At 38.9% G+C, this 144179-nt stretch overlaps 5 protein-coding genes across 9 annotated transcripts; 2 read left to right on the top strand and 3 right to left on the bottom strand.

The window, feature by feature from the left end:
- Positions 1 to 14662: 14662 nt before the first annotated feature.
- LOC109032908 (uncharacterized) lies at positions 14663 to 21792 on the bottom strand. 2 transcript variants are annotated; one of them, XM_019045253.2, is made up of 3 exons: positions 21001 to 21792; positions 20021 to 20101; positions 14663 to 16982 (listed from the first exon to the last, which is right to left on the bottom strand). In XM_019045253.2, the coding sequence occupies exons 1-3, from the start codon at positions 21031 to 21033 to the stop codon at positions 16668 to 16670; spliced, it is 429 nt and encodes a 142-aa protein (XP_018900798.2). In that variant the 5' UTR covers positions 21034 to 21792; the 3' UTR covers positions 14663 to 16667. The 2 variants fall into 2 exon arrangements, with proteins under 2 accessions (XP_018900798.2, XP_072154397.1); XM_072298296.1 differs by lacking the exon at positions 21001 to 21792 and adding an exon at positions 20365 to 20751.
- A 2508-nt stretch (positions 21793 to 24300) lies between these two features.
- On the bottom strand, positions 24301 to 28079 carry LOC109032909 (uncharacterized). The gene is made up of 3 exons (XM_019045254.2): positions 27780 to 28079; positions 26271 to 26366; positions 24301 to 24687 (listed from the first exon to the last, which is right to left on the bottom strand). The coding sequence occupies exons 1-3, from the start codon at positions 27807 to 27809 to the stop codon at positions 24301 to 24303; spliced, it is 513 nt and encodes a 170-aa protein (XP_018900799.2). The 5' UTR covers positions 27810 to 28079.
- Positions 28080 to 44123: 16044 nt separating this feature from the next.
- tap (Basic helix-loop-helix neural transcription factor tap) lies at positions 44124 to 53578 on the bottom strand. Its single transcript, XM_019045314.2, has 4 exons — positions 53442 to 53578; positions 51575 to 51913; positions 48960 to 49220; positions 44124 to 46121 (listed from the first exon to the last, which is right to left on the bottom strand). Exons 1-4 carry the CDS (start codon positions 53442 to 53444, stop codon positions 45714 to 45716), a joined length of 1011 nt encoding a protein of 336 aa, XP_018900859.2. The 5' UTR covers positions 53445 to 53578; the 3' UTR covers positions 44124 to 45713.
- Positions 53579 to 54620: 1042 nt separating this feature from the next.
- Positions 54621 to 63143, top strand: LOC109042547 (uncharacterized). 4 transcript variants are annotated; one of them, XR_011899547.1, is made up of 5 exons: positions 54621 to 54756; positions 55664 to 56834; positions 58773 to 59420; positions 61269 to 61539; positions 62796 to 63143. XR_011899547.1 is itself a non-coding variant. In XM_019059353.2 (3 exons), exons 1-2 carry the CDS (start codon positions 57420 to 57422, stop codon positions 59370 to 59372), a joined length of 654 nt encoding a protein of 217 aa, XP_018914898.2. In that variant the 5' UTR covers positions 57196 to 57419; the 3' UTR covers positions 59373 to 59420; positions 61269 to 63143. The 4 variants fall into 4 exon arrangements, 2 of the variants coding, with proteins under 2 accessions (XP_018914898.2, XP_018914901.2); XR_002010083.2 differs by lacking the exons at positions 54621 to 54756; positions 55664 to 56834 and adding an exon at positions 57196 to 57473; XM_019059353.2 differs by lacking the exons at positions 54621 to 54756; positions 55664 to 56834 and adding an exon at positions 57196 to 57473 and having other exon boundaries at positions 61269 to 63143.
- Positions 63144 to 92638: 29495 nt separating this feature from the next.
- Positions 92639 to 102145, top strand: LOC109032896 (uncharacterized). Its single transcript, XM_019045229.2, has 3 exons — positions 92639 to 92882; positions 95274 to 95382; positions 98416 to 102145. The coding sequence occupies exons 1-3, from the start codon at positions 92816 to 92818 to the stop codon at positions 102143 to 102145; spliced, it is 3906 nt and encodes a 1301-aa protein (XP_018900774.2). The 5' UTR covers positions 92639 to 92815.
- The last annotated feature ends 42034 nt before the right edge of the window (positions 102146 to 144179 follow it).

Consider the following 144179-nt stretch of genomic DNA (forward strand, 5'->3'; position numbering starts at 1 on the left):
TCACAAAAATCTCGCGTACTGCGCACAAAACTTGAATGATAAAAATGATACGTTATGTGAAACAACACGAAATAAAAGTAAATTTTCACTTTTTTTTCGCTTTCTCTCATCGCATATCTTAATATTTAATTTGAAAAATAGAATGAAATTGTGAATCAACCACTGTACTAATTGCGAGGGGCGTTGGTTCATTTGAAAGGTGTTGTTCTCAATGCTTCGGGAAAACTATAAATTATTTTCTGGGGTTCGTCCCCGATTTTTAAATCCCTAAAAACTCATAAATTGGATGAGGGGAAGTGGGGGTTTTTTGTTTTTTGTTTTTCGGAAAAGTTTTGTTGCTACGCATCTTACTTTACTGTTTGCTGTCTTTTTATCAGCTGTTTTCGTTCAACAATCATCATTAAGTGAGGTTACTTCCAACACTCAACTGCCATCAACTTACATTTTTCTTTTCCCGCGTTTTTTTTTTTACGGTTTTTCATGATTGGTTCCATCTTTTATCTTTTTCCTATTGCCAATTTTTCCTCATTAAGGCAATAACCTCCAAGTTTTTTTTCTCATTTCCGATCAGAATTTTTCACGCTGTTTCTTTTCAATGTGTATAAATATGTTTATTATTAATTTCCATTTTCATTTCATCCTTTTTCTTCTGATTTATTTTTTTTAATTTAAAAATTGAACTTTTCAGTTATGATTTTGTTAAAATAATAATAATTTTTACTAATTTTAATTTTAAATTTAACAGTTGTTATGAGTGAAATTTTCAATGACCGCGGCGGTCGTCCTCCAAAACGTGGTCGCGTTTTCCAGAATTCTTCGCATGTTCGTTTAGTGAAGCAAGAACTTAACTCTGTTATTAGTATAGAAAATCAAAGTTTCATTTCTTCATTTCGGAAGTATAAAATTGATGATCAGAACTTTGATGAAAATTTTGTTACCAAATATTCAGTCGGTTCAATGAATATAATTTGTCATCATTGTGATGCTCGCCATTTTCAGGGTGAAATGTCCAATGGTCATTTTAATAACTGCTGCCAAAATGGCTTAATTTCTTTACCGAGTATTTGGACAAATACCGATTTGAAATCATTATTTTTATATTCTCCAAATTTCATAAAGCATATCAGAAATTATAATAGTGCTGTTGCTTTTGCCTCTTTCTCTGCAAATCGAATTGATATTCCGGGTGATGGACCTTATTGCTTTAAAGTTCAAGGATCCATATATAGGTAAGTTTATTTAATATTTACCGTTACGTAACGTACTTTTTTCAGTTTCTCAGTCCGTCCCTCCCTCCTTCCCACCCCTTAACGCATCCGGAATGCAGCTGCATTCCGGATACTGCATTTAAATATTTCCTCCTCTGTTAGTTACTATTTGGACTTTGTCTATTCCGTTTTGTTTTTAAACATTTTAAAAATAAACAGTTCAGAGAAAATAATAAGACTTAAAATTCTGTTTAATAGTGTTGTTATTATTTTATTACTCATCTCTAAATTTTATTTTTTAATTTTAGATACATTTCTGACCTTTTGCCCCCCAATGAAGAATCTCCAGTTTACGGACAGCTGTATATAGTTGATACGTCTACATCTTTGAATGTTCGTATTAAAAGAAAAAATTAAATGAAATTAAATAAGTTTAAACGATTGGATATGAAAGCTTGGAATACTGATAAAAATGTTACATGACAAAAAAAAAAAAAAAAAAAAAAAAAACATTAGTAAATCATATTTTAACATTTGCCAGATTGACATAATCCTGTGAAACGAAGCTACCAATGAAATTGAACACGAAGACTTGGGAAAAACCATTTTTATCAAACAAGTTAAGCTAGGAACATACATGGGTAATAAACAACTGACTTATATGTGGAATAGTAAGATAACGAAACAAGAAAAAGATAACATACAAGCAAATACGGAAACCAGAAAGCAGACTGAACATGGAAAAAACGAAGAAGAAAAAGCGGAAAAATTAGATGAAGTTAAAACAGGAGCAGAAAAAGAAGAAGAACCAGAAGGAACAGCTACTGAAGAAGAAAAAGAAGAAGCAAAAAAAGAAAAGACAAAAGGAGGAAAGAAGAAGAGCAAAGTTGTAGGAAATATAGGAAGAAAAGCAGGACAGAAATGGCAAAAGAAGAATCAACAATTTAATCGAAAAAAAAGCAAAGTATTTAAAAAATAAAAAAAGATCTTCTTTAAAATTAGTTAGAAAACAAATGTAAAACCTAAAAAATAATTTTGTATGAAGATTAAAACAAAATTTTAGTTTAAAGTTTACTAAATAAAATTACAATTTTTGAAAACATTTGTTATATTTATTCTCTCAAAGAAATAATTAGACCCAATTCAAAGACAAAACAGAAAATTAAATGAAAATAAATAAATAAAAAAAAAAAAACATGTGAAAGTGAAAAGTGTACAGGAAAAATAAGGGGCTGCGAAGCAGCCCCATAAGCCCCTAGTAAACTTTATCCGCTGAGTGTGATCAATCCTTCTCAGTCCACGTCATCTCTACTAAATGGCGGTGACTATGTGACCTTTTCCTCATTTTTCTCATCTGAAAATCTATTGGTCCTTTGTGAGACTTACAGACTGTGTTCGTCCAAATCAGATTGCCTGGTCGGCTTTTTGGCTTGACAAGATAGTATGAGATTTTGTATTCAATAATCGCATCTACTTGAGCCACTTAGGCCTTTTTGGGCTCACCACTTCGAATGACGTTGAGATTTGCGGTGACCTTTGGCATTTGCTCGTAGGTATCTGACGAAAAAAGGAAAGGACATGTAAACTCGATTGCGTTCTCCGAGCATGTGCTCTGATCAGTCAAATTCTGATGAATGGTTTCAAGTAAATTTTTGCCCGCCATTGGAGCGCATTGATTGGATGCCATAAATAAATCGGATTGTAAACGAGAGCGCTTTTACAATGCGTCTGTGATTTATCTCTGTCTTCTGTGCTGCCGTGCTAAGGAAGAACGCCGTATGAACATTCGAGAGTTGCAACATTTCCCCGGATAAAACATGTATTTTTGACGAAGTTTATGCATATTTTTCCTCGAAATTTACAGATATTTTAGATTAAATTGCGAACAAAATAGTCTGAAAAATTGAAAGAAAAATATTTACAATTTCTCCAATAAATTCGTATTTTATCAGAGGAAATTTGGCAAATTTGGCAACGCCTGAAGGTTCATACAGCGTTTTTCCTCAGCACGGCAGTGTGAGGCTCGTATCTTTTCTCGCGTAAATCCTAAATTGCGGTCATTTTACCTGTCTTGAAATCAGATATTGAGACTTTTTTTTTTTTTTTTTTTTTTTTTTTTTTTTTTTTTTTTTTGGAGCCGTCAAACACATCTTGGAACTTTGGAGGTTGGCCACAGACGAAATACAAATATTTTGAACGAAATATATCAAAGAATATTCACCTGACTCCATATCGATGGCCAAAGTGTGGAACCACTATTGCGGTTTTCAAAAATTTCCGTTCGTAGTTTATTTTTTCGGGAGGCAGCAAACCAACTTCATAGCCGAAGATATATTCGGAAAATTCCGCTGACAGGGAAAAGATCAAGGAAATTTTCAACAAATTACGTTGGCTGGTTTTTCAAAAAAAATTTAACTATGAAAGGTAGTCTGCAACGTAGTGAACATAGATGCGTAGTTTCGTCCCGTGGCCATTGATGCATTTGACAGATTGATGTGACAGCTTATCCTCCGGCATCCCCCTCCCCCCCCCCCCCCCGAAAAAAACCGTCAAAGTTTTCAAAATGTAGATAATGTAAAAGCATTGACGTCATTTCAGAAAATTGATGAAACGCACGCGGGCACAGAATCATCAGAATGTGAGATACTGTGGTTATTTTTTGAGCACACACTTTTTAAAGTACTTTTAATTTAGGATATCGCAATTTTTTTCAATGAGCGAGAGTGGGTATAAAGTACCTTTCAGGATGGAGACAGATCCTTCCACATTGTGCCACGCACTCACATTACGTCAAAGCTATATCGACGGTGTAAGTCCGCAATCACATAACTCGTTTGCGGTGTCTGAAAATCTCCGCCTCTATATTATTTTGTTAAAGGAGAACAAATTGACATAATTCCTTGAAGTTTTTGCAGAATTTTCTTCGCACGGAGAAAAGAAATCACGGCAGTTTTAAAGAATTGCCGTTGATTAGTTTTCCGTTTTAAAAATGCTATCGGGACTTTAGTATGTCGTCATTTTCCTCGACCGAGGGTGGCTACCGCCACTCTTGATAAAGAATGACAGGAAGTCTGCGACGTCGCAAACCGAGTTATGTGATTGCCGACTTACATCGTCGATATGTGCCCGTCCCTGTAACACAAAAAAACTCATCAAAGAGAAAAAATTAATCGAATCGAAAGCAAATTTCATTTTTATGGCTATGCTTGAGCCACGCTTGACGTCGTTTTAAGGTTGCGCTTGAAAGGATACGATTAGGAGGCTGCGTTGCTTTGATGGTGGGTCCAGTGTTAAACTCAAGACTCATCAGAGTTACCCTCTCGATTGATCGTAATTAGTATAGCTCCAAACAACGTAACTCTAAAGGGAATTTGCCCTAAATGAGTAATTTTACCCTCGTCTTACAAAAACAAACACTAATGGATATGGCGTACGATGCAACATCTGTCTGTAATATTTTACCGAGAAACTAAAGATGAACAAGATGTGCTTAGTTGGTACACGTGTTGACATCACATAAATGGTTCGTTTTGCACGCATGCCTTACTGAGGATTTATACGGAATAACTAAGCAAAATCATTGCCAGAGGCACTGAAACCTTTCATTAGGCGCCCTGTGGAAATGGTGGGGAAAGGGGGGGGGGGTCTCTTCTTGGGTGAACCAGTCATGTGGAGATGGGTTAGCTCCGCTAGTCACAAAATCGTGTTTTTGTGATTTAACCTCATAGATCTACCAAAATTAGTAAGGTCTGTCCATACGCTAAACTAACTAACCAACTAACTTACAAAATATGGAACTACTATTTTTGGCTCAGTCGTCAAATCACCTACTGAAAATGGGAGAGGAAAATTAAGGATTGGAGGGAGCAGAATAAAAAGAAGCAGAGAGAGAAGGAAATAACTATAGCCGAAGGGAAAGAATAAAAAGGAGTGTAAGATAAGGAAGATGAAAATAAGGAATAAAAGAGGAAGATGAGGAGGAAGAAGGAGGGCTCAAAATGAATGTAAAGTTCCTATAGTCCATTTTCTTCTGTTAACTTATTGTTGTTAGAAGGGTAAAAGCAGTAGTAACACGTTTAAACAAGACCAAGGATCCCGATACCACTATTCAAACTCTTGAGAGCGGGTGTTGCCTACCCTCTCAATTGAAGGAAAATAAAGTGCGAGAAGCTGCACCTCAAACAAGATATGGGGGTATAGAAAGGCACTTTATTAAGGGGTTTTGGGGAGTCGATTTTTAATCATGCAAACGATTTGTAAGAGTCTTTCAGACGATTAGTGATAATTTAAGAAAGAACGGAGGCTTCTTTCAATAAAATTTTCAGGTCATATGCTTTTGAGCCCGTTTTCTCAAAACTTCATTTTTGCACTTACTGCTCTCTTCGCTACCACGGCAGCAATCACCATTCACCGTGCAAAGTTTGATTCCTCGAATTTAGTCCGAATTCTATCTTCTTGCCCTGCAATTAACGCACCTAAAATACAGCAACCCTTTTCTCACCTGGCAAGTCATAAAGTCGGATATGAGGGGGAGGGGGTGGACGCTACTCAAGTGCCGTTTAACAGCCGTGATTGTTTTAGCAACACGCGTGACTCGCGGCTCGTCCCGTTTGGCGCGAGGTGACACCTGGGCTCGCTCTGCGGCAGGTGCACGCGGACCCGCAGCGGAACGGAGGGTGCGCGGAAGGGAGGAAGTCAACCCCGTGCTAGTCACGCGCTCACGCAGCGAGTCGCGTGCCGGGCCGTGATTGAATTTGGGCCGAAACGCTCGAAAACGCGCCCCCTCCCCTCGAAAAGCACTCGAGGGCCGCGAGCCGAGGCTTGGAGGCTTTGAAGTTGGCCCGGAGACTTGAACGCGCGTCTGAAACGTAGAGTTCACCTGTCAGTGAAATGCGCGGTTGAGGGAAAGAGCCGGAGGCCCAAAAAGAAGTGTCAGTTATGTATGATACGTATACACTGGAAAAAAACCACATTGGATCTAGAGTCCAGACTCTTGAAATCATTGACAAGAAAATGGACTCTTGATTCAATCAGATTTAAGCTTAAATCAAAAGGAAATCCGCTCAAATTATGAGGCTTGGTTCTTGATTTAAGCTTAAATCTGATTGAATCAAGAGTTTTCTTTCTTGTCGATGTTTTTAAGAGTCTGGACTCTAGATCCAATGTGTTTTTTCCCCAGTGTATAGCTATTCCGTCAAGCTAAGGAAAAACGCCGTATGAGCCCTCAGGTGTTGCCAAATCTCCTTTGACAAATCATGAATTTCTGGGAGAATTTATAAATATTTCTCTTCCAAATTTTTCAGATAGTATAATTCGCAATTTCACCCAAAATTCCTGAAAATTTCAGAGAAAAATATCAATATATTTCCTTAAAAATAAGCATTTAAATGAAGGAAATTTGTCAACTCTCGGATGTTCATACGGCGTTTTTCCTAAGCATGGCAGTATACCTACATAGCAATTGGAGTAAGTATGACTGAGGTTTTTTCGCTCATTATTACATGGTTCTTGCATGTATCGGCATTGCGCACATTTAGCTAAGAAGTAGAGATTTTAGTGCAAATCGATAAGTTGAGGCAACTCAATATCACATTTTTGCCAGGAAAAGAATATGGAACAGAATGTTAAAGGCTTTTAAAAACGAAAGATATTGGTGTTAAAGCGTAGACTACAATCATAAATGGAGCAATTGACGTTAAAAGAAAATGTGCACAGATTAATGAAATCAAAAGTTACTATGAAGCATTACAAACGCCCTATTAATTGCTTTCATTCGCAGATTTTGATCAAGCGTGCACCTAAGACGTCTCAGTTTATGGGTCGATGTATCAGCTAAAGTGTTTTTCACATCAGGCAAAAAAGTAGAAGCTTGCTGCAATCTATATTATTGCGTTTATTTTGAAAATATAAGTGAAAATACGTTGAAATAAGTATCACGATATCCGCCCTAATTTAAGCACTAATTTCGGACTCGTTTTTTTCTCTGATAAAGTTCCTTCTGTCACATGATTTGCGTGTGAGTGTATCTATCACTGAAAACATTTTTAGAGGCATATTGCAACATTTGTAAAATAAGGATATAAATCTCAGTCGATTTTGGATGTAAAGTTGGCTATGATAGAATGCTTATCTAGACTTCTTTAAGAGGAAGAGAAAATATCAACAGATGAATATCGCGGAGGATTGATTTGATCAAACAGTTTGAAGATCATCAAAACACACACAGCAGATCAAACATGTGTTCCAGTTGCGATAAAAAATTAATCGGTTTTGAAAGAAAAAAGACCCGATCAAATGGATACGACCGAAAATAGGAAAAGGGTGAATCAGAAATTCGTTACACGGGCAGAGTGAAAAAAGGGTTGTTCAGGGAAAGATTTAAGACTAGGAGGGTGCAAGAAACTATTATCCTTTTTCATCCCCGGGAGAAGGGTGCGTTTGCGACGTTTATTATTTTTTATCAGACAGCATGAAATGTCAGCAATTCGCTCATTTTCGGCCGAATTTGTTCAATTTTGGCACGGATTGTAAATCACTACAATTTGATGGGGTTGCGCGAACGGCTATTCATGAGGAGCCATAAAGTCAGGGTTTTCGATCAATTACAGGCGATTTTAATGTATCAAATATCAGCGGTGCAAAAATAAACATATGCCTGGTTTTAAGGTGCTTCCATATCAGGAGTTGAGTTTTTAGTGGCTGTATGTACAATTGTACAAGATCAGCAAGCTTTATTCCTTCCGCATCAGTTGTGGATCTAGCAAACCTCTTACAAGTCCCGTTTTGTATGTGTGATCTGCAATAGATAAGATAATTTAAATAAACGTGGCACTTTTTTTGGCACTTTTACTTTGGTGCATAACTTCTGTACTCTTAATGTTTTACACGACATTGAAACTGGGAAAAATGATTAACTTTTTCTTTTTTCCAGGTTTTTATACTATAGTCATCACCAAGGTTTTACCGAGTTTGCGCAGAATTTCAAGAAAACGGTATCTTTTAAACGTAATGCAAGAGAAATATCGAGCTTGCTGAGATTTGATACATGTCATATGTTTTCAATTTCATCTTGACTTTCAGGGTCAAATAAGTATGAAATAATCAAAATCAAAATTTTTAGAGGTAAATTTTGCTAAAAGTGTGCATATACAAATACTTCAATGATTTTCGACGTTCTCGAATCTGCAAGGATGCTTCCAGACCTCATGAGAACAATGTCACATTGAGTGCAGTCCAGTGCATATTTTACGGGAGAAATAGTTTTTAATTCCTCATTATCAGGCATTAAAAACCTAAAAGCAGCCTCTCTTTTCCTGCCGTTACCTTGCATAATAGGTGTTTACTTTTCCTACTCTTTAACTCGCTCGTACCAGAAACTTTAATGGACTTGCTCTCTCTGGATAATTTCTGCATGGGGATGTACCTAACTTCTCCTCTCGATGCAAAATGAACGACTGCAGTTTAAGCCAAATGCAGAGAGACGCAGAGGGCGATAAATCCCCAAAAAATGAACTTCTATGGAAATATGGAATGGCAGAGGCCACATGGAGGGACTTCAGTTTATCCAAATGTGGTGAAAAGGATCCGAGTTACACAGCACGGCTTTTAATGTTTATCTATTTTTTTCATCGAACGGGAAAGCCTAAAAATTGATAATCTCTCGCCGCCATTTCACGCCGAAATAGAAATGTGTAATCAAAGGGTATCGCAATCATGCCTAGAGGAATTATTCGGAATCGCCAGTTTCTGTATGTAATTTCAAGTACAACTCGTTAAATTTGAAGAACTGCATTACATTTTTCTCGAAATTCCAATTTGTTGTGCAGCAACTTCAATTATTTTTTTTTCACGGTAAGTACAGAAGGATCGTTTTCAGCAGTATTACAATATTTTCATAATTCCATCCTCCTAAACGATCAGGATACCATGATGCAATTATTTCGCTCTCAAGTGAGTGTTTGAAAAAATCTCATTTATTTGTGAGAGATAGAGTGCTGATTCGTAGTTTCAACTGTAGAGTATGCGTATAAATATGCCAGCAGTTTATTCTCAGAGAGCAGGTTTATATTCATTACTTTTTTTAGTCTATTGAGCATAAAAAAACAAGTACCTCATATATTTAATCTCAAATAATAATGGAATATTATTCTTTGAAATGCTGCAGCCACGTGGTAGCACATTGTGAGCCACGACGAAGATCAATGCGGCAATCAAGTCATAAAACATGCGATAGGTTTGAGCGTCACTAACTTTTTTTCCGATATACTTTAAAAAACAAATGCGTTGCAGAGCCTCGTCACATTAAACGCACATTTGCGTTGATTGAAATTGTTGGCTCCTTAGAGCCTAAGATTGTACTACATGACAAAAAATATTTCATGAGTCTAGAGTCATTTCCATAATCATTAATCATAGTTTAAATTGTTTCGCACTTTTTTTCTGCTTGCTTTAATCATAGCAAATATACGATCTGAAAATTGCAGGAGACTGTAATAAAATTATTGTCATCTTCATACATCAAGGGAATCGTTATTTTATCCGCCATTTTTGCGCTATTAAGTATTTGCAATTTTTGAGAGGCATCAATCATCGGTAAATTGGAAGTCGATGTAAGGCTCACGCATTTGTTACATTATCGTCACTGAGATATGTCACTAATGTTACGTATAGTCACAAACGTAAGCGGCTTAATATTGTCGACCCTTTAGTTTTCCGTTTAGTTTTCAAATAAAGATTTAGTCCTACCGGTTCTTAATTTGCGTATATTGATACCCGCCTTTTTCTCTAAATAATGTGCTCCATCACACAATCAAAGAAACCTCTCCTTTTAAATTTGCGAACTCCAACAGGCATAACCGAAGAATATCGTTGGAGAAAACCATATGCAGTAAAAAATAAAGTATAAAATTTAAAAAATATTATTGTTTACCTACCCCTAGTTTGAAATACGAGGATGCAAGCACTTGAGACTCCCCTACCCCCGTACCGCTCCACCCTTTCCTGTTCGCCGATCCACCACCACCAATCCATCATCCATCAACTACGAGCCACCGTCCAGCGCCCCAGCTCGCAACGCGAAAAATTAGCCATCTGGATTAAAAAGCCAGGATTCATTGTGGGCTGTCAAAGGCTTTGTTGCGACTGTTGCGATCAAGCCTCCCCTCTCCTCCCCCTCTACCACCCCATCTTACCCCGGTGGTGAACACTCGAGGTCTCGAAAACCTAGTTATCGCGAGATGGATGGTTCAAGAGGTTTCGGGTGCTCACGTGATGTTTATCATGAGGGCCCGCGGAGTATTGCCGAGTGAGACAGAATTTGTACCATAATTTTGATGACGCCAATGTAATTTGGCCATAGAAGTACATGAATATCAGAGCAAGTAAGAAAGAATACTGCCGTGCCAAGAAAGAACACAATATAAACATTCGAAAGTTGCCAAATCCTGTCCAAAAAAGTAATACTTTTTTTTTAGAAAAGTCAAGAAAATTTTTCTCTGAAAGCCTTGGAAACGCTGGATTTGATCGTGAGTAGAACTTTCTGAAAAGTTTTAACACGAATTTACATGTCTCCAGAAAATTCCCATTTTTTTGGAAGGAAATTGGCAAACGATTAAAGAGCCACACGGTGTTTTCCCGTTAGCATAGGAAATTAAAGGGGTTGTATTTAAGTCATATATTCCCTGTTTTTGTATGTCTCGAATACATCCACGGTGGTACCACTATCTGACCACGTGGGAGCTCGTGTGAATTCACTAAAAGTTGAAGGTTAACCGACATGGCGTTAAAATCACCTCTTCTCGTCCAGTGAAAAACTACTTTTTTTGTGTGTGATCGAAGTGAGCATGACATTTCACGATGATACCACTATTCGACCACGTAGGAGCCCATGTTGCCTACTTCGGAAATTGCAGGCGAACTGCTAATGCGTTAGAATCACCTCTCCACGTACGGAGAGGATATTTTTTGTATGTTCCAAATAGGCGTGACATTAGCGGTGGTACCACAATTCGACCAAGTGGGTCCGCCTACCATGTGCATTACCATTTACTGCCCTCAGTATTTATGTTTTCACTTGCGTTTTTCACAACTTTTTTTTCACTTACTCTTTCCTTAAATACACACATATTTCTTAATTCAGCGCTCACATATTAATTTTCCAATTAAATTTTAATTTAATCTAAGAGCCCTGCCACTTTATGCAGGTCATACAAACGGGAGTTTCTTTCGAGTATTTTTGAAAAAAGGAGAGATGTTGAGGCTTTTACGTAATTATTTCGAGGTTATTTAAAATAGCTTTACAGCGATCGCGTTACAGGAGGTGGGCAGGAGTGTAACATTGGAAAAATCGCGTTACGTAATTCACAGAAAGCCCCTAATTCCTGTGAATTTTTAATCTGCATTCATGCTTTAGAAAATCCATTTTACTGTGGATCATACTTCAAAAGCTCGTCAAAATCTATGATCGCCAACACACTTCTGGAAGAGGGATCCATGACCGGAGAATAACTTAGTGCTTAAAGATCAGATTGATGAGTAAAAAATATGTCTACAGCATACCGATGGTAGAACTGCAATATTTTTCACCTTGTTTGCAGTGTTCTAAAATTTCCGCCCTTCCTTTAATTTTTTTATTGATTTTTCCCCCTTTTTTTGATAGATATAAGGAGGACAGATCAAAATTATTACTTGAAATGTTCACAGATTGAACTCCACGCGAGGAGGCAATAGCAGAGAAGTTTCCAAGGAATTAACAATTTTCACTTTAAAAAATAAATTACGATAGGAAAGCTGCAGTGTTGCAAGCCAGGCCACGCGTTTTTACAGTTATATATCGTCTATGCGTTTCTCAATTAGCCCTAGTTGATTTGTATTTAATTACGAGCACATCAGAGCACGTTTAGTTGCAGTGCCCCTTGCGCTTGGCTACATACCGAGCTTATAATGATCGAATTTCCGCACTACCATCTACATATCAGTAGATTTCCTTTTATATATATTTTTCTTCTTCCTTTACCTCTTCTTTTTCTTCCTCTACTCGTTTCTTTTTCTCGTTTTTTCATACCCCTAATAATCCTCTTCACCCTTGATTTTCTCTTCTTATTTATTATTTTCCTTATTCTTCCTCTTCTCCTTCGCTTATCAATGTCTAATCTGTCCCCGTTTGGCTTATGTTAGAAGTCCTAAGCCCTATTACTTAGTTTCTTCTAGTTACAGTAAGCCTCGGTTTGGGTCTTCTAAAGGGTTAGGATGGCCCAGATTAAGGCTAAATCTTAAATGAATATCAAGGTGTAACACGTTGGAAACTTCTCAAATAATATTGAAAAATAATCAAATAATATTGCAGCAAGACTTATTAGGGTGAAACTGACCGATTGTTTGAAATATACTTAATAAATATTGTCTTAATCCTACCACGGTAGATTAATGCTATACTTTTAGCACTGGCTTAATTTTGATGCAATATTCAGAAGATGCCCATGATGATTGCGAGGTTTAATATTGCACTTTGGCAAGGCTGTCGGCCGCACTCCACCGCGCGATTCTGCTATTATTATTATTTTTTTTGCATGGTTCCAATAGAGTAACAAATGTGTTGCCTCCCCTTTAAGGCTTCCCCTCCTTGTTGTAACTTGTTCGCTGTTTGCTTCTTCTTTCTCTGCCCCCGTCCCTCATAACGCTTTTATTTATTTTCTGCTTATTCTTGTTTTCTTGGGACATGAAAGATCGAAATTCCCTTTCGTGACGTATGAAAATGTTTTTCAACCGCAGATCATACATTTACGACGTTTTTCGTTATAGGAACGTCAAGTTTCTGGATATATAGCTAAAAGCTAGAAAAAGTAACTTGTCTTAATATCCTTGCCGAGGTGAAGTTTTTCATGAACTGGAAATCATGCAGAAATGTACTTGATTCAATCAATTTTACTCGAGATTCAAGATGGAATCTTTTAGATTGTAAATTTAAGTCATTTTTCTCCGGTGCCAGTCATAAGAAGTTAAAAGCATCAGAGTTCACCGGCTCGTTATATTTCATTGCATCTCTGGTAATCTTATATAATTTGTTAACATCAGATCTCATGAAAAGGAACTTTTGGTATAAAATAAATGCGTACCTATCTGAAAAAACTCATGTGTGTAAGATTCACATGTTACGGTCGTTTTTGCCAATAGCCATCATAGGCGATTCACGGAGATAGTATGATAATTTATCAACACTTGCGGCGATTTTTGACACACGTCGAATGGATGCCTATTCTTGAAAAAATCGAAGTATAATTCTGGACTACATTGTATTATCATTTGAAAAAATATATGTTGAGTGTAAAATGTGGAGCTTTGAGGGTTATGAATTGTGAGTTCTTAATTTTCAGATGAATCCCGACTATACCCTAAAAGCTACGGTTTGCAATACTCATAACATTACTTGTAATTCTCTACTAATCTTAATATCTAATTTGAAAAATAGAATGAAATTGTGAATCAACCACTGTACTAATTGCGAGGGGCGTTGGTTCATTTGAAAGGTGTTGTTCTCAATGCTTCGGGAAAACTATAAATTATTTTCTGGGGTTCGTCCCCGATTTTTAAATCCCTAAAAACTCATAAATTGGATGAGGGGAAGTGGGGTTTTTTTGTTTTTTGTTTTTCGGAAAAGTTTTGTTGCTACGCATCTTACTTTACTGTTTGCCGTCTTTTTATCAGCTGTTTTCATTCAACAATCATCATTAAGTGAGGTTACTTCCAACACTCAACTGCCATCAACTTACATTTTTCTTTTCCCGCGTTTTTTTTTTTTTTTTTTACGGTTTTTCATGATTGGTTCCATCTTTTTCCTATTGCCAATTTTTCCTCATTAAGGCAATAACCTCCAAGTTTTTTTTCTCATTTCAATTTGATGATTCAAATTGATGATCAGAACTTTGATGAAAAGTTTGTTACCAAATTTTCAGTCGGTTCAATGAATATAATTTGTCATCATTGTGATGCTCGCCATTTTCAGGGTGAAATGTCCAATGGTCATTTTAATAACTGCTGCCAAAATGGCTTAATTTCTTTACCGAGTATTCGGACAAATACCGATTTGAAATCATTATTTTTATATTCTCCAAATTTCATAAAGCATATCAGAAATTATAATAGTGCTGTTGCTTTTGCCTCTTTCTCTGCAAATCGAATTGATATTCCGGGTGATGGACCTTATTGCTTTAAAGTTCAAGGATCCATATATAGGTAAGTTTATTTAATATTTACCGTTACGTAACGTACTTTTTTCAGTTTCTCAGTCCGTCCCTCCCTCCTTCCCACCCCTTAACGCATCCGGAATGCAGCTGCATTCCGGATACTGCATTTAAATCTTTCCTCCTCTGTTAGTTACTATTTGGACTTTGTCTATTCCGTTTTGTTTTTAAACATTTTAAAAATAAACAGTTCAGAGAAAATAATAAGACTTAAAATTCTGTTTAATAGTGTTGTTATTATTTTATTACTCATCTCTAAATTTTATTTTTTAATTTTAGATACATTTCTGACCTTTTGCCCCCCAATGAAGAATCTCCAGTTTACGGACAGCTGTATATAGTTGACACGTCTACATCTTTGAATGTTCGTACTGCACGCGACGAAAATAATGAATTAAAAGAAGAAATTCTTCTTTCGTTGGGTAATATTCTGTCTCATAATCCTTATTCAAACGTTTACAAAAAAGCATCGACAATGATCGACAATACTCAAAGTTGTCAAGATTTTAGCATACGATTCATTGATAACATTGCCATGGATAAAAGAACATCAAGTACTCCTTCTGCGGACGAAATTGCCGGTATTTTTGATTCATCCGAAGGAGAGCCTCCAGGGTACCGTCACGTAGTGGTCAACTTCAAGCACGGTGGTCCTAAACTTTTATCAGTCCTCAATCCACACTGTGATCCGATGATATATCCCCTTCTATTTCCGTATGGAGAATCGGATGGGATCCATCTTTGATTCATAATGGTCATAATGGAAGATTAAAACAAAATTTTAGTTTAAAGTTTACTAAATAAAATTACAATTTTTGAAAACATTTGTTATATTTATTCTCTCAAAGAAATAATTAGACCCGATTCAAAGACAAAACAGAAAATTAAATGAAAATAAATAAAAAAAAAAAAAAAAAAAAAAACATGTGAAAGTGAAAAGTGTACAGGAAAAAAAAGGGGCTGCGATGCAGCCCCATAAGCCCCTAGTTTTGTTGAAACTTGTATTTTTCAAAGTCGGTCTCAGGCGCTGATCCATGCTTGGATCCCATTCCCTATTAATCTCCTTAGCTTATTCAAAAATTCTTATGAAACCAATGAAAAATCATTGAGCGCTCAATAACATAGTGATGAATTCACCATCAGTGAGGTAGAAACCCAGCACCTATCGACAACTTTTTTACGTTGTAGAATCACATCACCCCTCTTAAGAATTAGAGCTGAGTCCGAACTATGTCCCTCGGTGTACTTTCCTCTTGCGGTTAAAATTAGTATGATTGAGTACATAACAAGACAAGTTGTCTTCAAGTAACACATATATTCAAATCTACGACAATTCAATGTTATCCTTTCTGAGAAGGACATCTTAATCGTTTTAAAAGTATACCCTTATATCCTCACATCCCGGCAATGTTTCGACAAATGAATTTCGCACAGATGAAAATTATATAATAAGGTTCTGTGGCATGTCAACATACAATTGGTACTGTTGATTATATAAATTAAATAAGTTAGTCGGCACAATTTTTATGAGGATAACGGGCAAATTATTATTTCAATATATTTTTTAATTATAACATTGACGTATGAGTAAGAACAAAACTCAGATTAAAAATATAAAATTAACATGCAAATAAGAAATCCGAATGACATAAAAAAAAAACAATTGATTTTACTTTATACTACGTATTAAATCAGAACGTTTGTCATTCAAGCTCATTAGTAGCATGAATATACAATGTAGGTATATAGTGTGAAAGAAAAAGGACGTATCCTTCTTGAGTACGTACGGTACGCCTTGTTATAGATAAGCTTAACTTCATATGAGACGATTTCTTAATGTTTCGTTTAACATAAAATACAGTATAGTAATATTTATGACTAGTGATATTTAATTTGTCTGTGACATCTCTACTTCTAAGATGCTTCTCTTTGGTAAATTTCAAAAATCCATTAAGAAAAAAGTATCAATTGTTGTAGTATACGTATAAGGGAATTTTGACCGTAGGATTTGGAACATAAATCAGAACTGCATGTTTTACAAATCTCACAGGATATCTACATATGTATGTATAGTAAGTGCAGAGCTGTTTGTAGCGATGTTTATTAGGTACTTATATAAGCATCTTAAGAGCTTTACGTAGAACTAATATGGAGAGTGAGACTATACTATAACCTAGATATCTTATTGCTCCTTTTTTCTTTCGTACAGTTTTCTTCTGAATCATTTTTGCACGTACCCCTTCCCTGGCTTCACCTTGTGTGGAAGTAAGTTTAACCAATGGGCACAGCAGCAGCAGCCACAGAACTGCAGCATTGCCTTTTCGTCATCGAAAAGATATCCATCCGGAGCTCTTGTCACTTTCCGTTTCGGTGTTTTCCCTGATTTTTCATCATTCCCCTTGCTTTTTTTAGATCCAAAACACGACCGGCCTCTGGTCTCCAGTCTGTTGACCAAATTGGGGCTCTCGCGGTCAGCCGTGAGCTCCGTTGAGGTTCCATTCAGCAAGATGACCTCTGTCGGAGCGGCTTCTCTTGGCTGTACACAAAATCGAGGTAACAAAGGAAAATTAGAGGGAGAGTAGAATTGGGTTATATTTTGCGAGGAAGGACTGCGCTGAAAAAATGGTATGCTGTTTTAGCAACTAGGATGTCAAAAATGTCTCTGGTGATCCTAGAATGTTGCCTTGACTGTCCACGCAGTTGAGTTCGCATTCACAGGATGTAAAGTTAACTGCGGGGGCTGTAAAGGCAGCATCTCGGGATCACCAGACACATTTTTGACATCCTTGGTGCTAATAAAATAACAACTTAATTTTAGGAAAACTCTGCAAAAAACAACAACAAAGGATAAACAAAATCCGCGGAACGTTTCAAAATATTAACAAAAATTGTAACAGCTTAAATTTTTAACCGGAAAAAAATAGAAATGAGCCGTCGATTCGCTGTTATTGCGAGACCGAGACTGATTACAAAGTAAACAGACTCGACAAAGTGCACCAAAATCAAAGCACGCGAGACAAAGATTACGAAGGATGGAAATTTAATCACCAGCTCCCTCTGGGAGGAAACACAGGTGATAAGAAGCACAGAGACCATCAACATCAGCGGGGTAATTTCAAAGTTTGTTCCTGCGCTTCAAGATGTTCATCATTTCGAGGAGAAGACGAAGAAAATAACCCTTTTCGGAGGCTAAAATTTAAGCGCTCCCCCCCCCTCCCCGAAGTCAAAACGATGCTTCTGTACATCCTGGTGGTGCTGTATGGCAGTCTTCCTCCCCCTCCTCCCCAGGTGCTAAAACAGGGTATTTTTTTTCACTGTACTATTCGGAACGCATTAAGCAGAAAGGAACCAAGCAACATCAGTTATTGCCAAATTTAACTGGACAGTTTAATTTTTTACATGACAACATACGCACGGATTCCTTTGAAATGTACGAGGAATTTGCTTCGCACTATGAAGAAAATTCACTGAAACTAGCATAAAAATCCGCACAATCCTTTTCATATAAAAAGTTAAATTGCCCGATTAAATTTGGGAATAGCTGATGTGGCTGGGTTCCTCTCTGCTTAACGCGGTCGATGATGTGGCTATTTTTGCAAACAGCGCAAATGCCATTAGTTTCCCCATACAGTCATAGATAGCCTTAGTAGTACCTTATTGCGAAATATAGTCCGATTGGACCTTAAAATACGCCATGATTTGGATGGATATGACCAGAGTCAGCTGCAAAACTACATCAGACATTGCTTATTGGACGTATTTGTGCTAAAAGCAAAAGCTTTTTGCATAAAATTTTGCGTGCTGCAGAGTTCTTTTTAGCATAAATACGTCCAATTTCCTCTCTTTTTCAGTATTTTCATAACAGAAAGCTATGAGACATTATTGACCATGAAAATGCAAAAATACATATCTCGCCTGCGAAGTTTCAAAATCTGCGCTCTTTATTTATTTATTATTTTTTTTTTTTTAAAGTATAGACCAAAGCGACATCATTACTTGAAATTATCATTCTCATGATCCCAATTAAAACTTTCCTGGAGAGTTAATAATCTGAGTAATTACGCTTCTAAGAGAATATCCTCTCAAATGGGTGATTTCACGATAATAGGAATAGTCGTGTCGCCGTGGGTTATGAACGACATAGGGCAAAACGATTGAAAACCAAATTAATTAATCAATAGGAATGATGTCCCTGAACCTATCCATGCTAAAAAAATATGATGAATTATTATTATATTTAATAATATGAGACTTTAAAGGCCGAAAATGTCCGATCGGTTACGCGTCGCCAACCCCGATTTTGAAGCAAAAGAGCAATTTGCGGTAACAAATCAGTACTGATCATGAACTCTTTGGCAATATTTGCTGAAAAGAGACTCTAGTGTTCAAGAAAATTGCCAGTTTGAACTGAAATGTTTATTATTGAGCGAGAAAAGTCATAAGAAAGAGGTGTCGCCACATTTGGCAACAAATTTTTGCAGTTGTATTAAGTGCAGTGTTTATCTCGCCAGATGGAGTCAGGAGTTTCAAAACTGCCATCAAATTGTTCGCTGAAGTCTTCTTGACAAAACCATTACTGATAAGTCAGTTTTTTTTACAATGAAAACTTAAATTATTATGAAAACCAGTGATTTTTACGTGTGTAGCACTAATTCCTCACTACGCAAAAACCTCAATTAAATAGTATTAAACTAAAAGGAGGTCTCCAAAGTTTAGAAAACTTTTAAGGCAGCATTAATTCCACCTCCTAACTCAAGAATTGACAAGTTTCATCTTTTGTATCATCTTTAATCTCACATTTTAGAGTGTCGGTTACGCTGTGTCTGTTACGTAACCGACACATTTTGGCAGGGCCGCCATGTTTACGTGGACCTCCAGCAGTCCCGCGGGAAGCGCTGATAGGTACCTGATTCAATGGCTTGTTTATCAATCACTTTAACTTTGCACTGAATCAAAATAGAGCGTGCCAAAGCTGGAAAAAGGAAGTTTAATACCTTTAAAATGAGGTAATGAAATCCTGTTGAAATTGGTGCACTTTTATTTCTAAGGTATTTCACATTTTAACTATTCCTGTTATCGTGAAATCACCCAAATATTCCACACGGTTTCGTTTGTTGTATGGAAAATTATGTTTTCGAAAATTGTGCAGGGATCCCTTCATCCCATTTACTCCTTATTGAACAACCTCAAGCTCTGCATATGATTATAGGCTGCTGTCAAATCTGTTGCGTCAAACTTAGTAACTAACGTTATGATTATCAATGTGCGTGTAGAACACTTTAAAGTTCACCCTCTTTTTTTCAAGTGTTTAGCTGGAGTTCATCTTAAGACTTATTCGTTACAAGTCTCCCAACATACTTTGAAGGAAAAAACTATTGTTGCTGACTTAGCTAAGCTTGGCTGGAAATAGATATGCGTGCACATTGACAAAATTATTTTTTACACCGACTACCTCCCTACTCCTTATTACCTACTACAGTTAGAGTGAGACACAAATTTAGTTGTTGTACGGCACCAGTTTGGTTAGTGTGCAGCGTTAAGCAAGAATGAAACAAATGTGGTATCTAAAATTACCTGTGAGTCGAGTTCTCCATCCTGTGTTATTCCACTAGGAATCAATTTTGAAATGCCTTCATTGCACATGAACAGCAGCACCTGGAAGATTATTTTGTGATATTATTTATCCTTTCAGTTATTTTATTCGTGGCTCTAATATAATTAAAAACATCTTGCCATGTGCGATAATTTTGAAAATAATCCGGGTGTGAACTTAATTGAATAGTAAGAAAAGCTTAATATTCTTTTTATGACGCTGAGATTTTGCTCTATTTTTTTTATTAGAGTGGTAAAATTTAAATTTTTTTTTAAATTTACGAACATTTTAAAAAACTTTTAAAAACAAACTTAAAGACACTCACTTGCATAAAATTTAAATTTTGAAGTGGACTCGTTTCGGAGGTGTCCCAACCTCCGTCCTCAGCGCGACTCTGATTAGAGTGTCGATGGATCGTCACTCATTAACAGTGTTAACTTGTGATGGAACCAAGCAATAAGGCCACTCTAGAGAAAACTCAATTTTAATCGTGCAGAGAACGACTGTGCCTAACAATATCAATCATCAACAATCATTAATTCTAAACCCCCTTTAATAGTTTCAATAACTATTGGACAGAAGCCATTTTTGAATAATTAAAAATAAAGCAAGGCTTAGAATTGCATCGTTTCAGGCAAACTCAGTCTGTGTCTATCTAAACTCGCGATTTTACGTTTTCCAACTTGAAAAGGGTCAATTTTGGAATGTTTTGGTGAGTGTTGCAGAAGTGACCTCCAATCAATTGTATCATTTTCCCTCCACATTAAGAGCTCATTTGTCAGGCTCCATCTTTTTTTGATGCTTAAAAGTACACCGCCTATTCTACATGTGCATATTACATCCTCTAAAAGTATCCCTCTCGATGTCTTCATCGTGATTTTCTTTTGACAGTTTATGAAAAAATTATCACCTTAAATTGACTTTATTTATTCTAAGTTTTGAGAACATTATCTATACTTACCAAAATGATGTAACAAACTTGTCGAATTGACATTGCGATGCTTACACGCTTCACCGAAACCGAATACTTATGGACTAAAAGAGGGATTTATTCTATTTTTTCAAATGTTTGAGCGTTGGAGATCAATGGTTTAACTTTGAACTCTATGTGCCCATCTCCGCTGATCCTTTCAAACTGGCTAAGCGAATGGCATAGACGGGGTTTTGACACTGTCGGGTCGTGTTCAGGATTAAAAGTGTAAAAAAAGGAAATTTACAAAGAGGTCATGCAAACGACACAGTAAAAAATTACATTTATTTTTCATGCCCACTGAGGGGAAGCAAGCGTGAGCTCTTGCGCGGGCATCATGCTACCGTGTTAAGGAAGAACGCCGTATGAACATTCGAGAGTTGCCAAATTTCCCTCGATGAAACACGTATTTTTAACGCAATTCGAGAATATTTTCCCTCGATATTTTTCAGATATTTTAGATTAAATTGCGTACAAAATTGTCTGAAAAATTGGAAGAAAAATATTTACAAATTTTCCCAAAAATTCGTGATTTACCTGAGGAAATGTGGCAACGCCTGATGGCTCATACAGCTTTCTTCCTTGGCACGGCAGTGTACACCACCACCTATAAATAGACATTGCGCATCCACGGCCTAACACGCATTGAATGAATGCCGTGGCAGATGACGGATCATAGAAAAAAAAATCAATCACGCATTTGCAAAACTATCGTACGATAATTATTTTTCATTGAGGAGAAATGAGCATTTATGATTTGCTGAGTCAGCAACGAAGCCAAGATTTGCATTAAAAATTAGAGATATGCATAATATATGTCACGGATGTAATTATCAATGACGTATTTAAGGCAAAATAACCCCCCCCCCCCTTAACTTGCCTTTACCTTGCATTTACCTACTTGCCGCCCATGGGCCGCCTGTATTTTGCCGCCCCCTTCTCATTCGTTTTGAAATATCAATAAAAACCATCAAGTAAACGTACCAGCGGGAGAGGGGTGCATAAGACGCGTTTACTCGTGTTGGACACACTTTTTGCGAAAGCCCTGTTAACACTACTAGCAAAAGTTCACGGAACTTTGCGCGAAAGTTAAGTTCCGTAAACCTATCTCCGTCTGGACAAGGCCTTCCATTCATAAGAAATGAACGAACAAATTATGAAACAACAAACATAAATGTGATTTTGAGTTTGATAAAAGTTTAATGATTTTAACTTCCGCCGCCGCGCCGCGCAGACTGCAATGTGTTTGGCGCTATGCGTGAAGTATTCCGACAGTCTTGTAGGCGCTATGCGTTTCACTCCGACCGCTGCTGAACGCACTGTATTTGATGCAATGCGTGAAGTATTCGTGCAGTCTTGTAGGCGCTAATATGTATTACATGCCGACCGCCGCCGGGCTTCCGTTCTCGTCGTTTCTCTCTAAGTCGCGCCGTTCCAGGCCAAATCGCGTGTTTGGTTTCTCTCTTAACTCGACTAATTAAAGGTGCTGTCTCTTGTATCACTGAAAGACGACAAAATTAGAAATTACTATACTCTCAGGAAATAAGAGATTTCGTCGCCTTTTCTCGTTTGTAATTTTTTTCAAAATCCGATTTCTTTTTTTAAAAAAAAGTGCAAAATTTGCCGCCCCGGGCCGCGGCCCATGTGGCCACCCCCTTAATCCGGCCCTGTGGCCCGTGTCCCACGATCAAATGAACTCGTCAAATGCAAAATGGCGGAGATGCGTGCTGTTTGCGCGCAAGTCCGCCATCAAAAGTTGGCGGGCCGTCAAATGTTGATGAGGCCGCCATCTTGCATTTGATGAGTATTCGATGAGCTCATTTGATCGTGGGACACGGGCTTACAAGACAGTATCTCGCTGCATGAATATGCAATTTGAAAAACCACACATAATTATCCGATTTAACTTTCAGGAAAGTTCAAAAACCTGTATAAATATAAAACGTTGATGGGAGAAAACATTTTTCTTACGTTTTTGATTACATCGCCCATTAAGCCTTAAATGAAATTTGAAGACAGTAAATTTTTAGGCCTAGACAAATAAATTCGGAGGCGGACACATGTGGTTTTTTTTTCAATTTACGACTAGATTTTGAGATTTTGGTTATTTTAAGACGATTTGACCTGTCGTTTCTTGGCAACCCCTCTCATTGAGGCAATTTAAAGCGGAAATTATAAAATTTTCTTCAGATGGCCAATGTTCTTCAATGAGAATTCTCCTGAATGATCGCAGTGAGAAAAACGTTTAACCGAATTGAGATACCGATGGTTTTGAGGAGAAAAATGAATTATAACACATAGATTGTCAGTAGTTGTACAAATGTGTCAGAATTAATGCCCAAAAGCCTTAATAACATTCTGACGATTTTGATGCTGCCTTTGTTTCCCCATTAATTCTGTATCGATCTCTAGATACACAATTTTTACACAGCAGCCCGCGAGAACGGTAACATCAAAAAACAAGGGGGAAAACAGGAAACAAGGCTAAAAATACTTAAAAAACCGTACCGTTTCGGCTCAGACTGGAGCCATTTTCAGCCTTTCTTTTTTTTCTTTTTTTCTTTCTTTCCTTCTTCATTTTTTCCCTCCTCCTTTCTTTCTTCTGGCTCCCCTCGCCAAAAATCATTGAGAATCAATTTATTGATAAAAATGTTGATTTTCACGCCGACTAATAATACACTTCATAATACACTTATATATTTATTACTCAAATAAAAAAAACAAGTCAACACATGATTATTTTAAAGTCACAGTGGATTACACATACAATTAATGCTTAATTATCAATTAAACAACTTAAAGAACTTTCAGCTAATCCCATTAACTCATACGTCAAATTCAGTTTTTTATTAAATGAAATAAGAAGGATACTTATGAGGTATTTTACGATCGCTTAAGTAATGTACGAATACTCCTAAAATGTCGATCAGAGTTATTAATAGATTCACCGTTCTGAGACTAGGTACCAGGGCCAGATTTACATTTTCAGCGCCCCAGGCTAAACTTAGGGTGGCGCCCTTAAAAGTTGGCGCTCTCGTGAGGGGGGGGGGGGGTTCACCAGACGTCCCTCCCCTCCAGATCAGAAGGAGGATGTTAGGTGTCAGGAAAATGTTCAAATTCTCCCTAAAAAAACACGATTTTAAACAGTTTTGAGGTACGTTTACGTTTGCAAGTTGATTTTGGAAAATAAAAAGTAAGAAAAGACTTGTTAAATTACAAAAAAAAAAAAATTCTGAAAGATTTTGCGCCCTAGGCTATAGCCTATGTAGCCTATTGGTAAATCCGGCCCTGCTAGGTACGGGTGCTGGATCTCTCCAATTGTCCTTTATTCTTATTCCTCCTGCGGGAGGGTAATAAGTAATCCTTCCAGCTCGGGTAGGAGGGTAACTTGTTTAACCAATGAGCGCAACAGCAACAGCAGCACGCCTGCATCACTGCTTTTTCATCGTCGTGAAGAAAGCCACCCCTTCCCCTTGTTTCCTGAACACCCGCGCTTTCCGTTGCAGGTCGTGCCCACGGATTTGGTCCTCCGATTTCCTGTGGTGGCTGTATTTGCGACCGAGAGCTGTCACTATGAAGTCTAGTTTCCAACTTGCGATCCAGCTCGGTGTCATCGACATCAGCAGTGTTCTCCGTTGAAGACTCATCCACAATGAAGATTTCTCTGGTCCAAGAAGGCTGTAAGAAAAAAGTGTGTCAAGATAAGTGACAAAGGGTGCAGAGGAGGAAAAAGTGAGCTGACGTGTGACTTTGATAAAAATCAAGTTTTGCCCCTAACCCTCCCCCCCCCCCCCAAATTTTGGCGCACCCGAGAATCACTTGACGTGCATAAGGAGACCATAGATAAGGTCCTTCATGCAAATTTTGAATGAAACTGAACAAATAGATTTTAAGATTTTGAGCTAATATTCGTGTATCAAATGAAAGTTACTTATATGGATTGAAACGTCATTTTCAGGCAGGGCCGGATTTACTAACTTGCCGCCCAGGGGCCGCCTGCATTTTGTCGCCCCCTTATCATTCGTTTTGAAACATCAATAAAAACCATTAAGTGAACGTGCCAAAGGAAGAGGGGTACATTAGACGCGTTCATTCTTGTTGGACACATTATTTACGAAAACCCTGTCAACACTACTAGCAAAAGTTCACAAAACTTTGCGCACAAGTTAAGTTCCGTATACCTATCTCTGTGTGGACGAGGCCGTCCATTTGAAGAAATGAACGAAAAAATTATGAAAGAAAAAACATAAATGTGTTTCAATAATTTTAACTTCCACCGCTGCGCCGCGCTGACCGCAATGGGTTTGGCGCAATTCGTAAAGTATTCATACAGTCTTGTAGGCGCTTTGCGTTTCACACCGACCGCTGTTGATCGCACTGTGTTTGACGCAATGCGTGAAGTATTCATGCAGTCTTGTAGGCGCTGATATGTTTTACATGCCGACCGCCGCGCCGCGCCGAGGGTTTCTCCTGTTCATCTCAAGTTCTCGTCATCATTGCTCTCTGCACCACGCCGTTCCAGGCCAAATTGCGTGTTTAGTTTCTCTCTTGACTCGACTAATTAAAGGTGCTGTCTCTTGTATCACCGAGAGATGACAAAATTAGAAATTACTATACTCTCAGGAAATGAGAGATTTTGTCACCTTTTCTCGTTTGTAATTTTTTCTGAATCCGATTTTTTTAATACCTATATTTAACAAAATTGCAAAATTTGCCGCCATGGGCCGCGGCCCATGTGGCCATCCCCTAGATCCGGCCCTGTTTTCAGGTGTAATTTTTAATCGTTTAATATTTCACCTTGAATCGTTATTTTTTCTACTTCTTACTTCAAAAATTGTAAACGTTACAACTACAAATTAACAATTTTTTTGTACCTGTTTATTTACATATAATAAAATAGATACTTTTAGAAGGAAAAAGAAAATAACAACAGATACTCACACACGTAAATGGTTCCTATCTATACTATTATGGAATGTACCTACATATTTTAACATTTGAATATTTCAAGCATTTTAATATTCAATTTGCGTGGATTGTGAAACGGAAGTCCTCTTTTTCCGTATGGTTTTTCGCAAGAATTACCTGTTTTTTTGTTTGAGCATTTCGTTTCCGTTTCTGTTTTTGTTAAACTTTCAAACAGAGCAACCTAAATTTTTACTTGCAATTTTGACGAAATTATTACATATCCAAATCAAGCGTGTTTCAGCACAATTGAGAGACTGAGGTGATATGAACTAAAATGCAAAAAGATATATTACCTTTACTGAAATAGTATTTACGTTTGATCCTCCATTCTGTATTTTTTCGGCAAGAATCGTTCCCAGAATGACAGTTCTGCGTGTAAAGAGGAGCACCTGGAAAAAAAATCTGTATTATTCTCCGAAAATGTGTGTGTTTTTTTTTTTTTCAGAGAGTAAGAGAGTTGAAAAGTTTTCCATCATTTTTGACACTTTTGAATGTAAAGTACACTTTCAAAAGTACGCAAATTGTAAAAGGTATAAAAATGGTTGGAAAATCCGAACATTCTCATGAATAGACTTTTTTTTGACAAAAAATTCAATAGTTCCCAGAGGGGAAAGAATCATCGGTGATCAGTTTTCTCTCGTTTTCTGATGTTCGTTGCATACCGTATACCTTGTTTGTTGTTTATTCTGTTATCACTACAGTCTCATTTACCAATTTTACTATGTAACGCCGTTTGCTGGTTTTTATTTTACTTTCTATTTTATTTTTAACTCTTTTTTAGCAGTTGATAATGGTGCCGAGACGTCCTGCCTTTATATTTTGTATTTTAGCCTTGTTTCCGCTTTTTCCTGTGTTTTCGATTGTCGTTTCCGTTTCGGGCTGCTTTTACATTCTCTTTGTTTTCCACAGTTCCCAGAAGTATATATGCATTGTCATTTGTTCAAGCTGAATGAAATCACACTGCATGGATGACTGACATACATGCGTAGTAAAACGTGATCAATTAAATCGTGAGTTATAAAAGATATAAATAAGAATTCACATCATTAGGAGGAAAGTAATTGATGGGAAATCAAAAAAAAATGAAATGCACTTAGAGATAGGGTTCAACATAACAAATTACCATTCTGGCAAGATGAACAAACAATAAAAAATAATCTGAAATAAATTGTACGATTTTAAGACAAGCTCTTTACGCCAAGAAATCCTCATTCAAAATCTTTTCATAAAACGTTTAACCTAATAGTTGTTTAACATAGAAACAGAATTAGCTAATGCTCGAAGAAATATTGCTCTTTTTCAAGATTTCAGAGCATTATTGCTGTACGAAACGCGATTTTACACTTTGCAAGTAAACATCCATTTTGATGGAAGAAGTAATCGAAATGTACTAGAAATTTCAGGCAATATCGGCACGAATTCTTGTAGTTAAGTATCTTAGATTTGAAAAAAAAATAAAGAAAAATAATAAGTGCTCTTAATGACTATTAACTACGATATCAACATTAAGAATGAAGCAAATTTGTTCATTTAAAACATAACGCATTTTAGAGCTCATAGAATTCAAAACATAAATTATGCATAATCAAAGTATGTATTGCTAATTTACGAGCTTCTCTCGTAAATTGGAACGTAAATTAGAAAAGGAAATTCTCTCAGAACGATGTGCATTTCACATAATTATTGACACTACAGCTAATTGTTTTTTTTACTTTTTAAAATCAAAGAACTTCAACACCTCAACAATACACAAATAACCCCAGCATTTAGCTCGATGAAAGTTGAGTAAAATTTTCACTCACCAGAAAAAGGTAATAAATTAGTTGGAACATGATTGTAGGCCCTTAAAATTGCAACTGTGAAAATTGAAAATTTGAGAAACACCTTGAAAATTCTAAGGGCTACCTTTTAAAATCGGGCATCTCGCCGGACATGGCTTTGAATCCCCTGGAACTAACATTCTGAAGTATACGTATGAAACATGAGCTTGCCGTCCTAACTTTTTTCCGTTAGGAAGCAGGACAAACATTTTTGTGGTCGTCATCGACCTTTGAGTTTTTTTCACTACGACTCCGTCAAACCGTCATCAACCATTTCTGTCGAAACGAGAGCTCCATTAACACCACTTAACACGTATCGTGCGAGTACTCAGCCCGGTTAACAGGGATTTTGAGACATTTGCATTAACTATAAAAAAGGCCAGACAGCATTCACATTTTGGCAGAGACGAGATGTCAACCAGATGACTGTACCGTCGCACTAAGGAAAAACGCCGTATGAACATTCGGGAGTCGCCAAATCTCCTCCGATAAAATTTTGATTTTTGAGGAAAATTATCAATATTTTTCCTTGAATTTTTCAGACTTTTTGCATCAAATTACGAACAAAATTACCTGAGAAATTGGGAGAAAAATATTCACAAATTTTCTTGATGATTAGCGATTTGTCTAGGAAAATTTCGCAACGCCTGAAGGCTCATACGGTGTTTTTCCTTTGCACGGAAATATAGGAGTTGATCTCAGATTTTCTAAAAAAAATTAAGAAAAGAGTTCTTGCATGCCACAGCAATATGCGATTTAGGTACCTAGTACCTTTTTCAATGTACAATTTCACGAGAAACACGATGGTTACGGTTTTCTCTGGAACCAACTTCCGAGCTCGAAATAAGCTCTCAAAATTGGGGCCGTTATGCAGGTTTCGCCTACATTACGGAGCTAATCTATTTCTGTATTCGGTCAATACAACCGTCCTATTTCTTAGTGTGATGGGTACGTTTACAACTTAATCATCCATGGATCATTGCCACCTTTTAATATGAATCAAAAATTGCAATAGCTTTTTTTTTGAAAATGCAGACGATCACATACTCATAAATGAAATAATAAAGTAAGGGAGCGTCCTTATATTACTTGACGCGCTTTCCTGCACTTTTGACCCCCCCCCCCTCCTATCCCCTCCCTATCCTCTAAAACGTAAAAACAAAATGGCTCAAAGTGTTCCTCGATTCCTCACTTCTAAAACGATACGTAATTTATGAACGACCATCGGCAGATCCAGCGATTTGGCAACATTGAATTCCCTCCATTTAAACCTATGAAAATGTATCGAATCTTGGGGGGGGGGGGGTTAGGTGTTCCGACATGAATCGATTATTCAGCATAGGTTTAAATGGAGGAAATCCGGGGTTGCCAAATTTCTGGATCCGCGTCTGTGAACGACCCCTAAAATAGAATACAGATGCTTTTTGTAGGAAGTCTTTTGATAATCCAGCGGCATCCTTTAGCGGGAAATACTTGTGTTAGCGAGTTCTGCCTGTGCGTTTTGCGTAGAATTCGTTGAATTCCACAAGGTAAAAGAACTGGTGGCCGCTTCAACCGAATGGCGGCCATTAATATGGCAAAGCAAGGTATAGCCAATGAATTGACGCATTTACATTGATGAAACTGCGACAGCGTCATCTACGCAAGTCCTTAATACGTTGTCGAAGGCTAGGACCTCCCTCCTAGTCACGTGACGTGGGTTGTCCGGCCAATGACAGAACGCGAGAGATTCTCTCTGTAGAAGAAAAATAAACTATGTCTCCGTATAAAATTCAAATCTCCTGTATAAAAATTCCTCCCTCTGTTGGCTGATTATAATACAGCAAAAATAAAAACTCTGATCCGATTTTCAGGGTAAAAACACTATTCTGGCTCTCACGCAAAAAATAAGCAAAAAGTAAATATAAAGTGGCAATTTAACATCAATAAATCAAGGATCTGTTGTGAATAAGTAGCAACCCGGAGACTTGGGTGAAAAACTTGGTTTCGAACCTCGAAAATAAAGTTACTTTTTGGATCAGTACTTAAATAAACTCAGTGTCTTTCAAAAAAGGAGAACACAAAGAGAGGAAAAAAGGAATAACGAGAATAAAATAGAGAAAAAGATGAAAGCAAAAGAATAAATACAGATAAAATCAAAGAAGAAAGAAAATACATTATACATTTTTCTAACACTAGAAAAGACTACTTCTCAACTTCGGCTCTCTTTTTTCGTGTTTTATGCTAATGACAGTGAATTATGGTTGTATCATTTTCGAACTGAACTTTAATAACGGCAAACTCCTCACTTTATGCTCAATTTATACCCACTTACACCAATACAGAGGTTGTAGTCCCTTGGCACTAGGTCATCTCAACATGAGCAACATGAGCAGACACGTGACCAACTGTTAAAGGATTTATGGGGCGGATGAGGCGGGCCCTCCGCCACGCGTCGTCCTGTCAAAACACCACCTCGCGGACTGTGACAGTGCGAACAGCCACGCGCCTTCACTTACTCAAGTAGGCAACACACGTGGCCACACCAAATTCTCGCGTAATTGATACTTAACGCTCTTTTCAATGCGTTTTTTGGGACCGGTGTAGGGTGGCTTAAAAAATTGGGTCGTGCAGGGTGTGAAGTGCGTCCGAGTTGTCAATTTTACCTACAAAACAAGATTTTGAAACAAAGTCGTGCAAAATTCAAAAAAATCTTTCTTTAAAATTCACTAATTATCCTGGAGCCTCAACAAGAGGTGAGGAAACGTTTCATATGAATGGAGTCATTTGTTTTTTCCTGGCTAAATGAAGCCCGTTTGTTTCGGCTCATATTTCATGAGACATGGCAACGACGAACAAAAATAGAGGAGCTGGCGATTTAAAAAATAATAAGGAAGAGCTCAAGCGAGATCTGTAAGCCACTTGGTGCGCTTGAAGTGGAATGAGGCCACATTGATCAGTGCCATTTGGCCATTGATACAGCATTGTCTAAAATGTCCCTAAGTGAGGGCTTGTCGTTGGTTGGATCCTACTTAAAGACGAAGTGTCATGAGAACGTGCGCCTCTTTTTTTGTGGAACGTTCAAGATGAGCGATCGGTGTGAACTGCATGCAGGCTCTGCAAAACCAGATATTCTACAGATTGAATTGTTGGGGCGTTTTATACTACTAAACGGCAGGACAAATTAAAAATCGAATCGAGACCTTTTCACGCTAATTTGCCGTACAGAAAACTTACGTTATTAGAACTACAAGTCAGGATATCTGGTCTTCCAAGAAATCCTATTCAATTCACCTTTTATTTGTACGTTTTACACGTCACCCGCAAATATGTAGAGCAATTATTCAATACAACAACTGATAAGCGAGCATAGGTGCTTGTATTCAGAGAAGTGTAGGTAATTTCCAAAAAATATCGACCAAGTATCATAAATCCAAATAATTAGACAATGGCTATTTTTTGCGTGCGTAGCATATCAAATTTCCCCTTTAAGATCACGCTCTTGACATTGTCCCAATGTCGATTGTCTCCTCGCCTTTTTTACACTTATCAATGATGAATGTGCTTACCGCTTAAGTTCAAAAGAGAAGTTTTGTTTTCTTTTGGTTCAGTTGGAGAAGATCATACAGGGTGTCCCAAAAGTCCCTTCCACCCCCTTTAAAATTTTACCTAATCAATATTTTGAAACGAAACTTTGGGGATGTTCATCGATCAATGTTAGCTACTTCTGGAGCCCCCCAAAATTTTCGGGCCCCCCCGTGGGGAGGGGCTGCGGACCCCAACTTTTTTTTTCAAATAGCAACCCCTATCTTGTGATACTTCATTCGAAAGAGCATAAAAAACCAAGAATTTTGGCGCAAACCGCAAATCAATATCTTAATTTTTGACCGAGTTATGATAGGTCAAAGGTCAAATTTGACCTATTTTCAAAAAATCATAACTCCGGTTCAAATTATCGTATTGAAAAAAATAAAACGGGAAAATTTACCAAATTGTAAGCACTTTTAAGTAAAAATCACAGAAATTACTTCAAACTAATTTTAAGGGGGGTTTCGGACCCCCAAATACGTCAATTCAAAGGTCATTCAATTTTCCGGAAAAATAAGCCAATTTCCCCCGGATTTGCCTCCGTATTATCTTAGTTAGGTCAAAATCAGTTCAACATTACGTTGGCAAGTCCCCAAATTTCGGGAAAAGTTAAAAAAAAAAAAATTTAAACGGTCAAATTTGATCACCTTAAATTTTTTTTTTTTTAACTTTTCCCGAAATTTGGGGACTTGCCAACGTAATGTTGAACTGATTTTGACCTAACTAAGATAATACGGAGGCAAATCCGGGGGAAATTGGCTTATTTTTCCGGAAAATTGAATGACCTTTGAATTGACGTATTTGGGGGTCCGAAACCCCCCTTAAAATTAGTTTGAAGTAATTTCTGTGATTTTTACTTAAAAGTGCTTACAATTTGGTAAATTTTCCCGTTTTATTTTTTTCAATACGATAATTTGAACCGGAGTTATGATTTTTTGAAAATTGGTCAAATTTGACCTTTGACCTATCATAACTCGGTCAAAAATTAAGATATTGATTTGCGGTTTGCGCCAAAATTCTTGGTTTTTTATGCTCTTTCGAATGAGGTATCACAAGATAGGGGTTGCTATTTGAAAAAAAAAAGTTGGGGTCCGCAGCCCCTCCCCACGGGGGGGCCCGAAAATTTTGGGGGGCTCCAGAAGTAGCTAACATTGATCGATGAACATCCCCAAAGTTTCGTTTCAAAATATTGATTAGGTAAAATTTTAGAGGGGGTGGAAGGGACTTTTGGGACACCCTGTATGTACAGAGTTAGAACTTAAATTCAAAATTGATCAATTATGTTCCGTTTCGTCATTCCTTGTGCTTTGTTCCTGTCGAATAATTAAGTACTTGGAGTTTCATTATTTTTATCACACATAAATTGCTTGCCTTATTAATCGATATTTCATCCAATTTTTCTTCTTCTTCTTTTACTTCCTTCGTGAATTCTGAGCGTGATAGTAGGATCCTTTTTATTTCATAATGAATATTCATAACCTTACCGTTACTATCAACAATTATTATTGCAGCCAAGACGCACTTATCAATTTTCAGTCTCTCACGTATTACAAAAGTTATGTCTACTTTTTCATGAATTTCACCCTCCCCCCTCTTTACAAATCACGCCACAGTGACACGTCTATGTCGCGCTTGTTTTACCAATTTGTCTTCCCTTTTCGAATATCAACCCCCAGCAGATATGACACACGTTAAGTGCGCACGATCGAGGGCAGTATAAATCCCCTCCCCCCACCCGAGATTTCGGCCCGGTCACGTAAGCACCATTTCCAACCTAAACGCCTGAGGCTTTATTTAAAAGTGAAATTTTGTTTACAGGCTCTATCAGAGATGAAACAGTTCAGGCCAGTTTGTATCGAAACAGAGAAAAAAAGGAGGTGTTTGCATTTCGGGCATCTTGGAATTTTTTTGATGACGTATGTCGGTACGGCGACTTTTATCTTCGATCTTCTTAGAAATGGTGTAGTTTATGGGAAAAATGCATACCACATAAAGTATTTGAAATCAAATCATGAGTTGATTTAAGCAAAAAAAAATCGGACATTGTGATCCGTTTTTCATACTTCGAATTTCGGATTTCGTTGGCCAGGTTGTACCGACCTACGTCATAGGGTAAACAAACCTCAAGATGCAAACACCTCCTTTTTTTTTCTCTATGGTATCGAAAGGCTGAAATTGTCTAGGAGAGGTTGCCTCTAGACCTCCACGGCTGCGTGTCGACAGCACAATAATGTTGGTCCAGGCGCAGTCGCTTAGTCCCTGGCTGAGTCCCAGCGGCGTGGCTGAAATTGACCGGTAAAATTCGATTGCATCGGCTAGTATCATACTTTTTGCAGCTAAACTATCGATTTCCGATGTATCGATTGGTCTCGCACACGAGGCCCGGCGCCGGCGACAGTGTGGCGTTGCGCTGAGGCTGGCTAGGTCATTATAGAAGTGTGACCATATACGGCACTTGCCCCGTTAGTGTGCGCCGACTCTGGCGCAAAGCTGCCGAACTCCCTTTTTTTCACATCGACTTCAACGGAAAGGGTACGGCAATTTTTGCACTATCTCGTAATGTTGCTCTTCTGATCAAATCGCCACCCGCCAGCCGCTGCCAAGTCGGCACGGGAATAAAAATTAAACATTCATGAATTATCCTTCACTGAAAAAAATTTTTCTGCGTTTTTACCAAGGTCCGTTGGTACCTTTAACATCTCACTTTTTTTTTACCAATTTTTGGTAATTTTACCAAGACAGACTGGTAAGCTTACCTACAAACCGGTATTTTTACTGTTTTTTCAGGTAAGAATACCACTTTTATTGGTAATCAATTCCCGGTAACTTTGCCATTTTATATCGGTAATTCTACCACAGTCGATAAAAAATATTGGCGTTTTTACCGGGGTCCAGTAAAATTACCGAGAAAGTCAATAATTTTACCGAGATTTCTCGGTAAAATTACCAATTCAATAAATGGTAGTTTTACCAAGAAAAAATTGGGATCAAATAGAACCCTGAATTCGTGGTAATTTTACCCTTTTCTTAGTAAATACACCGAGATTTTTTTTCGGTGTAAAGCTGAATTAGGAGATGAGCAATGAAAATTGTCATCATCTACCCTCAAGAGAAAATTGCGTCAAGTTAATTTGACATTCGAAAAAATTTAGTGCAAAAATTGTCATACATTCACATTCTAAAGAATTCTTTGATTCGTCTGCACCAAAACTTGTGTACAACTTTCTTATTATGCATATGCATGTAGTGTCATGCATAAATCTATTATGCATTGGCGATGATAAAGTTTCTCCTTCTGGGTGGAGTCGAAAATGTACTTTTAAGCTATACACGTTAATAATTAAAATAACCTTCGTACGAAACTTTAAAACTTTAAAACTTTTTCGTGCGAAGAAATAATTAAGACTATATTCAATCAGTAGCCACTAGCTAGTGAATTGGTCAAGCGAGTGACATTCAGATAAATGTTGAATTTGAATAAACGATAGTTTCTCTTTTGCTTCAGTCAAAAGTCAGGCGTTTTACCTATTTCAAGATTCAGAAGTATTTTAGTCAGAAATCTCAGTTAGACCAGTTCTGAAGCAAATTTGTGACTTACACTATGATTTGACTTAATGATCAGTGGAGGTAGAAGAAGCGAAATATTTTTTTTTATCCTCAGATATCTTGATATAGTATATTCTGAAAAAACGCATAATGTCATTATGAAATTGAAACATTCTTAATCCTCAGCTTTGCAATCTGGCAACGTTTGGTGGCGCCAAACGGCAATGGCTCAATGGCTGCGACTCGAGCTTTTCGGGTCATGGTTTTCAAATCCAAAATCATAACCGTGTGATTTTCGCAGGTGTGCGCAATGACTCATTGGCCAAAAGACCGCGCATTCAATTTGGACCTTTTCTTAAATTAAGTGAAAAGACTTTTAATCACCGACGCGACACAGGAAAAACCTGTCAGGTTTGAAGAATATAACAGCGGTACCTAGCATCTGAACGTAGATTGGTGGGAGTATATATGGAGTAACCCAACCAGAACTTCCTCGAAAGTTTGTCGATGGACGTGCCCAATCCTTTAACTATCACATCCAAGAAATATCTAATAGTACAGACTGGGGTTTTCCACGATCAATCGAAATTTGGTCTGACACTCATCACCCCTACTACCATTTAAAAAAAATACATTAATATTAACCGGGGCTGGATTAAGGGTGTGGCCACATGGGCCGCGACCCATGGCGGCAAATCTAGAGGGTGGCAAATTTTGCAATTTTTTTAAATGTAGGTATAAAAAAATATCGGATTTAGAAAAAAATTACAAACGAGAACAGGCAACAAAATCTCTCATTTCCAGAGAGTGTAGTAATTTTTAATTTCGTCGTCTTTCAGGGATACAAGAGACAGCACCTTTAATTAGTCGAGTTAAGAGAGTAACCAAACACGCAATTTGGCCTGGAACGGCGCGGCGCAGAGAGCAATGATGACGAGGACTTGAGATGAAAAGGAGAAACCATCGGCGCGGCGATCGGCCTATAACACATATCAGCCTACAAGACTGTACGAATACTTCACGCATTGCATCAAACACAGTGCGGTCATTGCGGTCAGCGTGAAACGGATAGCGCCTACAAGAATGCATGAATACTTCACGCATTGCGCCGAACACAGTGCGGTCAGCGTGAAACGCATGGCGCCTACAAGACTGCGTGAATACTTCACGCATTGCGCCAAACACGGTGCGGTCTGCGCGGCGCGGCGGCGGAAGTTAAAATTATTAAACCGCATTCATGTTTGTTCTTTCATAATTTTTTCGTTCATTTCTTATGATTGGAAGGCCTTGTCCACACAGAGATGGGTTCACAAAACTTTTGAAAGGGATAAAGGAGTAGTCAATATAAAGATGACTTTCATGAAGAGATATTTGGAAACAGAGAATTTTCTATTCAGAAAATATTTTGCGAAAATAAATACCTATATACATTATCGAACTTAAAGAACTGAGTTCCAGGCTAAAAATCCAATGTATCACCATCATACAAACTATGGCAAAATTTTCCTTTGCAAGGTTGCTTTTCTTTCCTTTTCTTTTTCCTTTCTTTATAATAAAAAATATCCGTCATTATGCTACTACTTGATGCATACTTAGTGTTGCCCAATCGGAAATTTGACCTTGGTACAAGCTTAGTATGACATTTTTTCACATTTGAATAAAGTTGCCAAGCTTATCTTGCTAATGTTCCCACAATGTTAGCAGGACATTTATTTTACCTCTGGGACAAGCTTGAGCCCAAAGATTGTGCCAAGGTTAGGTTTGTAAGACTGCTCCAAGCCTATCCTGACAATATTGCCACAATATTGGTGGGACATTATTTTACTTTCGAGTCAAACTTGGATATTCAATATTGTGACAACGTTATGATAATAATATTGCTCCAAGCTTGTTCAGCGGATATTGTGATCATGATGTTGCCATATACTTGATGTTAAAATATTGCCATAGTATTGGCAGGATCTTGTCCGGGGGCATACGTGATCCCGTGTGCAGATTTGTGAATGCATATTGTGTGATACGTCAATCTCTTCGTTTTGATGTCTAGAAAAAGAAAATCGATGATGGCCATCTCAAATTTCATACAAACCTCCCCAAATTCAAGATGGCGGCCAAAATGGCGGTTTTGGGGTAAAAAAATTTAAAGTTTGCTAATACGTCGTGTTGGGTGTCGATTCTTATGTATTTTTGATCGTAGAATCCGAATTTTCAGTCAAAAGTTAGCTCAAAGGTCATTTTTAGGCCAAAATCCAAGATGGCGTCCAAAAATAACTCTTACGGGTGATAATTTGCCTTTTCGGGTCTACATGCTTTGTGAGGTATCAATTATTAGGTTTTCAGGGTCGTAGAGTCCGAAAATGAGGTCCATTTTCCGCTGCGGCTCTCAAGAAGCCCTATAATCAAAGATGGCGCCCAAAATGGCCACCGGTCTTGCGGATGAAACTGCTATTTAGGGCAGCTACAACAAAAAATGCGTTCAAAATTAAGTTTCTAGGGTCAAGAAGTTCGGATAGGAGATCAGATGTTTACTCTTACAAAAAATTAAGCCTCCGAATCGAAAATGGCTGCCGACATTGTTGCCAGTTAGAGGCGCAAACCGGTAAATGACTGATATTAAGGGATTTGCCAAAGAAGGGGTTTCGATAAGGGCCGTTGATGGGCCCATACCCTGAAATTCTTCAATTCTACGATTGTTTGCTCACTTAAAGTCTAACGTTTGTGGAATGTATCATGATTTGGTCATTTTCGGTCTATTTAGGGGTCTAACACTGGCCGAAATATGAGACTTAAGGCCGATTTGGGCGAAAAATGCGGGTTCTCTTACATTCGACGTGACGCTGTTTCATAACGATCCCATCGTCGGAGGAGATTATCGTCCTTCAAGTACGTTCATTAAGGATGTAAGATAGTCACTTTGGCCAATTTTCGTTGATGGCAAACCTTGCGCTCAGAGTTAAAACGATCTTCTTAGAATTTTCTTGTTTTTCATCATTACCTATTTAACATGGCGTAAAAAGGGCGACTCATCTTAAACCAGAAATAGATTCCTTGGTGGAAAATGTATGCAGCTGGTCATAACTTTCCTCCAAAAAATTAACGGATTAAAGCCTCCCCCCCCAAAAAAAAAGAAAAACCTGTGTTGCCATAATTTATTGCCTAACATCACAGAAAACCGCGTAATTATTTCAGTAATTGGAGGCTGTTCTTCGTAGAGCACATTTAGCAAAGCTCAAAACCCTTGATTTTTCATACGTTACGATCAAATAATTAGTGATTATATAAACGCAATTATCCATCATTCTTTTGTTTATTACATGTATATATCGATAGAGACTCCCATCGTGGCGCTGCATTCCCACATATCATCGGTAAAAATCGAAAAAAAATGCAACATTGAAACGAAAATGAGAATTCTACTATCAACGCGCTGAGAATGTTAGCCTTATCCAAAACTACAAATTCACCGGAATAAAAAGTGTAATAATGGTTAAAAGGCAAAATGACATTGAACATGGTCATATCCGGGTGGTATTACCTGTGCAAAGTGGGCGATAGACACGTCGACTGCTGAGCTCATATTGCATCTCTCATTTGGTGCCTCACTCATAACAGACATTAGTCTGAGCCAGAAAAACTAAGCGTTTGCTAGATTAACATGCATGCGTCATTTCTCCAAAATTATGAAATGACAGCTCAAAACAAGAGGTTTGATGCAGGAGACAGTAGGGTGCGTCCAAAAAAATGAAAGTCTGAAATGTTCCGCTCCCCAGGCGGCAATCGATGACGTTTGGTAAAAAAACATGTTTGCCAGAATTTGGGCCAATTTCAACCATTTTAAATGGTGCCAAAGGTCAATTTTGTGATGAAATTATGATATTTTGGTTTAGACCTTGATTTCGCACAAAAAACTCGATTTTACGCTGAAATCGTGCGTTTACGAGAAAAATGCCAAAGAACTCGACTTGTAGAGGATGAAATTTTACACTAGGAAGACGTCTTGTAACCGATAAAAATCAAATTGAACTAGAAAAACTCAACTCGGTATTTATTTTTTTGGTCCTCAGAATTTCCGAGGTCTTAGAAAGTAGAGGTGTAAAAGACTCATTTTTCACGAAAATAAGTCGAAAGAGGGTGTAAATGAACTGTAGGTAAGTGTTGAGGATGCAAATGTCATCAGAACTTCCTCAGTTTCAAAAAAAGTTCCAACTATTTTGCACAATCCTCCAAAAAGTGCACGGCTCGAGAAGCAGGATCGTGCTATGATAGTAAGGGGAAAGAGCGGTTTGACCGGGAAAAATTGCGTAACAAACTTTCCCAATGTAATCGTCATCAGTAGGTCCCCCTGAACAACTTCCTAAAAGTTAAAAATGGCCCGACCCCGGAATACCCCTCAAAAAAGTTAAAATTGAAAATGGCGGCCGTAATAAGAGGGTCCGGGAAATCGGTATTTTAAAATGCTCATTCTGTCTCATCATGTGAGGTATCATTTCCTATGTAATTTTGGTCGCAGATTTCATAAATGAATTCCACAAGGCCCTCCGGCCAAAAAGGGCGCTCTAAATCAAAGGTGGCGGCCAAATGTGAAAGGCAGGAGGTTGCATTTTTTTTTAAATATTCACCGAAGGAACAAGGAAAGTGAATTGTCTTTATTTTCATGTATTTATGGCCAAGAAACTTAAATTTGATGTTATAAATGTATTTAATAAAGAAAAATAAAGGAAACATACGACTACCGAGAGAAACGTAAGCTTAGAAGGGGCCTTGCGGAATTCATTTATGAAATCTGCGACCAAAATTACATAGGAAATGATACCTCACATGATGAGACAGAATGAGCATTTTAAAATACCGATTTCCCGGACCCTCTTATTACGGCCGCCATTTTCAATTTTAACTTTTTTGAGGGGTATTCCGGGGTCGGGCCATTTTTAACTTTTAGGAAGTTGTTCAGGGGGACCCACTGATGACGATTACATTGGGAAAGTTTGTTACGCAATTTTTCCCTGTCAAACCGCTCTTTCCCCTTACTATCATAGCACGATCCTGCTTCTCGAGCCGTGCACTTTTTGGAGGATTGTGCAAAATTGTTGGAACTTTTTTTGAAACTGAGGAAGTTCTGATGACATTTGCATCCTCAACACTTACCTACAGTTCATTTACACCCTCTTTCGACTTATTTTCGTGAAAAATGAGTCTTTTACACCTCTACTTTCTAAGACCTTGGAAATTCTGAGGACCAAAAAAATAAATACCGAGTTGAGTTTTTCTAGTTCAATTTGATTTTTATCGGTTACAAAGACGTCTTCCTAGTGTAAAATTTCATCCTCTACAAGTCGAGTTCTTTGGCATTTTTCTCGTAAACGCACGATTTCAGCGTAAAATCGAGTTTTTTGTGCGAAATCGAGGTCTAAACCAAAATATCATAATGTCATCACAAAATTGACCTTTGGCACCATTTAAAATGGTTGAAATTGGCCCAAATTTTGGCAAACATGTTTTTTTACCAAACGTCATCGATTGCCGCCTGGGGAGCGGAACATTTCAGACTTTCATTTTTTTTGACGCACCCTAAGGAGACAGGGAACCTGATGAAGAAGCAACTGATGAGGAAGCTGTGAGGTGGCTGGGTAGGAGTGAGAGAAACCAGGGTTTCAAATTATTTTTAGAAAGCAGAATTCTGATCGATCGCAGGCAATAGGAATGACGGGGGGCAGAGATTGTCAGGGTGGTGAAAAATCAGCATTAAGCACTTGTAATTCTGACACATGGCTTACTTTTTTTTCGGATCTCAGATCACGGTCAATGATTCAAAGGTGCACCTTCGTTTGTAAATATCGTGCAAAGCAATTATCACTAACACAAAATATAATCTACTTGCATCTCTGAATACTGTAATTCGAGTCTTACATATTTATTTCAAAATGCGCATATTCCGAGAAGGTGGCTGAAATCCTCGGTCAACTCGGATTTTTCTCGATTTTTACCGATGATATGTGCGAATGCCGCGCCACGATGGGAGTCTCTATAGATACATACATGTAATAAACAAAATAATGATGGAAAATGGAGATGTTGCATGTCTGAGGAATTTGCGATTTGACTATTGATACTAATGTAAAAGTTCGTGAGAAACACGATGGTGCCACTGGTTTTCTCTGAAATCAACTCTCAAGCTCAAAAAATGCTCTCAAGTTGAGGCCAAAATGGAGGGGATATCCCACCCTACCATGAGAGTCCACCTCTACATCAAAACAAACTCTCCATGCAAAGATAGGGAGCAAGTACATTCACAGGGCTACCACTTTGTTTGGGGACTCCACAACAAAAAACACGGCAACCCTGCAACTGTATTTGCTCCCTATTTTTACATGGAGAGTTTGTCTTGATGTAGAGGTGGGCTCTCAGGATAGCGCGGGATATCCCCTCCATTTTGGTCTAAACTTGAAGGCATTTTTTGAGCTTGGAAGTTGATTTCAGAGGAAGCCATTGGCACCATCGTGTTTCTCGCGAACATTTACATTAGAATCAATAGTCAAATCGCAAATTCCTCACACATGCAACATCTCCATTGCATTTATATAATCACTAATTATTTGATCGTAACGTATGAAAAATCAAGGGTTTTGAGCTTTGCTAAATGTGCTCTACGAAGAACAGCCTCCAATTACTGAAATAATTACGCGGTTTTCTGTGATGTTAGGCAATAAATTATGGCAACACAGGTTTTTCTTTTTTTTTTGGGGGGGGGGGGAGGCTTTAATCCGTTAATTTTTTGGAGGAAAGTTATGACCAGCTGCATACATTTTCCACCAAGGAATCTATTTCTGGTTTAAGATGAGTCGCCCTTTTTACGCCATGTTAAATAGGTAATGATGAAAAACAAGAAAATTCTAAGAAGATCGTTTTAACTCTGAGCGCAAGGTTTGCCATCAACGAAAATTGGCCAAAGTGACTATCTTACATCCTTAATGAACGTACTTGAAGGACGATAATCTCCTCCGACGATGGGATCGTTATGAAACAGCGTCACGTCGAATGTAAGAGAACCCGCATTTTTCGCCCAAATCGGCCTTAAGTCTCATATTTAGGCCAGTGTTAGACCCCTAAATAGACCGAAAATGACCAAATCATGATACATTCCACAAACGTTAGACTTTAAGTGAGCAAACAATCGTAGAATTGAAGAATTTCAGGGTATGGGCCCAACAACGGCCCTTATCGAAACCCCTTCTTTGGCAAATCCCTTAATATCAGTCATTTACCGGTTTGCGCCTCTAATTGGCAACAATGTCGGCAGCCATTTTCGATTCGGAGGCTTAATTTTTTGTAAGAGTAAACATCTGATCTCCTATCCGAACTTCTTGACCCTAGAAACTTAATTTTGAACGCATTTTTTGTTGTAGCTGCCCTAAATAGCAGTTTCATCCGCAAGACCGGTGGCCATTTTGGGCGCCATCTTTGATTTTAGGGCTTCTTGAGAGCCGCAGCGGAAAATGGACCTCATTTTCAGACTCTACGACCCTGAAAACCTAATAATTGATACCTCACAAAGCATGTAGACCCGAAAAGGCAAATTATCACCCGTAAGAGTTATTTTTGGACGCCATCTTGGATTTTGGCCTAAAAATGACCTTTGAGCTAACTTTTGACTGAAAATTCGGATTCTACGATCAAAAATACATAAGAATCGACACCCAACACGACGTATTAGCAAACTTTAAATTTTTTTACCCCAAAACCGCCATTTTGGCCGCCATCTTGAATTTGGGGAGGTTTGTATGAAATTTGAGATGGCCATCATCGATTTTCTTTTTCTAGACATCAAAACGAAGAGATTGACGTATCACACAATATGCCTTCACAAACCTGCACACGGGACATATGTTTTGTTACGTATGCCCCCGGACTACCTCTGAGACAAGCTTGGATTTCCAATCTTACCTCTGAGGCAAGGTAGGCGATAGAATGCCGTATTACCTGCCGTCCTCGCGGAGGAAATTTCATAGCGTCGCAATGCCTATTGTAGGCATATGGAACATAGGAGTGCCGAGGAACCTTCCTAAGTCAGCTACTTTCTTGGCTGCTTGCACTGCCTGAAGTATCCAACTTGGATCCCACCTGTAACGGGCACTGCCCAGGCGAAATGAGAACCAGCCCCATTGACGGGGCGGCCGCGCGCGGACCGTTGCCAAAAAGCTCCATTTGAGCCCTTGGCCTGAGAATATCGGTAAGATGGGTTAGACGCCTATGGATCCAAGCACCACCTGACCTTGGATTTCTAATGTTGCTAATATTGGTGCAATATTAAAATACTAAGGTTATATATCCAGTGTTGATGGTATATTGTACCAAGATTCTCAGGCCAACTTTACTGTTGAAATATGCTCACAATCTTGCTAAGGTTGCCACAATATTATTCCGATCTGCCCAGGGTCAAATTTCCGATTGGGTGCCCACTTAAGGAGAAGATGAGATGAAAAAAATGAGGAAAAAAAAGCATAAAAGTATTTTTCCATTAGTTCATAATAATTATGTTACTGATTTATTGCTTTTTGGAGACTAGATTTCAGATATGGGCTGCACTTTTAACTGTCTCCATCTTTGGTGGGTAAAGACTTGAGTTAGCATTTACCAACAGCTTTTTAAAAAATAAATTATGATGCAACGGTTTATTCCGATGAATTAATACTTTAAAAAATACACCTGATGACTAGTAAATATGCTGAAGAATACCTCTAAAAATGTGTTTATTTGTTCTCATTTATGTTCGAAAAAATTATCAGCTTGGAACTGACTATGACGAATTTCTGTCATCTAAAATGCGCCACCTTATTCACAGCCAATTCATGGCCTGCGATCTAATAATGATATCATTGTTTTCAATCTTCTCAGTTATCATTGAAAACTTTAAGTAAAAACGTTTACATCCCTTAAAGCAGTTCAAAACTCAAAAATTCAAATTGGATTTGATTTACACATCATAAGGTGGTGATATTCTAAATAGAATGGACTTTTTCGATTATTTAATTCTTAAAATAAAAAAAATCTTCTTTCACCGAAGTATCAAAAATGGCATCGAGGAAATTCGAGATAATTATGGTAATCCATTGAAAATATAAGTACACCTGTATATGTGCTGAATTTGAGCGCATTTATTTGAACGTTTGTGGAAGAGTCTAAGATTAAGTTAAAAGAGTATAATAAAGCAGAAAATATGCAACAACAAATATCTTTATTTAAATCATAAAACATATATAATACAAAAATATTACAAAAAATAAATTACCGAAGTTAAATATGCATCGGGTTGAACAAATCAAACAAAATATAGTTGCAGTTTCTTAACATTTAGTTATAAAATAATGTAAAATTAGCAAAATAATGTAGTGATACATCATTTTTCGTTTGACTAGATTTTTTGTACTAGGATCTTGGTGGCGTTCTGAGCATTAAGTATTCGTTGGTAGGATGGAAGTAGGTAATCGTGCCATTAAAGTAGATCCAAATTTAAAAACAGAAGCAAGTAATAGGCGATAAACCCAAGATGGATTTAATACGGGCAAAAAGCATACAAGGAATATAAAATATAGACTTTTGGGTATGCAAAATGTAACAGCATAACTTTACTGCGTCATGCAGTATCTTGGCAAGGCAACTAAAACTAAACTAATAATTACGAAGCGCTAATGCTAAGTGTAAAGAGCTGCATGGTTTGTAGAAAAAATAGGGATTTTAACAGCTACCAATACTATCACAGAATGAGTGAACTTAAATGCAAGTCATGGCGGTCACGGTAAGAAAAAGAGAGCTTTTTTATATTATTATCGTAAGTCCCTGTTAGTACAAACATCGGACAAATTATTATGGCACTGGGAATGTAATTGGTAAGAATAATCAGTAATGAATGATGGATTATACTATTTGAGAATCAAAATTCATACGATGTCCAGGTGTTGGAATGGAAAAAAATGTAAACCTAAATTGTAGACGTTCCGAAAACATAGGCAAAATTGAGTGGTTAAAATTCCACTTGTTTTTAAAAACGCTCTCCAGTATGAGCCCAAAATTTTCCTTTAATTTGATAGAATTAAAGTACCAATGATTTTTCCAGCAATCAAGAAGAAATTATCATCCTTATTGAAGACGACTTGAAGTTTGTCGCTACGAGGCGACTTTTGCAATTGCAACATATGAGCTCGATAAAATTAATATATTTGCAAAATGTATACGTAATGAGGTATTGGAAGTGATCTTGCTGACAATGGAATGGTAAAAATACATAAAATCTTGAACTCAAAGATTTTAACGTTTTCAATATCAAAGAGAACATGTAGCTCATGAGAGATCGCAGGTCCAGCCATTATTGAACTACATGAGCCGCACCTGTGGCAAAACATCAGCTCTTGAGCGGAAAGGAGGGGGCCGGAGCTGATCTCCAGTGAAATATACTTGGCCTTCTCTAAAAAAAATGTGATGGATTTTGTAAAATAAGCGAGTTCATCTTTGAACTTGTATTTCTTTAAATTTATCCGTAATAAACGCTCAATATTGCTCCCAAGACAATATCAGTTTTCAAAATATTCTAGCAGGGAAACCTTTACCCCATCTAGGAGTTAGGAAAGTTCTTCAAATTCTTAATCGGAATCTAGAGAGTTCCCCAGACCCCTCCGTGGCGGGGTGTCCTCCTGCGTCCCCCAGACCCTCCTTCCTTGATGAGGAGCCCCTCTGTCCCTCTACTAAAAAAGTTATTAGTTCGGCCCATGCGTAGCTCTAATTTAACTATGCATAACAGTCGGCTGGTTATCAGCACTGAAACATGTACCGCTGGCTATAGTAGGGGGCGCCACCTCCTGTACCACAATGTGCGTCGCATTTGATGTCGGGGAACCTCCGCTCATGGTCGAGCCAATGGGGCTGATCACGGGCGTCCGGGAGGCCCACCTCAGGAACTGGGTCGGACTCGAGGTCCGGGAAGACCGGCCAATCGGGCGCCCCCTCCGGGTAGATCGGCGAGGAAGTGTAAAAGCCCTCCGACTTGATGGATCGCTCACCCTCGAAGAGATCCCCCATGGGCTCGGTCGGGAACTGGGGAAGGTCTCCGCTGTTACAGGAGGGTGGGGAGGAGTAGAAGGAGCTTTGGTCCATCAACGGTTTCTTGTCCTCGTATTTTTTCTGCTGAGCCAAAGCGCAACTCCCCGTTGTTGACGTTATCTGTGAACAAATCGACGGAACAGTCTTGTGAAACTATACAAATACTTTATAAAAGTTGTGACAATGTTGTAACAAGCGTCGTTTTCTAGACGAGGAGACGTAACTTCATTACAAGGTTGAAATCTACTCGAATAATTCAAATTTGTATAAGAATGTGATTGTAAAATTTCCAGCCAAAATTCATCACATTTGTTTGTGTATTTTTGCCAAAATTAATAATATCGTAATTCAGAGACTCTCAATAGTAGGTACCTTAGTGAAAATATATACTTTGCATTGCAAGTGAAAATCTTGCGACACTGAGATGTATATACGTTTTTTTGTCTGAAATACGATGAAATCTTCGCGGCTCATCATTGACCTCATAATATGTACGCTGAGGATAGATAAAATATTTAGTGGAGGCCTTTCAAGTGAATAGACAAAACTTACTGTGATATAGAAGGACACGTTTAAAACCTTAAATGAAATGAAATACATTTTAAAAGAGCCATTCATTTGGATGATTAATGTGCGGTTTAGCGTAAAAGTCCTTTTCAATGAAACTCATGTTCCCTTTTTAGTTTATAAGTTTCAAGATTTTTGACAATTTTCCCTCTTATAAACATGATCATATTTGGTTTATGTTTATTTTCCGCCTCTCTTGTAGTAAGATTTCAAGGTGATAAGTCTTTGGTCGAAACAAATTTTGAAAAAATTTGTTGATACGCGTCACAACATTTTTATGATTACAAGTGTTTGAGAGCATGGATTATTCAGTCCCCGACATAAATTCTACTAAATGGTCATGGTTACGGATTAGACTCTACTTTTTCCCCGATGAGTTTGATTTGATCTGAAATGTTCGAAATTATTGAGCATTTAAAAATGTCCCAACTTGGAATGCGGCCAAACAAGCGAGCAGCATGAGACAAATCAAGGTGGACATCAAAAAGGACGAATAAGGATAAAATTGATGGACTCGATAACTTTGCGGTCGGCCCATAGCTCACCGGCTCACCCGCGTTATCACGATAAGGAAATTTTGGCTGAAATCTCCTATACATTCGTATCCGTGTGTGAAATTATTAAGATGCCAGAGCTTCGCTGTTTGTCATCGAAACTTTACTGACTGTTCTTCTGTTCAAAGCAGAAACACCTAGTGAAAATGTTCATACGGGATCGGAACTGTGTACTATTACCTGTGTGTTAATTTTCAAATCAAAATCAGTTTTGTACATTTACGGTTAGAAGTTTTATCACTAGTCACTGGTACTTTTTACTTTGGCACTCAGCAAAAGTTATGCTATTTTAGTTTATCCTTGTTTGATTCATTTTTTCTAACATCATTTTTTCTTACACTGGAAAAAAAAACACATTGGATCTAGAGTCCAGACTCTTAAAAACATCGACAAGAAAAAGTACTCTTGATTCAATCAGAATCTAGCTTAAATCAAGAACCAAGCCTCTTAATTTAAGCGGATTTCGTTTTGATTCAAGCAAAAATCCGATTGAATCAAGATTATTTTTCTTGTCAATGTTTTCAAGGGTCTGGATTCTAGATCCAATGTGTTTTTTTTTCCAGTGCACTAAAAATAAAAAAAAACTTATAGGAATTTGGAGCGTTTAAATATTGAGCTTGCCTTTTGAAATGGATACCGACTCTTTCCGTCTCCGATTTTTGCGATTGAAGCGCCGGCGCCGTTTAGCAACGCTGCGAGTATAAGCGTCTCGCGCATGTGCGTCCCTGACATTAATGGATTAGTCTCCTCCAAAAAGGGAAAGATGCAAGCATGACCTAAATCCGTCCCAGGCGTTCCGAATTTCTCCATTGTATGCGCTTCATAACATGTATTGTACCATCCTTTCGAAAGCGAGAAGTTTCGCGAGAGGAATAAAAACTCGAATTAAAATTCTGCGCCCATATGATCGCGAATAATATTATAACTCTGAAAGTAACAAAATGTGTATCTTTATTGTTGATGAATCAATCCCACTTTATGTTGAAGGGCTCTTTGAGGCTTTATGATAAAATTCACAGAGTTTCTAATCTTCTTCGAGAGAAAATTCGTCGTGTCAGAACAGGTCTCGCGACCGTGCAAAGAAGATTTCTGACATATTGTTGCAACCTACCCTTAGAGAGCCTATCATGGTACGAACGGACGCTCGTGCATTTGATTGTCCCTATGTTCATTTGCACTTAAAATGTCTCTTTGTGAGGTACAAAAAGACAGATGTGTCTAGTCTTTATTTGAAAGTTGTGAGAAGTAAGTTCAGTCGACAGTGCCTTAGATTTCAATTGCATGACACACTGCATCCTAAAACCTTTAAGACTTTCACTATCTTGCTCCATTGAAATTAAAAGTATTGTGCTTCAACTCCTGAACTCCTGTGCCAAGGGGGACAAAAGTTGCGCAAAAAAAAAGCATATCGACGGCGAAAGTCCGCGACAACGTATCTCGTTTCGTATCATATTTACCATTTAACAATACAACCATCAAACATGTTTCAAATGTATATCTCACAATATTTGAAAGGTAATCGAACTACGGGGGTGGTTAAATTGTAAAATCTACCATGAAAATTTAATAAATCAGCAATATCTTTTTTCCCGTGTAAACTCGGTGGTATTTCGGTGCTACAAAACCATGTGTGCTGATGACATATGCCAAACGGCGATTTCCGGCAGCCATCCAAAAGTAAATAGACAGACAGTCTATAGTTATCTAGTTATAACTTACCTCTTGCAATTTTTACCGTTTTCTTTTGTGCTATCTCTCATTCGATTTGATGCAATTTTATTCTGTTTTTAAACCTTCTGATGGCAAATAAACAATACAAAAAAAAACATTCGTTTACCTTATTTCCGGCGGAGCCGATGGAGACGACGACGCTGCCAACGTTGAGCGTGACCTCTTGTTGAACGCAGTGGAGAGTTTGGCTGAGGGCCCAAATGTAGTTGTGGGCGAAGCGGAGGGTCTCGATTTTGGTGAGCTTCGTGTCCTCCGGATAGGTGGGCAGCACCGTCCGCAGCCGGTCCAGCGCCTCGTTCAACATGTGCATTCGATTCCGTTCGCGGTCGTTCGCCTTCATTCTTCGGTGCCGTTTCAACCGCAGAATCTACACAAAACCAAAGAAAACATGCTCAGAAATACAAGCCTCGAAACAGTCACCAACCTGGGTTGAAAGCACGCAAAAAAGAAGGCTAATTCGTTACCTTCTGGTCAAAGTATCACAAGCGCCATGCCGCCATGCCGCCATTTTATTTTTGTACAGAGAAATTGTTCAACGAAGCTATTAAAAAATTTCGCTGAATTTTCTTTCTACTGCCGATAAAATTCAGTAAAATTTTCAAACAGATTCAACCGGCAATTTCTCTGTAAAAAAATCAAATGGCGGCGAAAATTTTTGAATCGTCGCATGGCGCTTATGATACTTTGGCCGGAGGGTGACGAGTTGAGTCGAGAAGATTCCGGAACTACTCGCCCATGGACTCATCATCCAGGGTATAATTCACTCAGGCCTACACTGGAAAAAAAAACACATTTGATCTAGAGTCCAGACTCTTAAAAACATCGACAAGAAAAAATACTCTTGATTCCATCAGAATCTAGCTTAAATCAATAACAAAGCCTCTTAATTTAAGCGGATTTCGATCTGATTCAAGCAAAAATCCGATTGAATCAAGAGTATTTTTTCTTGTCAATGTTTTCAAGAGTCTGGACTCTAGATCCAATGTGTTTTTTTTTTGGCCACAAATCTTGACCCACGGCATTTAGACCCCCATTCACTTACGGGCGCTCATGGTTCTTTTTGCGAAGAAGTTTTCACTCACAATTAATTTAAACTATAACTATGAAAGTCGTAGGTGAAGTCAAATTGCAGGCGAATTTGATATTCAACTCCAGTTTCCACTTATTCAGACGTGACCTCGAGAGTGGTGCTCAATTCTTACTTTTGTAGAGTTAAGTTAGTTAAGTTGTTAAGTTACCTCAGTATCCATCAAAATTATTTCTTACGAGGAGAATCGAGTAAAAGTTACTAGACGTTTCGCCGCGAAGGTAATTAAAAACACGAAGATTACAACGTAAGTCACGCGTCCTTGGGACGTCACGCTACACTAGAATCCGTGATACAACTATTTCAGCTTCTGAGTCGCTCAAATTGCATCCATCGAGTTGAAGGCGAACTTGATTTCTCAATCCAGTTGCTAGTTATTCAGACATAACCGCGAGAGCGGAGCTCAATCCTAACTTATGCGACTTGCAACTTAATGGAAACGCTTTTAGGTAAAAAGAACACATAGGTCAAAAGGGCTGCGTGTAAATATCTATGGGTTAAAAACTCTTGGGTGGAAACGTGTGGGTGAATAGTCCCGCAGGCGAAAAGACTGTGGGTGAGTAGTCCTGGCGCCGTCGAGAATAATCGACTACTATTCGCAATGCTGACGAAAAAACCGGCAAAACGGAAAATTATCGGTTTCGCCACCAAATGCGTCTTTATTTCAGTTTCAAATAGTTCCCAGGGGTTAATCTAACTTGAGAAACAGTGAGAACAGATTATGAAATTTCGAGGGTGAGAAGAAAATGAGCTAAAAGCCCCATCTTCATAGGCACTCAGCTTCTCTTCAGCAAAGGATAAAGAAATGTTCAGCAACACCCGAATTCCAAAAAGCTTGGCAGCTGAAGCCGCGATTCGGAAAAACCACCGGAAGCTTGGAGCACAACACCGTACTTTAGGTTGTTTTGCCAAATTTTGGCAACCAGGATCTAGAATCAAAGCTACAGTAACTGGGATTTTCCGCGGAGCACGGATATTGCCGAAATTATTTTCTCCTCGGAGTTCAGTGTTTTTGATGGAGTAATTTGTCACGCCTTAAATGAATTATTGAGGGGCTTGTAGGACAAGGCGCATAAGTGCAGTTTATGGTATTTCACGAAATACGTGTTTGAAATTTCGAAATTACATGGATCCTTATTGCAGAAAGAAAGTTCAAACTGACTTATTGATGCTTAGAAATTAGAATTTGGGAGCGAATTTTTCACAAAATGCATTAAGATACTCGTTTTACTTGAAATCATTGAAATCTCAATTTTTTCAAAAACTGCACTTATACGCCTTGCCCTCAAACCCCTTAAACCCCTGAATTAATGATTTATTCAGGACGTTTGAAAAGAGGTATCATTTTGATGCAATTGATGAAGCATTCAGCTATATCCTTGAAAAATCTGAAAAATGGCATCGATGTGCCTTGTTTGTTTTCAATTTTCTCTTTCTCTTAGATCCCGGCCGCCACCATGTAGGGCTCAGGTTTTTTATAGTTTTATTTTTTAAATTTTTATTGTTTCCGACTGAAAATGACTCAGTTTTGAGTCGAAACGTCTCGGGTTTCATTATTTGTGTATTTTCAGCCTCGTTTCCCGTTTCTTAATCCTTGTTTTCCCACTGTTATCCTTGAAAATTTGCTCTCGTACCTGTGTAGGACTCTTAGCCCTCGTGTTCCTTCGCTGCTTCTTCTTGGGCGTCTTCTTGTCCTCCTTCTTGCACTGGGCGAAGTCTTCGTCTTCGTCGTCGTCGAAGGTGCCGGAAACATCGGCGAAGTCGGAAGTGTTGCCCGAGCGGAAACTGAGGGGGCTTCCGGCGGCGCTGACGCTGGCCGGGCCCCCCGCAGGGTACTCATCCTTCACCTGCGAGCAAGGGCTCCACTTGCTCCCGAAGCTGTCCATAGACTCTCCTTCTTCCGCACAGGCCAGCTTGCAGCGCGGCTCGTAGCCGCTCAGCGCCTCTGCAAACCTTTTCGGAGTGCTCATCACCTGCAACCAAACACGCAAATATGCATGAGTACCAGATCCCCGCGATTTGAAATTCTAAAAAAATATGAGCAGTTTTATTCACCAGCTGGCTTAAAATTGAAATAAATTAAATACAGTGTAACCAACTGACAGACACGTCATTTAGAGGGAGTAGGTAATGAGAGGGGGTGGGATCCCCCCCCCCCCTGTATTTTGAAGTTGACCTTTACCTTTGACTCGTTGAATCGATTTTGATTTTTCAAAGGTTAGACTGTCTTAATTCCTTTTCCTAAGCAAATGTTTACCTCCTTCGAAGGGAGGGCCAATTGTAAATAGTTTTAAAGAAGGAAAGAAAATGTCGAGTTTTTTTTTTTATTGCGACGGTTAAAGTATTTTAATTGTTTTAATTTCCTCGTTTTATTTCAAATCATCATTGTATATATCTTCACAACAACTTTACTACCCTCTGTACATTGTGTTTGTAATGATGCCCCTGCCGACTCACATATGTATTTCGATTGGAAAAAAACATCTACAGAAGATAGTGTGTAATTTGATCAAATTTGTTGTGTGAAGGCGTACTGGCGTAAGTGTATTGGAACATTTTAAAATAACTACGCAAAGTTCATTTTTTTATAGATGGATTACCAAAGACAAGGTCATTATTTGATTGGCCGTAAGAGAAAATTTTCTTTTATTCACTGAAAACATTCTGTAAATTAACCATTTATAATAACGTGCACAAGCTTTTGAAAGTATGAAATGTTGCAATGAACTTTTGCTGTTAAGAAAGAAACCTATGTTTTAAATTTTTATTTTGTAGGCCTGAAGTTAGACATAGCAGATGAAAAAATGAAATTGTTTTTCACTGAACTCAAGTATGTATGCCTCCGGATAAAGTTCAGGTAATCAAAGAGTCTGGTCATCTTAACCAAACTTCTGTTTTAGCAGCCGCACTTTCTGGGGCTCATGATCTAATTATGACTCAATTTCGCCTATGATAATGGAATTTTACAGTAATGAAAACAGGAATTATGTTCCGCTTACAGGAGATTTCGATCATTTAAACTTTAATCTCCTCCAAATTTTCATTTTACATAAGTTGCTGTCACAGTGTGATTTATTGAGAAAAATCCATAGGTGGAGTTTCAGACTTTTTTCCCACGAAACATCATTTGTCGGATGCTGAGCGCTTTGTAATTAATTTTTAAACTTTAAAATATGATTTTCAAGAGCCACGTTAAGTTACAATCCAGTGGACATAAATATCTACGTACTAAGAGAAATATTATGAAAGTTTCCCGCCTAAAGGAATGTTATCAGAGAGTAAAGGAGTAATATACCATTTCTCCAAGAGTTTTGTTTCTGCGGCGGCCTTATAAGAAATTTGTTTTTTTAAATTATCAATGCATCGAGCAAAGTCACAATAAAAATTGAGTCTGTATTAATGTTTTAATCATATGCCCTTAGACACAGAACCCCAAATTTTTAGGAAAATGTGGCGCATGGTATCTTGTAAATCCAGAACGTTGATAATTTGATTACTCACCATTGTACAGGAGGTATATTTTCCAAAAAGGTGAAAGAGCTACGTATCCTTTTTCACGATGTTAACACAACACATCACCACTTTAAGAAGTACCGTTACTTGACACAACTTTTGCGGATTTTAAATGAGCAAACTCAGCCAAAGTAGAAAATCCGAACAAAAACAAAATGGTCTGGAATTGCACAAGTTTAAGAAAAAAACGTCAAATTGCACGAGAATAAAAGGAACACTCTCCTTTTAATATAATAAGCACTCAAGTGGTCTAAAAATGCCGAGCTGGTCAAAATTAAATGAAGTCTAGTTTTGAATTTTCAAACACAAAAGTTCGTTTGAAGTTAAAGTGAACTTTCTATATAAACACCATATCTCTGAGTTCAGAAACGTCAAGTAGAGATTGAAACTTTGCCGAATAGCTTTCGTCAGGAACAATGATGTCTGACTTAAGAGGCTCTTAAAATTTAATTACAGTCTTCAGGTTGAGCGTTTTTCATCATCCCTTAATTGTTGATGGCACTATCACCTATAAAGTAGGGATCTTTGTAATTCCCAAAACGTGTCACTAATGAAACGGGAGACAACTTTAAGAACCACGGTACTTAATCACAAATGGATAAAACTTTTGAGTCAAGATTTGAAAAAAATCAAACAAGGGATGTTATAAGGGTAGAAAAAACCCTCAATTTTCTATCTTCAGGATCACGGACGTAAAATGTCGAAAGAATGATGGAAATTTGACAAACGATCCAGCGAAAAAAAGCAAAAAATTTCGGTTGGAAATTGGTGTAAGTTTATAGGGTGCAAATCGGGTGGGGGAGAGAGGGGTGAACGGACGAACTTTTCAAAGATTACAAAAAAAGTTGATAAAACTTGAATGAAATTCACGGAGCGGGTGGGCGGAAAAACGCTCGTCGAGGAATGCGAGAATGGAGGCGAGACTCCGCGGTTGTGAAAATTGTAGTAGTAAATTTTTTTTGTGAATGAGTTTATGAATGAAGGCTGAGGTTGCGAAAGCGTAGACTGGGCTCGCGTGAGCGTGGGGCGTCAGTCGCGGACGTGAGCGTGGAGTTGACTGAATGGAGCGTCTGGAGGACGGGCGGAGCGGAGTGGAAGCGGTCAGGAGTTTCACTCCAGTTCTGGAGTTATGAACGGAACCGCGACACCCGCTGGCGCCACCGCTGACGTCATCGGGATCCACCAGCTGGCTCCTCCAGCGCGTCGCTAGTAGGGTCCGTGCTCCTCGTAAAAAGCGGGGTCACATGTTCAGCGAGCTTCACGAAAAAGTTACACTTACGCTCAATCTGCAAGCTTAGCTCAGGTATACTGACTTAAATTTGCTGATTCTACATGTTTTTGTGCTATGCTAAAATAAAAGAAACAAATAAAATAATAATGAGAAATTACGACGAAATGAAATTAAATCAATAAAATGTAAGATCCAAAATTTTTACAGGGAGAGAAATGTTCCATTAGTTTAATTAAAAAGTTGAATGTTGTAGTAGAATGCTCTCTCTCTTCAACGAGAACTGGAGGGATTGGCTGATTTCCTTGCCGTAGAGAGGCTCTCGTAACAAGGATAAGGATAGCCGTCATGAAGAGACAGTGTTGTACATCAATTAGGATAAAACTCTCGATCGATTTTTGAAATTCAGAGATTGCCGGAACTATTGATTCGATCATCGTAATTTTTTTTAAATCTAAAATTCCGTCGAATGGACTACCTATACATTTTGCAACTAGGAACTACAATTTCTGGCTCATTAACTTAGAAACATCGTGTGTAGCATTAGTTTCCTAATGCACATGCGTGTTTTTACAGATGAGCCAGAAATTGTAGTTTCGAATCGCAACATGTAGACCTTTGCACTTAATTTTTTATGGAGTTTCTTTTTTTTCAAGTAATTGATCTTTAGAGCTTGGAGACGGGCATGAGTTAAAACCGCTCCGCTTAGATCTATGTCCACAAATTCTTTTGAGCCCATAGAGCGAAGGGAAAGACATCTTGAAAAAGAATCTCAAACCAGTCAAAAGTCGAGACAGTTTTGTTATGCATTTTCACCGACTAATAAGCACTCAAAAATGTGCCTTTCTCTTTTACATTCTCTAAAAAATATAATTTGTGACAAATAAAAATTAGTTGCTTTAGGCATTAGAGTAAGAGAATCAAAAATACTGTTTTTACAAACACAACTGTGTGACCGCTCTGTGTTTAATGCAATGCGTAGGCGCTTTGCGTTTCCCGCCAACCGCTGCGCTGCTGACCGCACTGCGTTCGACGCAATGCACGAAGTATTCGTGGAGTCTTGTAGGCGCTGATATGTGTTTCATGCTGACCGGCGCGCCGAGGACTTCTTTTCATCTCAAGTTCGAGTCACCATTGCTCTCTGTACCGCGCCGCTCCAGGCCAACTTGCGTGTTCGGTTTCTCTCTTAACTTGAGTAATGAAAGGTACTGTCTTTTGTATCACCGAAAGACGAAAAATTTAAAATTACTGTACTTAAATTCTCAGGAAATGAAAGATTTTGTCGCCTTTCCTCGTTTGCATTGTTTTTTTCTGAATCGGATTTGTTTTTTATACCTACATTAGAAAAAATTGCAAAATTTGCCGCCCCCTAAATTTGCCTCCATGGGCCGCGGCCCATATGACCACCCCCTAAACCCGGCTCTGGTTGGACTTGATTATTAATTTTTCTGCGGAGGAAGTTAAGAAAATATAGAGAGATGGAGGTGGTTGAGAATTAAGGTTATAAAATATCATAAACTATAACAAATCAAAACAAATAGGGCAAGTCAATGTTCATTTTAAAAAAAGGCAGTTGCTTATAGTTAGGTGAAGACAAATTACATATCCGTAAATATATCAAAAAAGTACACCACTTTTATTTACATTGTATCGAATCATGCGAATCGATCATAATATTACCTACAACTTTAATCAGAATTTAGAGATGAATTGCGCAGATTCAATTCCATGATTTTAACTCGCGATGAGCATTCATCCAAGCTTTAGAACAGTGACTCAGCTTTCCAATTCTGTCAATTACAGGAAACAACTACCGATACACTTTCAACAACAGAAAAGAGTAAAGAAATTAGTCAATCACTTCGCCAATTTTCCGCTCACTGAGCGACGGCGCAGTGGTGCTGGTGGTAGACATGAGGTCTGGTCTGGTGCGCTTATTGGCTTTCATTGATAGCGATCTGCAAATCTGCATACAGGTCATTCGGCGCGTTTGCCAGTCGAATGTAGCAGCCGTCCCGGTGCTTATTAGCTTAGAAATTAGTACTTCCATTCTGTCGATCACAATGGCACGAGAAAACCACATGGTCTTAAAGACTCGTTGATGTTTAAAGGAAAGGACCAACACCCAACTCTCTTGTGGCCCAACTTGCTAAGTATGAACTGAGACTAACCGTGTTTCATACCTATACCAATCCACAATTTTTTTCTAAGCCGATTATGAGCATCAAATAATGAATAAAAATTGCAACATCATTTGAAAAAATAATTCAAATAAATCTAACTGTTGAATATTTAAATCAACAAAGCTGATTGATTAAAGTAAAAACTGTACTACGATTTTCATGAATAACCAAGTTTTAAGTAATTTTTTAAGTACTCTGAGGTAGAACCGACTAAAGAATAAGTGGATTAAATTATTCGCTCTCCGGGCTTTTACTCTGATTAAATCTCAAAGCACGATAAGCTAATTCGTGACACCAGGCACCGACTATCAGATTTCTTTCAAAATTAAAAATTGAATCAAATAAACTGAATGATGAGCTCACCGTTGCTTTACTTTGCCAGGTGGCCTTTATTTCAAGGTGCTTGCCCCTGAAAAAACTGTGTGTGATGTTAATCTTTAAATTTTCGTTCAGCATAGACGCCGCCCATCTATAAAGACATTTGTCATTACGTTTTTTCGGATAAATAGTTTTTTTTTCTTGTTTTTTTTTTTTTTTTTTTTTAAAAAATTCACTATGTACCTCGAGGTCCAAACGTTCGTGTTTGTTCCAGCTTTAATTTTAATAGTGGTAAGTCTTGACGTCTGAATATTTCCTAGTCTCACTTGGGAGTTGGGTCGATTATTGCTCGCATGGAGGGCCAAGCCCACACTGAAAAAAAAATCTCTGTGTATTTACTAAGAAAAGGGTAAAATTACCAAGAATTCAGGGTTTTATTTGATCCCAGTTTTTTCTTGGTAAAATTACCATTTATGGAATTGGTAATTTTACCGAGAATTTTCGGTAAAATTATTGAACTTTCTCGGTAATTTTACTGGACCTTGGTAAAAACTCCAAAATTTTTTGTCGACTGTGGTATAATTACCGAGATAAAATGGCAAAGTTACCGGGAATTGATTACCAATAAAGGTGGTATTCTTACCTGGAAAAAACAGTAAAAATACCGGTTTTTAGGTAAGCTTACCAGTCTGATTTGGTAAAATTACCAATAATTGGTAAAAAAAGTGAGATGGTAAAGGTACCAACGGACCCTGGTAAAAACGCCGAGAATTTTTTTCAGTGCACTGAGAAAAAACTATGGCTTATAAACCTATTAGAGGTAAATATGGAACACCACTAATAGTAGTACCTCTACATATAATAGTAGCACATATACCTTAGTTATGGTACCTGTACCTCAATTAGGTACAGAGACCTTAGTATGGTTCACATACCGAGAATCATTAGTTTATTTACGACTATTATAGGTGTTCCATATTTACCTCTAATAGGTTTATAAACCATAGTTTTTTCTCAGTGTGCAACAAGGGGACAATTTGGGGCCCACCTCTGTCAACACAAAAAAACTACTTTTGAGTGAATCAATTTAAATTATGCATTTTTTATTATTTTTATTTTTTATTTATATATGTGTCAGCTGCTTATTTCATCAAGTTTTGTACACCTTGGTATACAAAACCTGTGATCTATGGTTGTTTTTCCCATTGGGCGATTTCAAAGTGATAAGCAGCAAGACACCCTTACAAAAAAATAAAATTACATGGTAAAGTCACCCTCCCACGCCAAACGTCCTGTTTGGACGTTTGGTGCATTATTCCTTCTTCCTTCCCGAGCAATCGTGACATCTGAGAGTGATACCACTATTCGGCCACGTAGGAGCTCGGGTTGCCTACACTGAAAACTGAAGGCGAACTGACAGTGAGGAGATGTGCGCCGTTTTTCAGGGTTTTCCCTAATGCTAAAAAAAAGTTCCTGGTGATGGCGGAAATACTTTTACCAGTTATAATTCGACTTTCACTCTCTTTCAAACGAGCGTTTAGAGTTTTAATAACAAAACTTCAATTCTAAAATTCACTTTTCTGTCCCCAGTTGTGTCCACGTTCGGAATCTTCAACCGACAGTCCATCACCCTCTGACGATTCACTAAGCAGCAAGTCAGCGCCTGACTTATACATCAACGCTCTGGAAACATTTGATGCCGCAAACCCCTCGAACACCGTCCACTGCTGCAGCAAACTGACCTCCGCCGTTCAAGCCCTGCTGAAGGACACAGACGCCCGCCGCTGGGACCAGCTCATGGCCCCCCTCTTCGCTTTCGCTAACACACGTAAAGATCTATTTCCAGATGTACAATACCGTCTTAACTTCTACCTCCCGTACATGCCCAGAATTGATGTCTTGTTCCAGCGTAAAGATGGCACGGTTTTTGTGTTTACATGGAATCTACCGCGAGTTTGCAAAGCTCTAAGGACAATCCAGAGGGAACACGAAGGCCAGATTTTTTATCGGCCCGTGAGAAAAGCAGTTACGCATACTGTAATTGGGGCCTTCTTCTTCGATAAAGTAGAAACTGGTCGATTTGGCGCGCTGAAAGGTGTTAATGCAAGGTTTCTTGTAGATACTTTTGATGAGAAGAAAGAAATAAGTATCAACGTGACTGCACAAAGGGATGGGAAGCGTTGGTCGTAAGTCGGTGTGCGACCGTCAAAGAAAAAATGTCTCTCATGTTGATTGTAGGTGAGTAAAAATGATCATCTTAAATATTTATCAGGAAATGATAGAAACTAATAATTATTCTGATTATTGGGATTCCCATAAACGTTTATTAAATATACTTACATATTTTGGTTTTTAATGATTTAGGAGCCTTTTAGCCTCTCTATTAAATGAGACACACCTCTTAAAAAATGCAAAATCAAATAGTCGACCTTTCATGCAACCATGAAAGGTCGACTCTTCTCCAATAAAGACAAAGGTACACTGCACGCAATGTTACAATATAATATCACTGAAGTAGTCTTGCTGTTTGAGTGGTCATTTTGACCAACTGACGGATAGACTTCTTCTGGGTGGGTAACATGTTCACTTGTGTTCAAGATGAATATCATGTTATTTCTGAAAATAAAATTCCATGGCTGTCAGACTGTAAAGTAAATATGTACAAATGCGTTCCAGTGTTTGTGAAGAAGAAGACGACACAAACTAAATGCTCAAAAAATAAATTATACATGTATATTTTATAAACGTACGCCGCTTTTTACATTGAAGTGAAATGCCTTCCTTCCTAAAATGTTTAATTTTAAGTAAAATTGTTCAGTAGTAGATTTTAAGCACTTTAATTGAACCATAAGGCTCTGTAAATATGAATATTAAGTGTTTTTTAGAAGTAATCGCCCCTAACAATATAATTATCCCGTTATAGTAAATATTGTGGATATTTAGTCAAAAAATGATCCGTACATCATTTGTTATTTTGCGAGGAGTTTGGAAAGGTGCTTGACTTGGAAACTTGAGACTTGGGAAAAACACCGTAGTCCTCAAATGTGGAAATGTTCAATTATTTGACGAAAAAAGCGAGCGCTCTCACGCTTTGTTCCAAAGGAATTACAGAAACTTTTCGAGTAAGCCGATCCTATCTCATCAGTGCAAAAAGCACAACTAAATCAATACTATACATTTTTGGGTAAAAGTCTCAGGTTCTGTATGCAGGCTGATATTCATCTTTCAATTCATTTCAATCACAACATACATATAGACTTGGGCTAATTTTATAGAAGCACATTTAATCGTGTTATAGATCTGTGCCGAGATAAATTTTAATTCAGGCAGCTGAAGCTTTAAAAAGCGTTGCGACATTCCTAATATTAGTAAAATGTTGTGCAATGAGAAAATGTCTCGATGGTGGAAATTTTGCACCCAAGTATCATAATGTTTACTCTTGAACGAGTTATTCTCCCTTTAATGTTTGTCGGGCATGGTATTTAACCATCTCCATATGTAGAAAAAACAAAGCACAATGGATTTGTGGGTCCTACACTCCATAGTTGTGTCTATTTTCATTGCAGCAACGGTGCGTGGAATTTTTTCTAATTTTTGTACCTTAATCTTTCTATTTATTTAAATCAAACTTCCAATTTCTTTAGAACATGGGTTCAAGTGAAAAATCAGAGTCTTTATTACAGAAACCACTACTTGCATCAAGAAAGAAGCTTCATTATGTTGAGTCAAATTTTAGTCGTGATACTAATTTATGTGCTGTGTTGTAATTTTGCAATTGTTTATAAAACGTTAAATCGTTTAAAACGTTTTTGTTCATTATTTCAAGAACTACCATACTTATTATGTGGTGAATTCATCATAACATTTTTGCTGTGTGCGACAAGATTTTGCTGAATCACAAGATTTTGCTGAATCACAAGATTTTACAGAAATTGAGAATTTTACAGAAGCATGAATTTGGTTTGCAAAGGTGGCAGCTTCAATAAATGGCTCAGTCTAACCTCTGCAAAGGTATTTTCATCTACAAGATCTCCGATTAATTTGAAAATTTAATGGACCTTATTTTTTGGCATTCATTGTTTACAGTGGAGTGTAGGCAACCAAACGAGCTCAAAAGGTATCTCAACATCTGAAGACAGATCAGAGGGGTACATCCGGGCACTGGAAACCTTTGATGTGAACAACTTTAAGAATAGCTGCAAAGTCCTGACATCAGCCGTTAAAGCTTTGCTTGAGTTGTTTGATCCAACACGATGGGATCAACTGGACGCTCCATTGTATGTGCTCCCCAAACTTCGACAGGAATCTTTTTCAGATGTTACGTATCATCGCTGTTGTAGATTGGGATCCGGCACAGGTACGGAAAGTCCAAGAAATTTTTATCAGTCAAGTCCATGCGCAGTACTGAAATTGGAGTCTGAAAAAACAAACCAAGAGCATCGTCACAAAATTTACTTTTACAACTTACTTTTTGAGAGAATAACATAATTGCTTTTTCTCGATGGTCTTTTGTTGAATTATCAAAGGATTTAGAATTGAAAAGAAGAAAAGCAAGTGATAATAAGTTTCCTCTATTTAAAGCTACGTACAAACAGCAAATATGGAGCAATACATCCGCTTTGTTCCTAATCTCTTACATAATTCCAAATCGATTCAGTTCGTGACAATAGCATTGATTTAGACTAAGTGCATCTCTTCCAGCGAAAATGGGTTATGTCTGACTAAAATTTAATTACGATATGCCCATCAGTTAGGTTCATTTGTTTTTGAGTTCTGGGAAGCCAAATAGAAATTTTGTGCGCGCAACGTGTCAAATATCGTAGTAACATTGCATGATGCCAACGATTACGCTGTCACCGATCATGGTGTTAACAAACAGAAAAATAACTCCCTCATAATTAAAATCAAAAACTAATATCAGCCTCCAGTTGGGGGCTAGGCCGCATACAATTATGTCACGTTATGTTAGGATAGGTCAAGTTAGGAGGTTATGAATTAGCTCATAAAGGTTAGGTAAGGTAAGGTGACTTTGGGTCGGATCAAGTAAGTGAAGTTGGGTTGGGTATAATTGGGTATGATTAGGTTAAAGTAGCTCAATAAGATTGAGAAGGAGTAAATAATGCAAATGATACAAGAATAACAAGACTTGTGTTTCAAAATATGTTATGAAAGGAAGTATTAGGTTTCGTTGCTGTCATAATCGTTTATATCCGTGCCCATTATTTCTTAATGGGCAGAATTTTTCAATTTTGAATATTCAAGTTTCAAAATATCTACAGTAACTTACAGGAGTGACGTAGACGGGGGAGGGGGGGGGTCAAGAGGGTTCAACCCCCCCCCCCCTTAGCCTCGTTAATTGTACCTATTTTTCTACTTTTGGAGGGCAGACATAAAATATTATCAGGGATGTACACAAAATAATGCAAATGGACTCCCCTCCCCCCCTTATAGAATTCCCACATAGGCCACTGACTTATCGTAAACTGTTTGTTCACACCATACTGAGTAATTAGTCTTACATCGTGACGTTTTCTTGTCAGTACAAAAAATTTTCTTTTTTCATTTTATTTTCACTCAAAAATGCTGATTAGAAATTAAATCGATCTTTTCTAGTGCTCCGAGTCGATATATTGATATACAGGGTCGACGGATTGACTTTTGCCATCAACCGCTGGCCGATTGCAGAACTGATGGATTCTTTTAAAAAGAACTCACGAATAAATGAAACTGGGCTATTTTATCGAAATGATAATCAGCTAATCAAGCATGCAGTATTTGTTGGGTTCATTTTCAATCGAACAGCTTCCTCCAGACGGCATGGGAGCAAACTGTTAGGTTTTACTGCGACTTACCTCCTGGATAGTTATGACAAAGAAAGTAGTTTCGTAGAACATGTAATGTATTAAAGGATTGTCGTAATTTAGTAAATAATAAAAATAAAAGACATTTCATTACTTACAATTTATTTTATTCAATTTCTACATTCTATGCGCATTAATTTTGTCCGTCATTTTGAGAGCAAAATTACCTCTATGCATGCAATGTATAATGTCCCAGTATCCGATATTTCTGCGATCGAAATATGTAAGAGAACATCGCCCACATTTCGGCACCATGTACAACTACCCTATATTCTAACTTCAATAAGAAAAATATATTCACATTTTCAGGTTTAATGAAAAGTTTTAAAATAAACATTTAAAGACCTAAAATCGAATGATTTCACAATGCCAATGACATTTTTTAATACAACTTAGGTTGTTCTGAGGTTAAATTTGAACATTTATTCCCGGGATAGATGTAGCCTCCCTTTTATCTGATATAAAATCTACGTTTCCCATCATTTTTCTAACTTAATTTTAAAGAACCCTCTGATTCTGAAATAGTTTTTTTTGCGTCACGATAAAACGAATCTCCGTAATTCATGACTGCACTAAAATGATCATCGGTTGCTGTTTGAATGGTGAAAACTTAGTTCATTTTAAAGAAAAAGAGCGACGCCAAAAACGGCCGTTTTTTGGCACAATCTGGGCCAGAAGGGATTTTTCTGAAACCGGGCCCAAACGATACCTTATGATACCCTAAAACTCTGGTAAAAATTTTAGCTTGAGTATAAGCACCGTTTTTGAGAAATGGGGGGGGCAAAGTTGCCAAATCGCCATCATTCTGGACAGCATTTTTACAGCAAAAAGACGGGAAAAATGGACGAAAAAGTTACACTATTGATGGATTTGGGCTGTTTTTGGCCCCCGTGCATGTGACTGTGTTCAGTTTTAAAAATTTTGGACGTACAGTGGTCCAAAATGGGGAGAAATCGTGGACGGATAAGGATTCTTTGTCAAACTTTTTAAAAATGGAAGTAAAATTATTGGTCTCCTGCAGAGACCATGGGGAACAATGTTCTTATCGGTCTTCAATGCATTCAATTGAGTTCAGTTGATCAAATTTTCATCGCACAATGGTCCAAAAGGGGAAATCAGTGGACAAATTAAGATCTTCTGCCTAACTTTTTAAAAATGATGTACGACTATTGGTCCCCTGCAGAGATCATGGGGAACAATGTTCTTATCAATGCATTCAATTGGGTTCAGTTTATCAAATTTTCATCGCACAATGGTCCAAAATGGGAAATTAGTGGACAAATTAAGATCTTCTGTTGAAATTTTTGAAAAATAACATGGAACTATGAGGTTTTTCACTAGATTCGAAAGGTGTAAATTCAAAATAAGTTAGTAGCCAATAAAAGGTATCCATGTTCACTGTTTTGAACTGAACAAATGAGGTCTGGAAACGGTAATTCAGGAGGAACTTAGCTTTTGGATCCTTAAAATCCGGCTAACTGGGTGGTTTTTGTCCTAGTTAGTTGTCAGAGAATAATTTTAGTTAGAATAATACTTTACCATAAATCCTTTCTAAGGATTTAGGAAAGGTTAGGTTAGGTTAGGTTAGATTTCAACAAAAGATCTTAATTTGTCCACTAATTTCCCATTTTGGACCATTGTGCGATGAAAATTTGATAAACTGAACCCAATTGAATGCATTGATAAGAACATTGTTCCCCATGATCTCTGCAGGGGACCAATAGTCGTACATCATTTTTAAAAAGTTAGGCAGAAGATCTTAATTTGTCCACTGATTTCCCATTTTGGACCATTGTGCGATGGAAATTTGATCAACTGAACTCAATTGAATGCATTGAAGACCGATAAGAACATTGTTCCCCATGATCTCTGCAGGAGACCAACAATTTTACTTCCATTTTTAAAAAGTTTGACAAAGAATCCTTATCTGTCCACGATTTCTCCCCATTTTGGACCACTGTACGTCCAAAATTTTTGAAACTGAACACAGTCACATGCACGGGGGCCAAAAACAGCCCAAATCCATCAATAGTGTAACTTTTTCGTCCATTTTTCCCGTCTTTTTGCTGTAAAAATGCTGTCCAGAATGATGGCGATTTGGCAACTTTGCCCCCCCATTTCTCAAAAACGGTGCGTATACTCAAGCTAAAATTTTTACCAGAGTTTTAGGGTATCATAAGGTATCGTTTGGGCCCGGTTTCAGAAAAATCCCTTCTGGCCCAAATTGTGCCATTCTTGGCGTCGCTCTTTGCATTAAAACGAAGCACGACTGAACCTCGTTTTGCAAATTATCCTGCTCTCATGACACGCGGCTCATGATGCGGGAGCCGCCAATTTCCACCCCATGAGACGAACGAATCAAATGTGAACGGGCGGCAAAACAAACAACCGAAATTAATGAAGTCATCAGACCTCGAGTCGTGCCGCGGGCTAATTCCGCATTTTCACATATTTTTCACTAAATCGTGGGGTCGATCAAGGCGTAAGAAATCGGATTGGTTACGCGTGGGGCAGTTTCCGCAGTCGGGCTCGTGGTGGCACGTCCCCGTGGCTCCCGACCAGTGGCAGCCGTGAAATTGCCCGCCGTTAAGTTAGACGTCCGGCGTTAGTTCCGCATTAAAGGCCAATTCAGTGATAATTAATGTTGCGACACCCCACTACCCTCTTTACACCCGTTTTGGTGGGAAACACCCACGGTTGTCTGAATATAGAAGTGATACGTAATCGAGAATATTGGGAATAAAGTCTGAGAGCCAATTTCATCAGAGAGTTATCACATTTGAAGAGTAGAAATATATAAAAAAAAACAAACTTGTAAGCATAATCAAGTACTGCTATGACTGTCATTTTCTTTGCAACGGCCTCAAATTAGATCCTTCTATAAACACACTAAAAAAAAGTATGACTCTGAAACCCATAAAAAATGGCTCGGAGATCCATAATTTCTATCCAAAGTAACTTACCGTCTACAGTATAGCTTTCTGAGCCATACTTTATTGGTCGTGAATCTTTAAGCATGGCTCCACGAACTATATTTTAGAGCTCCATGATCGGCCGGTAAGTCACTCCTCCCATACTTGTTTTTTGAGTGCGCGTTTTTCTCCGACGATAATCTACGTATATAGATCGAGTGAAAGCTTTTCGAAAATGAGGGCAAAGTAGACAAAAAAAATTGCGTGGATCCCAAAAAACGGAGTCGAAGAATTTGTTTTTCTATAAAAAAAAAATATTCGCCCAGACGGTACATAATAATTATCGTCTTTAAAACTTCTTAAGGTCATCTTTTAGGTGTAGAAACGGTCATGTATTCAAGATCTCTGCTGCCGTGCAACGCAAGAACGCCGTAAACGTCGTTTTAATTTGTTTGGAAACAATGTATCATAGAAGAAATACTACTTGAGTACCTTGGGACAATGTTTTTACAGAATTTTTTCGCAAATAATGTCAAGAACTAAACCTGAAAATTGGAGGTGCATGGGCAAAACAGTTTTTATTTTATATACAGTTAAGTTTCAAAAAACGCAGGAAAATCTTGATGGATTTACGGCGTTTTTGCTTAGCACGGTAGCCTGATTATATATATCTCGAATGATTATATAAATCTAGCAACTATGTTTTGATGACCACCCATGCGATTCGTGCCGCTCGTGTTTCAGCCCCTTTCACCTAGGGCCAACTTATTTTTTCAAAACTTCGGTTTAATTCGTCACCAGCCACTTATCATAAGAGCATAGACCCATGTATCACCTCCTTCCTCTTATTTTAATCGCCGGTTCTGTTCCCCAAAGCGTAGATCCATAGTCAGTTTAAAACTTCAGATTGATTAATTTCCGGGGGAAGAATTTCAAGTCACGGACATGATTCACTACTTTTCTTGGGTACAGACGAGAAGATGAGTTAAAAAGCTAGTGCTGGTAAATTGACCTCAGTTGCTATATAAAGTATGCAGTAAGTTGGTTTAAAATGAAAATAATAATACTGAAATAAGATGTTTCTTGCGGTGCAAAGAAACTGTATAATAAAATGTTCCTGATAACAGTAGGTATTTATGATTTTTTTCATAACGCCAGAGGCGCGAAGCGTTTCGGGGGGCTGGATCGCGTAGCCGTCAGGGCCATAGCCCCCAGTTCTTTACCTTGAGGGGACACGCTTACTTTTCTTACCTTGCGTTTGAGTCTCCAAGGCATATGTGCGTCAGTTTTTAATGTTTGCGTTTTACTTCCAAAGTGATCAGGGGATAGCCTCCTAGTGTACATCGATTTTTCGTAAAAAACCAGTAAACTTTAAGACTAAACGCTTATTTTTATTATTTCACCAGATTCGTATCTTCGACATTTTTTTTTTTTTTTTTTTTTTTTTTTTTTTTTTTTTTTTTTTTAACGCGCCTGCCCACCAAAAACACACCATCCACCAAACTAAACCATAACTTCGCAAAAAATATCACGATAACAACATTTGGTGGCCCGCATGACATCTATACGTGGTTATTTATTCAACAAAAGAAAAAAAAATGATAAAGCTCAGGATTTTTGACCCTCCCCGTCAGAGAGTAGGACAACGTTTTGATCAAATCATATGAATAAGGCAGTTTGCACTTATGCACTTTTGCGGTCCATTTTTACCCTAGTTGGTCGGATTATTGTGCAGTCTGTAAGTAAAGCGCGTGAGACAGCTAATGAAATTCACCAAAGTGGCTGTCGCGTAAACTCTGCTTCGCTGTAAAAGCAGCAGTCTCATTCCGAGGGTAAATATGTCACCCGCACTCCTCAGTCAAAATGCAGGGGAAACATTGCGAGGACAGAAAAAATAATCACCCCTAATCCCAGTTCCATTCATTCTATTAGCCAAAAGATGGATCGAGGGTTGCCGTAAATACCATGAATTAACGGAAAAAATATTTCATACGCGTGAAATTGGGGGAAGTATCCCTCGAAGCTAGGTTTTTTTTTCTAGCAGGAAAAAGTAAGAGTTGCGATGACATTATTAAGCTAATGAATAATCCATCATTATAGGTTACTATGCAGTACGTAATTTATGAATATTGGAATAAATTTCAGGTATTTGCACAGCTTTTTCCTTCTTTTCACATTGAAAGCGGTTACAGAGGGGAAAAGAGAAACTCGAGGGTAGGTAAGGAGGGAAAGGGAGCGGGGAGAGAAAGACAGAGATTGAAGAGTACTGCGTACAACCAACTGCTAACCAGTTTTATATTCTGTGCGAAAGTTTTCTCAGATTCTTCAGTTTGCGAGTCGAAAAAATGAACATTTTTTAAACTTATTCAATAGACATAATTACCATATACTGAGTAAAGTCAAGTACAACGTCCTTTTGATATCAAGCGCTGGTTTATGGATCTGTTTACACCCGTACTCATAAAATAGAAACAACAAAAATTAAGTGTATATAAACTTAAATTTGGTTCAGTGGATTGTTGCTTATTTCTAAGACAAACCGAGCGTTTCAAATAATTTAAATTGTAGAGTTGAGGTTTTTCAGTTAGTTTGGAACTTAAATAATTAATTCGGAATGATAACAAAATTAAACGGAAGGAAATATATTAGTCTTTGTCACTCACAACTTGCACTTATGCTTCACTATTGTAAGTGAAATAATAATTAACGACTAAGTTTTTCTGCGTGCAACGAACAATTTTGCCGAAAAATTGTTGTTTTTTAAACCCATATGAACTTAAACGGGTAAATTGATCACTTGCCTCTTCCTCTGATAAGCTGACAAATAATTCTTATTTGAGTCAACATAGTAACTTCAGAAAGCATTATCACCGAGAAAATGAGCGAGTGCAAAAAAGCGGTCAGAATGCCAGTACTTAGTTAGTAAATAAATTAGGACTTCTCCAATATTAAATTACCGATCGGAAACTTTAAAACTGTGGGAATAGTGATAGATCGGAAGGAAAGAGACTAATGACAACAGAGAAGAAACGGAAAAAGGAATTTCGAGTCTACATCACTAAATTTGGAGCGCTGCTAAATCGGATTGGATCATTGAATACCAACCAGTCAATAAGAGGATTAATACAGGCTTAGCAGGGAAAATTCTTATTTTTTTCATACTGAACTTACAAGAAACTGGAGAATCAATCACCACTAAATAAAATCGGTGTGACAACCGGATCTGATCCGTTTGAGCAATCCTTTTTGTCGTTTTTAAGCAGATTAAGCGTAATTTCATTGTTTGAACTTATATTTGCCGGACTGTGAAATGGACGATCCAAAAAAATGGACATTGCGACGAGTCTTTCGATCAAACTTATGGAATCCCCGTCTCCATTGTGGGTAGTCAAGATTACCGGCTTCCGTCTGTCTTTCCATCAAAACCCAAATAGATTCCTTTGTTACATTAAATTTTAAATAAAATGCTTACAATATCACATACAATTTATTCTATAAAAAAATCGAGGTTTATCTTCATTTATTTCATATGAAAGAGGTGTCCCTTTGTAACATTTCCTCTTTCTTACCGGAAAATGCCAATTATTTCGAATTTACTGACGAATGACTTAGTATTGACGGTTGAAGTAAATGGATTAACATTTTTCTGTGAAAATGGAGTTATACTTTTAAACTTCAGCCATAATGACCCATATTGTTAAAAATATTGGACCCCTGCAATTGATGAAAACTCAGTTAGGTACAAATTTTTTTTCTCTCTTTCTTTCTTTTTTGCTTCGAAAAAGGGGAAAAAATCGAGTTGCGGGAAGTACTGTCGCCATGTGTCTGGAACGGGCCACCAAAAATCCAAACAACTCCCCCCCTCCCCCCGGAGCCGCTAGCGACTGACAGGGGAGGCGGCTAGACCGGGCCACCCGCACCCATCATCCTAGCTCTTATAATCAGGATATTAAACCTACCTATCGGTATTACCTCGTTCAAACATTGTTTTCCGCGCAGTTTCCACCAAACAAGCACCGGTAAAACTAATCTGCTTCCATGCTATCGAATGATATGCGATACTTTGAAACCTTACTTTTGGTCCCAAACCTTCAAACAACGATAACGGTTTCGCAGTTTTGCTACTATTTTTAACCTATATATCGATAACCATCTTAATCTATAGGAATCTAATCCAGTCGCACTTGAGCGTGTCAATTTCACACCACTCTAGTAATTTTATCCTTAGACTTCTCTCTTTTATTCGTTGCCCAAGTTTTGACGTGTTTAAGGACGCAAGTTTTTTTGTAAAATAAATAAAAAAAGGAAAAAAAAACTACTTGACCTTTCGTCTAACGGATTTTATCTATTCGATTTTAAACGAGCAAAAAAATCAAGGGATAATGCAAATCGGTTGACAAAACTTGAATGTGCAGAAAACAAACTCCTCTTATTGTTTGGGGTGCAGACAGAGCAAAGGGTGTTTGTCAACAAGAGGTGGTTCAAAATGTTTTGAGTATAGGTGAAACGGGCACTGCGCCCCTGTCCCAAATAGGGTCTTCATCCTGGCGGCATTGTTGCCTTATCAGCTGTTTTATGATGTAAGCAAGACGGCTGACTAATTCAATACTGAACATTTAGCCATAGAAATAAAAAATAGCCGTATTAGCAATATCAGTCACATGGTTATTTTAGTTTATTTATTTTTTGTGTACAATTATATAAATTGAGATAAATATACTGCGTGATAATATGTGACTCAAATGATATTGTTTTCACGTATTTTATACAAAACTGTAAATGCTTTCTATATTTAGATGGCGAATCTTTTCAAACCTTTGTCTAAGGTCCAATCCTATCATCTTACGATTAAAAATTTAATTCATATTTCGTCCTTTTTTTCTAAAAACGATTTATTATGACTAAAGCTTTGAAAGCCCCTACTACAAAATTTTTGTCCGAAGTGGGGCCATAAATCGTCGGCTGAACATAGCTCCTACCATAGTATACATTCGCTCTTTAGAATACATCTGAAAATCGATATACCTTCTAAAAACGTGATCTTTAACAGTTTGATAAAGTGATTATTTGAAGCATCAACCGTTTTCAAGTAACAAAGCTGATCCCAACTTAATTTGCAATAAAATTAAAAATTAAAACATTAAAATTAAAATTTTCCCGCAAATTCGTTGTTTACGTGTTGTCATATTTTCATAATATGCCTTTGGCAATTTCGAAGTAAAATCCGGAGTGAATCTCACCCCGGAGTCAACGTTTCCTCCAAAATACTCGGAAGATAAGAATGAGAAGTGAAACTCGTTATCCGTAAGAGCGAACTTTTCTCCTTGAAATGAGAAAAGTTCGCTCCTCAACAGCTGACTTCACTCCGTAAAAAGAGTGGACTCCGCAACGCACTCATGTCGGTTTTTTTTTAGGAGATAAATAGACTTCAGAGTGAAATGTATTCCAGATTCCGATGCTTGACACTGATGTGGCCACTGCACGGAAAAAATGGATTGCTAAATTAACAATTAAATTGTTGACAAAATATGTCCAACATGTTACAAATGTACATTTTACAATGGTGGAAAGCTAATTTAACCACGGGGGCGGTTAAATTACTATTTTTTTATTGTAAAATCTACATTAAAACATGATGGAAACTTGTTTTAATTACAAAATTGTTAAATCAGCAATATAATTTTTTTCCGTGCGGATCTACTCAAAACAGAATTGGCAACCGCGTTACATTAAGGTGATTTTACACCGTTTCAGAAGTTGAGTGGTCGTATTGACCAGGTGCACCTAAGCGTGCCGGTCGGCTGGTCCCCGCCGCGCCGTGCGCCATCCCTCAAACCGAAACGCAGGGATTGTCATCGGGATCACCGGGACAATGGGTGCATTTACAGAGTGTCGCCTCCGGCCCTCGTCCCTTCTCCTACGTCCCCCACCCCACCCAACCCCTCGGCACATTAAAGACCCCCATGACCCCGTCCGAAATTGCACCTCACCAGTGCCAACTGGTGACAATCCCAAAGTCCAACTTTGGATTCGTCAGCAAACGAGGTTATTTCCAGTTTTCCACAATTTGGCAACTGCGAGATGATTGATGCTACAACGAGTGATTATTCATCGGATTTTCGGGTGTTGAACGAGGGGTAGGTGAGTTTATCACACCCGGATTGGCAACGGTGGCGTACCTGTTAAAGGGCTTTCTGGAGTCGGCGGGGCCTTTGTTCGCGGTCATTTGAAAGGTTAAACGCTTTAAAATACGAATTTAAAAAGAGGGAGTTAAGCCAGCGAATCCCTTCGAATTAAAACTATCAAAAAAGTGCTATCAATAGGGTTTAGTCTTCAATCTCGATATTTTTACGTTTCATGCGTGAAGTATTCATGCAGTCTTGTAGGCGCTATGCGTTTCACGCCGACCGCTGCTGACCACACTGTTTGGCGCAATGCGTGAAGTATTCATGCAGTCTTGTAAGCGCTATGCGTATCATGCCGACCGTCGCGCCGCTCCGTTCCAGGTCAAATTGCGTGTTTGGTTTCTCTCTTAACTCGACTAATTAAAGGTGTTGTCTCTTGTATCACCGAAAGACGACAAAATTGGAAATTACTATACTTTCATTCTCAGGAAATGAGAGATTTTGTCGTCTCTTAGTTCGTAATTTATTTTCTGAATCCGATTTTTCCTCTCTTTTTTTGATACCTACATTCAAAAAGATTGCAAAATTTGCCGCCCCCTACATTTTGCCGCCATGGGCCGCAGCCCATGTGGCCACCCCCTTAATCCGGCCCTGAGTTATTATTATTTTTTGTGGCGAAGCTCTGAGGCTCTGATGATGGCTCGGGGTGGGTCGAAAAAACTTTTAAGTTATGTAAGTAAAAAATACCTAAATAAATGTACAGTGCCCAGATTTTAAATTTAATTTTTTAATTCTAATCAGAGGTACTACTCCAAAAATGTTTGAAAGTTGAAGTTGTTTCATCGAGCAATCAAAGGCATCTTGCTTTACTCAGCAGCACAGTAACAACACCTCCGTTTTACCTCCATGTTCGAATATTATCCTACTCTCGGAAACGATGATCAAAGTTTTCAATTCGAAATTAAGGTTAAGTTTGCCGCAGGTCCCTCTTGAACTTCTTCACCTGGATCCTGGATACGGAGTGTCCTTAATGTTGGAGAATGGGATGCAAAAGAGTCGTGTCGTGGCGGACGTCCATCAAAGGATCCAAATTAGGTGCGGATTTATTAGCCTGAGTATATCAGATGAAGCTTATAATTTATCGTCCGTAATTCTCATTCACTCGACCCAAGAAGCGCAAGTGCCTCAATTAATGTCCCTGTAGGTAAATAGCCTTATGCCGATGAGACCGTAGACATCATTAGGAAAGTTGTCGGATTTAAGGAAAATAATTGCATATGTTTAATCAACTAAAAAATCAATGTTTAGTTTTATTTGTTCGACTTTTTAGTTTGAATGGTTGAAATTCTTATTCAAAAATTCTACCAATAAAACTCAAAAACAGAGACATGTTCTTCATATACCTTTCTGTATTTTAATCTTGCATTTTACTGGCTACGTCTAGGGTATTTTACATTAAATGTCTAATTTGAGGGCAAGAGGCACTATTAGGTAATTTGTTCCTTCTCAAAAAATCTATCTTGCAACCCCTAAAATGAAGCTGAGAGCATCCGAGCGTGAAATATTTCATTAACTCAGTCAAATCGAATCGAAGTCTGTTAATTTTCGCGATCAGATATTTTAAATTTCAAAATATACTTTACAAAACAGATTTGTTGAAATTTAAATTTCATTCAAAAATTTAAAGTGAAAATAGTAATTGAACATTGGTTTGACATATCGATGTAATCTCGCCATGGATTCTCATTCAATAATAAATTTTCTTAGACTTAGGTGGTATTTTATTTAAAGAATTTAACGATTTTTATTTTTGAATTAATTTATCTTCTTAAAATTTCGTTGTTTCACTACAATTTAGATCTTGTCAGAGTACCTAAAATTGGGCTAGGTTTAGAAGACTGTCTCATTCCAAGACCTCTACGCTCAGGACTTCACATGTGGAATAATTTACATTAAAAACAACAATTTATAATAAGTTAATAACTGTATAGATTTAAGCATTCATATCTGTATAATTTAAAAAATACTAGCCTCTTGCGTGCAGAATCTTGTGGCTTAAAGTAATGTCACTCCCCTTCAAATGGACAAGATATTAAAATCTCTTGTCAGTTCTGAATTGATGTAATTAAAAAGATAACAACAGAGAGAATAGTCGATCATTAACTTGGGATTGTTCGAGAACATTTTTGACAATCGCAGAAAAACTATGGTCAGCACCAGAGCTCGAGATTTAATGACCAAGCTCGTTTGAATCTATTGAATCGACGGAAATACACACTATGAGGGACAACTCTCTGAGGTCCGTATTACAAAACGCTTTACTCATTAATTTCAATGATTATTTCGCCGAGATAGTTATTTCTTGCTCGGTCCGACAATGACGATCCCCTTTTGGTCTTAGCAGCTTGGCAAAGTTGCGTCCCCCATGGGAGGTCCGTCCCAGCTCAGTCATTGTTCATCTCGACTTCACCGCCAGATTGCTAGTTTTCCTCACGAACCGTAATAAAATGCTTGCGGATAAATTGATTATTTCAAGCGAAATGACAACGTTGCTCAAGTTTGACGCTCGAGGGTCGCGACTCTCCAAGGGATGGAAATAAATAGAATCGCGCAGATCGCAGAAAAATTCGCCTGGATGATTTCAACGAGCAGCAAATCGGTGTCTGCCTCTTGATTAAAACTAAACAAGAGCCCACTCAAAAGCAAGGGGGTTGATGGAGTTTTTCAGCGGCTGCGTGGGGCGGTAAGAGCTTAGGGGCGTTATTTTCGGGGTGCGGGGTGTTCACTTGCGTCCTGCGTGCTCAGAACATTTTCTTTTAAAGAAAGAAAACAGGTGGGGAAAATATATCTGGAAGATGTTTGTTCATCGAATCGTCATCAAGTCTGATTGAGAGCTAAGTCGCGGGATGTAGGGTCGGGACAGAGACGGATGGAAAGGTTTGGGTTGAAAATAAGTAATGGAACATTTTCTATAATCCTTAACAAATAGTGAAGCAAGTGAAACAAGGAACAAGTTTCGTCGAACTGATCAGCTCGCCATTGCAAATTAGATGCATTAACATTTCAGGAGGGTGTTCCCCGTACCTCCCTTACGCCCCCCCCCCCCGGTCAAAGTTTCTGGATCCACCTATATACATCACCTACCGTCGAACGTCTGTCTGATGACAGGTCCAATCTTTTGTGCCGAGCCGCGATCGTTGAGGATTTCGCAGAAGCGCCGGCGCATGAAAACTTAGGATGGACAGAGTGACCGTCCACGTCGAACTTGCGGAACTCGTACACGAGTGCAATTCTGATTTATGAGTCGAGTTTCGTGGGTGATTTTCAATGTGGAATTCGAATCTGCAAACTGGAAAGGACAAAATAGGAAAAAAGACCTTTTTTTGACACTTTTTTGGAGAAATTCATTTTCAAAGTTGAATTACATTTTGTAATAAGGAACCACTATCTCTGGTTCTTCCATAAAAGCACCTTTCTGCATAGGGAAACCGATGGCATATATGTTATTTCTAAAATGAGCCAGACATAGTGGTTCCTTATTGCATAATGTGGTCCAGTTGATGCTTTCCCTATTCAAGCCGATGTTTTGTCTCAAGTAAGCCATTTCATAACCCCCTCCACCCAGGTACCTTACGTAATTAATGGATGGCCCCTCCTTCCTAGGAGATGTCAATTTTCCAATACTTTCCGAGAAAGACCTCCTGAAACCACCCCAATGTACTCGGAAGACCTAAACCCCTGGAAAAGTGGGGGCCACGCTGATTTCATAAAAATTTCTCTAGCTATGCGTATCAGTGGCGAGGCGTGAACGATCGACGATCGATATTTCCGCATTTCAAGCTATATGTTAAAGAATCTATTATTAAAGGTGTTCGTTGCGGACACCCTGATTCTCAATCCTTTTCCATAGGTTTAAACGGCAGATCAATCGATACATCGCAAAGCAAGCCACGCCACACTGAAAAAAAATTCTCGGCGTTTTTACCACGGTCCGTTGGTACCTTTACCATCTTTTTTTACCAATTATGGGTAATTTTACCAAGACAGACTGGTAGGCTTACCTAAAAACCGGTATTTTTCCTGTTTTTTTTTTTTTTTTTTAAGGTAAGAATACCACTTTCATTGGTAATCAATTCCCGGTAACTTTGCCATTTTATCTCGGTAATTCTACCACAGTCGATAAGAGATATTGGCGTTTTCACCAAGGTCCAGTAAAATTACCGAGAAAGTTCGATAATTTTACCTAGATTTCTCGGTAAAATTACAAATACCATAAATGGTAATTTTACCAAGAAAAAACAGGGATCAAATAGAACCCCGAATTCTTGGTAATTTTACCCTTATCAATTATCCCAATTATAATACCCTTATCTGAGATTTTTTTTTCAGTGCACTGATGCGTATTAACTTCAAAAAAGATGCTCCCGGAGTTCGGAAAACCAGGAAACTTAATTTTGAAAGATAAACAATGGAATCAAGTGACGGCAAGTAGCCACGTGGTTATTCGGCGGCCGGGATAACAAGGGTGACTAATCGATTCATAAACATTTACCGGTGGCTCATTAAAAGGCGAGCCGGGCCCGGGAGTAACTGGCTGAGGCCGGTGCCCTAACGAGGCGGAAAGGCAACTTAAAAGCTCCGGAGCGGCACAATGCACAATGCACCGCGTCGATTATAAATAGCGTTTCATTAGAATTGTCACAACGAGAACAAAGGCCACCTTGGGTAACTGTTAAATGCTCCTCAACTTCGGAGGGGTGCGAGCGCAACGAGGTTCCACACCCCTGTGCGGCTACCCTGTACAATGCCCTGCTGCCAATTCATGATAAAATGTTAGACTAAGTGTAAAGTTGCCTGCAAGGACGACGTCAATATTTATAATTGGACTGTATTTTTCAATTTGGCACTATAAATTCTGGCTCTTCTAGAAAAATTCCTATGGGCATTGGGAAACTAATGGCACATACGTTGTTTTTAAACCGGGCTAGAATTTATAGTTCCAAAATTCTGCCTCGGATCTCGGATTTCTTCTGGATTTAATTTCTGCTGTTTCAAATGCACCATCTGGCAGCAACGTCATACTTCCACCCTCGACGACGACGACTGACTCAATCTCGGCGACTCACACATTCACGGATGCTGCGAATGTGTGCGTTGATTTTTCAATGAAAGGAGTAGTAGTTTGCTGGTCCATGTAAATACACACACGCCAGCTGCATGCTCTGATCACTCATTTTTACCCCCGTTCGCGTTTTGCCTAGATACACCCCGATAATGAATGAAGACAATGCCCGACCTCCCCTCCTTCAGCCGTTAGACTTTCCGTGCTTTTTCAGTGGCTTTTTAAGCTCTTCAGCTAAAAGCTACAATCCGAGACGAAAAATTGTATTACACAGTAGTTAAATAACAGGTTTGGAAAAAAACCGAAATTAGTTAATTTTGCATGCATTTTTTCAAAACTTGAGATTGATATCGTGAGTAAGAAATACGCATATTGAACGACCTTTGCTTATCACGATCAAGACCGCTTCAGGTTCACCTGAACTTGCGCACACACATTTTGACTCTTCTCAAACCCAGTATAATTTTTTTTTCAACTTCTACTCGTTCCTTTAAAAATTCAACTGACCTATCTAAAAACACAGTAATTAAACCTACTAGCTTCATTGCAAAAATGTATGTTTATTTTACAACCGCGAGATTACGCACGGACGATTTTCAAATGATGTTTAAAAAGGCTTCTGGAGATCCGAGATCATCACTCAAAGTCCAAAACAATGCGCAACGCATCCAGCTATATTTTGCTTTACCGACTCGACACAGTTCAAAAGATCGTACTGAGGAAGATCCGATTCATAGAGAAAATAACCCGATTCTTTGCAATTTATTGTAAACTGTGCTGCGTGGGTATAGGTAGTCTAGTACTTAGGAAAATAAACACATTGGATCTAGAGTCCGGACTCTTAAAAACATCGACAAGAAAAAATACTCTTGATTCAATCGGATTTAAGCTTAAATAAAGAACCAAGCCTCTTAATTTGAGCGGATTTCCTTTTGATTTAAGCAAAAATCTGATTGAATCAAGCGTATTTTTTCTTGTCGATGTTTTTAAGAGTCTGGACTCTAGATCCAATGTGTTTTTTTTTTTTTTTTTTCCAGTGTAGGTAATGTAGAATCATTGTGGGTATAGAGTAAGTAAACAAAAGGCAATGACAGAAAGTAACAACTTATTAGACTGCTACAGCTATGAATAAACCGAGTGAACGTGACCGAAATGCTACAAGCAACTATTACCGCTCTCCAGACGCTCACATTGCCTATCGAGATATGGAAGGCAAACTGATTGAAAAGAATGAGAATGAGAGACAATGCGAGTGAGATATGCCTATAATGCTACGAATGATGCAAGGCTCGCTGATTTGGAATTTGGGTTCTTGAGAACTCACAATTAAAAATCTAGTAGTATGTAAGGGGTCCTGTAGGCCTCAAAAGCGACTCTGGAGCCCCTAAGACCTTAACATTATAGTATTTAAATATTTAAAGGGGGACAATGAAAGAATGAGAGGGCCCCTGAGATCAAAACTGTAATAATCAAAATTGTCAATGGGCCCCCGAGGCTCCAGAAAATTGTAGAGTACCTGTATAGCGAGAGTATGGACAGATCGCTTCATGGAGGGCTTAGGGCCCAAAAGTGCAGCCACCCTTCTAACCAACTTCTAACGCACAAAATTTCACTGCCAGTCTGCAGGTTCCAATTCTAACCAAGATGGCCAAGAATGTACATAAATGAGCGTTCTTCCGCAAAATTGAGTAAATTTATGCAAAAACTGAGTCAAACACGTGCTTAATAAACGACGGTTCGTAACAATAGTATTAGTAAATCGTTCTGAATAATTGAAATTCATAGGTTGGCTGCAATTCTGGGCCCTAACTTTATCCGCAGAAGCATCGGTGAAGGCCTGATGGATTTTCGGAGTTTCACATATGTCCATACTCTCGCTATACAGGTACTCTAGAAAATTGGGTGGGGGGGGGGGGGGAGCCCTTCAGTCTCAAAATGAGGCAAATTCCGCGGTATACACGGGGTGCCAAGCCCCTGAGGACAAAGCTAAAAATTTAAACAGTGCAGTGGCGGTGCAAGTAATGGAAGGAGGATGCGGTCGTTTCACGAAGTTTTTCTTTAACTTTTTTTTACTTTTTCCTGAACAATTATTGATGATGTTGGTGTTAAGTGCTGGAATAAATGTGTGTGCTAAGTGTGTCTCTTTTCGACTGTAGAACATGGAAAATAAAACTTCTCTCTTTTGTAAGAGGCAATCGAAGGACAGTGACGAGATTTCTTCCCCTTAGATCCCCGATAGTAATTGGAGAAAAATGTGATACTTTAACATGGAAGCACCAAAAAATTAAGTTCTATACATACCTATAATGTTCGGAAATTTTCCAGGGGAGGACCTCCGGACCCCCCTCTCCTTCACTGGAATAAAAAATACACATTGGATCTAGAGTCCAGACTCTTCAAAACATTGACAAGAAAAAGTACTCTTGTTCAATCAGATTTGTGCTTAAATCAAAAGGAAATCCGTTCAAATTAAGAGGCTTGGTTCTTGATCTAAGCAAAAATCCGATTGAATCAAGAGTATTTTTTCTTGTCGATGTTTTTAAGAGTCTGGACTCTAGATCCAATGTGTTTTTTTCCAGTGTTCTAAAAATCTCCTAAACCTCCTTGGAGGGGCCCTAAAATTATGATCGCCTGCTGAATTTTTCGGTGCCGGTGCTTTTAAATCTGTACTCGTTAAAATAATTGGTCGAATCACCTGATTCCGTTGCTTGGACACATATCTGGCACGGTGTCCATGGAATATTCATTCCGTCTCTAATCTGCCGATGCTGTTGCGAAGAGCCAATGTAGCTATTATGTGGCAGACGATCAGCTTTCAAACTGATAACCCGGATGCGTAGCTTCCATTGTGCGTTTTAAGGGGCATCTTAAAAAGTCACCGGAGCGAAACACGTTAGATATAACGATATCCTTTGTGCGGTTGCGCCCTTTGGGCCGGTGCGCCGAGCCGCGCCGGCCGGTCTATCGAAAGGTCCCGACCTTAGAAACCCGGCACCCGGGAGGGCGGACTGTTTTCGAGTGCGATTCTTACCAGTTTTTGTTGGTTTAGATTGCCTTTTTTACGCAAGCGCTCCTTCAACGTTACCAATCTCTAGATGAACCACGTTGCCGATTTGCACGAATGAAATTAAAATCAACAAAAACACGTTGAAGAACGTTTACTATTCGTAATATCGTCACCTTCCGGCCAAAGTATCACAAGCGCCATGTGACGGTTAGAAATTTCCGCCGTCATTTTTTTTTTTTTTTTTTTTTTTTTTTTTCACAGAGAAATTGTTAGTTGAATCTGTTTGAAAATTTCGCTGAATTTTATCGGCAACAAATAGAAAATTCAGTGAAATTTTTGGACAGCTTTGTTAAACAGTTTCTGTGGAAAAAATAAAATGACGACGGAAATTTTTAAACGTCGCTTGGCGCTTTTATTTTAAAAAATTTTACGAAGCAACCCGAGACAATGGTAATAGGAGCAAATCAAGGGGGAAAATGGGAAACAAGACTATGATACAACAATGGAAACCCAATGTGTTTCGACTCAAAACTGAGTCATTTTCAGTTGGGTAATAAGGTAAGAATTAAAAATTATCAATGAAAAAACCTGAGAACTACATGTTGATGGCCGAAATCGAGGAAAAACAACCAACTCGGCCACCAACATGTTAATCTCAGGTTTTTTCATCGATACTTATTAATTTTTAATTTATTTTCCGACTGAAAATGACCCAATTTTGAGTCGAAACGTCTCGGATTTTTTAGTGTTGTATTTCAGCCTTGTTTCCCGTTTTCCCCCTTGTTTTCTCCTGTTACTGCAAAAATAACATTAAAACGCGATTAAAAAGGTAAATATGACCTGGAATCCACCGTATGCCTTTTAATAGTGACGATTTTTTTTTCTCTGTGTGTTGGGCAGAAGTTGTTTTCTTTCTCAAGAAAATCGGGCAACGTCAGGCACATCGGAACAAGTGACCTCAGTGAAGGAAGTATCATCTTCACTGGCTTTTGCTGAACAATGTCCTTCACCTTCACCACCGAATTATTAAATTGTGGAGCAGCGCGCGCATTGTTGGGAGAAATATAATATTAATATTTGAGTACCTATTATCCAACCACTTTGCTTTTCAAACGCTGCCGCTAAATTAGATACAATCGAGCCCAATGTTGATCCTGCTCTCTAACAATTAAGAGGGGCTCGAGTTTTTATTCCCAAAGAGTGTAGTAAGAGTAAAGACCTAGACAAGTTTGTGCACTTCCGAATGAGCTACATCAACCGGTAGATTCTAAGACGATGCACGAATATTATTTTACTTTTTGTCGCAGCGGTGATTAAATTTTCTCAATTCATGAATGAATTATTTCGACGCTGAAACTACCAGACCACGTATTTCGGGTTTCGGGGACTATAGAACATAAATCTGACGGTATGTTTATTTGATCTTTGAAATATCAGGAACAACTTAATCAGGATAATCCAACAGGTCGCATAATTTGACGGGAGTTTTCGGTTGTTACCTTACTGGCACATGAAAAGCGAAATTCTTTCAATTCTGTGGGTAAAATCTTTGAGAGTGACACATGAAATAGCTCACGTATGATGTTTGTCATTTTGGAAGCACTATAAAATGAAATCTTTTTCATGATATATAATCTGCCCGATGAAAAATTTGTCGGGAACATTCGCAACCTGAAAAGTTTGGCAGCTCTAGCCCTGGTGGCTGGGGCCGAGAATATCGGCTCCAAATGCCAAGCTTTTTGGGGGTGCGGATATTGCTTGAAAAAAAAAGCGAAAAAAATGGTCGTGAATGAGGTCAAATAACTTTTTACGAAATGTTAGCACATATTTCGCTATTTTAATCAGTATGAAATCCATACCATTACATGCCTTTTAATCATTAAGAATGTAGGTAATCAGTGATAACATAGTTCCCTTGTAATACCAGAAGTGTATGTTCTCCTGATTCTAGCCATAACAGTAATCATAGACGATAGGACGCAGAGACCATAAAAAAAAAGAAAAAGATCACGACGGTGCATGTTGCATAGACGACAGCAGTTTTGACCTAAAATTGGATATTGTCCTCTGCATACATGCATCCTCCGGTTTCCATTTAGAGGGGTCGCGAAAGATAATGCATACCCGAATGGTAAGAACTGCAATGTAGGGTTCCACGAGACGGGGAAAGCATGAAAGCACACAGATTAGCAGTAAAAAGAGAGGCTAATTGATCTGACAAATTGAAATCGAATATGGTGGCCAAGCACAAGGGCGCGTGGAGCGGAGAAAACTGTAACCTGAACCGGACAAAAGAAAAGAGGATTCAGATTTGGACGGGGCCGAGCAGAGAGGGTGATCGGGGGGAGGGGGTTCATTGACGTTGACGGGCACTGACACTGCAAATACTAGTGGGCTAACTAAATTCGAGCCATGATGCCAGTCTGATGGGTTTTCCTGCAAATGGGAAGATTAGGACGATGAGAAAGCATATTCCAGCGGTCCTATTTAAAGAGAAAATTTTATTGCATAAATTAAATGACTGAGAGGACAACTTTTGGTGACTCTCACTTAGGTAAATATGCCGAAGTTCATCGTGAACTAACATTTTCTCCTGATGTATAGCTGACATGGGTAAAACTTCTTGAATTTTGGTATTCGTAATTCACTCATTGATTAGATGGACGCCATATTTTGTGTCAGAACGCCATGCAATATATCGAATCGATTGGTTACATTTTTTCAGCTACTCCTCATTTTTCTCGAATTTTAACATCGTAATTCTGTTGTAAGGAGACTAAAGAGTTCACGTACCAATTTTGACAAACAAATTCAACGCAATAAAGGCGTGGTTTTTTCCGAAAAAAAATATCGCATTCGAGAGCAATTTCGATATCAGTATCGAATGCGATATTTTTCCTCTAAAAAACCCCTGCCTTTATTACGTTGACTTTCCTTGTAAAATTTGGCACATGAATTCTTTAGTCTCGCGCCAAGAGATGTGCAATCTCAAAATTCGGAAAGAATGAAAAGTAGCTGAAATTATGGAATGAATTGGTGCGATATATCGCACGTCTCTCTGACACAAAAAATGGCAACCGTCGACTCACCTTAAGCTATATTTTAGCAGGTAAATATCTCTAGCCGAGGTCACATTTTTCAAATTCAAGGGGCGGTTGTCTGAAATTGCAGAGTGCTCGAGTGTTGCACTCTTTTGGAGACCAAGAGCACCAAGGGGTGACCCGATCCCCTAGGATCACAAAATTTCTGCTTCTCAGTCTAGGAGAATAGTGCGGATCCTCAACGGTGACAACACCGCAAAATGAGTTGTAAATAGGCTACCAAAGCTCCAATGCAAAAGCCCGTCGTCCCTTAAACAGAAGGCATGGAACCACTAATCTGCCTCTGACAAACCGGCGTGTCTACTGCAACCCGCACAACAAGCTAGGGCTGAGCCGCACAATAGTTCAACGATAAATATATTTTTAACTGCAATCAAATTTGAAATCCATTGTAAACATTGTTTAAATCCTAAAAAACTTTCTCAATAGTGAAAAAGAGGAATTCTGACGGATTGTTACAATATTTGATCAAAAATGTTCAACTTCTAAATGAAACAAAACGATCTTGTCAAACATAATGAGTTTTTTTTTTTTTTTTTTTTTTTTTTTTTTCCAAAATTGTATTCCTCTCTGCATATGACACACGACTTTGCTTGGCGCTCTTGTCTGGTGGTCACTGAAAATTGTGCGCTTTATTAAATGTTTGATCCGACCACATTTTAATTTGAAATATATCGTATGCAAGAGTTGTAATTATTATTATACTCATACCACTATTACCAGAGAGCGTTATTACTTATCTCTTGCAGCTATTTGTAGATGCATTGTTAAAAAACTCGAAGTTAAATTCAGTGTGTAGCTCACTCCAGAGTCAATTTAGCGCCTTAAGAACCCGAGTCGTACAAATGCGGAGTGAAATTTCTTCCACCAGAGAGTGCGACACTCCGCAAAAAGAGAAGATTCCGCCCCGTCGTAGCAGTGTACAGCACTCCGTAAAAAGAAGATATTACACTCCGCATTCATTCAGCCCGAATTTTTTTTGGAACATAACGACACAAGTACACGCCGATTTTCACTCTAAGTTTTTAAATTATTTGCAGCATGATCAGACATATTTTGTACTTAATACCGGTGAAGTTTTGAAATACCACTATTTGTAAGAGACCTTGATCCTGCGCTTCTCTTCGTTTTAACCACTGAGCGCTGTTATGAGCGCGGGGGTGCGGGGGCCCTCCGGTGATAAAATGGCCTATGAATATAACCAGCGAAATACTGGAGCCGCGGGCTTATTCCGGATTAAGATCCGCCCCTTCTTTGGGAGGGTGAATCCACGGTTGCCGTGCTAATAAAAAAAGCATATTCGTTTTTTGAGCTGCAATGTTCAGAGTTAGCAGTTGGAATCTTGATCAAAAGCGAAGGATCATGACCATCAAAATTCCAATTTTACAGATATCTGACTGGATTAACCGTAGCTGGATCTGCAAACCGATGTCTTGTCATTGTAAGACTGAAATTGGAGCATAAGTCATATTTGCTCCTAATTGCCACAAAAATGTTCCGTAATTTTGAGCCAAACGGATCAAGGTGGACGAAATGAAAATATGGGTCCAAAAGTTTAGAGTAGAAGTACATAGAATAGTGGGTTAATGAAATATCAACAAAGTAGTCAAATTGACATTGAAAAATATCTTCCATAATTTTTCTCTGACACACATGACGGACAACTCAAATGGCTCGTAACTATACCTCGCATTCGATACTAATGCAAGTATCTCATAATGTTGAGTATTATTTAAAAATGCCCAGAATGAAAGTCGAAGAAAACTAAAATTAATTTTAGATTTGTTAAATGTATTTCCCCCGTTTTTTGCAAAAGCTCTCAGACCTTTTAGATTTTGTATACATTAGTAGATATTAGTAAACCAACAATTTCAGGGTGTCTAGTATTTTTTAATTTTGAAAAATCCTGATATTTTCCTGATTTTTCCTGATATTTTCCTGATTTATTTCCGGAAACAAAGACGGCGCGACTACTACTGGCATGGTAGGCAAAAAGCAGTAAGACTTCTCCGCTAAGGAGATTCGCGTAAGAAAAATTCCTCATAAAATGTCCGATTTTTCCGATTTTCCTGATTTTTTCCTGATTGGTCAAAATTCCTGATATTTCCCGGTTTGTCCTGATGCTAGACACCCTGAATTTATGTAAAAGATACATTTCTTCTTACATTCTCAACGTTCCTGCCTGATATATCGTTCTCCTCTCATATACCACTTCTCTCCTACATGTTTAATTTCACCCTATCGATTCGACAACATGGCGAATGGTTCACCGGTGACCGTGTTCGATCTGCACGCAGGATCCGGAGACCCCAAGCTGACTTTGATTGTTTATTGACTTATTTGCCCATAAATAGTAAGCGAGCAAATATTTTACTCGATTGATTTCGGGCCGGCTCGGTGCAATTTGCCGTGTACCACCCCGATTGCAATTAATCCCATTGTTTGGACAACCATCCCCCTCCCCTGACGACCCTTTCACGACGCCACTGCTCCAGGCTGATTAGCCGATGACAACGCCAAGCAAGGGCTACTTCCTTCATGAGCGGGGATGGAGACCCACACTGGTCTTATAGATGTAATGCATCCTATCAGCTGAGGACGAATTCTCGATTCGCATACACGATTGGAGCTAAGTACAATGATGCTGAATTCAAGCGTCAAATATTTAAAGTGAAATCCATTGGCAAAAGACGCAGGCCAAAGATAGCATTGATAATGGTACAGTTTCTAAATCTTTTGCATGATTCATGTGGATAATTAGTGACTTTGCCCCCGTTTCACGACCATAGAGCAATGCAATTTAATAAAAACTATTTAATATTATTTCAAGGCAGTTTTGGTAAATACTAACGACGATCAGAACACTCAACAGTAGGGAAAAACAGATGAGCTGTTTTTTTTTTTGTTTTTTCTTTGCCTTATCGCAAGTTGAAAGACTTTGTCCGATGGAGTTGTCATAAGAAGGATGAAGGTCAGCCAGAGTGGAAAAAAAATTGCGTTCAGCATACAGTCATGGAACAAGGTATTTAACACGCCAACCTTAGATAACACGTGAGTAAACGTCTGTACTGCGCCTTCATTTCATAGGTATATGCTACCGTATATCCTTCGTGTTTTTATGAAAATCTGACTTGCACACGTAATTATATCTCGCGTTTCAATTATCCGTCGCCAATTTAAGTCTATATTATCGCGAACTACAAAATTTGTTCAAGTTTACATGCTCTTGAAACGTTCTTCTCCGCTTGTGCTGATGTATATCAAAGGTTGAAGAGAGCTGCAGCCGCTACGTTGTTTTCTGTGACCCGTGAGATCATTTCTTTCAAGTCTGCCGAAACACCGGATACCCGATACGTTTTGGCACGAGTTTCGGTATTAAATACGTCCCACGTGTGTGTCCACTTAAAATAACATATGAAGAGCAAAATGTGCCTTTTAATGCAACACACGATGGAAGGTGCGCTCGATTAGAGATATATCATGCGAAAAATGATAATCGCAATAAAATTGATACTCTAGTTTAGGGATACTTGATAGCTTTGGAATAATAAAGACAGTTTTTATAACCGAGGGGTGTTTCCGAGTTTTGATAGAGAACAAGCTCCATTGTGGACCGTGATGAGAACAATATACGTTAAAAATGATTTTGACCAGAGCGTTTTAATGCTCTGAGTTTATAGCTCGAGATCTCTAGACTGGACCCTATGTGACAGGCGAATATGAACTTTCAATTTATTTTTATTAATTCTCTGACATAAAAATTATATCGATATCTTATGAAAAATGAACCGATTAAGACTTGTATCGTCAGTTTTTGAAGAAGAAAGTCTCCGAATAATGTGTTTTTCATGGAAGCGGAAGGCACTACGTGTATTCGGATTCTCATACCTACATTAATTCTTCGGTTTGAGGTACGTTAATGTCATAATTTTTTTATGAAACAGCTAAAAAACCTCTTGCCGATAAATTCATCTACGATAATTTCAATATTGCGCATTTTATAATCGCGAATATCATATTGATTTGGAGACTTTTCTTTTGAAAAACTGCTGATAAGAGTTTTCATCAGTTTTTTTCTCAAAATATAAATTAAATAAAGGAACTTGCCAAGGAGGCTCGGAACTTTAAATAAAATTCGCTTCGTTCTTACCCTCCCTTCACAAACCGTCAAAAAATCTAATAGAATATGATAGAAAAAAGAGAGATATCAAATACGACGAGATCTCACGCTTAGAATGAGCGAATTCCCAAAAATCGATCGACCGGTCCACCCCTTTGATAAAAAAGTGAATATAATTTTTTTCCTCTTCACGCCCTCATTACCACTCCCATTGGAAGGAATGAGGGAAGAATGCTAATAAGCGGATAATCGTGGCGGGTTTGGAGGACTCAATTAATCAGAGCCGCAGTCACTTCCGGTGCGAGGAATCGGATATCCGGTGGCGATTACAGTGCTAACTCGCGCCACGTGTCCGGTCCTTCGGTCGCGTGTCCCCGCGACGCCGCCGTCGCAACACGTGTCCGCACCCCAGGCGTCCGCAAACTGTCACTGATGCGACACGATGCGCCGCGGTTTTTTGTCAAAACATAACCATGTTGTCTTGCCGGAAGAGATGGAAAGAGAAATTTCGAAGGTCCGATGGACCTGAACCAACTGGGCGATTGATATACGAGAATCTAGGTAACTACTTGGTACTGGTGCTACAAAAATACGTAACACGAACTCAATATTAGCAATCATGGTTCGCTCCTATTTACGTGCAATTTAATTCGATGATTTAGTAAAAACTTCACGGATAATTAATAAATGATGATACTTATTATAGTCAGTCAGTCAGTCAGTTAGGTCAATAGTTAGTCAGTCGTTAAATGGAAAGCTAAGCAACAAAGCAGTGGTGTGGTTCAGGGCCGGATCAAGGGGGTGGCCACATGGACCACGGCCCATGGCGGCAAATCTATAGGGGGCGGCAAATTTTGCGATTTTTTTAAATGTAGGTATTAAAAAAATCGAATTTAGAAAAAAATTACAAACGAGAGAAGGTGACAAAATCTCTCATTTCCTGAGAGTATAGTAATTTCTAATTTTGTCGTCTTTCAGTGATACAAGAGAAAGCACATTTAATTCGTCGAGTTAAGAGAGAAACCAGACACGTAATTTGGCCTGGAAAAATGGACTTACAATTAGAGAGGAATGATGACGAGAACTTGAGATGAAAAGGAGGAACCCTCGGCGCGGCGATCGGCATGTCACACATACTAGCGCCTACAAGACTGCACAAATACTTCACGCATTGCATCAAACACAATCCGGTCATTGCGGTCAGCGTGAAACGCATAGCGCCTACAAGACTGCGTGAATACTTCACGCATTACGTCAAACACGCGCGGCGCGCAGTTAAAATCAAGTTAAAATCATTAATCAACATTTATGTTTGTTCTTTCATAATTTTTTCGTTCATTTCTCATGAAAGGAAGGCCTTGTCCACACAGAAATAAGTTTACGAAACTTAACTTTCGCGCAAAGTTCCGTGAACTTTTGCTAGTATTGTTGACAGGGCTTTCCCGCAAAATGTGTTCAACACGAGAAAACGCGTCTTATGCACCCCTCCTCCGCTGGCACGTTCATTTGATGGTTTTTATTGATGTTTGAAAACGAATGAGAGGGGTGCGGCAAAATACAGGCGGCAAGTAGGCAAATCCGGCCCTGGTGTGTTGCCTACATTCACAAAAAATTATCGTAATTACGTTCGTACACTTTATGTTTTCTTTTAATGACGCCGTTTATTTTATTGGTATATTTATTTTTTTCCCTTGGGAATATCTTAGAGTGCTTACCAAAAATTGGACTACAACAATGTACACTTTCCACTCTGATACTTTACTTATAAATGACCTGATCTTCCCTCGGTGCTGAGCGCAAGTAGCCACCAGCTGCTCGTGCATCATTCTGGTCAGCGATAACCCGGTCACCGCCTCCCGCCCCCTGCCCAAAAATTACTCACTCGACAGATAATTAATCCCACTTCAAACGAACGTCGTTTCATACTTATGCCTGCATTAATGCAGTCCCATCTCTTCAACTTTTTCGGCTAGCAAGGGTCCATTTTTTAGAACCAAGCTCCGATTAAAAAGTACATCCTGACAGATATGGTGAATACATTTCACCTTACATGGCTGTTTCTTTTTTATATGGTTTTTTTATCAAGTAATCGAGATACCTCGCAGAAAAAGGAAAAGCTGTGATTTGGGAAAAAATAATGAATAAATCAATATAATATAAGTTACTTTGATGGCGTCTGAATCGATACTTAATAACGCAAGGAGACAAAGTAAAGAATTGTAACATTTCGTCGCTTGGCTGACAAAAGGGCGTAACTACATATTTAGATGATCTTGGAGAGGTATTTAGCTGTATGGAGGACAGGGTTCATTGCAGAGTGTACTTACGCCCTTTTGTCAGGTAGGCAACGATTTATTGGCGAGTTCAACGAATCCGCGAGATCATTTTTAACGTCGAGACGTTAAAAACTCCGGACGATGGACGTCGGCTGGGAGGGAGGGGGGAGATAGACGTGTGTCCCCATACAGTTGACTTTTTTTCGCCCAATTGGTAGTTTTCTCATTTGCGTCCGTAGTTTTACATCCCCTGAGACATTAGACTTCAAACCCCAAAAATTTTATTCACACAACTTTGGGGGATTAAACCATCGATGAAACATTAAATCGGTTACTTCTCCGATGATCGCGTGTCGGAGCTGATTGCATGTTGTGTACTCGCATCAAATATACAACAACTTTGGATGAATGGATATGCCCGGGCCAGGATGCGGTGTTGTTTCTAGCGCACTCGTATGCTTATAGTGAGCCGCACAAATTACTTGTTGTATTGTTCGTATCGAAAAAACTAAGGATTCTGATGTCACAAGAATTTTCCCGGAGTTTTTGACCACCGTAAACCCTGAAAAATTATCAAGAAAAATCCCTAAAATTCTGAATTTCAAAACGGTCACTTTTGGGCGAGAATGAATCCGATACACCCGCTGAGTCACAGTACATGTCAAACCCGGTCTCTTCATCTCTCACAATGTATTTCTCCATAAAGAATGGGCTGTCGCTTTTCAAATGCAACCATCGAGGCAACCGATGATTTATTGACAAAAATTGATTTCAAAAATGGATTCCTTGAACGTAAATATCAAATGCTCATGTTGGAAATCGAGGAGCACCTGCCCTAACGGTTCGTTTTTTGTATATTTCTGCATGCCCTTCTTTTTCCCAGAAAAGGGAACACAAATTTCAGGAAAAGAGCGAGCAATTAAGCTTCGCGCGTCATGCAGTCATGCATTTGGCTCAATTGAAGGCCGAGAAGCTTTTAGGTTCATATAAACTGAGATATGTTAATTGTTTTCCCTTCCAAAATGAGTTATAACATTTACGCAGACAGTTTTGCGTGATAGTTTGAAATATTTGTTTAATTTTTATTTCTAACACCAAAGCGCTAGGGAGAGCTGTTTTTGCACGTTAACTACTTTAACAGATTATTCTTGCCCATCTCCTATATTCTTTTCTATTCTCTTTTCATTTTCTTCTCTCTCTTTTCTACATCTTCCTCCTTCCTTCTTCTTCTTGCTTGCTTCTTCCTTACCCTCTTTTTTCATCTTCTTTTTTTCATATCTCATTCTTTTTTCTCTTTTTTCATTTTCTTCTCAATCTTCTCCTTATTTTCTACTTCTCATTTCTCCTAATTCCTTCTTCTTTCTAAAGTCTTTTTTGCCTTATGTTTTGCCTTTTCTTTCTTGTTTTATTTTAATTTCTTCCATTCTTCTTTTCCCCTTTTTTCTCCTTTCTATGTTTCTTCTCTTTACTTTTTTCTTTTTGTTCCTCCTCCTTCTACTCTCTTCTTCCTTTTCCCTGTTCTCTTTCTTTCTTCTTCTTCTTCTTCTTTTCTTGTTTTTCATCTTTATCATCTCGGTTGGGAAATGAAAAAACAAGAAAAAGTTTAGTTGAAAACAGCGTAAAAGGAGCACTTGCTTTACTGAGCGTTTTCTAATAAATACTTGAATCCAAATTCGAGCACCTTTCCATCTGTCATAGCTGCGCACCATTAAAAAATTTAAGTAAGTTAAAGCGGCAATAAGGGGAGTTATTGTGTGTTCAGCTAATTCGCCGACAGCGACCGTTTGACCATTATCGGGGGGATGATACCACTATTCGACCACTTAGAAGATTGTGTTGCATACACTAAAAATTGAAGGCAAAATGATATGACGTTTAAGCAGCCTCTTCTTGTTCGGTAAAAACTCTTCATTCAGTGTGTTCTGATTGAGCGTCTCATTTCACAAAATTCGACCACAAGAACACTCTTCCTGCCTGCACTGAAATTGAAGGGAAACCGACATGACGTTGAGGTGAACTTTTTCAGTTCTAAAAACCTATATTGTTTGAGTTCCGAGTTAGCGTTCATTTTCACAATGTTACTAAGTTTCAACATATTTCTCATTTCAAATTTTTCTTCTCTACTTTCACGATCTCTGGATTGCACCTTAAATTTCTATTAGAAAAAAATTCCTATCAAAAAAATCAATTAAATTTCATACATCTTCACTGAAAACTTTTTACACAAAACGTAAAAACGTACGTATAATCTGTGTATACAATGCTACCGAGTAAAATTGGTTTCCATGAGCTCCAACATGAAGTGACAGTTCACTTGTTCACTCACAAAAAACGCCTTCATATACAGGAGGCATTTTAGGAGCGTGAAGAACTAGAGGTTAAGCTATTTGCCTACCCTCTGTTTTGTAGGAGTTTTCAAGCCGTGAACGGTTACGCGCGAGGCGCGAGTGAGAGTCAGCAGTCGAGTCGACACTTGAGCCCGTTTCTCGGACTCTTAACTCTTGATCGAGGCAGTTTGGTTTGGAAGTTCATTCGCGTTACGGAACATTTTAAAATAATTTCAATCATGGAGTCGATACGTGCTAAATAATTCTACTAGCCAACTCTGCGAGATATTGTCATTGCCTTTTTTTCAACTTTATGACCCTAGGTAAACCAAAAAAATAAAGTCATTCGAGTTAAAGGAAAATAAGAACTAACCAAAAAGGAAAGGAAAAAAGTCGTCCGGTCATAGTTTTGCATAACATACTGTAAAATATGTCAAATAAAAAAACGAATTTCTTGTTCCGACTTACGCTTCGCGATGCACTCGATCAGTATGCAAGAATTCAGTTCCATGGGCGTGATTTTGAAAGATATTATGATGATGATTAATGCAAGCGTGTTTCATTCTTTCGTAGAATTTGGCAAATCTTTCTTCGATCATCGCAGGTCTTCCCTTTCTTTATCACAAAATTAATATCGCCCAGACAATTAATTACTCGATAACTTCCCCCACAGATTCATCAATCGAAATCCGTTAACGATCATTTCGACCTCATCCATTTTCACGAGCCCGACAGAGCGGGCAGTCGCGACAGTGATTCTAAATTTTTGTTCTTTTTTTGTCATGTTTCCATTGGTTTTCATTTGGCTTAATTTGAGTGGATTGTTCTCACTGCCGGAGTCACAATATGGTAAGCGAGCTGGATTCTTAAAAGCAAATGTATAAAGCTCGAGATTAAAGGGACGAGAGGGTACAAATGGACGTATATTTCTACCGAACGGAACTATGTGCATTATGACGTGAGCCTTGTTATGCATACATTCCTATGGGTCTTGGGGCTCGTGTCTTGATGCACATAGTTCCGTTTGACAGAAATACGTCCAAATAAGGCACAGACCCTGATCTCACATATCGATTTACCAAGTCATAAGTTTTTTAACAGACCTTAGCGGTGAGTTTTCCGGGAGCAATAGCTGATTAACCAATGCCTCGTCAGGTTCAAATCTCGTTTTTGGGAGTGGAGCCAAGAGCAATTGGGCATACATGGTATCAAAATAAACGGATGTTTTATCTCCTCTTTCGTGTGTTTGTCCAGTGGACGAAAAGTCGCACAATTCATAATTGATTTATTTGGGCGACTCCTTGAAAGAGCGTTTCACAAACATTCAGACAGAAAAAATACGAAAATAGATCTAGTCAACTAGTTCGGACAGGTGCATTTTTTGGCTAAAAAATCATGGTTTTGAATTAAAGCTACTATTTTCCTTTTTTAATTTTGCTGTGTTCAGGACAAAACATGTTTGTATTACAGAAATGATTTGCCCCCTTGAGTGGACTACATTTTACATGTACGGACTTTGGCTCATCCATAAAAGCACCTATCTGCATAGGGATAAGAAATGCTCATTGTTGTTTCTAAAATATGCCAGAAATAGTAGTTTCTCACAGCAAGATGTAGTCATATTAGCACAAAGATGAAATAAACCAAATGCAACTGTTATTTTGGATTAATGTTAAGATTACCATTTAGAAAACATAATCCACTTTTCCGACCTAACTCAATCGCCCTTTTAAAAGAATTGCCATTTTGGTACCTATAGTAAGGTACCTGATCAAATAACATTAACTCTGGCTTATTATTGATCAACAGATTAATTTTGACGAGCGCCAAAGTTAAAATCTTTTAATCGGTCCAAAATTTTTGTAACGTATTAAGACACCTCAACAGTCCGTTATCGATGACAATTAGAACTGGTTTTACTCTAATTTTTCAAAACAAATGAGAACTGCTGACACTTCCGATTACTTGCAAATAGAGATTCATTCTTTCAATAGGCATATCCTAATCGTGTGTATTGCATAGTTTTAGTTCTCATCCTACCTTATTTTTTAAGTAAAAAAACAAAAATTACGATTAAGCTTCCTTTTTTCAGCAAAAAGGAAAAATCAATGCTCATGCTATGATAACACCATAGTATGTAGCTACGTAATAAAATATTGGTAAGAAAATCATAATTATACTAGGGGGCCCTGCCCCCTGACCGCTACGCGGCCCAACCCCCGAGAGGGTGCCTCGCGCCCTCAGGCCCGCTTTGCGGGCCCTATACGCATATCCATAGGCAAAAATGTTCTTCCATTTTAATACACCATTTTGTGTTCGAGCTGCATCGATTTCAAAATTTTTGACGTAACACTCAGATTTTTAAATGATGAGGAATAGCTGGATGTACACAATTTTACAGTCCACTTACTGGAGAAATTTCCATTGATTTTGTTATTTTTAAATACTTAATTTAAAAAAAAAAAAAAAAAAAAACAAAAAAAAAAAAAAAATCGGATTTCGATCGTTAAGAGTTAATAATATTTGGTCCGTCCCAACGCGACGCATGAGCGCCTGCCGTCTCACTTTGTATCTGCTGTTTATCTGCTGTAAATATTAATAGAAATTCAGCAATCAAGTAAATTGACCAATGCCACAAATCGAAGCCGGAAGAATGAGGAAAAATTGAGTGAAAACCTTATACCTTGGACCTTGAACCTTGAACCCTGAGCGATGCACCGTTCTTCAACTCTTCGCATGAGGAGCCCTTCACGAGCTTTTCCATTGTTTTATTGTTTATTCGAGTCACTCAGGTAGAATCCCAAACCTTGACGTTTCTAGCGGAAACGACATATCTCTCACGCTATTAACATTGGACTTAAGTGACATGAGCTTTAAAAGCTCTACAACATTAAAAGTTCGGGGTTTCATAATTTTTTGCACATCTACATCTACTACAGATGACATACATGTAAAGATCATCCTTATCGGTCCGGCAGTTTGTCAGAAATAGTGCTTCCAAGATTTTGCTTGTAGCTGTATAATATAGATGACGTCATTTCACTTATATTTATATCTAAAGATGCAATGACACTTACTTGTACATATGCAGGATTCCGTATTGAGGGCTCGAATTATGGAATTTAACACACAACATTCTACACCAACTCGACCTTGTGCTTGATTGGATGCCTCTAAAAAGTTTTGAATTTCAAATAATCTGTGTGTATTTATGTCACAACTTCTTTTTAATGACTGCAGGAACTTATCAGTATCGTGAGGAGTCAACGCCTCCTAAAAATCACATAAATATACAGGAGAGAGGTCTTTTTAACATCGCCGGTTCGGCAGCTAATAGCATCGCTAACTCGTGAGTTTTTTCTTTTAAAATTGTTTGATAGTAATTAGTCAATTAAGTATTTCCATAAAAGGAAAGTAACGCATGACACCTATACAAAATTGACAGGGCCGGACTGACCATAGGGGTGGGGAGGCGATCGCCCCCTAACAATTTGCCGCAGAGGCCCTGGAGGGGCCCCCGCGGCGATTTTTTCGATTCGTCGTTTTTTTGTTCCCGGTAATGTTGTAATTTTCCAATCCTTTACAGTTACTACCATGCCTCAAAATCCTTGAAAATTTGTCTCTAAGAGACATAAAAGGTCGCCTAAAGTTAAAATACAGAATATACAGGGAAATCTAGTGGGCTCCTGGGGCCCCAGAAATGATGAGGGGGCCCGGGCCTCCGAAGAATCCTGAGAATGGGTTATTTTGAAGTTCAAACACTCTTGAATTTGACTCCAAAAATGCTGAAAATTGCGCTTAAAAAAATGTGAAATTTTTAAAATTTTCCGAGGGAGGGGCCCCCGAACGACGCAGGAGGGGCCCTCAAATCTAGGTCGCCTCCTAACTTTTTCACTGCCAGTCCGCCCCTGAAAATTGATGAGGTTGGAAACTTGTCGAATAAGACTTAGGTACATACACTTGGCTGTAGTGCTACTTAAATTTCACTATTTTTAACTTCTAGCTTACCCTTACTAAACTTAAAATACATCCTTTAAAACATATAGTTTCTCTCCAAAAATTCAAATTGATATTAAACAGTTCGCTTTAAATACAAGGACTATTCTAGTCTTCGTAAAGTTAAGTTGCATACTTTAAAAAAAATATATGTCCATGGCTAGAAAAATTAAAATCAAATCAATTTAAAAAATCATCTCCAGCATACTTTCCCTATCTGCTTCCTTTAGACTTGTATCTCTATAATTTGAATCTGTGGTTTGGAAGTTACAATCTACCTCCTGTGCCCACCTCGCGTTATGGCCCCTGACCCTTTATCGGTAAAATTATAGTAGAAATGAGGGGCTTGGAGGACAAGGCGCACAAGTGCATTTTTTAAAAGAAAAAAATTGAGATATTAATGATTTCACGTAAAACTAGTATCAATTCGTATTCTGTGAAAAATGCGCTCCCAAATTCCAATTTTTAAGTATCAAAAAGTCAATTTGAACTTTCTCTCCGCCTTTAATATCCATATAATTTCAAAATTTCAAACACCTTTTTCTCGAAATAGCAAAAACTGCATTTATGCGACTTGTCCTCAAAGCCTTTCAAATAAATTTTTCGAGTTTTTGCCATAAATACTTCTTTGTCGCGGCCTAACGTTGATGACCAGCTTTTGCAACTAGATGTAACGAAAATTTGCCGCGAAATCCCGCTAAGAATACTATACTGAGTTTTTACTACCTGCCTCCGACGAGACTAGCTTCTATCGTTTACTCGCTTTCTAACGCTTTTCGCAGGATTTAGACTCCAACCCATATAATAAAAGTCGTGTCAGCGGGGCTGCTAGATTAAAAAAAATTTAGACTTGCTTTGATGACTCGAGCTGCTATAACCAGTTTCTGATTTCATCAGTAATCAAGGGCGCTCCAAGTGATAAGACTGAGATTATGAGGCACGCAAGAATTTTTCAGACATCACCTCCAGCGGTGATGGTAGTTTCGAATTGTAGGCATCAATCAGCTTAAAGCTTTTCGCACTTCTCATATTTTTATCACTATCAGTAAGTAAATCCATCTGACCGAATCGGAAGGGTAAATGTTACGATGGTGGGCTCAGCCCATTGGATCCGTTGGATGTAAGAGGCATACTACCCACTGAGGAATTTTCAAAGAGATAAAATTTTACAAAAATCACGATGAGCACATGAAATATCTCAAAATCACTCCTCAACTCGCACGTTGCGTAGTCGTTATGATCCATTTTTTAAATTAACCACATCTGCTGGCACTTTCTTCGTAACCTTTGACAAGCACGTTTGCCCGAAGACAAATGTAAGAAAACCGAACCTGCATAAATAAATAAATAATCTGGGAGACTGCCACAAATCCCTCATGTAAATTATCTAAATCGTTTTAAATCATTTGCTTTCGCGTTTTTTCCAAATTAAGGAGAAAATAAATGCTTAAATACGATTGAAATCATATCAAAGAGACTGCAGGATGTGAGGCTGTTTTTTTACACGGGTATGTGGTTGCTAAAAATCTCTTCAGGGAGAAACTTAATTGCCGGCAGCTTAGAGAAAAGTGTCCGTAGCTGCAGTAAATTTGAAAATGCGCGATAATAACCGCGTAAATTCCGCGTCAAGGAATCGATTTTAGACATTTCTGGTAGGGTGAATGTGATTTTTATAAGAATTTAAAAATAAAAGTCTCCTCAGTTGGTTGCATCTCATATGCGCATCAGACCCGTTGCTGCTACTCGCATTTGTAACTTGAAATCACACTGTGATCGTGGCGTGCTTTGTGGAGCCAAGTATCTCAACCCTTCAATTTAAAAATAAAAACTATAAAAATCTGAGAGAGGGGTAACAACAGACTGAGGATTTACGTGTCTGTCTCTCGCGGAGGAGAGTTTATGAATTCGGCGAGGACTTTGAACGAAAATAAGGATTTTCTTTTTTTATATTTAATGATTTTTTTACACACACTTTTATTTACTCTACCTAAGCATATGCAAGAACTCGTTTTTGTTGCATGCACTTACTGTTTTTCCTGTCATTATCATAATATTTACACTGATGCATTTTACAATTTTGACCCTGTACATGCTTTCTGGAATACAAATGATTAATGTTTCTCAGTGGCAAAATAATATCAGGATGAACATTGAAAACCAACAAAAGACTTTTCATGAATTCCTTCAGGAAATCTCTATTTTAAAAGTCGAATTTTTCAAATTTGGACAGTACCATACTTAATCTTTTAACTTCTAGATATATCAAAAATCTTGAGAAATAATTTGAAAAAGAAATTGATTCTCTGAAATAACTTATTGAAATATGCGAAAATAATACAAAATAATTTAGTTTATTCGCTAAAACTTACCCCGTCATTTTTTTCAGAGCTAATTTTGGCATTCCTGGCCTCGCAAGCATCGGATTCAGCAGTTCTGCTGCCAATGCCTTATCCCAAAATGTCAACGGTGGTTACAGCGGAGGTAGCCTGGCAGCTTCTGCAGCAAATGCGTATGGCTTTGGTACCAACGTAGATGTCCTGGGTAACAATTTTGGGTTCGGCCAGTCAGGAGCTTTCAGCAACGGTTTCAATTTTGGCAATCGTCCGGTCCGGAGCGTCACTTCATCACGCGCGGTTGCCACCGCATCGGCAAGTTCCGATGGTAGTCATCCAAAAAGACGAGTAGAGGCAAAAGCGACGGTAGATGGGCAAAATGTTGCAGCCTCCAATGCAAAAGCTACAGTAGATGCGCAAAATGTTGCAGGTTCGAATACTAAGGCTGTTGCGACTGCAGAAACAAATACTGATGGGCATGGTAGCGTGAAAGCCGATTCATCAGTGGTATCAGACCCAGAGGGACAGGAATCGACTCCAAATGCCGACTGTGACGAAACTGAACTAGATAGTGCAAAATTGACGGCAAAAGCCGAGGCAGTAATAGATGGAGGCAACGAAGATGCATTAGATGAATCTAATGACAAAGGAAATCCAGCAATCCTGTCGCATAAAAATAAAAAAGTGGGCTCAGAAATCAAACCAGAAGCACAGAATATTTCAGGGAAAGAACCAATTGTGCGAGAACACGAGGGATCTGATTCAAGAGTCAGTGCAGAATCCAGTCAAAAAGATATCAAAGCTGCCAGTGAGTTGAATGCTGAATCAAATTCAACTGCAAATTCAAGGGCAGGACCAGTAGGGAATCCGCTCGATGGTAAGATTAGCAATTCTGGTGCAATAGGAGGATCAATCGTTGGCGGATACGGAAATGTGAACAGTGGGGAGAATTCAGCCGCAAAACCAGTTGTAGAATCAGAGGCTTTTAATGGATCAGGCTCAGATATAACCAAACAAGGTATGGCAAGAGTAAAGTCTGGCACAAATTCAGTGGCACAATTAGTGCCAATAACTGCTAGAGATATTTCAGGTAGAGAGAGAGCAGTTACTGAAAATGCAGCACAATCAGCACAAGACGTCAACACGGGTAATAGTGGATTTAACAAAAGAGTCAACGCAGCCGCCGACTCTGGTTCTAGTGCAATTGCGGGCAATGCCAATGGATTAGACGTTTCTGCCGGTGGAACATTCAAAACGAGAGGAGAAAATCATGGAGAGGCATTCATTGAATCCGGAATTGGTAGCAGTGCCGGTTCAAGAGAAGAAGGGTTTGGTGAGAGTGTGAGTGAAGCCAATGCTCCTGCGGGTGCCATTTCGAGACCGAATAAAGTTGGAGACGGCAGCTCCACCAGTGGATCCAGTGCCGAGGCGGATGCACCGGCAAGTGATTCTGGAGGTCTCCACGCTCCTGCCTCTGCATTTGCATCCAGTGGAAATGCAGTTGCAAACGCAGAATCTAATGGAGGTGCAGCTGCCAGCGCAGCATCCGGTGGAGGTCCAGGAACATATGGTGGAGCAAATACAAATCCAGGCAGTCTCCCTGGAGCAAATGTTGGTGGGCCAACCGCGATTGCAAGCGCAGGTGGAAGACCTAGCACAGGACCCGGAGGACAAGGAAGCTCTGCAATAGCTTCTTCAGGTACGCAATCTGGTGGTATCTTCGGATCAAACTCTGGTGGACCGAACGGAGTAGGACTGATCGGATCAACAACTGTTCCAAGTACAAATTATGGGCCTGATGAGGTAGGGGGAGTGGAGTCAGCCACTACGGAAAGTACAGTTACTGGAACAAGTGAAAGCAAACCCACCGCAGGAATTGGAGAGCAAGGGAGCACTGCGAGTGTCTCTACAGGTTCAAATGCAAGTGGTCTCTCTGAAACGAATGTTGGGAGCACGAACGGAGTGGGGCAAGTAGGGTTAACCACTACTGCAAGTACAAATACTGAGACGGGAACAAGCAGACCTGACGCAGAACTGGGAGGGCAAGAGAGTGCTTCCAGTGGTTCTTCAGGGACACAAGGAAGCGTGAATGGCTCATCAAGCTCTGTGGGAAGTTCGTCATCTGGCTCTGAAGCGAACAGACCCAGCGTTGGATCCACGTTACCCGGGGGCACAATTGGCACTGTATTAGGTGGGCAAGGAGGTATCATCGGCGGGCTCACCTCTAGTGGTGGCTCACTATCTGGAACAGGTGCTGGTGGGCAAGGAGGTACTGGATCTTCCACCGGATCAAACATTGGAACTTTATCAGGAGGAGCATCAGGCGGTCTTGTTGCCCCTCTTGTCTCAGGAATCGGCGCTCTCACAGGGACGCTAGGTGGAGGATCTGTCGGTCTTGGACATCCTTCGAATCCCGAATCCAATTTCGGACATCCGTTCGCCCCACCTGGACCTGGAGGGGTTGGACATCCCTACGGAGGAGCACCTAGTTTTGGACACCCTCACAGAAGACCAATCGGAATGGGAGGTTTTGGCTTACAGAGCGGTGGCCTCAATCGTCCGCACGGATTAGGAGGCGTCCTTGGCAGTCACGGTGGCTTTGGACTTGCGCCTGGAGTTGGAGGCCCCATTGGTAATTTAGGTGGGGGTTTTCTTGGAGCCATGATCGGAGGTAGTCCCGAAGCTGTGGCAGACGTGAATGCTGATACAAACGGAGCTTTTTCACAAAGTAGCTCTGGGGCAAGATCTGCGGTTGGACCTAGTTCGGGTATACGTCCTGTTGCGCTCAGTGGTGAGAAGACCCATTCTAGTTTTTCTGCAAGAAATGGAAAGCAAGGAAATAATTTCGGTAACCAGGGCTGGTTTCCACTTGCTTCGGGAGCTGGAGGCTCTATAAACACCCTAGCAGGTGGGCTTCTTGGAGCCTTGGCTGGTGCTGGTGCCGGCGCTGGCGCTGGAGCCATAGCGGGAGGAAATTCCGGAGCTATAATTGGAGCTAATTCCGGAGGGACTTTCAGTAAAAACTCGGCGCTCAGGACAGAATTAGGTCATCCTCCCCAATATCTCAGAATGAGAAAAGCCCTTTCCAGCACCTCCGCCAACACCTTCGGAGCTCAAGGTCAATTCGAGGCCACTCCACTAGGAAGCGCTAGTTTCAATGTAAACGGAGCCACTTCTAGCAGTAAAAGCATCAATGGAGGGTCCTCTGAATCCTCAGCGAGCACATTCAACAGCCAATTTGGATCGGGCGTCAACGGCGGTGGCTTCTCCGTGAATGGCGCGTCAGCAAATGGTAATTCTTTAGGTTATGGAAACTCCGGCACTTCCGCATCGGCCTTTAATGCCGGTGGCACGTTCGGTGCTCCAGGTGGGGGCTCTAATTTTCAAGCAAATGGGGCAACAGCTAGTGCTAGTGGTCAGGGAACCAGCTCGTCAGCGAATACCGTCAATGGGCAGTTTGGGAGTCCGGCATATGGTTCAAATTTCGGAGTGAATAGTGCGTCGGCTAACAGCAATTCCTACGGCGCGGGTTCCTCGTGGAATCAGCCATCTTATCAGCAGCCGAGCCCTGGGTATAATAATAATTATGGGAACTCGTGGGGGCATCATCCGCATCATAACTCGGGATACAACGGGTATGGCGGAGGCAACGGTGGGGGGTATGGAGGTGGCTATGGTGGATTCGGTGGGGGAGGTGGGGGTTTCGGTAACGGAGGTTACGGGAATTACGGAGGTGGTGGGGGTGGATACGGGGGTGGTTACGGCGGAGGATATGGTCGATAGAAACTTATGTACTCTTCATCTCTGTTCAAAGAAATCCCCTGCTTTAATTTTTCGCAACAAAATAGATACCGCGTAAAGTATTTGGGGGATTCTGTGCGCAAAGGATGACCGATATATTACAATAAAACGAATATTATGTCCAAAAATCTCGCAGCACTGAAAAAAACACACTGGATCTAGAGTCCAGACTCTTAAAAACTTCAACAAGAAAAAATAATCTTGATTCAATCAGATTTAAGCTTAAATCAAGAACCCAGCCTCTTAATTTGAGCGAATTTCCTTTTGATTTAAGCTTAAATCTGATTGAATCAAGAGTCCTCTTTCTTGTCAATGTTTTCAAGAGTCTGGACTCTAGATCCAATGTGTTTTTTTTTCCCCAGTGAGCGCTCTACGGGTATATGCGTTTGACTGCAAGTGATGATTGAAAGTTGTCCTCATAGGCCCCCATCTTTTTCTCTTTTTTAAGATAAGTAAGACTTTCAGAGATTTCTAAAAATATAGAATCAAGAAATTTTAATTTGCATATCTTCACCTATGCTTTTCCAGAGTACTTAAATGATCTGGCAACGGTGATCGCACGGCATCGCCCAGATGCAACGTTTTATTTCTTTTTTTTCTATAGCTGCGTTAAAGTCTCCTAAAAATAATCATAAGGCTATTCAAACCTTTTTATCAAAACAGTCTCATGGTCTACTTTTTTGCTTCTTATGTTGCATTTTTATGTTCGAAAAGTATGTACATTTTATTGATAGCAGAATATCGATGGCTAAATACGAAAAATGCGTAGCTCAATTGCAATGTTTAAAATCTCCAGTTATGTTCTATTTTCTTCAAAGCAAACTAATCAAAAATTTCTCTTGCAACTTTGTGCGATCTTTTCAAAATGAGTGAAGAGAAGTCACAGAAAATGTCAATAGAGACTGTTGTTTGTGGTTTTCCTCTAAAAAAGTGAATAATGAGTGGAGACTTACCTATATCATTGCAATCTTAGTAGCTTATTTTTTCAACTGAGGTCAAATTAAAGATGCAAAAATTACGAATCTGGATTGAAATTAGAATTTGTACTTATAACAAGAATTTTTATGGTCGATTCATCACCAATGGACGGGGCTCTAAATGCTGCTTCATAGAAAAGTGTAGATTATGATCGATCATAATTATACCTACTTTTAATTTCACGAGGAGATCCTTCCATGAATGTTTATATAACCGATAATAAAATATTTTGTGATCAAAAAATTGTTTTCACTCTCTTTTTTTCCTTGTTTCTGGCATGATAAACATAAAACAAAAGGGTCGTCCACAAACTGACGTAAAAAACATGCAGCTGTAGGCAGTAGTGATAATCTTGATTCTGAATTTCCAGGTACTGAGGTTCTTCCTCTTCTAAACGATCATACATTTAATAATACTCGACAAATGAAATGACTCGAATTCGTCAGTAAAGAGGCAAGTTTTCTTAGCGAACAAGTGGCCTGCAATTTTATAATTCTTTATTGCTTTTCATGTAGGAAAATTATTGCTCAAAAATGTTAATTTCAATAATCGCACAATTAATTGTTAATTCCTGGCCAAGTTAGTCAAATCGTCGCTTCTTTCACGAGGGAAGAACGAAACGACATCTCAATGTTAAAAAAATGTCCAAACTTTTTAAAATTGATTGTTGACCGGGAGAATCTTGGGCTCTTCTAACTGAAAATTTTAATGATTTTCCCACGGGTTTCATGCAAAAATCAGAAAAATTTTGGACAAAAATTGCGAAGGTACAATCCATTCATGCATGAAATCGAGCTGTTCGGATTAATTTAGCAACATTAGAATAAATCTGCGATCCTCCGCCCAGGAAACGACGAAATCTGCAGCTAAAATCGTTTTACCCCCTTGAATTTTTGATGACTTAGAGCCCTTCTTTTGAATGTTAAAAGAGCGAAATCGCCTCATAAAATAAACCAAACGCATATACTGATAAAAATATTTGTGTTCTTGTGTTGCTATCGGTTAATATAGGAAGTGAAACACAAACCAACACAAATTTTGTGTTGAATTCGGTAGAGTTAACGATGAAGTTAGCGCAGAAAACAATGGAGAGACTGGGAAAAAGCATTTCCCCGACTGTGACGTTGGTATTTACCACTCGTTTTTAATTATATTTCTTCAAGAAACCTAGCTGTCATTTTCAAAATTGTCCAAAAATTTTCTTAAAATTGTCAGGCTCGGGTTATTTGGGTGTCACTCCCCGTATTAACCAACTTTTTGAGTTGAAAATTCTCTCTGCGTAGTAACGTCTATAGAGCTCTCCCGAGCAACCGAAGAGCACACCCTTTGTTTGTCAGCAAACTCGGTTCCTTCCTGTTAAACTCGCTGCAAGCGAGACGAGGAGAACGACGCGTTATCCTGCACGAAGCGTTCGAAGCAATGGCGTTGCGGCAGCGTGGCGGCGGCGGCGCGGCCGGCGCGGTGGCGGGCGGAGTGAGTAGGCCACTTGCCTTTTCAGCGGACTACTGACCGACTTGGGGGCAACTTGGCGGAACAAGAATACAAGATCACTCGGAGATCCCGAGACCCAGACCGAGACACCAGTCTTTCGAGCCGAGTCCGAGTCGTCGTCGTCGCTGCAACTCCAGCTCCGAGTCTGAGACCGACCGCCACCGACTCCAGCCCCGGCCGATCCAGTCCCGGAGCCAGCGCCACAGCCGCCAGAGCGGTCTCGCATCCATCCGACTTCTCGCTCCGGAACCCCCGGTCTCCGGTCTCAGGTCTCCGTTCCCCGGTTCTCGTCTGGTCTTGCTCCTAGACGACGGCCGACGGCTTCGCCGCAGTTTCCAGAGAGAGTTGATGCGGCTCTCGACAGTGCTGTCAAAGAAGTAGGTATAATACGCACTCACTAGAAAAAAAAAAAACACATTGGATCTAGAGTCCAGACTCTTGGAAACATTGACAAGAAAAAATACTCTTGACTCAATCGGATTTTTGCTTGAATCAAAACGAAATCCGCTTAAATTAAGAGGCTTGGTTCTTAATTTAAGCAAAACTCCGATTAAATCAAGAGTATTTTTTCTTGTCGATGTTTTTAAGAGTCTGGACTCTAGATCCAATGTGTTTTTTTTCCAGTGCGGGATAAAAGTCGCTTTGATTTAGAGTCCAGAATCAAAATAACATTGACAAGAAAAAATACTCTTGATTCCATCAGATTTTTCCTTAAATCGAAGAGCCAAGCTTCTTGATTTAAGCGGATTTCCTTTTGATTCAAGCAATACTCCGATTGAACGAAGAGTATTTTTTCTTGACTATGTTTTTAAGAGTCTTGACTCTAGGTTCAAGCTACTTTTTTTCCAGGGCCCCGAGGAAGCAGTTTCTCGATCAGAAATGTAACTGCGCCGTAAAAGAAAAAGGTCGTGTGTTGCCGTGCTAAGGTAGAGCGCCGTAAGAACATTCGAGCGTTGCCAAATTTCCCTCGATAAATTGTTTATTCTTGCGAAAAGTATGCATATTTTACTTTGCAATTTTCAGATGTTTTAAATGAAATTGTGAACAGAATTGTCTGAAAAATTAGATAAAGCTTGTTCAGAATTTTCCTATTTTCGGATTTAATCAAAGTAAATTTGGCAACGCTTGAATACTCATACGGCGTTCCTCCTTAGCACGGCAGTATGAGCCTTCAAACTTTGCCGAATTTCCTTTGAAAAAATATGAATTTCGGGAAAATTGGTGAATATTTGTCCTCAAATTTTTCAGAGAAAAGTAATCGCGATCACAAATGCAACCTAAAAAATGAATCGGACATCATACCTAGGCGGATCCAAGGAGAAGGGGGCCCACTGTGTTCGCCCGAATAAAGGAGAATGAAAAAGGAAAGAAAAATAGAAGGTAGGAACGAAGGAATGAGAGAGGAACGAGCATAGAGAGGAGCATTGCTGATTCACGCCTCACGTCACCGCGCCTTCAATTTTTCAGATACATCACGGACATCCATCGAGTACGAATAGTTGTATCTCTGCGCCGTCATCAACGCACATCCTTTCCCTTGCTCTATTTCCATGCTATGTTGGTTTCGTGTGTCTTATTTGTAGTTGTGCCTCATAGGCTACGTAAGCAACATAGCCGAAGGAAGAAGAGACGTAATCGGGCCTCTTATTTTTGGTTTTCTCCCGAATCTGAGAGACACCCCATTGGCAGCATTGAGTAGATCATTTGAAACTCACACATCATGCCGTCGCGCCTTCAATTTTGCAGTTGTTATATGGACATCTAATAAAAGTTAAGGTTCAGTTTTCTCGAAATATACTATGATATGTCTGAATTAATAATTATTTTTAAAAAATAAATTAGAGGTATCCAAAGCGCGCTACAGGTCGCACGTCTAATCATTAGTATTTTGGACAGAGTCTGGTCGAGTCGGAGAATTTTTTGACTACTTTCCCTAGAAATCTCAAGCCAGGTCAAATTGACCCGTTTATATTTTCTGGGAGAGTTATAATTGGTAGATAAGGAGGGGAGTGTGCTATACTAAAAAGGTGAGTTCGTTTATCTTTTTTAAGGTTTTATGAGGCGGTAAACTTTTTTTAAATAAAAAGGTATTTTTTACCTTCATAACACACGCATAATACTTCCAAAACTATCAAAAACAATGTATTTCAATACGGGTCAGGTAGACCCGACTTGAGACTTTGCGTTCAAAAAAGTTTTGGACTTGTACGGGTTAATCATCAATTGATGTTTGGATCCAGATGATAACCTCCATTGGCATATTTAAAAATTAGTACTTTATGTAAATAAAGAATGCAAGCGTGTGTTTCTTGTGTCTGTATTAAATTTGTTTCTTTCTCATTCAATACGGTTTTAGTTTTACACTAAAAAATACGCAAGAAGCGTTCTTTTTGAAAGTTAAGGTGTGCAATACTATGAAGAATCGTACAGAAATCAGAATTCGTTCTGCTAGTTCATTAGTTCATTAATTCCGAACATGGAGACAATCGAGGTAAACGGTATGGTTTTGGACCTAGGATGACTTTTAACAGGATGTGATCTAAATCCTGATAACAGTTACACTAAAATTGATTAAAATTTGAGATAGTCTGAAAACCAATGAGTGCGGATTAAAAGTAACAACATTTTTATTTTTGACAAATACTTTTCAAAAGTCATCGACTCCGAATTTCTTTTAATACATATCCCCAGGAATTAATTTGATTCTAATTCTATTCGAAAAAATAAATGGTTTACTTTCCGTCGGAAAATACAATGATTGTAAATGAAAAGTGAACATTTAAAAACGCAAGTTAAGCAGTTTCAAAATTTAGCAATTGATATATTGACTATCCAAGTAAAAAAACGTTACAGTCGGACCTATAAAACATGCAGTTGGAGTATTCAATTGAACTTTTTCAAAGATAATTGTACGGTTTAAAACATTGTAACAATGAAGTAGCCTCTAAACTCAACCACGTTTTTGGGTAGCTGTAAATGCGCAATGCGCTTGTATGAGTCAAGTCAAGAACTAGTTTGGTAACACTTAGCTGTCAGATAATGCTCAACGTGCACAACTTGTAGCGTTACTTCAAATTGAAGGCAGAGGAGGAACGTCATGTCTACTACATATCAACTCAGAACCCCGTTCTCTGTAGCTATTTTGCCACTGATCTCGATTGTAATGTATGATCACCTCTTTTTTTCATCTTCTTTTCTGCTCCTTCGTTAATCTCCTGTTTCCTTCCTTCTTTATTCTCCTTCTTCCCTTTTTTTCCTACGTTTCATATTCTCTTTCTTCCCTTTTTCTCCTCTCTCATTTTCTTTTCTTCTTCTTCCCTCTCATTTCCTCTCTCTCTGCTTTCCTTCCTCATTTTCCCCCTATTTCCTCTTCTTCTTCCTCTTATCTTAACCTTCTCATTCTTTTCTTCCTCTCTTTCGTTTTTCTGCTTTTTATCATATTTTCTCCCTCTTTCGATTCTCTTTCTTTTTTCCTCCTCTTCTTTTTCCTTTTGTTTTCTTTTTCACGCTCTATTAATTTTCATCTTCTTCTTTCTCTGTTTTTCCACTTTTTCTTTTCCTTTTCTTGTTCTTCTTTCTCTTTACAACTTCTTTTCGAACGGAATAGTAATAAATGGAAGAAACAATTCAATTGAAAATAACAAAGAAGAGCCCTAACGTTAATGACTATGTATTGGTAAACGGTAAATGAGCTTGAATTCAAATTCAGACTTAACCTTCCTACGACCGGAAGGCACAACGTTTAAAAGTTTTACATGACGCATTTCTGACAAAAATGATCGTGTCTACAACAAATTTGCTGACTAGCTATTGTGTGGGTGATGATACCACTATTCGATCACGTGAGCGCGCGTGTTGCCTACTCTAAGAGTTGAAGGCGAACTGCCATGACGTAAAAGTAGCCTTTGCAGGTTTGTTAAATTATATTTTTGGGTAGCTTCTTGTGAGCATACTATTTAGCTACAATACCACTATTCGACCACGTGAGAGCTCGTGTTGCCTGAAAATGTCGGCCAAATTTTAAGTGTTCGCCTTCGCAATTCAGCAAATTTTCGTCTCAAGACTTTGATCAAACTGAAACAGATATGATATTTTCTTCAAAAATGAATCAAGAAAACATTTAAATTATACATTATTCAATAAAATACGTCCCGTATTTTGTAAATTATTGTGTTTTTAAACTTCGTCCCCGCCTTTACCTGTCCTATTTTATATTTATTCAATGAATCGATGGCATTTTTCACAAACAGTCTTGAAGCATGTTTTCCGAAATTTCCCTTTGAAAACTTTTCGGCCGAACTTTTAGTAGAACTTTCTCCTCCCTTAATTTTATTCTAGAAATTGTACGCGCTAGCTTATAAAGTCTCGCTCAAAGCTTCCTATATTTGCTCTTCAATGCAATTCAACTTGCCTATTGCCTCCTTCATAACGATTTTTATTACGCCCCGATTGTTTGATAAAAGTTACCATAAATAGGTTGGAACAACAGTAAGTACCCGAGTAACCTTGAAAGTACTATTGTTTCTTCTAGAGACTCTTCCACGGTTTACTTTTTTAACCGCTTCTCATCCATACACTTATTCAAGCGTTTACGATCACTCTTTGAATACAGCCTTGCGTGTATTGAATCAGTCGTATAACACGACGATCCTTCTTGTAATTCAAGTTGACACCGTGTTTTTTGAGTCTTGAGCGGAACCCGGAACCCCAATGCCTTGCTCAGTCGCCATTTGTCACAAAATTCAACATTTTTCCTAGGGCACACATAGAGGTACCTCAAAGAAATCTGGCAATGGTGGGCAAGCGGATGAGCCAGTCGGACGTTAGGACGGAAACCGGACCGACCGACCGAGGTTCGTCCTATCGTGGGGCCGTCTTCATTTTTATAATTCCCCCGTTTTTGGGTCTCCCGATCCGAATCATTGCCCCCTCTCCCCCCCTCCCCCGGATACTAGTCCTGGCGCTTAATCTTTATTGTTCCAGCGGTTTGGTCTGTGCTCAATTTTTTAATCCTCGGCCCGGACAGGGGGAGAGGTGGAGGATGTAAGCGAAGAAGAGTCCGTTTAGGTTTCCTTTTCGTTTTTATTTCACTTTCCTTGTTTAGTCGCGATCAGCGCTGGTCACGCGAGGTTGTCACTTTTTATGGGGGGACTTTGAAATTTTCCTTGCCGAGGCTTTATTCCCCGAAACGAAACTTATCCAATGACGGTCCATAAAATTACTCTCATGAATACTCCTAAATACCTGCGATATTTTGAAATTGCTGTATCGAAGTTGCTTAGTTCATAAATTGGAATGCGCAAAAGTAATTATAGTACCTTGTAACGTAGTTTTTATTAGTATATGGACAAGTGGAAAGAAGAAAGGCTAAAATTTCTATGAGCTATGACATACGATGTTAATAGTGTAGCGTCCAGCCTGGCTCATGAACTTTTGGACTCTTTACCAAATATATTTTTTATCACTCTTTTTTCTCTCAAATATTGAGATTCGCTGAATTTTTAACCTGCGAGAAAATTGGAACACATGAGCCTTACCAAGTAACTTCAACGACGGATTTCAAAGCTCATGAAATTTGATAGATTTCGGTTTTTTGTCTTGATTTATGTGAAAAAGTGGACTCCTTTTTGGGCTGTTGTTGAAATGCAACTCAATTGACCGTTTTTTTAAGAAGTCTCGAGCCGCCATGTGCTCAGAGGATACTGCATAGGTACTGCCTTTAAATTTAACGTGAATTTAATGTTACGTGAGAAAAGGAACAGAACATTTCAATGTATTTTTGTACTTGCATATTCTTACATACTCACTCGTGCTTTTATTTTTACTCAGGAATTCATTATTTAGTTACTGGTCATCTAGTCACTAGTCTAGTCATTTATTTAAGAATTTTGTAGCAGTATTATTCAATTTTCAATGATTTTAATAATCACACGCTTAAATGGTATCGATAAAAAAGAAAACGAACGTAAAATATTGATTAGAGACGTGACGTGTTCCGTTTCCATTGTTCCCTCCGATTGGACGAATAGAATGCCTTTGGCAACGCAGGCGGGACCAGCATCATCGTTAGAACGAAGACATGAAGCTTAATCCACCAGTTTTATCAGAATGTGGAACACTTTTGGTCTCGATATGAGGAATGCTCCCAGCTACTCGTCCATCTTAATAACTTTTGTTTGCGACTTAACCAGCATTTACGTAAAATAAGTAATTGGGCCCGACTCTCCAGCTACAGAAGGTGTCCATGGATGAAACTTAAAAAGCATAAATGAAAGTGGCACGGTATTTGAGGGAGCTGCTGAGCTGAGAAAAAAGAACATTCTGCTGTTATTTTCTGGGGTGTTCCGCCGTTGATTTAGGGTGCCCAGATAATATCAGATAGAACTTGCAGTTATATTTTCACTGCTACTTACAAATCCATTGTAGTCTAAATAATTGTGATTAATTTATTGTCGAACAATTAAAATATTTCAGTATTATTTCACATTTTTTATATTATAAAACTTACTTTTTCTTAGAAATACCACTTTAACTTTGACTGCTGGAAACGTCGCCTAAAATAAGCAATAAAATTACATGATTGAGAATGAAATAAATAAATGAGTAATGAAGGGCAAAATATATAAATAGTTGCTATTGTTGGCTGTAGTTACTTAAAAAAGTAAATGTCTGATACAAGACAAAAAAATCCCTGAAGTAAATGAAACATTTCTTGCTGTTTTTCATTTATTATTATTTTCATGTCATTTCATTTAATTTTTTTTATTACTTTACCACTTACCTTTACAAAACTATTTTACAGTCATTTTACACTATGCAGTCAGATAAGGTTAAAATCTATCAACTTACACTCATGTGGTATTATCACAGAACATCTTTCCCATCTCTTTCGAAATTCAAGACTTTTTTTTTCAAATTACAATGATATTTTTTGGACTCAGGCCGGAAAACTACCGTTAGATAAGTTGACATTTTTATTTCTGCGTGAAATATTCAGAAATAAAAAGGGACCGCTCCTTTTTCAATTCAGGTATTTTTTGCCTGTGTCGGAGCATCCGTGCCTACCTCGGGTTGGAGATTTTTACAGCCCTTCGGGAGCGTTCAATACGAGGGCCTTCCCTCTGACAAACGGTGATGTAATTTGCCGCGGTAAAACTCAATCAAAGGAAATTAAAATAAAAAGGATAGCCGACGATCAGTTTACACGAGAAACCGTTCATCGTCGCATTTGCCGGTGGATCCAAAGACCGTATTATAGTGGAATCCTAGCTAATCGTAAAAATACGTTTTCAAAGAATCATGAGGATTCAAGGCTCCGGCCAGTGCCTTTTAGGGTATCCCAGACCGTTTTTACAGTTAGCTACCGCGCCGTGGGACAGAAGATAGATGCCGGTGGTTATAATTTTTATGATGCACTCCCCTCAAGGCCATGGGTATCCGGATTTTCTTTGTAATATATTTTTTTTTTACAGCCACAGAGTTATCCATTTTTTGGAGGCTGAATACTATCTAACCTCTCGGTTTATGTAGCCGCATAGGTGTATCCTTCCTCAGTCATTATGAGGATAGGTTGATATGATGGAATCCACAAAATCATGCAAATGAGCAAGGAACAACAGTCGAGAAGGGGTGATTACAGCTGAGTGTCCTTTTCTCCTTAAACAAAACAAAGTTCTCGTGTATGTCGGTGTCGGTTCTTTAAAATAAAGTTGGTATTCGTAGCAATCATAGTTTCACTGCAATTCAGGTTAATTACACAAACACAATATACTGCTTTGAAATCAATTGTTAAACTTTACAATTTTCACAAATCATAAAGAACGCTGAAAAGTTTTGCATATCGACAACTAAACTCTGAGAACAGGTGGCTCAGTTCAGAGCCTTTCCGCAGATTGAGTTATTATACTCCACGTTTTTCGACTGATTCAGTGGTCCTTTAGTTTTCCCGTTATATTACATTTCTTTTTTCATTTGGAAAAACTCACTTTAATATCTTATAAAATGTGTGGCTTAGGAAATCTTCGGCAAAAATATGAAGTGATAAAATAGGTTTGTTTTTCATAAAAGAGATGAAATGGAAGCGGAGATTTTAAAATACTAAAATAAAAGTATGTGGTCCCTGAATGCGGGCATTCATATGTGTTCAATAGACGCTATAAATGGAATAGAAATAAAGAAAAAAGGTGGCGTAATTTGTGGAAAATGAATGAGTAGCCCTACCCAGTTAAACGCAACCAAGCCAATAGCTGACTTGAGTCAGTTTTGTACGTCTAGTTGCACTTTCGGAAAATGAAGGCGCACCATTTGCACGACGTTGCAGTGCACGCACACGGTTTTTTTCTCTCCTCTCAACTCAAAGAGCTATTTTAGAGCAAGATAAGAATTTAATGATATTTTTGAAAGGTGGGACGATATCTTCAACTTGGCTGACTGTCAAAGATGTAGAATCATATGTGACTATGTTTCTGCCCTAGCGTTTAAGTCTCCTCAGAGTGGAAGATTAGAAGGACCACATTTCACAATAAGGAACTAAAATAATTCTGACTCGTTTTAAAACAACATAAGTGCTATTAGTTTTCTTGTAAGCGGATGAAATATGTTATGGATAAGTCATAAGTAGTACTTCCAAATTGCAAAATTTTGTCCCGATGGCAAAATTAAGGGAACAAAGGCATCAGGCATGGTGACGCCAAAAACAACCGCGTTGACTTTTGTCCTGAAAAGAGGACGTTTAATGCACCGAAATTTGATTTTTAAGAAACTTCGACTCAGGTCTCGTGCATAGTTGCAGAGATTTACACAAAAGCGTATGCACAGAAGCTTCAAAAATGTCAACGGCGTGAAGCACTTATTATTTGGGCAACATTAATTCATACAGCCAGTCCACAATCTTTGAACAGGGTTAGTATCATTAAAATGTATCTTAAAAATGAAAATAGTGTTCAAAATACAGGTGAATTTGCCTGTGAGGAAACTGACCGCAGGTTTTATTTGATTGCACAGAAAAGTATTAGTATTTAAAAAAAGTATTAGGTTTTATTAGGGTCACAAAAACATCAAATGCATGATTGTAAACTTACGTCGATTTGTAACTACTACTGTTACTACTATTTACTATTTGTACTACTGTTATTAACGATTTGGATCTTAAGATTATTTAACCGCTTATTACCTATACAAGATATTTGTCATTTGGGGACACCTTCGATAAAGAGACCCATGTGGCTAATCATTCTGCTAAAATTGAGCAAATTCACTCTGCACATATAACTAACCGATCCTAAATCTCTGATATATATTTTTATCATGATAAGCTCTGAATGTTTCCTCATTTTTCTTTGGAAATAATTTGGCTGTACAATGGTTCATGTTTCTGCAAATAGTAAGAAAAACTGCACAATCATGGCCATGTTTCAAGCCTAATAGTCTTTCCCCGAAGATTTCCTCCATTACCATGTGCAAGGGCTCTTAAAGGTTGAACTTATCATAACAATAGTTAAAGAGTACACTGCAACATTCAGCACACTCATCCGGTGTATGGAATTCTAATGAACACCGGGCTGACCTTAAGTTTGCATCGGCTCATTCGTCGTAAACCAGACACAAAGGCGGCCCTTGGCCATCAACCATCAAACATCGTTCATCGTTCAACGTTCACCGAGCATCATGCACCATCCAGCGGGTCCTTTCTCCTCGTTCCGTCAAAATAAATTGACACCGCGAAGTTAAATCATCTTAGAGGCCGCACACAGTCATTTCAGGTGTAATTACTCTCCAGCAGCCCGCAAACCATTCCCCTCCTCCGTTATACTCTTTTCAGAGTTTAAGGCGTTGCCAGATTTAAATTACATTATTCATAATATGAGGTCAAATCGATTTGTTTTCGTGATAAATACCTGACCCTTAAATAACCGTTACTTCGAACATTAGAGAATTTGCACGCAAAATTTGTATCGCTTCCAGAGTGCTGAAACTGCTGATTTTGCAGTTTCTTTTATAATTTTTTTCTGATATGGGATATAGTTAAAAAATAAAGTTTTAAGTGAGAAAATGCACCGCCTAATGAAGTCATCTGGCGGTGTTTTCCACTAAAATAAAGGTTTTTAGCAGATTAGATCATTTTATTGTATATTCTCCGATAATTGTCTAACTTATGAACCAAGGATATTCTCGAGTTCAGTTCACTGAGAGTAGTTTACACTCAGACACAAAATTTATCAAATTTCAGACATTTGCAAATCCTCCATTATTCTCATTGTCAGGAAACACAGAAAAAAATTCTTAAGCAAAGTAAAAATTTAGTGTGCGAAACAGGTAGTAAGGTAAGGTGCGAAAGGTAGGTGAATCTTTGACGCGCTTGCTTCCTCCAGAGAGTATAGACAAAAATATTTTCAAAATATTTGCCATCCATTTCTAAAGCTGGCGAGACTATAGTCTCAATGATACAGTGGCGATTTTGAATTCTCTCTAAGGTATTTTTACGTATTTCTATGTCAATATACATACATTGGCATGGCAAAAGGCATAACTCACTAAGAGAGGGAAGTCTGTGAATAGTTACTCTGATTATCGAAATTCATTTCTCAGACTGTTTACCTCAAAGTAAAATTAAAGTACATTTCAACAATAAGGAGTGACTATTTTTCCTCATCCTGTTGAACGGTATGTACCTACATATACATAGGGAAACTAATGGCACACAGGCGGACAACAGTATGCAAGAAGGAACTGCGTTTTCCCGGCTCATCAAGAAAAGCTCGTAACTGCATAGGTATGCTAATGGCAGTAATGTCATTTCTGAAATGAGGCAAGAATTTCGGCTCCCTGCTGCAAAATTTAGTTCATATTGTCTCTGAATTGAACCAGGAATAACGATCTACAATCGCAAATAGAGAATTTGCAGGTGTCTGAAATTTGATGAATTTCGTGTTTAAGTGGAGACTACTGTGTGAACCAAACACGAGGATGCCCTTGGCCCATGACAGGGTCGGATTAAGGGGGTGGCCAATTGGGCCACGGCCCATGGCGGCAAATCTATAGGGGACGGCAAATTTTCCAATTTTTTTAAATGTAGGTATTAAAAAAATCGAATTTAGAAAAAAAACACAGTGCGGTCATTTTGGTTAGCGTGAAACGGATAGCGCCTACAAGAATGCATGAATACTTCACGCATTGCGCGTCAATCACGGTGGGGTCTTCGCGGCGCGGCGGCGGAAGTTAAAATCATTGAACCACATTTATGTTTGTTCTTTCATAATATTTTCGTTCATCTCTTATGAAAGGAAGGCCTTATCCACACGGAGATAGATTTACAAAACTTAACTTTCGCGCCAAGCTCCGTGAACTTTTGCTAGTATTGTTGACAGGGCTTTCCCGAAAAATGTGTTCAACACGAGTAAACGCGTCTTATGCACCCCTCCTCCGCTGGCAAGTTCATTTGATGGTTTTTATTGATGTTTCAAAACGAATGAGAAGGGGGCGGCAAAATACAGGCGGCCCATGGGCGGCAAGTAGATGAATCCGGCCCTGGTCCATGAATTGAACAATTATGAGATGACTATTTATTAATTTGAGAAGGTATGACAAAATGATCTAATCCGCTAAAATACGTGTGTTTAAATGGGAAAACTAGGGGCTTATGGGGCTGCTTCGCAGCCCCTTATTTTTCCTGTACACTTTTCACTTTCACATGTTTTTTTTTTTTTTTTTATTATTTTTATTTAATTTTCTGTTATGTCTTTGGGGGGAATCGGGTCTATATTATTTTTTTGAGAGGTAAATAAATATAACAAATGTTTCAAAATTGTTATTTTTATTTAGGTACACTTTAAACTAAAATTATTTTTGTTTAATCTTCATACAAAATTATTTTTAGGTTTTCTTACATTGTTTCAAACTAATTTTAAAAGAAGATCTTTTTTTATTTTTTAATACGTTGCTTTTTTTTCGATTAAATTGTTGATTCTTCTTTGCGATTTTCTGTCCTGTTTTTTCCTACATTTCTACAACTTTGCTCTTCTTATTTCCTCCTTTTTGTCTTTTCTTTTTTTGCCTTCTTCTTTTTCTTTCTTTCAGTAGTGTTCCTTCTGGTTCTTCTTTCTTTTTCTTCTCCTGTTTAAACTTCATTAATTTTTCCGCTTTTTCCTTCTTCGTTTTTTCCATGTTCAGTCTGCATTCTGGTTCGGTAATAAAACTTTACCTATTATATGGATCCTTGAACTTTAAAGCAATAAGGTCCATCACCGAATATCAATTCGATTTGCAGAGAAAGAGGCAAAAGCAACCAGCACTATTATTAATTTTGATATGCTTATGGAAATTTGGGAGAATATAAAATAATGAATTTCAAATCGGTATTTGTCCGAATATCGGTAAAGAAATTTAAGCCATTTTGGCAGCAGTTATTAAAACTGACCTATTGGACATTTCACCCTGAAAATGGCGAGCATCACAATGATGACAAATTATATTCATTGAACCGACTGAAAATTTGGTAACAAATATTTTCATCCAAAGTTCTGATCATCAATTTTATACTTCCGAAATGAAGAAATGAAACTTTGATTTTCTATTACTAATAACAGAGTAAGTTCTTGCTTCACTAACGAACATGCAAAGACTTCTGGCGACACGTTTTGGAGGCGACCGCCTCGGTCATTGAAAATTTCACTATAAAACTTGTTAAATTTAAAATTTAATAAATTAGTAAAAATTATTATTATTTTAACAAAATCATAACTGAAAAGTTATCAATTTTTAAATTAAAAAAAAATAAATCAGAAGAAAAAGGCTGAAATAGAAAATGGAAATTAATAATTTAAACATATTTATACACTTGAAAAGAAACAGCGTGAAAAGTTCTGATCGGAAATGAGAAAAAAACTTGGAGGTTATTGGACTTAATGAGAAAAAATTGGCAATAGGAACAAGATGGAACCAATCATGACAAAACCGTAAAAAAAAAAAAAAAAAAAAAAAAAAAAACGCGGGAAAGAAAATGTAAGTTGATGCAGTTGGTGTTGGAAGTAACTCACTTAATGATGATTGTTGAATTGAAACAGCTGATAAAAAGACAGCAAAACGTAAAGTAAGTTGCGTAGCAACAAACTTTTCCGAAAAACAAAAAACAAAAAACCCCCACTTCCCTCATCCTATTTATGAGTTTTTTAGGATTTAAACAATCACGGGACGAAACCCCAGAAAATAATTTATAGTTTTTCCCGAAGCATTGAGAACAACACCTTTCAAATGAACCAACGCCCCTCGCAATTAGTACAGTGGTTGATTCACAATTTCATTCTATTTTTCAAATTAGATATTAAGATACCGCCGTATGACGTCACTAGGCGGTGCATTTTCTCACTTTTAAATCTATTTTTATACTATTTCCCATATCAGAAAAAAATTATAAATAATACTATAAAATCAGCTCTTAAAGCACTTTCAGATGAAGCAATAAAAAGTTTGCATGCAAATTCTCCATCGCAGCCATTTAGGTTTCAAATATCGCTGATTTGCTTCAAATTGAACGCACAAACTTGTTATAAAAAATTCGCCAAATTGGGTCCGAAATAATGTTTTATTGTTCTTTTCTTTTTTTTCCTTCCTCTTATTCTCTGTTTCTCCTCCTCTCCTCGGTCCGAAGCAATGTGACAATGGCGAAGAACAGAGGCTGGCACGGCGCGTTCGCGTTTGCGTTTTCTGAAAAAGATTTCGGCCGTCATTTGCATGCTACGAGCCGCGGCGAGTCATCAAGTCTGCGATGGTTTACTTGCTAAGTAGGTGAGCCCCCGCCCCCGCCACCCCCCCGCCGACTCGCGCCTCCCCCCACCCCCTCCTCTCCCCCTTGCCGCCCCCGCGATTCCGCGCGTTTTCCTCCCGCAACTGGCGCGTCCGAGTCGCGCTTATCGCTCCCGTCCGCGACACGTTGCCGCTCAGCGCACAATTGAGTTCATAACCTCTATTCTGCCTTCCTAAGGAAAAACGACGTATGAACATTCGAGAGTTGCCAAATTTCCTTACGTAAATCGTTTATTTTTTAGGAAAGTTGTGAATATTTGACCTTGAAATTTTTAAGGGACTTTGAGCGAAATTGCAAACAAAATTATCTGAAAAATTGGAAGGAAAATATTAATGAGTTTTCCAGGAAATCCATGTTTTGCATAGGAAATTTGGCAACGCCTGGAGGTTCTTACGGCGTTTTTCCTTAGCAAAGCAGTATTCCTTTTCTATGCTATCAATATAATTTCTAGAGGGAAATATCTGATGTGCAATACCAACCTGTACCACGAGTATAGGGCTTTAAGTTCCCGGGAAAGTTTCCGGGAATTTTCGGCGGAAATTTATTTTCCCGGGAAACATTAGCCACACATGCACATACGCATGGTAAATTACTGACACTTTGAAGAGATGCCTGGACTTTTTCCGTTCCCGTACCATTGCCTGGCGCCTAATTTCTTGGACGAATTTCGATCCACTGGCACGAGAGGTGAAGCATATATCTTCGCGTGAACATTCGATCCCATGAGAACCCTTAGGACCTAATGACGACGACTCTAGGTGTGAGGGGGAGGCGGTTGTGGTCAATCTGAAGGTTATCACCTACCAAACGTGTTACCAACCTTACCCTAATAGGGATCTAGGTTGAAAAGATTTGGAGAATGCAACACAAAATTGGTTTCAAAACTCAGTGAGTGTGCTAATTCCACGGAAGCTGAATGAAGTTTACAGTGACACAAGCGAATAAAATTTCATTTTTTGTCATTTTGAATCATCTGCATGCTACGTTCACGATACCATGAGCTCCACGGGGCCTCAGGTGGCTGATTGTAAGGAAATCAATAATGGATCATCCAGTCGCCACACTCTCCTTGTAAAGATCTCTCATAAGGGGTGTGTAGGACCCGGACCCCCTTCTCTCCCCTTCTCCGTCTTTCTCACTCGAATTTTTTGGAAGCAGAGAAAAATGATGTAAACACTGAAAAAAAGTTACGTGCTTCATAGACATACTGTCCGTTCTGGGCTCAGAGGCCGAAAGTTCCGGGTGCTGGAGCCGTTCCTTTGAGTGCTGCACCCGGAACTTTTGGTCTCTGTGCCCGGAAGGTGGACGGTATGTCTATATAGCCCATGAGTACGGCCTCCACGGCCGGAGTTTTTCTTCTGTGAACCCCACCTAACAATAGCCTAATCTCCTAGCCTCACTCGAGCTACCAGTATTTTATCATTTTTATCGTGCCGAGGCTGAAACCAAAGACCGTTTCTTACGCCCACAGTCTCTTCAACGAGAAGAGGCAGAGGAGAGGACCAAAGGATGAGCCCTCAAGACTGAATTATGTCCGGAAAGACGGACCTTCTTGCGCTCGTGGAGAGTTACGATTACGGCCCTTCGTATATACGTTCGTCTTCCTTGTAACATCTAATTGAGCTATAGATCAGCTCTTCTATGCCCCCGCACATTGGATCGAGTCAATAGGAGAGGTCGGACAAAATTTGGATACTTCAACGCTTATAACTCCGTTCATACAGAACTTTGAGACTCTGAAAGTGGTTTTATTGGTTTCCTCGTGAAATTTTCTACCATTAACACCCCTTGAAATTCAAAACGTGACAAAATAAACATCAAAAGCAGTTTTAGTCAAAAATTTCATGTCCGACCTCTCTGATTAACTCGATCCACTGCGCTCCGTGACACTGTGTCCTTGCGTTACTTTTGGTCAGAAGGAGCTTAATTGATTACCTCACTTTACATCTGCTGTGTAAGTTACCAGAGTTCAAGCAAAAAATCGGGCCAAATTTAAAAAGGAGCCTTAGTAAAATGTTCCTCGGTGACGTCCTTTGCGCACACACTAGAGGGGGACTGGTTCTGAAGAAATTGTGAAGTAAGCAATGCTTTTTTATATTATGTCCTTTGTCCTTACTACAAATCATTGAAAGTTGAATAGAAAAATAGAGCTATAGCATCAACATTTTAATACCGAGTTCAATACAATTTACTGCTAAGCAAGATTTGTTGACAGCACACGCAAATCCTCGCATTGAAAACTATTGCTGCCTAGAGGATTTTTTCTTGTCTTCCTCAAAGATTGAAGGCGAAAAAGCAATGAGTCCGTGTCAAGTCTGCTTCCTTTAAATTTTCAGTGAGAGAACGCGATCACGTAGTGACTAAATTGCCACCTTCCGGTCAGAGCATCACAAGCGCTATGCGACGTTTAAAAATTCCCGCCGCCATTTTATTTTTTTACGAAAAAATTGTCGGTTAAATCTTCCGAAAATTTCACTGATTTTTTTTTATGCCGTCGATAAAATTCAATGAAATTTTCGAACAGATTCAACCAACTGTCTCTGTAAAACAAATGGCGGCGGAAATTTTTAAACGTCGCATGGCGCTTGCGATCCTTTATCCAGAAGATGACGAAATGCTGATTGGAAATTGTAGAAGCTCTTTTATCGAATGATTTTCCTTTCCAGTCATTAAAAGATTAACAGATTAATGGGCGAATGATCAGAGAAACCGCGGTCGGCTCAGCGTCTCCAGCGTGCTCCTCCCACTCGGAGAAAGGTGAAAAACCAAACGTCACAGGTTCAACGACTCATCGCGTCGTTGAGATCGCGGAGGAAAGCGAGCCGCGCGAATCGCGGGGACGGGCGGGGCGGGGCGGGGCGGGGTAGAGGTGTGTGGAAAAACATAGCTGGAAGAGTCGAATTAAAACAATGGCACCGAGCGAGGTAGAATTGAGATGCAACTTGAGGACTGTCCAAGCGTGTCAGAAAAAAAGAAAAAGAAAAAAAAACGACCCAGTTAGGAATCGGAGATGCAGTCAGCGCCGGTCCCTCAGAGTCCGACACTCCGACGCGATTCATCAACATCATCGCTGATCGCCGGCCGCACAGTGAGACTCATTATCGCTCGACGCTCCGATTTGCAGGAGGGTGAGACATTCACACTGGAAAAAAAAAACACATTGTATCTAGAGTCCAGACTCTTGAAAGCATTGACAAGAAAAAATACTCTTGATTCAATAGGATTTTTGCTTGAATCAAAAGGAAATCCGCTCAAATTAAGAGGCTGGATTCTTGATTTAAGCTTAAATCTGATTGAATCAAGAGTATTTTTTCTTGTCAATGTTTTCAAGAGTGTAGACTCTAGATCCAATACGTTTTTTTTTCCAGTGCACGCAAAAAAATGTGTATCGATTCCTGGAAAAAAGTCTCTTGGGTCCAGAACCCAGACTTTTAAAAAATTTGACTGTAAAAATATACTCTTGATTTTTGCATCAACCGACTGAAGGATGGGACCAGCCTCTTAATCTAGGCCGATTTCCTTTTGATTCAAGCAAAAATCCGATTGAATCAAGAGTATTTTTTCTCGTCAAATTTTTAAAAGCCTAGACTCTGGATCCAAGATAATTTTTTTTCCAGTGATAAGAACGTTCAGGGAATGATTTCATGCAGGTACATCTTTGGGTCAACCGAGATAATTGTATAGCAACGAGGATTTCTTTAAAACGATACTATTTCATGCTTTCTTTGAGGATTTTTATGGGAATTGGTCCGCATTCCTGACTTTGGATGATTTACAGTTGAAAGAGACAAAAGTAAGTTGGTCAAATTATTAGAGGGTGAACTTCAAGGATTGAGTGACTTTAACGCGCAGGTAAAAAAGTAAGCTAAATTTTAATCTATTACCACTTCGAAAAAGTATAAAAAATTAGAGGGTTAACTTCAAGGATTGAGTGACTTTAACGCGCGGATAGAAAAATAAGTTAAATTGTGATCTATCACCACTTCCGAACAGCTTGGTAACTCACATTCGCTAACAGGGAAAATATTAATCATCAGTACAATTGACCCTGCTTTCAACATGACTTTCAATCTTCTAACCAGCTAGTGCTTTTACAACAGTCCTCAAAAAATCAAATGTGTGGCTAGGTCGGTGGTCAGTCCTACAATGCACGGGGTGGTTCTGGATACTTACCTAATGCAACTTGATTCACTCATTCACTGATTCACTTCTTTCTGTACGCAACACAGCATTTGCAGCACTTTCATTCAACAGAGGTAGTTGCACCTGGGCGTTATCATCGCCGTCACATCTCACATCGTCTCCTAAAAGCAGAATAATACTTGATAAAGTAGCGCTGACTATCTGTCTAAAAGGCGCAGGATAAAATAATGAATAAAGCAGTAGAAAAAAAAAAAAAAAAAAAAACTTTTGACAGGCAAAACTATGAATAGGACTTCAGGTGGAATAATAGGTAATGCAACTTTCAAGATTAGACATTCTCCGAGCCATCCACGGTTAGGTCTACCCATAAGTAACGCGTGTCTTTTGAGTCCACAGATTTGGTTATAAGAAATAAATCCATAAGATTTTGGTTTTCACCATACGCTGTCATTTCAGTTCAACATTTGCTTTATAAGATACCTGGGAAGAGCAATTTTCCTGATTAAAACCCACCTGTAAATTCAAAAAGCGCCGTTGAAATTCAAAACCTGGCAAGCGCGACCGCAGATGTTGTTCAGCATGTTCAACTATCTCTCTCATTTGATTGGAAGACAGAGGCCTGAGGAGAGCAATTCTTAACACGGATACAATTCTGAAGTTTAAGGAAAGGTTTCATATGTAAATTCCAAAAGGTGAAGGTGCTTTGGTCGCATATAATGGGTATTACCATGTCCTGTCTTATCAACACCTAATGACACTCACTAGGTTTTGATTTTCCATTCTTAACTTACTCTACGTCACAGCATTGATTCTGTTTCGTGTTCATACCTTTTATACCCAATTAATTTCTCCATCCTTATTATCTCATTGGATCAACCACGATTTTCGATTTGCCAAGCCACTTTTAGTCTCAACGCCGTTAGATGACCTACCCTAATGACCAGGGTGGTATGAAACGTGAGAAAGAAATGAAAGATTGGAAATATCAGTGAAATATTTCATGAAAATTCACGAGACTGTGAAATATTTCACATTTTTCAGGAGCTAGAGTATGCAATCCACACTCAAACTCACAAAAATAGAAGAAAGTCACAATTTTTAAAATTTACGAAACATGATAAGGATCCAGTATTTTTCAATATCTTACATAAATTTCTGAAATTTCATGAAATATTTCACACGAAATTTCAAGATTATATTTTTCAAATTTTTCCATCCTGCACGGAGAAAAAAACTTCGTGCGTGGGATTCGAAGTCGAGGTCTATGGATCTCTGAAGTTGTCGGATCGCGTATCTAAAAACTTGAGGTCGAGCTGGCGAAGTTCGGGTCAGACATCTGAAGTACTTTGATATATACCGAAGGGTTCGGGTCACACATCTGAAGTACTCCAGTACATACCGAAGTGCCTCGATGTCCGACCCGAACTTCGGCAACTCGACCTCAAGTTTTCGGATGCGTGATCCGAAAACTTCAGAGATCCATATGACCTTAACTTCGGGTCCCATGCACGAAGTTTTTTTTCTCCGCGAAGACATGTTGAAACTAGGTAATTTTCAGCTTAAAAATATTGAGATACTAATAATCAGCTCCCTAAAATGTGTCAAAATCTTAGGCAAAATGCATTTTTGCAGAATCTCAACTTGTAACATTCCTAACCAGCTCCTTTAAGAAAATACATGTGTCAAATTTTAATTTTTGTCAATCGTTGTCGAGGTTTTTTTCTCCGTGTGCTGATGATACTATCAGCTAATTACTACTGCATGAATATCATGGATTCGAAGCTCTCTCCACAAGTCGTAGAATTATGCTGGTCCAGATAGACTCTGTGCTGGATCTCGTGAGCCAAGTGAACCAGTGCCGGAGCTGAAAAATTGAGAGCATTTTCCCTGGGATCGGTTTACGCGATGACAAGTTTATTGGGCACCGCAACCGGCTGATGGATCGGCTCGGTCTCGCCGAAGCGCGGCGCGGCACCGTGACATTCGCCGACCGACCGCGCGCGACGAGCTACGACCGGAGGCCAAACCCCGGACCGGCGACATCGGCCACGTCCGACGACTACACAGCAACCTACGGACCGACACGACGGTCGGCCCTCCCAGATTCCCATTTCCTCTCCGTTTTTTAAAGCACATTTTTGTTCATCAAAGGCGCTTTCTCCAGACGCGTCCATCATCCTTTGTTTGAATCCATCGATAGACGGACACTGAGACAGCGGGCTGATTGTTGAAGTTGATAGACAAAGCTGTAGACGAAAATTATATAGGGAGTATGAAGCGATCCTTTTGGTTGAAATGTGTGGTTCCTATAGACTAAGGGAGAAAATGATGGACTAACTACAGGATATCTCGTGGTTTGCCGTTAGTTAGTCTATTACCTACCTCTTTTATGCATTGCAACCACCCGCTTCCACCAATAAGTTCCTTACATATCGCTCTTGACCTCTTTTTCTATAACTTTGTCTACCAATTGCAACAATCATCTGCAAGAAGGGCAAAGTCAAATTTTTAAACGCCCTCGATAATTTATTTTTCAATATTTTGCGCGAGACTGGATAAGGTTGTACTTGCCTGCGTTGCTATGAAATTTACTTAGATCACGGATTGAATTTTTATTCTTTTTCAATTCGACCATTGATTTCGGCCTGTAGTATCTCTACTACGTATGAAAAAACCATTGCTTGTCAAAAGGAAGCCCTCAAGAGTGATACCTGTCCGAATTTCGTCATATTTTATGCTTTTACAGGTGATTTTCATCCCCAAAAAATCGTTTTCCGGTCAAAAATGTTTGAAAATACGACTCAAAAAAATGTGTTCCCGCATAATTTACTTCCGCTAGTACCCACTAATCACCGTACGGAGCAGTTGACTATAATCAGGTTTTACTTTAAAAACTATTTTCCGGAATCAATCCGGTTCGTTCTACTTGACTGCTTGTAGGAAAAAAATTGGAAAATTTATACAGTTCTTTGGGAAACGTCAGTTACTCTGATTTATTGAAAATTGAAGTAACTTCTAAAAGACACCTAAATGTATAGCAAATTTGCAAACCTCCTGGCAATTTTAGCCTGAAAACGGCAGCATGGGCTGTGCCGTCATTGTTGACTAAACCATGGAAGAAGTAGAACATCGACCGAAGACCGTCGACCGTCGTGCTCGCGTGATCCGTCGCCAGGGCTGCCGTTTTCTCCACAGAACCTCCTAACTCATCCATTGAAAATCCCCCAAATTTCATTTATGCGCCGCCCGATGGCAACAATGTGCGTCATCCACCGTGTCTTGGGCCCCGAGACCAATAACAGCGTCGAAAGAGAAAGCATTCCCCCCTTGCCCCCTGCCCCCACGGATTCTTCCCCGGACAGAACTGACTCCCAAGACGCGTACGACGTACGCTGTACGCGGCTCCGAGCATGCCGCAAGGATCTGATAGCCAAGAGGTGCAGTTGCTCGATAAAATAGTTGCGATCGCAACAAGAATGGATGTTATATCAAAGGATTCTTGCGAATAAAAATGTTGTTGATCTCAACAAAATGTGACGAAGGGGAATTAAATCAAGCCAACACCAAAAAAAAAGTGAAGTTAATTTAACATACTAGATGTAAAAAAAGTATGCACGAACTTATAAAATGCTGAATTACCCACCACAGCAGTTAGTTTTACATCTTGGCATTGCTAAAATAACTGCTGAAGCAGGTAATTCAGCATTTTATATGTTCTCGCACACTTTATCTACATCTAGAATGTTATATCGAATTCATGTATTTCCGGTGAAATCATTCAATTTTAATAATGAGGTATTCTTGTCCAAAAATGCACACTTCGAATGTTACACTCCTTACATCGTGTAATTTAATTTATTCAGCAAAAGTGAGCAATTTATGATAAACGATTGCAAATGAAATACTAAAATGCATAAATTTAGATTTACGGAATGTTCAATTCATTGAGCAGATACTTAGATCACATGCTTTGGACATATTTTGTCGTTACCCCACGATAGAACAAAACTATATTAAGACTTTTCAAAATTAACCTTCCTAAATTGCAATTTTAACTGGAGAATCTTGGGCATCTCTGACTGAACATTTTACTAATTTTTCTTCTGATCTCTCGCAAATATCAGAAAAATGATTGATAAAAGTCGCACAGATACATTCTTGTACAAGGTCGAATTGTTGGTAGATCAGCCACTATATCGCAAAACATGTTACGCCGCATCCAACATTTAGGATCCTGGGGACTTGAACGCAAGGTAAACAAAGTAAAACAAGTTTCTGTGAGAAGAGAGATTCTCAATTTTTTTTGTTGATAAGGGCGCAACATCTATTAGACGAACATTGGTATCATAAACAACTTTATAAGTCTTGTAAATTAAAGGATGTATTGAGAATTACTTGCTCCTGACTTCCTTAAATACTAGGAGACCAGTTGTAACCTTGACAAATCCTTTCACATGTCGAATAAAATACCAACATACACTGTGGGAAAGAAAGGGAAAGGAGGATCAAATTGCTCTCGCTTTTCCATTGATACGATGCGGATCTGTTGTGAATAAAGCCATCAAAGATCAGACAAGCGCGACCAGTCGTATTTAAACAAAAAACGAACCTAGCAGTCGCCCAAATCGCAGACCAATGCTGAAAAAAAGCGGTTCTTTTATTTTCCCATTTGAAAAAAGTGAAAGGGATTGACAAATTGCGACATCAAGCGAGACCTAGGGGAATAGGGGATTCTGGTCAAAACACTTACGCTTTTATATGAGATTTTTTTGTCTTATTGAGGTCAAAGGGCGTGATCAAACGTAATGTCTTCTCCTCTTTCTACGACTGGTCTGCGTCATGGATTTGTTTACATTTCACTTTTATCGCGGGACAAAACGTCTGAAACCAAAGCGAATTTGTATTGACCCGCAAAAGTAATGGAGTATATGATACGGTTTTTTTAATCGCTGTGTTGACCTTTGGCAGGGAGTAGGTCAAAGAAAGACATGGTTGCCGGTTGGGTAAAAAACGGTTCTTTTATTTTCCCATTTGAAAAAAGTGGAAGGGATTGACAAATTGCGACATCAAACGACACCTAAGGGAATATTGGAGGGGGGGGGGGGTTGAGGTTTGGGTAAAAAAAGGATGAAGCTATTTTCAAAAAAAGGTTTACCGTCGAAAAGAGTTAACTGCGTCAATTTTTTCTTCTGTCGGTTCAGTGACTGGGAATTTAAAAAATGCAGAACGAATAAGACATTAAATTGAAATAAGATATGATCAATCTATACACAATGATACTGTTTTAAAATTCATGACTGTTCGAAGTTGTCAAACCCATAAAAGAGTCACTAATTATTATGTATTGCGAGTATTGCGTTTCCACGCAATACTCGTTCATTAATATGTTTAGATTAAACCCAAAATTTCAGCATTTTTCTGCGAAAAATCATTATTGGACAGGCTACATTATTGCTGTTCGCTATGTATTATCTCATACAAAAGTACCTATTTTCATCTCCCTCTTTCCTCGTAACTGGCCCCACAAATCTTGTTTAGTTTCAGAACAATATCTCATCACTTTATTAAATGCATATTAAATTTTATTGTAACATATTCTCATTTCTGGTGCATACTCTAGAGCCATTCTCATCACCATAAAGGGCACCAGCGGGCTGATTATTGAAATTGACAGACAAAGCAATAGCTAAGGGGACATAAGGCGTATGAAGCAATCCTATTGGTTGAAACGGGTGGTTCCTATAGAGTAAGAGAGGAAATGATGGACTAACTTTACGGTCTCTCGTAAATTACCATTTGTTAGTCTATTACCCAACTCTTTCGTCCATTCCAACCACCCGCTTCCACCAATAAAATCGCTCTATATTCAGTTTGTCTTCTTTGTCTATAGCTTTGTCTACAAATTTCAATGATCAGCCCGCAGAACCAGACAGTCTTAACACTTGACTGTCTACCACGTCCACGCGAAGACACGGACGCGGCAAATTCCAGGGGGAAGCAAAGTAACAAATGGTAACAAACCGATGACAGGATCATTGTTTCAAGCGACCAAGGTCGCAGGAGAGAGGACAGTCCTACATGCTTTGTCTCGATACAACCTCTCGACGCGCGACGCTCGTCGAAACGCAGCAGGAGACGTTCTGACTGACTGTTCAATGGTGACGTCGCATCACGGGAGTCCCAACGCAACGGTGACTCATTCATCTCCTCCACCGTTTACTCACAGAACCGTAAATTACGTGACCGCAAGGTTCGGAGACGAAATTCCACCGAGAATGCAATGAGAAAATTGCGTACGTACCACATATTCTCCAGAAGAAAACTAATATAGCACTTTTCTCCTTGCTGGAAAACCACTACGAAGCCTATTCTGCTTCTAGCAAACCAGTGAAATTCGTTTCGTAAGAGCGGAGCTTACTCTACATGAAGGATAGATTCCGATCTACGTTCATATCAAGGGGATTTTCTTTGGGGGGGGGGGGGGGAGGAGGAGGAGGAATAAGACTCAATCCAGATTTCTATAAGGTGTCCAGTAATGACATTCATTGGACTCTTAACAAATTTGACAAGAAAGAACTTTCGATGCTTGAATCGAGAGCCAAGGCTCTGAATTTAACGAAGGGTGTCTACAAGTCCGGAATTTCCGGAAAGTCCGGAAATAGTACTGATTTTTCAAGGGCGGTCCGGAAGTACTGAAAAGTGCGAAAATTTTGCAAGAAAGTCCGGAATTTTTTTCATTTTTGTCGCAATTTGAGCGGGAAATTCAAATGTTTCGAATTTTGTCAGTTGAAGGTATTGAAGAAGCACTGAATTTTTCTGTTGAGGAGGTACTGGAATTTTTAGGAATGTACTGAAAAAGTACTTTAAAAGTACTGATTTTTGGAAAGCCTGTTTTAGTGGACACCCTGTAAGCGAATTTCGCATCGATTCAAGCAAAAATCCGATTAAAACAAGAGAATCTTTATTGTCAAATTTCCAGTCTTTCAAGTCTGAGCTCGGGATCCATCAGACTTTTTTCCAGTGTCTGTCTGGGAGTCTACGTTGATAATTTACCCCTTTGGTTCCCGTTCATTTTACGGTACTGAATAGATCGTATCGATATCGATTGGTTCAAAACATAAACATAGCCTCAAAAGTCAATCGAGTAATCTAACAAAACGGGTTTTTTGTGGTGGATTTTTTATTCTTATGAGTACTGATTGGCCAAGAGTAGTGAAATTGCTACGAAATTTCTCATTTTCAGCATTTCTGACGAATAATCTAAAATTTTCATTCGGGGCTATGTCCTATTGTTATGAACCAAACGATACATCAAACCACTATCGAACACGATCCATATTCAACTATCCTTGTACCTCCGCGGGATTTTCGAGGCTGCGCCGATTTCCGCTTCATAATCCGTTTCAATCCCCGTGTCACTTCTCGCCTTTTCCTGAAGCAGTTCGAGTTGAGGCTTCGTTGATTTCATGCGGGGAGCGTGCGTGCAGGCGCCGGCGCGGTGCGGCGTCGCGTCGCGTCGTCGCATCGGACGTCATCGGCCTGAGACGTATCCGTCGATTCTCGACGTCGACGTCTCAGGTGCGTGCGCAACTTTCTCCCTCAGCCGCGCTGCGTTGTCCATGCAAACAGCATCACCAGCTCTGCTCTCCAGGCGACTATGCTGCCGTGCTAAGGAAGAACGCCGTATGAGCCTTCGGATGTTGCCAAATTTCCTTCAATAAAAATCAAATTTACTGAGAAAATTGTGAAAATTTTTCCTCAAATTTTTCAGGCGATTTTGTTCACGATTTAATCTCAAATATCTGAAAATTTCAAGTAAAAATATGCATAACTTTTCTTAAAAATACATGTTCTATTCGGGGAAATTTGGCAACTCTCGAATGTTCATACGGCGTTCTCCCTTTTAGCACGGCAGTATGGCTCCACCGCAGGTTTGCGCTAAATTTCGAGGAACCCTAGAACTTTATCAAAGTAGAACTGTCGAATATTTTGCAGCCTTGACGTGATAAAACGTCCCCAAAATGAGTTAAGTGTTAGAGTTTTGGCATCTTTTTCGAACACGCATATAGAATAGGAACCATGGTGGCCTAAAAATCTAATAAGAAAAAGATACTAGGAAATGAGGCCCGAACTGGCATCATACGACTTGCGTCCCGCGGTCAAAAAAGGAACGACTTCCGTCCCGTGTCCAAAAATCTCGAAAACGACTTCCGTCCCGCGCTCAAATCCGAATTTGAGCTGCCACCATGTTTGGCAACGCCGCGTACCTGAGTCAAAATACTATCAAGTCAAATTGGAAAATATACAATAAAATTACCTGAGATAAGATGAGGAAACAGGCGTCAAAATTTCTTCGTACTCATTAGCAGTGCACGTCATGAATTAAAAATTTCGCTTGTTTTACGAGCACGTCAAAAATTGAAATTGTACCATTAAAAACGCCGGGGCACTACGAGGGTAAAAATTTAAAGGACGCTTCGCGCACATATTTTAGTCGATCCTCGCTCCCTAATTAAATTTGCATAAGAGCATTTAAATCTGCCTCTTTTTCAGTTTGCTTTTTCCCTTTTCTTCGATTAGTATTAATACTTTTTATTTTTATATAATTTTCAGCTACTGAATTTTTACTAAGACTAAAACAAAATAAAAAATATTAGGATGAGGAGCGTGAAACTGACCGTTAAAATGTCTATTGAATGCCTCGCAGGCATTAATTAGTAGTCGCGTCAGAAGCACAAAAACCTCGAGTTTTTGGAAAAAACATCTGGCGAGAAACTATCTTGGGGTTTCCACTGATCTAATGAATGAAGGAAGCTGATCATGATTTGTAAGTGCAATATCATCTTCTGATAAGAGCTACCGAAATTCCATGACCAGGTGTTGTAGCACGGATTTGTTGCGGAGCTGCGGTAGCGACGTTGCCATATGATATGAATTACAATCAAATCAATCCACCACGGGACGGAAGTCGTTTTCGAGATTTTTGGACACGGGACGGAAGTCGTTCCTTTTTTGACCGCGGGACGCAAGTCGTATGATGCCCCCGAACTCTATGTAACAAGTTGGTAAAATAGTGCTCTGTCCACACTGTTTTGCGGACGAAACAAAGCCAAGGCCCCAAGGGTTGTGGTTCGACAGAGAGCAGTGGAGATTAGGTGTCATAGAGCGCGAGGGAGTGGTATAAAGTGACCTATAGTGAAATTGAACAAAGCCAAAAAGTTTAAAAATTCCAACTAAAGTCAAAAATTGTATCCCGATAAAGTTCTATAAATTTGACTTGACAATGAATTTGTGTGAAGAAATAACCGTTTGAAGATTTTCCTTTCGGTTACTCGTGCATGTGCTTCGCTATAAAGATGAGTTTCGTACCTCACCAGCCACCAGAAACCAAAGTTAGAATAGGATATGAAGATAGTTGCTTTCCATGGTTTCATATAGAGGGCTCTTGAGGCGCGTTCAGATGGCTCGTCAAGCCTCTCAAAAAAGAGCCCCTTCCGCGGTGGACGTGGTGCGCGAGGCGCAAGTTTTTTTTTTTTTACTTTTCTAAATGAACCTATAATTATATAGTAGAGATTCCGAAATAAAATGTTAATAGATTTCAAGGTTTAGTCGTCTCTTTGAAAATTAAGACATGTCTTTGAAAAATAAAAAGACAGAATTATCTCTTGAGGATCTCCTGGTGCAGAATAGTTGTTGATAGTGTGGTATTTATCTTTGTATATGCTGTGTTGCTGTGTTTATCTCGGTATAATTTACGTAGCATGCTCTCATGGATAAGGCAATCTAACGACTGGTGTGTCTCTAAGGTACACTTCTGCCACGACGAGTTTATTCAGGTTGTGTGCAGTGCTGTGCATGGTCTGATTCTGCTCCTGATCTACCGCTGGTTGTTTAGATCCATGGAGATAGGTCTGAGCACGCGCTTGTACTCAATGCCTCTTCTGGCTCCATTGTTGCCATGATTAAAGCATTCAAGAAACAGAGGCAGAACCAGAACTCTTTGTCCAAAAGAGAGAGATGGCACTGCAAAATTCTGACAACCGCCTCCCGAGTTCCCAAGTCCCAAGTTTCGACTTCGAGTGAAAAATTAAATTGGTGAGTAATTTTGCAATCAAGTCTCTAAAATGTATCAATACTGTTCGCCTAAAACATTGCGACTTCCGGGGACCATTTTTCTTGTTCGAAACGTTTAATTAGTGATAAGAATGACAACTAACCAAGGTGTACAGGGTGTCTAAGACCCCTTGTACCAGGATTTTTTTCCCGGTTAATTTAGGTCGGATACAGCCAGACAAATTTCACAAAATTTGATTTCCTTAAGATCAATTCTCTATTTGTCCTCGCAGTATCCTACTCCATCCGACCTAAAATAATCATTAAAAAAGCCTGGTACGGAAGATCAGAAACACCTGTTATAAGAAATCATTGTAGACACAGGGTGAAGTAATCCATAATACCAATTTTTGGACTGCGTTTAGCAGAAATAATCGATCAATTCATTGTTATAAATTATGTATAAAATAAATGTAAATTATGTAAATATTATAATTATGTATAATTGTGTTGTAAATTATATCATATGTTATAAATTATCACTATGAAACCGAACACACGACCTCTAGCAAAGCTATTGGTTGAACCAAAAACCATCGTCGCCCTCACTATCACCATCACGAAATTCACATGTAGAGTCAAAAATGTCATGAGTGAAAGAGTGCAGTAATATTTATATGATTTTTAGTGAAATAAACATATTTCAAAACGGTAAATATCCCAAAATAATGAAATATGTTGAGGATGTACAATATTGCCGCACTGAAAAGAGGCAAGTTTTTAATCAAATCATTATGTATCAGTTCAAGAATATTTGAATCATTGTTTTCTAGGAGAACGCTTTTTAATAAAATAATTAGTGTTTTAACACTCATTGTCTCAAAATTATTCAAGTAATTCATTTTAGTTTTTAAGAAATATCTTTCATGTGGATTGTTTGTTTGTATTGAAGTTATGAGGAGACATATGTAATGAGCCGCGAAATGGTTTTGATAAACTACTCATAAAATCTGAAAACCACCTGTTCATCACACTTGCATCAGTTGCGGTCCGAGGCCCCCATATGTCCATTCTCTGGACTTCAATTGTGTCCCGCGTCTCAGTACACGCATGCGCGGATGGGAATTGATTATTAGGTGAGACCGGAACTGCTAATAAGAAGCGTGTTGCCACATTTCCTGGGTTGAATAACGCATGTATCCGGTTATGACCTCGCAAGGTAGCCGCGCATCCTGTCCAAGGTGCGAGTCGCGTCCAGTGAATGACCTCATTGTTGTCAGATCCAACAAAAACATTCTCCTATCCTGACGTCACAGGCGCCAATTGTAACCCAAATATGCTTAGGAGTTTCTTTACCAATTCATTCCCATGAAGTAAAAGTCATTTTTGAGATCGACAGTAATCTCCATGTAACAAGGACTAATAATCAGCGTTGCCTTTCAACTCATGCCTATTACAACAGGTGTCGTCATGAAAAATTTTAAAAAAATTTCCGTTACTCACTTGCGGTAATCTTTCTAGATGAGACATGTTTCGGAGCTCAGAGCTCCATCGTGAGTCGGTAGCACACTCAATTTTTTGAAAATTTTCATATCATATTTTGACTTGTGGCTGTGGCGCCCCCCCCCCCTCCCACAACGAATTTTCTATGAGGAGTCGTCATAGCCGAGTCAACATGGCACATCTTGTCGATCGTAACAATCGACAATGGGCCTGTTGCATGCAAGAGATACAGCCGTGCGAATAGACTTTATAGAGGTTAAATGACACGAAAATTACGATGGTCACATTAAAAAAGTCTGAAATACACACCTTACTGCGCAATTTGCGTTGTTAGGAACGCGCTTTTTCAAATTTCCCGCGTCTGGGGGCAGTTTTCTAACGGAAACAATTAACGGCAACTCGCGGCTATTTCCGGTCAACTAAAACTGACAACATAACCTAAAAATCGGAGCTCGTGACATCGTGAAATGAAATGTAGAAGGATTGCGTTGGATATTTAAAAGTTGATCGATTTGGTTACCGCATAAAGCGTATATGGACCACTGTAGGAGATCACGTTGGATTTGTAAACAAACTGAAGGAAAAAATAACAACAACAACAAGGACTCGGCATCTTCCGGAAATCACCGAGCCCGCCGTTTGCTCGTTTCCGGTGATTAGAAAACTGCCCCCAGACGCGGGAAATTTGAAAAAGCGCGTTCCTAACAACGCAAATTGCACAGTAAGGGGTGTATTTCAGACTTTTTTAATGTGACCATCGTAATTTTCGTGTCATTTAACCTTTAGAAAGTCTATTCGCGCGGCTGTATCTCTTGCATGCAACAGGCCCATTATACAAAAAAGGAATTTTCTTCTAAAAACGCTGAACGATACTTGTAGTCTTTGAGTATGGTCCTCAAAGGCTGAGCAGTCTTATAATCGGTGATGATTTCCTTTAAAAATATAAATCCTCCACCTCCATATGATTTGCATCCGGTTTGATGAATTAGGCGAAAGTTTCGCTGATTTGCGTAGGTTTTTTAGGAATGTTGATGATCAGAAAGATAGATAATTGTAACCCGGACGCACACACTCATGGAATATGTTAAAACACTTCGGATGAGTTTATTTAATTAACCGACGGAAAGGTCGATACTGCATCAATTATTCTTTTTGTTGAATGTCCTATTTTAATCGTAACAGGGTTGCTCTGAGCTGAGGTGTAGTAAGTATCAAATTTACACCTACTTTTCAATTCAACTTTTAGTTGCGCACATCATCCTGAGCACAATACATTTACCTCACAATTTTTGACCCCCCACACATCCCCAAAAAGCTCCTCAAAGTTCAAAAATCATATTTCAAGAATGAGATAAAAAACCCGTAGGTATTAGACAAGCTAATGAAATACTCTGCTATGCCTATACTACTCACTATACTATCTATCGCCTATACTATCTCACTCTTGACCGGAGAGACCGGCCAAAAATTAGGCCACGAATTGTTGAGCTCGTTTTCAAGAAGTCCCAATATTTTGGGTCCTTTTGTTTTACGCTTTGATTTACGACTCTCCGTCCGGGCCCCGTTTCCCAGGGCCCTTTTGTAAGGCCCCGAGACCGAGACCAATTTGAGCGTCCCTTTCGACACATCTCGCACGAAAATGCCGCGCCTTTATTATTTGTCACTCGCTCACGATACTGCCGCTGCATCTGACCCGACAGGTCGACTGATTAAATGCATCTGTGCATCCGTGTTTGTTTTGAGCAACGCTTTTCAGTTCCACCCACACGCGGAAAAAAACTTGTCAACGCTCATGCCGAGAGAGATTCGTCAAATAGAATCCGCTAAACTTTGGATGGTTACCATCCTCACCCAGATCAATGTCCAGTCCTGCTTCTAGCGCCAAAAGTTAGGCGATGCCATGCCATTCTAACAATGAGACTCTGGCCTATGCTCAGCGTCGCTAATCCGTGCTATTGTAACATATTAACATAAATCGAATCCTTACTCAAGCAAAATGTCGCTGGTAAAAAAAGTCTCATGGATTCAAAGTCCAGACTCCTAGAAAATTTGACAGGGAAATATATTCTTGATTCAATCGAATTTTTGCTTGAATTATAACGAGACCCACTAAAATCAAGAAGTTGGGCTCTCATTTTATCATAAATCCGCGTGAATCAAGAATATGTTTCCCTTATCGGATTGTTTAAGAGCCTGCGGGCCGAAAATTGAAATTGATGGACATAGCTATAGACAAAGAAGACATGAGGCGTAGGTATGGAGCAATCCTATTGGTTGAAGCGGGTGGTTCCTATAGACTAATAGAGAAAATGATGGACTAACTGTCGGGTCTCTCGTGGATTGCCGCCAGTTAGTCTATTATTTACCTCCTTTGTCCATTGCAACAACCTGCCTCCACCATTAGAGTTCCTCCATGTCCCTTTTATCTTCTTTATCTATGGCTTTGTCTATACCAATTTCAATAATCGGCCGGCTGGACTTTACATCCAAGAGTCGTTTTTACCATTGCGTGACGCAATACTGAAAAATGCCTGACGGGAATTGATGGTACAACTGGGTGGCGAGCCAACTGAAGCCGCGGGCCACGCGCATGCGCACATTCTTGGCCGGCCGATACGTCTCCTATCGGTAATTTGACCCAAAATTGCGCTCATCCACGTTCCACTTGATGAAACAATTAGCTGTTTATTAAACGGGCAGGGAGCCGCTCGGCCGATGTGATGCGGGCTGCGAATAACGGCCCGCCCAAATCCGAGACCGATTAAGCGATTGTAAAGTAGTCCCGAAGAGGTGCACCACCACTCGGGCGCGGCGCGACGGCTATTCCAATTCATTTGACATCGATGATGCCATGGTGGCTGGCTCATCCTACCATCATCATAGGGGTTTTAACTGCCCTGCATCTGCGCACCATACTGCCGTTTTAATAATATTTTGAAGTTGGTGATGCTTTCAAGTGAATCAAGGGCATGAGCATTTCGTGGAGACTTTAACGCAAGGTTAGAAAGAAAGTATAGCTCCACCGGTAACGGCAAAGTATCAAGAGCATTGCATGATTCAAATCTGAGGGAGGTAAATATGATCTTAGAATGGAACATGGACTTTGAAGGAACGAGCTAAGATCCCTTTTGTGAAATAGACATTTTTATGCTAAAAAGAAGTACGTGCAGATGCATGAAATTAAAAAGAATTATGAGCTGTGCAAATCCCTTGTGAACAGTTCCTTATAATTCAGTTATTTGCATACAGCTCATTTCAGCGCGGAGTGTCTAATTAGTTATCGAAATAAAGTGACTGAAACTGTAACTCTTTAAATACACCCTATTAATCCCACTGTAAAATACAAATGAAATAGCTTTGCTTAATTTGAAACTTCATCACCTGTTGTACCGGTTGAAGCTCGATCCTAGATTTTAACTAGAGGTAGAAGAGGTGGAAAATTGAAAAAATGAATCAATCTCTTCGTTTGGATAATACAGAGCTGTGGTGTGTTCCGGTTCCTCAACACCAAAACTCTCCAACTCTTCAACATATAAAGCCATTGAAACATAACGATTCCGCTCTTTTAAAGTGTGCAACTTCGTTTATAAGCAGCAAATGTACACTCCTAGGTGAACACAATGGATATCTGAATCCTAGGTCTTAGCATCATTGACCGTCACGAATGCCTCAAAGGACAGCAGATCATATCACTGAAAGTTCGTTGCCAAAACTTCAGAAAAATATCGGTTTTTAGTACCAGTGGCTTCTGAAGTCCATTCAACGAAAATTTTATGGAGGGTAAAAAAAACAAAAGGACATTCCAACATGAATATGTTGGAAAAACGTGCCGAACAACTGAAATGTTGGAGACATACTATTTTCATGCCTTTGCTATTTGTATCAATTGGTACTTGCTATTGGTACTTGCTGTATTTGCTAAATTTAGGAAAACATATTAATCATGAATGTTGAATGTAAATTAACCTCATTGAAGAAAGAAAATAACATCATTAATTTGGGTGAACATGTAGCTGGTTGTATGAAGGATGTATATTCCGGTATTTTTGTTTAACTCGCAAGAAAAGTTCGTACATTTTTTATCTAGTATTGATTATTTTCAATTATTTTTTTATGATTGGTCTTAAACATTCAATACAATCACTAAAAATATTTGAGGTTCATCCCAGCATGCAGTTACTGCCATTTCGCTATCATGGCTGTTAGGTTGCCTTTTCATGGATTAAATCAATCAATCGTTCAAATTGAAGTTCTGATTTTGGCTACTTTACCCGTTATAGGTAGTATTTAAACAAAAATTGTCATCCTGTACCAGGATATAATAAAATATGATTGGAATAACCAGTCACACGTTTTTCACTTTTAAAACTTATCCTAACTTTGGATTAAGCTAATAGATCCTAATTGTATAAGGTAGTTGTAGCTATTATATTTATGTCAAAACAGAGCAGAATAAAAAGTTGCTCCGATTGTTTTTCTAACCATTGAGTGCGGTTGTTCCAAGGTACCATTCCTTCATTTTTCATCAGAGTCGCACGGTTCTATTAGGCGAATCACCGGCAAACCTGGCAAGAGTCGCTCCCCGGATGAGAGGAGTGACTTTTGGTCCATATTGACTCGGAGCATGGCGCGTGGGCCCATTGACATAGGTGTTCCTCCGGGTTTTCAATGAGCAACACCGTGACCGACAGAGCGGGGAGGAGGGGGAGGCTGCACCACGCCCGCTGCGTTAAACTAGATCCTCCGTCCCTCCCCCTCCTCCATCCTTTTACCATGCCATCCCGGTGGGCTTGATGCTGATCTTAAAGTATCGCACTCCGTCATGCCACGACCTTTGACCTGAAATGGAGTAATTGGGTCAACCCGCGCAGGGCAACCACCCGTCATCCACCGGGAAAACTTGGAGCCCTCGAAATAAAATTTTCAAGACTGTTAAAATTAGGTAATTTTCAGCACATTGGAAAAAAAACACATTGGATCTAGAGTCCAGACTCTTAAAAACATCGACAAGAAAAAATACTCTTGATTCAATTGGATTGTTGCTTAGATCAAGAACCAAGCCTCCTAATTTAAGCGGATTTCCTTTTGATCCAAGCACAAATCTGATTGAATCAAGAGTATTTTTTCTTGTCAATGTTTTCAAAAGTTGGACTCTAGATCCAATGGTTTTTTTTTCAGTGCATGAAGAAAATTAGATAGGAATCAGCTACCTAAAACGTGTTGAAGTCTTGAGCAAAATGCATTTTTGCAGAATCTCAACCTGTAACATTCCTAACCAGCATCTTTAAAAAAATACAAGTGTCGAAGTTTTATTTTTGTCGATTAATTATAATGCCAATCAGTAGAGAAGCCAACAAACTGTCTCCTGAGAAATTTTTCTGAGTATTGCAGCTGGAATCTTGTAAAAAGTGCCTTGGGGACAAGGAAGTCGGTGTGTATGAGGCATGCTAAAGCGGATTTGACGGTAAAGAAATTTCAAGGAATCTGTTGGTCTTAGAATGAATTCAATTGGTCTGATTCGTTGGACCAGCAGTTGAACTTCCCTACTCACGAATTTTCAAACGGAATTATCAATTTTAATTATACAGAATGATGTAGGAATTGAGTCCAACAAATAAATAGTTTTGACTACTCTTTCATGCGAAGTGCAATAATAAGAGTGCTCTCAGCTTGGCTTCATTTTAGACTTCCAACGCCTCGAGTTGATTCTTCACTCTTTTTCCCAAATGGATCCACCAATAATTTATGATCCATATGATCAGGTGTCAACGGATACATTATCCACACCTTTTTATCCGTTGAGGGCCTTAAATTCTATTGAAACAGGTAAAACAAGAAGTCGAACTAGCAAAATGAACACAGAAGTAACAGTAGTGAAATAGAAGTGTCACTCTTGTTTTATTTTCGAACTGCAAAGTAAAGGCTCAAACTATGCTGTCAGTTCGCGGTAAGCGGCATTCTTATCGGCCATGATTCTGAAAAAGGTCCCTCTTTCGGCGCGGCAAATATCCCTGGCGCAAATTGGCTTTATTGACAGCACAATAAATATGATTCAGGGCTCGTAAAAAAAAATCAAGGAACAAGATTGGCCCCTTCAGTCCTCGAGGCCTTTGATGAATTTCGGATTGTGCGCGAGTTTGAGGAAACGGCTCAAAAAACGTGGGCTCTTCTTTTTGGCGGGGCCGTGTTTGTAAATATTTTACCCCGAGATGTCAACGCACCCGACCCCAGTTCCGCAAACCCGGCTAAAGAAAAAATCAGCGGGTCCCAGAAGGCGTTTAGTCCGGGTTTTTTATTTTCAAAAGCCCCGGAAAACAAAGGTCAGGTGAGTGTGTTACCTGTCGCGGTTTTTTTCTTCCCTCTTTTTATTTCCGTCATTCCCCGGAACCACCGTGAGTGACCATCGCGAATGTCATTGTGTCACCTGGAATCGCACCTGAATTGGTGACCGATTTATCGTCCCATCATCAGGTGATTACGATCGGTTTTCTCCTTTACGATTCGTTTCGTTCTGCGCCTAATTTACTGTGGAGTCGATCCTTTCTTCGCCGCATTTTCCCATGATTTGAACTTGTGGATTGGGATTCAGGAATCAATTTTATCGTAGACTGATCGGGTTTGGCGAAAACAAAAAGAGATTAATTTCTCTCCTTGCTGAGACACTCTGGTGAAATTATTTGTAGACGTAGTGAAAAAATGAGAAAATATATGTAAATATAAAATGAAATGTCACCGTAAAAACACATACAGTATAATCTGCCCATTTGTGTAAAAATTGAGTCTAAAAATGAAGTCTTTGTAATTCTTCAAATCTTTATCCAGGTCTTCCATTATATCACCATTCAGAAAAAAATCTGAGAAAAGTGCTATAAAACAATAAAAAGTATAGTTATCCTAATTCGTAACGGACTACGCCGCAGATATTATGTTGAGCCTTTAAATTTAGTTTTTTATGAAGTTTCTTGTTAAATACCTTAATATATCTAAAATATTATAGGAACTCTATTATTGAAAAAGAATTCACTTGAAAATCGGCGTTGTTCTTTATTTTCAGGAGAAGGACAACCAATAATAAGTGTCAAACCTCAATTTATCAGAACGCTTACGCTGTTCCTTTTACTATCATGTGACCTCACCGAAAAAAATAATATGCTGTTTTGGCACCTAGGATGTTAAAAATGTGTCTGGTGATCCGGTGTTGTTGTCCTTAATGCCCTCGCAGTTAACTTTACATCCTGTGAATGCAAATTTAACTCTGTAGGCACTTAAGGCAGCATCTTGAGATCACCAGACACATTTTTAACATCCTAGGTGCTAAAACAGCATATTTTTTTTTTCGGTGCAGGGGCTAAAAATCGGTTCTTTCACATGGAGGTGCAACCGTCATCGATGAGTTCAAACTGCACTCAAGTGCGGTCGAGACTCGTCCCAAGTATATTAACGTACGGTGGAAGGACCAAGAAAATTCGCCCCCTGAGGTGGAAAAACGAAGACATATTCTGAGCCCCATCGCTAATTTTCGTAATTTACTATTAACCAAAAAAAAATCGTGCCAGAAAACGTAATTGGAGCACTGGGATAGTTGACCCTCACCAAGGACTGAAGCGCTCTTTTACAACGGTATCATGCGCACGCCAATAGAGCACCCATCATCAACCGTCTAGTCACCATTTTCAATTTTTGAACTCGAGTGCAAATAATAATCACTCTCGGTCACTTCGCGGGGGTTGTAATTATGGTCATCTGCCTGCTCTGGGAGGGGAGGGGGGGGGGGGGCTGGAATTGAAATTAGATGGGCACACACATAATAACGCATAACGGTCCTAGCGCGTTGCGCAGATGGTCCCGCGTGTCGTCTCCGCGCTGAGTCGCCGGGTTGCTCGTCGGACGAAACCACCACAAGACAAAGCAGCAGAAACTTAATGATGCCTAACTTATAATGATAACTTATGGGTTTTAGTGGAGCTCGCATAATCAATTAACCTTGAGATAGGTTTCAGGTCTTCTTGACCTCGTTCGATAGTTGAAAGATTTTAAAATTGTTTCTACCGTTGAAGGAGAGCTTTTGAAAACGGACGTGAGAGACGATGAAAGTGAGACGAATGAAAATCAAATGAAGAGAGGATTAAATAATATGGTGGAAGCTGAATAAGAAAATGCAGGATAGCAAAATTACGTTGCGAAAAATCGAATTTTGGATTTACCATGTTTTGGCCTAATGTACTCACGGAAAACGTCAAAATTCGAAAAAATGTCACTCTTGCTTTTTCAATTGTAACCTTATGGAGCATCTATTTTCGCTTGCCCGTTTCAATCCGACAACTTTTTTAAAAAAAAAACGCTCCACCCTAATGTAGCGGTACGGTGGATGAGTGTGAAGTAAATAATATGTAGGTATGTAAGAGAAGGGCGGAAGCCAAAAGTCACGGATAATAATGAAAAAGAAGGGATTTAGAGGAGTGGGGAATTGAAATGTTCATGAAGGAAAATGTTTCAGCATTTTTAATATAGAAAACGACTCTAGAGCTGGGTCATATAATGGCATGATCTATTTTGGGTGGGTGCCGGTACCCAGCCCTAAAATCCCAGGATTCGACACTAATCTGGACAGGGATGAAACCTACCCAAAGTCTATATGATAACATTTTAAAGTTTAAACTGCCTCTCCTGCTATGAGTATTAACCTATGTTTGCGCATTATCTATTTTGTGTATGCTTATGCATCGATGGTGAAATTACAAAAATGCAACGTTAGCTCGGTTCGAAGCGTTGCAGAACTCGTGTCGTACTATTTGGAAAACCTCTTAACATAATTTTTTTAAAAATTCGATGATTTCTCTACTTTATTAAAATAACATTCTGCCAAAAAATACAAGCCATGATGGTGGCTCAAGTCTCCTTTTTGAAAATAAATGGGAGTGGAGATTTTAAAACACCGTAACCAATGTATGCATTTTTCAAGTCGCTGGTTGGTCACTGACAATTGGTTGAAATACAAGAAATTCAGACTTTTCAAATTCAGTATGTATATTTCCTTAATCGTTGGTCATTTAAAATGAAGCGGTAGTCAATACTGCCGTGCTCAGGAAAAATGTCGTATGAACATTCGAGAGTTGCCAAACTTCTCCAGGTAAAATGATAAATTTTGAGGAAAGTTATCAATATTTTCCCTTGAAATTGTCAGATAATTTAGATCTGATGGTGAACGAAATTATATGAAACATTGGAGGAAAAATATTCACAGCTTTTCATGAGAATTAATATTTTATCAATGGAAATTTGGCAACGTCTGAAGGCTCATACGGCGTTTTTCCTTAGCACGGCAGAATAAGTGCCATACCTGCTGTCTTCTCACGAACCCCTCATTTCCCTAAATCTTCGAAACGAGCATCAGTTTAATTATTGCCGCGACGACTCACCCCAATCAGCCCACTAACAAAAGTACGTGCATGCATACGTAATTGGTCGATTCCCACAAAACCACCCCATCGTTAGAATTCGGGAATAATTTACAGCTAGAGACAAAACAGATCCTTACCCCTGAAGACCGCTACGCAACAATATAACTGTTCTGTCAATATCTGTGAATACCAAATCACCCTCCCACGAGACTGACCCATTAACCCAGTCCACCCCTCCCCCTACCGCAACGCAAGGGGTGGGGCCGGGGACTCTCAAGAGGGTGCGCGAACGGCTTACACAAAAAACCTGACCTACATTCTCACCCCCAGTGCGGTGTCTGGCTGCTGTTATCGGGAAAGGATTGATTTTGGTAAGCTGGCGTGTTTGTTTGTTTATCTTTTTGTGTCGTTTCGGTCGAGGGGTTGAAAAGGATTCCTGGTGGCTGATTGTTTCGGCTGATCGAGGTGAAACAACATCTTTCCGCCTTCGATTTGCGTACCCGTTTCTGATTTTTTTTCTTCTCTTTCTGAAACTCGAGCTTTCTCTTTGGTAAGATCAAAAGAGTTGCGTCTTTTTCTCACACTCCAACTCGTGAGATTTGTGCTGAGGGGGGCCAAAGGTGTAAAATGGAATCCTGTAGCTACA

The sequence above is a fragment of the Bemisia tabaci genome, chromosome 3, assembly GCF_918797505.1.
Source record: "Bemisia tabaci chromosome 3, PGI_BMITA_v3".
Taxonomy (NCBI): domain Eukaryota; kingdom Metazoa; phylum Arthropoda; class Insecta; order Hemiptera; family Aleyrodidae; genus Bemisia; species Bemisia tabaci.

Excerpts from the sequence above, each read along its gene's own strand:
- LOC109032908 (XM_019045253.2), bottom strand. The coding sequence starts at position 21,033 with ATGTCAATTCGACAAGTTTGTTACATCATTTTG. Across the intron at positions 20,102-21,000 it reads AAGTTTGTTACATCATTTTG|GTGCTGCTGTTCATGTGCAA; the intron begins GTAAGTATAGAT and ends ATAATCTTCCAG. Across the intron at positions 16,983-20,020 it reads ATGGAGAACTCGACTCACAG|CCAAGAGAAGCCGCTCCGAC; the intron begins GTAATTTTAGAT and ends TTTTGTGTACAG.
- LOC109032909 (XM_019045254.2), bottom strand. The coding sequence starts at position 27,809 with ATGTTCCAACTAATTTATTACCTTTTTCTG. Across the intron at positions 26,367-27,779 it reads TAATTTATTACCTTTTTCTG|GTGCTCCTCTTTACACGCAG; the intron begins GTGAGTGAAAAT and ends TTTTTTTTCCAG. Across the intron at positions 24,688-26,270 it reads TAAATACTATTTCAGTAAAG|CCTTCTTGGACCAGAGAAAT; the intron begins GTAATATATCTT and ends TTTTTCTTACAG.
- tap (XM_019045314.2), bottom strand. Across the intron at positions 49,221-51,574 it reads GGGCTAAGAGTCCTACACAG|ATTCTGCGGTTGAAACGGCA; the intron begins GTACGAGAGCAA and ends GGTTTTGTGTAG. Across the intron at positions 46,122-48,959 it reads TCGGCTCCGCCGGAAATAAG|ATAACGTCAACAACGGGGAG; the intron begins GTAAACGAATGT and ends ATTTGTTCACAG.
- LOC109042547 (XM_019059353.2), top strand. The coding sequence starts at position 57,420 with ATGTACCTCGAGGTCCAAACGTTCGTGTTTGTTCCAGCTTTAATTTTA. Across the intron at positions 57,474-58,772 it reads CAGCTTTAATTTTAATAGTG|TTGTGTCCACGTTCGGAATC; the intron begins GTAAGTCTTGAC and ends TTCTGTCCCCAG.
- LOC109032896 (XM_019045229.2), top strand. The coding sequence starts at position 92,816 with ATGTTTCCATTGGTTTTCATTTGGCTTAATTTGAGTGGATTGTTCTCA. Across the intron at positions 92,883-95,273 it reads ACTGCCGGAGTCACAATATG|GAACTTATCAGTATCGTGAG; the intron begins GTAAGCGAGCTG and ends TAATGACTGCAG. Across the intron at positions 95,383-98,415 it reads GCTAATAGCATCGCTAACTC|AGCTAATTTTGGCATTCCTG; the intron begins GTGAGTTTTTTC and ends CATTTTTTTCAG.